Source organism: Schistocerca cancellata, chromosome 4, assembly GCF_023864275.1.
Source record: "Schistocerca cancellata isolate TAMUIC-IGC-003103 chromosome 4, iqSchCanc2.1, whole genome shotgun sequence".
NCBI classification, from domain to species: Eukaryota; Metazoa; Arthropoda; class Insecta; order Orthoptera; family Acrididae; genus Schistocerca; species Schistocerca cancellata.
The window spans coordinates 764,190,729-764,334,907 of record NC_064629.1 but is presented as its reverse complement, the minus strand read 5'-3'; positions in this window follow the sequence as shown (position 1 = coordinate 764,334,907).

Below are 144,179 nucleotides of genomic sequence, written 5' to 3'. Positions count from 1 at the left end.
GAGGGAGAAAAAAATGCCGTCTTGCTAACACGTTTTTCAGAACAAAGTGCGCGGCGAAGATCTGTCGCCGAGCGTAACAACGAGCCGTTTCAAGAGTAGTGATGTAGCTATTAGTGCTGGCAGAACGGTGAGGCAAGTTAGTTAACAGGTGGGAGGTTGGGAGGGGAGTGCGACATCGACATATGCGTAAATATAAAACAGGAAAGGATCCGCCTGAGTCCCATAAATTCGTCAAAACGCTCGATGAAACCCGCACACTTTTATTGAGAATTTTAAAAATGAACTTGTACAGAGAATTTCAAAATGAACCTGCACAGGAAAAACCTGAAAAGTAGTTGTAGGCGCCTGCAGACAGGCAACCCCTTGACACTCCTCCAACGCTGGTTAACTGCCTGCAGGCACCTAGAACTACTTTTCAGGTTCTCCTGTGCAGGGAGTTTTGTTGAACTTAGGGATCTTAGGCCAAAATTTGCCGTCTTATTCACGCGTGTCTCTATGGCGCAGCCCCCCGTCATCATGCCGCATGGGGACGCAAAACGTAAGGGCTGAAAGACCATGAACATACTTTGCTGCTTCGAATTACGTTCAACTTTCGTCGAATGGTTTTGAACGGTCCCTAGAGGTTACAAGTTGTACACGAGGGTAAAGACTGCAGTCGCACAGCACCCCAAAGGGATACGGTCACGTTAGAAAAGGATGCAGCCACACAATTTCCTTAGAGAAAGGTTGAAACGTCCGGAGGCCTGAGCAATGTGGAAGATTATCAAGAACGTAGTACTGTTGCTCATCACGCTGCAAACTACCGTTTTCGACAGGGTTGTGTGGGGGAATCAAGGTTCCAAAAAAGGGGTGGCTTCATTGCCGCTCTTTATACCAAGCCCCCAGGTCTCATCGCGTCAGTTCTGAGTGGAGTTGTGTCTGAAATGTTTTCCTCGGTCACTCATAAGAAAAGTTTACGATTTCAGAGCTGGGCGTCATGGTTTCGACATCCCTCGCAGAGGGAAAACATAGGCAAGAGGATCTGTAACGACCTTCCCAGGTGGCACTGGGCAGAATTGTGGTTAAATTTGGTGTCAGTGTGGTATCATATACCCACCTTCCACATCACATGAACTTCTGAGCTCTGCTGTTTTCCGTACGTGTCGATACGTGGTGTTTCAAGCGTCCTCGAGCTCGAAGGTCAGTCGAATGGCGCATCGTCTTTGCACCATTATAAAGGCAGGTTGAACGCGCCTTTGACCCAAATTTAAAACTCGTGCGGCTCAATGGTACACAATCATGGGATCAATGGACTGTGAAATGACAAGTAAAAATAGGCTGTGAGAAGAGCCAGTGAGAGGAATAGTAAGTTGCACATGAAGTTGAGTAGTTGAATGAACATTAAAGTCAGCAAGTATGATCATTATAAAACTTCCTAACGGATTGAAACTTTGCCAGACCGAGACTCGCACTCGGGGCCTTTACCTTTCGCGCGTAAGTGCTTCACCGGTTGAACAACCCACGCACGACACGTTCGTAGTATATAATTCTCTCTTCGTCCTGTCCCCATGTGCATTTCGCCATTTGCTCTGTCCCCTGTGAGGTCACGGCTGGAAAGGTCCAAACCTGAGAAATGAATAACAAATATTTAATAAACCTCAATCCCTGATTGCCGAGCAAAAGTTTCAGTATTAATTTTCGTTGAGCTTTTCAAATAATTCATTTACCCAGATATAAATAACTTGCATAAGGAATTCACATGACATTGCACATGTTGGAGCTGATGAATAGCAAGACTTTCTCAACTTAATTAATAAGAATCGTTTCCAAAAGTCTACGGCGTAAGGAAAAAAAGTGTGATCCGAAAAATAAGAAATCAATTACGAATAAGAAAGAGGAATAAAAGAAAACGAGATATAGACATATTTTAAACTAAATTAAGTGTCTATAATTACTTACAGATTTGTTTGACATTTAATATATCTTCCTGTCATAAATTCTCGCGCCATTGACATTCTTTTGAAGCACGGTGAGTGTATATTTATATATTTATAGACTATAATAATTATATTGGTAATAACTGTATAAATATTGTGTATATATTTCCAATATACTCCTCTCACCGCCCTCATTGATAGACTGTATTTACACTACTGGCCATTAAACTTGCTACACCAAGAACAAATGCAGATGATAAGCGGGTATTCATTGGACAAACATATAATACTAGAACTGACATGTGATTACATTTTTACGCAATATGGGTGCATAGATTCTGAGAAATCAGTACCCAGAACAACCACCTCTGCCCGTAATAACGGCCTTGATACGCCTGGGCATTGCACTAACAGAGCTTGGATGGCGTGTACAGGTACAGCTGCCCATGCAGCTTTAACACCATACCACAGTTTATCAAGAGTAATGACTGGCGTATTGTGACGAGCCAGTTGCTCGGCCACCTTTGACCATACGTTTTCAATTGGTGCGAGATCTGGAGAATGTGCTGGCCAGGGCAGCAGTCGAACATTTTCTGTATCCAGGAAGACCCGTACAGGACCTGCAACATGCGGTCATGCATAATCCTGCTGAAATGTAGGGTTTCGCAGGGATCGAATGAAGGGTAGAGCCACGGGTCGTAACACATCCGAAATGTAACGTCCACTGTTCAAAGTGCCGTCAATGCGAACAAGAGGTGACCGAGACGTGTAAACAATGGCATCCCATACCATCACGCCGGGTCATACGCCAGTATGGCGATGACGAATACACGCTTCCAATGTGCGTTCACCACGATGTCGCCAAACACGGATGCGACCATCATGATGCTGTAAACAGAACCTGGATTCATCCGAAAAACTGACGTTTTGCCATTCGTGCACCCATGTTCCTCGTTGAGTACACCATCGCAGGCGCTCCTGTCTGTGATGCAGCGTCAAGGGTAACCGCAGCCATGGTCTCCAAGCTGATATTCCATGCTGCTGCACACGTCGTCGAAATGTTCGTGCAGATGGTTGCTGTCTTGCAAACGTCCCGGTGGGTTGACTCAGGGATCGAGACGTGGCTCCACGATCCGTTACAGTCATGTGGATAAGATGCCTGTCATCTCGAATGCTAGTGATACGAGGCCGTTGGGATCCAGCACGGCGTTCCGTATTACTCTCCTGAAGTCACCGATTCCATATTCTGCTAACAGTCATTGGATCTCGGCTAACGCGACCAGAAATGTCGCGATACGTTAACAGAATTCACGATAGGCTACAATCCGACCTTTATCAAAGTCAGAAACATGATGGTACGCATTTCTCCTCATTACAACGTTTCACCAGGCAACGCCGGTCAACTGCTGTATGTGTATGAGAAATGGGTTGGAAACGTTCCTCATGTCAGCACGTTGTACGTGTCGCCACCGGCGCCAACCTTGTATGAATGCTCTGAAAAGCTAATCATTTGCATATCACAGCATCTTCTTCCTGTCGGTTAAATTTCGCGTCTCTAGCACGTCAACTTCGTGGTGTAGCAATTTTAATGGCCAGTAGTGTAGTTTCGTTTATCACGTCTGTGAGGTATTTTGCGTAGTTTCAGTGAATATTACGTTTTACTCTATATTAATCAGCCGAAATGTTCGAAATCCAGAATCATCCACAAGTGGTCTGGCTGCCGTAAATAATGGATCGTTTACCAACGAGAAGGGTGAGGTACAGGAAACCCCTATTACTCTTAGGAGAGTACTACTAAACAGAGACTTCAGCATGATGGCACAATGGCGTACAGACGAGGGCACCGACAACTTAACCATTCACTAGCAGATTTCCGACCTCACACACTTCCCTATTGACAACGGAAAGCTCTTAACGGTATTCTAACAACACATAGTGTCTGTCAGGACTTTCTGTATGAATAGAGCAATTCCTCACGCCATTAGTATGACAGTGGCGCTCAGAGACAAACAGTTGATCATATTGTGACTGACAGTAACATCAGAACACAGCCAGGACCAAAATCAACTCTGTATGACATGAAGGATGCTGCAGGTTTTGGGCTGATGACTTGAACGTCAATATATGATGATTATTCAAAACGAAATTTTCAGTCTCCAGCGAAATTTGCGCTGATACGAAACTTCCGGGCAGATTAAAACTGTGTACCGAATTGAGACTCGAATTAGAGACCTCTTTATTTTCGCAAGCAAGTGCTCTACCGACTGAGCTACCCGAGCGCAACTCGTGAGGCGTCCTCACAGGTGTACTTCCGCCTGTATCCTCTCTCCTACCGTCCATACTTCACGGAACGTAGCAGAACTATAATGGGTGAACTTGTTTGTCTGCATTAAAACGTAAAAATTGACGACAAATGATGAAAGCGGCGTCAGATGAAGTCACAAGCTGTACAATAGTATTACTAGCACCACCAGAGGTTACTCTGTTTTCTATAATAGTACTACGACCACTTAGTTCTTCTACTTGTATTTCTACTACTTCCACATTTTCAGAACATCTTTTGTTCACATCCACACATAATTTCTCACAATTAGATTTTACTTTCTTAATATCTTTTTGACAAACATTCACTCTACTAGTTACTTCTACAAATCTATCGGAGCAAAGTTTGCCTATTCTTTCTGACAACCTCCCTTCCAGAAGTTCATCTGCGTTTTTGAAATCTTTGCTAACTTTGTCAATTTCACTTTCGAAAGTACTATGCAGTTTATTTAACTGTTGCCCTACTTTGATTTTCAGATCATGATGATATATATTTTAAACAATTCAGTTTTGAGGTCAATTCATCCCTTAATGCTTCATTACTATCCTATAACGCTTTACTACTGGATTCATCCTACTGTTTAGTACTTTATTACTATCCCCCAACTCTTTTCTGCTGGATTCAATCTTACTGTTTAGTTCTTTACTACTGTCAAATAGTTCTTTATGATTTGATTCAAGTTTAGCGAACAGTAATTGCATCCAATCTGGTGCCTCAACATTGTCACTTGGGATTTCCACTGATTTTAAAGGAGGTACTCGCATTTCCTGACTTGGCTGAATTTCAGACACATTGAGCTCAATTTCATTATCTGATAGTGTTATTAATTCTATTTTCTCCTTTTGACTTCTATTTCAATTACTTCGTCATCAGAAAATGGTTCTAACGTTGCAGAGTCATTGAAATTCAAATCATATTCTACTTTTGATAAATCAAACTCCGCTTTTCGATTTATTGGTTCGACGGAACCATCCTCATTAAAGTCAGTTTCTGATTCTGAGGATTCATTGTCAGAGACTGGTTCCTTCTTAACTTTCACATACTTCTCCATTATTAGTAGCCTGCTAGCAGCAACTAACAAATACTTTAAATATTCTTGACTTAACTTAATTGCTTGACCGCGACGAATGGTGCCGGCGCGGTGTACCAGCAAACGTGATGCGACGCGTTGCGACGTAATGCAGGCAGCAGCAGCAGCTGTGGCGGTGAGGATGACGGCGGGAATCGCCTACTGCAGTAGCTCCAGACGGGGGGTTGACACTGGTGAGCTTGCAGGTGTCTCACCGGTCCACGCAGCTCTGTGAAGACACACCGTCTTCTTCTAACCTCAGCGCCGGCAGCATCCGTGATCTAGTTTTGTCTTCCTCCCGCCTTCCGTCACGATCAAGGTTACTGTGACTAACATTTACAGTTTATTTACCGCAGTGGCACTGTTGGTGCCTACCGAGCCCGTTGTTTTCTACCGATCACTTTCACAGTTCAAGTTTCCTGGCCGATGCGCACCATGTGTGGGGCGGCGGGTTGATAAACATATTAAAAACAGAGGCCAACGATGGAGAAACTGTTTTTTCCCGAAAATACCTTATTCTTATGTTTTTTTAGGGTGGGAAATCCAAATATGATACTTAAAAAACTGTATCACCCACCATTTCTTCACATTTTACAGTTAAATTTATTAAATAAAGCAATTTTTTAAAGACTTCAACAGCTTTTATATAGTTAAAATGATTTAAAAAGGAGATGTAATGAATGTAGACGACGTTGGTAGGCCGACCAGTGTGGCCGAGCGGTTCTAGGCGCTTCAGTCTGGAACCACGCGATCGCTACGGTCGCAGGTTCGAATCCTGCCTAGGGCATGGATGTGTGTGATGTACTTAGGTTAGTTAGGTTTAAGTAGTTCTAAGTTCTAGGGGACTGATGACCTCAGATGTTAAGTCCCATAGTGCTCAGAGCCATTTTTTGACGTTGGTAGCACTGCTGAAAAACATTTGCTGGCAAAAAAGGTCAATTCTATTTTTGTGTTAACAGATGGTATTTTGTTTACTGTCAACCTAATCTCACTTTCCCGTTTCCTGTACATGGGCAGAGTACAATGTCTAATCGTGGTTGTAAAACTCTGCTGACAGTTTTTGTTATATTTGTGGTGAATTTGTGATTAAAAAACACTATATAAACATTACAAATGTCTTGAAAAAGGTTTATCTATCATACTTTGGATCTAAACTTGGTGATCAAGATAAATCTTCGTCGCCGCATAAGGTATGTTATGTGTGTGTTGAAGGTCAGAGAAAATGGTCCAAAAAGGAGAAAAAAGCCTTTAGATTTACTGTTCCTGTGATATGGAGGTAGCCAAGAAATCATTCCAATGACTGCTACTTTTGCAGTGTTGATATTACTGGTCATAATTCGAAAAACAAGAAAGTATTAAGCTACCCTAACCTTCCGTCCGACATCCGACCAGTAGGGTATGGTGTAGAGCTGCCGGTTCCTGAACCACGATATGATTTAAATTCTATTCCAACAGAAGTATTTTATGATGTACAATCTGATTTAGATGAACCAGATGATGATGAATTCCATAGTAATACAGAAAGTCTAGAGCCCAAATTGTTTACTCAGACCGAGCTTAACGTTTTGGTTAGGGATCTGGGCTTAACGAAAGATAAAGCTGAATTGCTTGACACAAGGTTAAATGAAAGAACTTATTGGCAGTTGGAACTAGCATATAAATGTACAGAAAGAGAGAGCATCAATTTTCCAACTTTTTTCAACAAGAAGGTAATTTAGTGTACTGCCAAGACATTCCTGGTCTGATGAATGAGTTTGGTATCGAATACAAAAAGGAAGACTGGAGGCTGTTTTTTGATTCATCCAAAACTAGTTCAAAGGCTGTTTTATTACACAATGGTAACATGTATGTGCCTATACCTGTTGGACATTCTGTACATATGAAAGGAAGCTATGAAAACCTAGAAATAGTGCTAAATAAAATAGGCTATTGTGCTCATGGTTGGATGATATGTGGCGATCTAAAAGTAAAGGGCAAGCTCCTTGGTCAGCAAGGTGGCTTTACCAAATTTCCATGTCTCTTGTGCGAATGGGACAGTAGGGCTAGGGATCAACACTGGTACAGAAAGAACTGGTCTGTGAGTGAGTCTTTAAAACCTGGTGAGAAGAACATTCTACGTAAAAACCTTGTACATACAAAAACGCACTCCTACCACTTATACACATAAAGTTAGGCCTAATGAAACAGTTTGTAAAGGCTTTGCCTAAAGATGTACCATGTTTTAAGTATCTCTGCCAAACATTTCCACACCTTTCAGAAGCTAAACTAAAACAAGGCGTCTTTGTCGGACCTGACATTAGAAAATTGATGTCTGATGTTAACTTTGAATCCACAATGACCTTAAATGAAAAAGAAGCATGGGTATCATTCAAGCAAGTTGTTACAAAGTTCTTAGGAGATGAAAAAGACCCAGAATATGTTTCTACTATAGCTATAATGTGAAAGAAGTTTAAAAATTTAGGTTGTTTAATGAGTCACCTTGATTACTTCCAGGACAATATGGGCGATGTTAGTGAGGAGCAAGGAGGGCGTTTTCACTAGGATATTAAAGAGATGGAGAAACGCTACCAAGGTCGCTGGAACACCAACATGATGGGAGACTACTGTTGGTCACTTCACTGACAAGTTCAGCAAGCGACTCATCGTAGAAAAAGCTACACAAGAAGCTTCAAGGAAGAAAGAGAAAGAAAATACAAACCAATTCCAGCTGACAAATGAAACCTCTATTAATACATATCATTTTTTTAAGTAGCTTACTGTAAATACAAACTATGCTAATGTTGTAACAAAGGGTTTCATTAATTTCACCGTTTACCGTATAGCATAGGGTTTTTATACTATATAGCTAAAAGCATATTGCTCGAAAGCTATGGGTGATACAAAAAAATAAAGCTAGATTTGGATTCAGCTCATAAAAATCTATGAAGATCAGCTATAAAAGTAAAAAAAAAGTTTTTCAAAAAAATTTTCGCTGCCCTGTGTAATCATTCATTAGCCATAGGAGAAAATTGGAATTATTGTAAATATCGTTCACCGTCTTTTACGAGAGTCTGGCAACTATTTCTGTGGTCAGCCACAAAGCGGTGGAGAACATACTGACCATAGTTCTCAGTCTGCAAGTCCACATCCTTGTCAGCCTGCTGAAAGAAATGTTTCTATTCTCTATTTGCTCAGCGGGATGAGGACTATAATTATAAATGAAGATTCTGAGTTCTAATTGATACATATACTTGGTAAATTTTCACACTCACATCATTGTAATATTCAGTATGTTCAAACTGACAGTAATTCTCTCTGCCCTAAACAGCAGCATGAGCAGTTCAGAGGCGATCGCTACGGTAAGTTCCTAATAAATTGTTTTTCCCCTGACCACTGCTAATCAAAATAAATGTTTGCGACAAAAGTGGAAAATAATTGTCACTACTTGCCACGCGGATTTGTTAACATTACGGGCGGCACAATAACAGCTACTTTTGCGAAATCTAAGCGATCCAGAACGCTGTATAGTCCTCGCGAGTTCACTTTCTGTTGTTACTGTAAATAAGCGTTTTGTAACAGCCTGTCTCTGATGTCATCTGTGGCAGCGCGCACTCTGCCGTTTGACTGATGCGGATCTTACGGTGTCTGGGTGCGAAGTGAAACCTAGTCTTGCTTCTCGGGCTGTATTTATATATGTGGCGCAGTGAACGGCCAAGGGAACACCTGCTGCCATCCGCCCTATGCCCACGGTAGCAGTCTCTAAACGGCCGCATTCTCGGACACACAATACGTAATATCAATGTTATGAATCAATTTAGAATCGTCGTCATTTTTGTGTGAATGTAGGTAAGTTGATTAAAACCACAGAAAAAAGTTTTAGCTCGCCTGCATTAAAAGTTTGCCTTCTAGAATTTTTAGAACTGAACTGACAGTAGAACATGACATTGAACTACAACTTTAAGACACATTGTATTGGTTGTTATTAACATCAAGGTCCTAAAACTTGTTATAACTCTATTATTTAATAGGTTTCATCACCTGCTGTAACCAAAACTTTCTAGTATTATTATAACAGATACTTAATCTACTACAAATAAGGACGTTTTTGTTCCAAATGTAGTTTTCAGTAAATTACTCGAAAACTACTAAAGGTAGCTTAATGGGGTCATTTAGTTATTATTTTTATGTCGAACTGAAGTGTCATGCAAATTTTCACATTACTAAGTCTAATACTTAGCGTCTTCAGTTTTTCTTAAAACCGTGGATTCTGATCAAAATATTGCTTTAATCTCTTTGAGACTTGTACCAGTTAATTTTGGCATACATCTGCACATTATGACCAGTTTATGGCTTCCTACCTTTATTATTTAGCGCCACTTATTTTTTTCTTAAAACGATGTATTTAGGTAAAGTATTGACCTAATCAATCTGATACTTGACAGTTTAAACATTATTACACTAAAGCATATGTTGACAGAGTTTGAGAAAGTACCTTTAACTTTTGATTTCATTCTTAATTATGGTGCAATACTTGTGTGCTACGCATAGACGCATAATGGTGTCGTGGCGCTACTAGCAGTGAACTGGGGTAAGTCTTTGCACACTCGCTCGCCTCTGTTTCTCTCAAACGATACAGCGTTTGTTTCACCACATCGGGACATAACCCTAGCGAAGATATGGGGCCGGCCGGGGTGGCCGAGCGGTTAAAGGTGCTACAGTCCGGAACTGCGCGACCGCTACGGTCGCAGGTTCGAATCCTGCCTCAGGCATGGATGTGTGTGATGTCCTTAGGTTAGTTAGGTTTAAGTAGTTCTAACTTCTAGGGGACTGATGACCTCAGCAGTTAAGTCCCATAGTGCTCAGAGCGATTTGAACCATTTTGAAGATATGGGCTACAAATGGGGAAATCCAATGAGATAAGCGACTTTGACAAAGGGCAGACTATTATTACGCACAGCATGTGAAGGAGTATCTCGTAAACAGCGAAGCTGGTCGAACGTTCACTTGCTATCCATGTGAACAGCTACGGAAAGAAATAGAAAGAGAGTGAAACTACCACTACGCGCTAAATGCTTGGACATTCACGACTCTTCACAGAATGTCGTGTTCGGAGGCTTGTCTACTTTGTAAGAAGGACAGATGGTGATCAGTGGCATCTCTGCTGAAAGAGAACTATGCTGGTGCACGCACAAATGTTTGGAAGGATAGTGTTCATCGGACAGTGTTAAGCATGGAGCTTCGCATCATACTGCCCCTATGTGTTCACATGTTGACCCAACGACATCGTCAGTTTCAATTGCAGTCGGCACGGAACCATCGGGTTTCGACCGTCGATCAGTGGAAAGTGTCGCCTCTTCGGATGAGTGACACGTTTGCTACATTATGTCAATGGTCGTCTCCACAAAGGCCGTCATCAATGAGAACGGCGGCTCGGAACGTGCAGCGCGCCACAAACGCAAGGTGGTAGGAGCGGTATTATGCTATGGGACATATTCTCTTACGCTTGCATGGGACCTGTGTTAGTAACTGAAGATAGCGTTGACATCTTGCAGCAGCAAAATTGTCTGTGTATCGGAGCCAGAACCATACTACAGTGGTTCGAGGAGCGTTATATTGAACTCACATTGATGTCTCGTCGACCAAACTACCCTGATGTAAATCCTATGGAACTATCCAAGTCGCTATCGGGCGCCATCATCGCGTACGCAAATCAGCGGCCCGTTATTTACGCGAATTACATGACCTGTACGTAGACATTTTTTGCCATATACCTCCACACACGTACCAACAAACTGTTGGATCCTGATAGGCAAAATCAGTGATGTATTTCGTTGCAAAGACGGACAAACAATCTATTAAGCAGGTTGTCATAACGTTTTGGCTCATCGGTGTACCTATTCGAACTTAGTCATTTTAATAAATAATGAATATGTCATTGCAGAATAAAATGTTCCCTTAAATTAATTTTTGAGCATTATATCACAATAAAAAAGAATGACTATATAATCATTTTATCATGGATACCACGACTCTATTTTAATTTGAAGAAAAGAAACTACCAGAGCTGGATTACATCATCAACCGGTTCATTTGTTTTACAGATTGTAAAACAAAAATTTATTTTATATTTTTCTGCTGGAATAGTGCTTGAACAGTCCGATAATCACATCGAAATAAAGATCTTTAATAAGGTGATAGTGTTGTGGTTGGCAGGAGAGCCAACACCGTTTTACTAGAGGAAGCCGAAAGGTACGCGTTTTAGCTCACGCAGGCTGGCGTGAGGTCTGGAACAGGACACGGCAATTAGAATTTAGAAAAAACGGACGTAGCTGGTGGAATACTTGACTTTAATCCATTAATGGTGAACGTCGCTCTTGAAGGTACATGATTCAGTATCAATAGTAACTGGTAATGGAGCCTTGCTAGGTCGTAGCAAATGACGTAGCTGAAGGCTATGCTAACTATCGTCTCGGCAAATGAGAGCGTATTTTGTCAGTGAACCATCGCTAGCAAAGTCGGTTGTACAACTGGGGCGAGTGCTAGGAAGTCTCTCTAGACCTGCCGTGTGACGGCGCTCGGTCTGCAATCACTGATAGTGGCGACACGCGGGTCCGACGTATACTAACGGACCGCGGCCGATTTAAAGGCTACCACCTAGCAAGTGTGGTGTCTGGCGGTGACACCACAGATAGCTCCGCCAAGGACCACCTTCGCAGAATCGTAGCGCCAGCAGCCCAAAAGGAAGTCGGATCCTATGCGGTATGCGCTCGAGAAACGAACTCAGGAACCATTCAGCACTCACACCCCGAGTAGGCGGGAAGATGCCCTCGCCTCGCTTAAGAATGGACAGCGTGCAAAGAGCTTGGTGGACAATGATAAGCATGCCAAAAAGTGATGGACCCCTGTAACCTCTGGGACGAAGCGTCAAGAACACACTCAAAGACGCGTGAACTCTTCGGGCTGAGCCGCTGCTACCTGCCTTAAAAAGCGAGAACGTGTCGAGAATTCAAGCACCTCACAAGCTCTGAAAGGGAGCGTATACACAAAGCGCCAAGAATTCGCACAAGGAGGTATGTGAGACTAAAGAACTACGTAGTCTGGTTAAAAAGATGTTTTCTGAGCCGGCCGATGTGGGCGAGCGGCTCTAGGCGCTACAGTCTGGAACCGCGCGACCACTACGGTCGCAGGTTCGAATCCTGCCTCGGGCACGGATGTGTGTGATGTCCTTAGGTTAGTTAGGTTTAAGTAGTTCTAAGTTCTAGAGGACTGATGACCACAGCAGTTAAGTCCCATAGTGCTCAGAGCCATTTGAACCATTTGTTTTCTGGACAGGATGGATATTACTTATAAATCAAGAACGCCTGGAGCTTCTTAGCCGAAGCATGAACATGAGACTGGCCTAGACTCACGCGAAGATAGCCGTTACAACCAAATGTTGTGTGGCTGCTTTCACAGCAACTTAGGAATGCAGAAGAACGTCGAAACAAAGAGAAGTCTACTCTGGGGACATCCTTGACAGTCAAATCGTGAGAAAGACGCTAATTCGTGAGTCACACACCAGTCCACACAAAGTAAAGAATTTCCACACTGCACCGGGAGACGTAGTCCTCAAACGTCGATCAGTCATGGCGTGGTTCAAATGTTCAAATGTGTGTGAAATCTTATGGGACTTAACTGCTAAAGTCATCAGTCCCTAAGCTTACACACAACTTAAAATATCCTAAGGACAAACACACACACCCATGCCCGAGGGAGGACGCGAACCTCCGCCGGGATCAGCGGCACAGTCTATGACTGCACCGCCTTTGACCGCTCTGCTAAACCCTCGCGGCAGTCATGGTGAGGTATTGCAAATTTAGTCGGCCAATGACAACATCGAGAGGAGGAAGAAGATGAGGGGTCGTTGATCTGAGAGCAGGATGAGGAGGAAAGAGAGAGTCAGTGAGATAGCTGTAGCTGTAGATGTAGGAAGTACGCAGCAGACCTCAGCAGTTACGGTGGCTAGGACAGTTGCAAAGTCTAAGAGAAAGAAGAAGGTTCTGCTGTTAGGTAGTTCTCATGGTAGAGGTGTAGGCCAGCAGTTGCAGGAAGTGTTGGGGAGTGAGTACCAGGTCACCAGCATTGTGAAGCCTAATGCAGGATTGGCTCAGGTGACTGTTAACATAGGAGGGTTATGTTGGGATTTTACTAAAGAGGATCAGGTAGTGACTATGGGTGGGGCTGGTAACAGTATTGATAGGGATGGGGTGTATGACATAGATGGTGACCTGGAAAAGATAGCCACTCAGACTGGCAACACGAATGTGCATTTCGTGGAACTGTTTCAGCGTCACGATCGGCCTCATCTTAATACAGCCGTCAGGCGTAATAACATGAGACTTGGGGGTGCGCTGATGACAGAAGGCATGAGTCACATTTCAGTGGTGTCGGTGGAGTCTATCAGCAGGACGGGTTTCACTAGACATGGCCTGCACCCAGCACCTCAAGAGGTATGGAAAGGGGAGGTTGGCAAAGCTTATAGGTGACAGCATAGGTGGGGGTGGTGGGATCACTCATGGGAAAATTCCTGTACTAGTGGGAGTTAGAGCTGCACCTTTTTTAGATGAAGTCAGCCGATAGGTATTCCTGCTTAAGGGAAGTCTCTCTAACCAAGAAACCACTTTCGACAAAGCTCAGGTATCCGAGTAATGAGGGAATTAGTATATTTCATCAAAATATACAAGGTATTAGAGATAAAGTTAGTGAACTGCTTACAGATGTTGACTCTGAAATTATTGGTATATCTGAACACTTCTTAAATAAGGAGATAATTCAGAGGCTTCCTTTACCAGGATACAGGTTGGCTGGCAGCTTTTCTAGGAGCTCTTTGCGGTGTGGGGGAGTAGCCATGTATGTGAAAAACGGTATCCCATTTGAGTCAATTGATGTTTCAAAGTACTGCACTGAAAAGGTGTTTGAATGTTGTGCAGGTGTGGTTAAATTTAGTGGAGTTAAACTTCTAACTGTTGTTATTTATAGATCCCCAGAGTCCGATTTCACAACATTTTTGCTAAAGCTAGAGGAGGTTCTTGGTTCACTTTATAGGAAATACAAAAAGTTAGTTATATGTGGTGACTTCAATATTAATTGTATAAGTGATTGTGCAAGGAAAAGGATGCTGGTAGACCTCCTTAATTCATATAATGTTATGCAAACCGTATTCTTTCCAACTAGAGTGCAAGGGAACAGTAGAACAACCATACACAACATTTTTGTTCATTCCTCATTACTAGAAGGGCATCTGTTAGCAAAAAAAGTGAATGGCCTTTCAGATCATGATGCACAAGTTTTAACTCTAAAAGATTTTTGTGCTGCAACACATGTTAAATATAGTTATTAACTTTTTAGGAAAGCTGATCCAGTTGCTGTAGAGACCTTTGTAAACCTTATCAAGGAACAAGAGCGGCAAGATGTTTATAGTGCTGATACAGTAGACGATAAATATAATGCTTTCCTCAAGACTTTTCTCGTGCTCTTTGAAAGTTGCTTTCCGTTAGAACGTTCAAAACAGGGCACTAGCACAAACGGGCAGCCTGGGTGGGTGACTAGAGGGATAAGAATATCCTGTAGAACAAAGTGGCAATTCTATCAAAACGTTAGAAACATTCAAAATCTAAATGCAGCAGCCAATTACAAACAGTATTGTAAGGTGCTTAAAAAAGTTATTAGGAAGGCAAAAAGTATGTGGTATGCAGATAGAATAGCTAAGTATCAGGATAAAATTAAAACCATATGGTCAGTCGTAAAGGAAGTGTCTGGTCTGCAGAGACTGGTCGAGGATATAGAATCAGTGCGTAGTGGGGATGTCCGTGTTACTGATAAGTCACATATATGTACAGTATTTAATAATCACCTTCTGAATATAGCAGGTGAACTAAACAGAAACCTAGTACCAACAGGGAATCATATAGCGCCCGTAGAAAAAAGTGTTCCGAGAATGTTACCTGAAATGCTACACCATGATACTGACAAGAGGGAGATTGAGTTAATAATTAAATCACCAAAGACCAAGAACTCTCATGGATATGACGGGGTATCTAGCAGAATACTGAAGTATTGTTCTATGTATGTTAGCCCAGTACTTAGCCATATCTGTAACTTTTCCTTTAGGAGTGGTCGGTTTCCTGACCGATTAAAGTACTCGGTAGTGAAGTCACTTTATAAAAAGGGAGACAGGGATAATGTTGACAGTTATAGACCCATTTCTATGCCATCGGTGTTTGCTAACATTATCGAGAAGGTTGTATATACAAGGTTACTGGAGCATTTAAATTCACATAATTTGCTGTCAAATGTACAGTTTGGTTTTAGAAATGGTTTAACAACTGAAAATGCTATATTCTCTCTTCTCTGTGAGGTTTTGGACGGATTAAATAAAAGGTTGCGAACGCTAGGTGTTTTCTTTGATTTAACGAAGGCTTTTGACTGTGTTGACCACAAAATATAACTGCAGAAGTTGGACCATTATGGAGTAAGGGGAGTAGCTTACAATTGGTTCGCCTCTTACTTTAAGAACAGAAAGCAGAAGGTAATTCTCCGCAATATTGAGAGTAGTAGTGATGTTCAGTACCAATGGGTCACTGTTAATTGGGGCGTTCCCCAAGGGCCGGTGCTGGTGCCGCTGCTGTTTCTTATTTATATAAATGATATGCCTTCTAGTATTACAGGTGATTCAAAAATGTTTCTGTTTGCTGATGACACCAGCTTGCTAGTGAAGGAGCTTGTGTGTAATATTGAAACATTATTAAATAATGTAGTTCATGAAATACGTTCGTGGCCTGTGGAAAATAATTTGATGCTAAATCACAGTAAGACTCAGTTTTTACAGTTTCTAACTCACAATTCAACAAGAACTGATATTTTGATCAGACAGAATGGGCATATTATAAGCGAGACGGAATAGTTGAAGTTCCTAGGCGTTCGGATAGATAGTAAGCTGTTGTGGAAAGCCCATGTTCAGGATCTTGTTCAGAAACTAAATGCTGCTTTATTTACCATTAGAACAGTATCTGAAATAAGTGACAGTTCAATACGAAAAGTAGTCCACTTCGCATATTTTCATACGCTTCTGTCATATGGTATTATTTTTTGGGGTAATTCTTCTGATTCAAAAAGGGTATTTTTGACTCAAAAATGTGGTGTAAGTTCGAGAACCTCTTGTCGACCCCTATTCAATAGTCTGTGAATTCTGACATTGCCCTCATAGTATATATTTTCTTTAATGTCGTTTGTTGTTAGCAATATTAGCTTATTCCCAAGAGTTAGCAGCTTTCACTCAGTTAATACTAGGGAGAAATCAAATCTGCATGTGGAATGCACTTCCTTGAATCTTGTGCAGAAAGGAGTGCACTATTCTGCTGCATCCATTTTCAATAAGCTACAACAAGAACTCAAAAATCTTAGCAGTAGCCCAAACGCTTTTAAGTCTAAACTGAAGAGTTTCCTCATGGCTCACTCCTTCTATTCTGTCGAGGAGCTCCTGGAAGAGCTGAAAAATCAAACAAATTCCTGTGTTACATTGTTGATTTTCTTTATTTCAACTTACGAATTGTCGCCTGAATACGTTTCTTGTATTTCATTTTATCTGTTTCTACTATCGTGTTATAATTTCATGTATTGACTCGTTCCATGACCATGGAGACTTCTCCTTAATTTGGTCCTACGGAACAATAAATAAATAAATAAATAGCAAGGAAACAAGAGGACATGAGGGCCTTTCCACATATTGGCAGCATCCGCAAGCCGACACCGCGGTAATGCTGCTCTGGCTGCGGCAACACAAGGCGGCCCGTCAACGCGGACGCCTTTCCGGGCTCTCTCTGCACAACCACGGGTCACCTTGGGGAGCGGCCGTCTCACGCCGCACATCTTCGAGGCGTCATCACCACACGACAAACGTCTATAAAGAACAGTAAGATGATTCATTGCCCCCTCCCTCCCCTTAATATCTAAGTCATGTCCACCCCAGTCAAATCGAGATTTGAAATGTTTTTCATTCGTTTCGTATGAAAAAGTACTGAAATAAAGGCACTCGTTTCACGTTTTATTCATCTAAACAATGTTTTCCATTCGCCTGTCGATCCCTTAATATAATAACCTGTGTTTATTACACTTAATTGTTGATGTCCCTTAATTACTGGCTCCCAGAGAGGGGCAATATAATTAGTCATCTGCAAGTCAGTTTATGCAAGCAATCAAATAATACTCAATTCGTAACATTTTTTATTCCGAACGTGGGGCGATCTCATTCGTAATTTCGATCCTTTGTGATATTATATAGAATTTCGCAATTAACGACATTTCTGGCGCCAAGCGTGGGGCCGCTCATTAGTCGTCTACACGTGATTTCATGTGAGAGAGGAGAATTTTTTCAGTCCACAACATTTTGGCGCAAAACACGAGGCGATTTCACTAGTAATTTGCATACTATGTCATAGCACAGGGTTTTGAAGGAGTCACTAGTTCCTTGACGCTCAGTGTGGGGAAATGTAATTACTAATCTGCGTGTCTTTTTATGCAAGACAACGAAAGAACTCTCGATTTACTACAGTTTTTGCGCCCACCGTGGGATTTCGATTTGATTTCATCGTCACGCTTTCACTAGTGTGAGAATTTCAAAGTTTTCAGACACGACTCAGAAAGAATTCCCCTTCCTTTATTATAATATGCTAACCTCTTTATGTATTACATTAGGCGCACGGATGGTGAGTTTGTGTGGACTGCATGGATTGCAATTTTGCTGTATGAAGTAGACGTAGCGGTAGGTATTGTATTTAGTTCCGCTTCCCACAGCCATTGAAATGGAACAGGGTTCTGGTGTCAGTGAGAAAACGCCAGGTACGTCTGTGAGGAGTACACAAACTCAGAGCTCACAAGAAACCGACAGGCCTACTGAGCAAAGTTCGAGGGTGTGGAAGGAAACACAAGGCACGTCTATAGGGAATATGAAGAGTCCACTGGATACAATATTCGGATATTAGAAAAGCATGCAACGCAGTTAACCGCCGTGAGTGAGTAGAATATAACACGATTTGAATGACTGGATGCCAATCTCAAACTTTGTAATAAGAAGCTTGACTGTCAGACAACTGAATTTAGGCGCGAAATGGGGACGAGACGACAAAGATACGGAGGGAGGTCACCAACAGCCTAGTCCGCCCCCGGTATCTGAGTGGTCAGCGTGACAGAATGTCAATCCTAAGGGCCCGGGTTCGGTTCCTGGGTGCGTCAGAGATTTTCTCCGCTCAGGGACTGGGTGTTGTGTTCTCCTAATCATCATCATTTCGTCCCCATCGACGCGCAAGTCGCCGATGTGGAGTTGTAAGTAGGCTGTTTATATGTAAGTAGGCTGTTTATATTTTCTTATGGGCAAAGTTACGTAGCGCTCTATATGAAAATCACTGGCTGTGCTGTGTGCAGTCTGTGGCTAGTTTGCATTGTTGTCTGCCATTGTTGTCATGAACTGCTATAGCTGGATGTGAACAGCGCATAGCATTGCGCAGTTGGAGGTGAGCCGCCAGCAGTGGTGGATGTGGGGAGAGAGATGGCGGAGTTTTGTAATACTGGATGTCAATTATGAATATTAAGGTAAATACATTGTTTGTTCTCTATTAATATCTTTCATTTGCTAACTATCCCTATCAGTAGTTAGTGCCTTCTGTAGTTTGAATCTTTTATTTAGCTGGCAGTAGTGGCGCTTGCTGTATTGCAGTAGTTCCAGTAATGAAGATTTTTGTGAGGTAAGTTATTTGTGAAAGGTATAGTGTAATGTTACTCAGGGCCATTCTTTTGCAGGGATTTTTGATAGTCAGATTGCGTTGCGCTAAAATTATTGTGTGTCAGGTTAAGCACAGTTTTGTGTACAATTGTTCTAAGGGGACGTTTCATATGTCGACCCTTAGCCGAGGATACCTCACTGGAATCTTCTGATTTTTTCTTGTAGTTTGTGTATTTAGTGTAGCTTTTGTTTATTGCTAGCGCGTAATTGTAGAGAGAATCTCCTTTGTAGTTGCAGTCTTTCATTGTTGTACTGTAAAACAGTTGTGGCATGCATGTAGATTTGCACCAAGTATTTCGCAGCGGCGCTTGTAATTAACTACATATTATTTTCAGTGCTATGTTAATGTGTTCTCTTATTTTTGCTCTTCAAATTGTGTTTTTCTGTGTTATCGTGTGAAATATTGTCACAATAATGGCGTGTGAAAAACGTAACACTAGGCTCCAAACTAAATTGAGAAATAATAGTGACGACGAGCGTAGCTTATCAGCGCCGCCGAGTAATGAATTTACTAATGTTGAAAGTAGTAATTTGGTAACTATGCACAGGGAAATGGAGCGGGCGTCAAATAATGGTGTAGACAGTGAACCAGGTGGTGAACAGGGAAGCATTATCGATCGATCGGTCGGCAACAGCTCGCCTCAGGAATCCGAAATGATAGGACACAATTTTGCAAATACTGTAGATTCAGGTTTTGCGTCCTCACCGTTTTCTCAAATGAGTCGAGACACATTTTCCGCTTGTCAAAATGTGAATGTTGCCGGTGCAAATTCACTGCCGAAAAGCACTGAGGAACATGTTTCAGACACCAGTGCATTGTTATTACAGTTAATGCAACAAATGGGACAAAGGCTACAAAAGTTAGACACAACGCTGGAACAAAATCAGAGACAAACACAGCAAAAGCTTCAAAAGTTAGACACAATGGAACAATACCAGAGACAAACACAGCAAAAGTTAGACACAGTGGAACAAAATCTTAAAAAGTTAGACACAATGGAACAAAATCTTCAAAAGTTAGACACCACACTTGAACAAACACGTGAAGATTTGACTACTGAGTTACAAAACATCGAATCGAAATGTCAAAAAATCTGTAATGACGTAAAAACACAAATTTGTGAGCATTTCCAACCTATTTTTTCGCGTCATGAAAATGCATTACAGAATCACGAAGCAGCCATAAAAGAACTGCAAACTATTGTTCATGAAAATCATGAGACCTTGCAAGCTAAAATGGACTCAGTTGCATCTACCGATTCGGTTACGCAACTTGCAAAAACTCAGGAAAACTTAAAGGACACAGTAGATACTCTGAAAATTGGTTCAGAAAGACACATGGAGGAAATTAGTTCATTATCAGAGAAAGTAGCCGAACTTTCGGATCAGGTCACTAACTTATCTACGAAGGTAGATGATAATCTGAATGACACAAAACCAGTAGTCTTTAATGACACAGAAGAGTGCGAACAAATTAGGAAATTCAAACAAAATCAGAATCAAATTAATACGCAACACCAAAGAGAAATCCGGGAAGTACAAGATCAGCTGACACAGGTAATACAAGAATTACGTATTTCAGAGGACACTCGCGCTCCAACACGGGAAGAGGGACATAGAAATACGGAAAAGCCACAAAATAATAACACAGGGCATTTCGGTAATTATGAAAGAAATTGGCAAGGTACACCGAATTTTGAGATGGAACCGCCGACACGACGTAACAATGACCGATATGCTACTCGCCGACACGATGATTTTGATTATAAGCTGTTCATTACTACACGTAAATTCAAAACGTTTAAGAATTCTGCCAACGACATTCATCCACAAGCGTGGCTCCATCAATTCTCTCATTGTTTCCCTCCCAACTGGTCATTGGAGCACAGGTTAGAATTTATGTGTGGCTACTTAGAGAATGAACCAGCTGTAAGAATGCGATCGGTCATTCACGATTGTCACAGTGAAGGAGAATTTTACCATGCCTTCCTCTCAGCATATTGGTCTCAAGCCACACAAGACCGGGTAAAACATAGCATCATGATGATGAAACACTTTGAACAATCTGAATCTTCCAGTCTTGTCAAATATTTTGAAGACATGTTGCACAAGAATCAGTACCTGTCAAACCCATACAGCCCCTCAGAACTCATCCGCATTTGCTTAATCAAACTGCCTGAACATTTACGACATATTATTTTAGCAGGACGTTGCAAAGACGACATTGAAGCTTTTCAGGGACTGTTACAAGAATTAGAAATTGACACAGACAGTCGCGGGATGCGAAAACAGGAAAACAATCACTACAGGTCACATCCGTCACAATTCCGTGACGACAGAAACGATAACTGGACGCGACAAGGCTATTCTCACCACATAAATCGTGACCAAAACAGACACCACCCATATGACAACCACTGGCAGAGTAATAATAGTTACAGAGGAAGATCGCATTTCCGTAGTAATGAATATGACAGAGACTCTCATAGAAACAGACAATTTGGCAACCAGTACAATTATTATCAAGGGTGACGGAATAACTTCAGATGCAACGGTCCACCGCGCAGTTACGATTCCGGGAGAAATTCTCCACCACATGACCGACAAAACGACAGACGTGAATTCCATCAGAACTGGCGAGCTTTAAACAGAGCTGGGCCCTCTCGGCAAGGCGAATTTGTAGAAGTTAGGCCTCCTAATCCCAGTAACGACGCGCGCCAACAAAGGAACAGACAATGACTCGCACCGCAGGCTGCCGCGTGCGCCCGCTGGCTCAGGGAAAAATAACATAGACGCTAACCTTGAGCAAAATTCCAGTAGTTTTTACGGACGAATACCGCATGATAATTGCATTCAAGTTGTAACTCTTGAGTACTAGGAAGAGTAAAGGACTGCACCACGTTTCTCATGTACAACCGTTTATTGACAGATAATCTGCTTTTTAACTTAGTCTTTGCAATTTTCACTTCACGCTACTTGTACAATTTGTCACACTGAGAAACTGTTAACATGCAACTATGTTTTAAAGCTAACTAACCATCCAGTCAAGAACATAGGTAACTTAGACAAGTAATTGCGAATGCATTGTTATTGCGAACGGACGACACAGTGTTGTTATTTATACATTCCTCCTTGTTAGTTGCACGATTACGTAACGAATATACGGCTTACGTACTTAGAATATATACCAGCACTGCTAATGAAATTTTCATGCAACATTTTTGTTTGCTTGAGAGTGGTTTCTGGATTTGAGGTGCTTTCTGTGAAATGCCAGATGACACAGTGGTTAGTTTATGTGACAGCTACACGATTTTATCACGACGCTGCTAATGCGTGACAATTTACAATGTTGCTTTTGCGGTGTATCTGTTTTATAACTGCACAGTTTTTTCTGAATTCTTCTATAAAGTGAGACATGTTTTAGTGGTGACTTTTGTGCTATTGCTACAAGGAGACAGCCTTTTCCGTAGGACAACAATACGTTACAGCACAGTACTTTCCTCATCACGGCAATAAGCGTAATAACTAAGTTATCTATACGCAAAGCATTTCACTTTTGTGTATCATGAGGTAAGTACATTGACTTCTGCAGAACTTAGCTTTCGGAGGACAATAACTACGACACTTCCCAGAGATTATCTTTTGCAAGACGCATATTTAGCGCTACAGGACATCTATTTGAGTGATTAATTTTGTACTTAAAACATTTATTTTTAAAGATTTTTGAATTACAAAGAAAGTTTTTCGTGATACATTTCATTCCATTGCTGTAATCTGTAACACCTGAGGGTATAATTACAATAATCCTCAGGGGGGTACACGCCTACTTTGTGTACCATGTGTGTGGCAAGCACAAGGAGCCCTAGCTAATATGGTATTTGCTTATACAATTTAACACATCAGTACCATATTTCTCTAACACATAAATTACACAGCTATCTGATCATTTAACAGAGAAACAAACATCTTTTTACTACGTCAGTGACACATGTTTACGCAATTACAGAGTTGGATAACTTCACACTTACGAAATTGTATTTTGTCTGTACTGTGTGAACTGTTCATATTTTTTTGGTACCATTGTGATACTATGAGAGCTTTGAATGATGTATTTGGTAAGGGAGCATGATTTTAAAGTACGTTTGAGGCAGATGACACTTTTGACATGAGCAGAGAATTTTGTTAGGTTTTGAAATTATTGGAGGAAGCTACGACGATTTTGAGATTTGACTGAGGTGTTATGATGTTATTATTACGACGACGATGTGTATTATGCTGCTGAGGTGTGTTTATGATTAATAGGCTGATGCTATATGAGTTATTTGATTATGCTACTTATCTGTTATGATGCAATATTGAAGAAGTGTCGACGAATAAGGTAAGGAGTAATGAAAAAGGATGTTGGAAACCAAGAATCGTATTTTAAGAGTTATGAACACTGTTATATTCATAGGATTTTGTTTCTACACATTTGCAACGCAAATTCTTGACCTGTGAAATATTTTTATATGAGACTGTCACTGTAGCGGAAACTGCTGTCGTAAATATTTCCGTAAGAAAGTTAAGTGACCACCTGCACATAATGCGTCGTGGGCACCCAGGTGTGTCAGACGCCTGGAGAACAAGCCATTAGTGTGAGTGCCTCATCAGAAGCACAGGTAGAAAAAAAAGAAAGGGAAGGCCATTGTCCGCGCTACTGACATCTCCTTGTTGAAAGCATACTGTGGAGCTCGTAATTTATGATATTTACTGAAATGCCTAATGAAACGATGAGAAACATTTCACAGCTATTGTCTTGTTAGTTGAGAAAAATGCCATATGGCTTGCTTTATGTATTTATTTACACATTTTGTTTAATATCAAGTTTCTGGCTGCACTGCAGCATTGGTTAAAATAAAATTTAATATATGTACTAATATAGTTAATTTATGCTTACAGATCCAGTCAATAAGAAATTTATGATCTACTTCCAAGAAAACGAGGGCACATAAATAGACATTTCCCTTCACAGGAATTGCATAAATAATTTCTTTACCATTTGGTAACTTATCTACTAGCGTAAGTTTTTGTGATGCATCACTTTAGTGTTAAGATGTGACATAGGTATTAGACATGGCCATTTTAGTGTAATATTTTTTCTGCTTGAGCTATATCATGTTTAGATATAAGTTGCTGCTGCTGTTTGCCAGGCATAGTGCTACTGAATTTTACATTATGTTACTCTGTTAAGCTAGTTTTACTACTGACTAATATTTATTGTTGCTGCACATTGGCTCATATTAGTTGTAATGTTGCATTGCTTGGTAATTTAGATGTACTGTAGCTTGCTTTGCGATTTTCCATTTTTTTGCATTGCTGTTTGTGTTAATTTGTTATGTGATGCTGCATTGCCTCGTCCCTTGGTATATATATCTGAGCTCAGTAGATTTAAGTTAGCTTAAGAGGGGGTAGACTATATAAGAAACTGACTATGGAGAATAGGTAAAGAATGCAATGCGAAGTTATATGAAAAAGATTTGGGCCCAAATGAGTGTTGTACAATCAGAAATACTTATTTTGGAAGAGATATGAATAGAATACAGGAAGGAGGTATAGATAGGACTTTTTGGGAACAATGATGAATGAAGGGAGATCTCCAAGAAGCAAAGAAAGTTTTGTTTGCCAAATACTGCAGTAAAACAAGCCCTGTCCTTTCCTTGTGTTATCCCACTATGTCTTTGTGTACCCTTGTGTATTTGTTTTCTTCCTGTCTCTGTGTAGTTTCATATAATTTTTTCTTCTAATATTAAGCTACATTCACTATGATGAGGAATACTGTTCTCCTCAAATATAATTGGCATTAATAATATGTTATTTTCTTTGTAAAGTTGCTTAGACATTATTTATTCTGTTTTGTTTTAATGCTCATGTGTGAAGTTGACGTTTCAAAAGTGATTCTGATCTTTTATTTTTGTACTCATGTCATAATTTCTGTAACACTGATGTATATGTTTATTTCTATTGTTTTGTAGAGCCTATATTACTACAAATGTTATCTGTATTGTTATGTTTTTAATGATGTATTTTGTACCTTTGTAATTGTATTCTTATGTTATATAATTGTAATTGACACCAGTTCATCATATTAGTAACTTGTAAGCATTCATTTCACTGCACACATTTATGTTGGTCATAGTATATGGACAATATGTAAGAAGTAGGGACTGATAGTGTTTGCACGTGTGTTAATAATTCAGCAAGGGACTGGATAACAGCATTGCTGGTTCTAAGGACAATTCCCAAAAACTTTGTGCGTGCACAAGTGGTGGTTTATGGACTTGCTATCTTCTTTGCAAGACTCTTCGATGGTGATTGTGCACCTGCACAGTCGCAGCAGATGGCTGCTGGCCATCTCTACAAGGACTACAGTGGGTCTGCATCTCTGGTGGCCCACCAATACCACAATCTCTACCAGGACTACAGTGGGCCTGTCCACAATCTCTACAAGGACTACAGTGGGTCTGCACCTCTGGTGGCCCACCAATACCACAATCTCTACCAGGACTACAGTGGGTCTACTCTGTGATGACCTACCTACCAATCTTCTTCAAAACGTCGAATGACTCTGCTGTGGGTTTGCTCCATTGTGGCCCATTACCTGTCTGCATGTCAAGAGTCAGCATTGTCTTTCCGTTGGAAGGACCACACTACTTCTTCAAGACTGCATGGAAATCCACTACTTCTGTGTGCAATTTTTTTTACTAATGAGACAATGTGAAAAAAAAACTGTAATTACTATTGTGATGAACGATCAGGACTGTCTTTATGGACTGTGAGAAAATTTTAGCTTTTGACCAACATTGTTTCAATAAGTGTGTGCATTGGATATCTTTGTTAGTGTAATTATAAAAAAATTTTCTCAAATCATTATTGGCCACTGGCCAAAAAAATTTGTAAAATTTTTTTGTGGGGAGCATGGGGGCTATGTAAGTAGGCTGTTTATATGTAAGTAGGCTGTCACAGAGCAGACCCACTGTAGTCCTGGTAGAGATTGTGGTATTGGTGGGCCACCAGAGATGCAGACCCACTGTAGTCCTTGTAGAGACAATGGTTTTGGTGGGCCATCAAAGATGCAGACCCACTATAGTCCTTGTAGAGACGGCCAGCAGCCATCTGTTGCAACTGTGCCGGTGCACAATCACCATTGAAGAGTCTTGCGGATAATAGAGCAAGTCCATAACCACCACTTGTGCACTCACAAAGTTTTTGGAATTGTCCTTAGAATCAGCAATGCTGTTATCCAGTCCCTTGCTGAATTAGTAACACACGTGCAAACACGAACAGTCCCAACTTCTCACATAGTGTCCATATAGTATGACCAACAGAAAAGTGTGCAGTGAAATGAATGCTTACAAGTTGATAATATGATGAACTGGTGTCAATTACAATTATAGAACATAAGAATACAATTACAAAGATACAAAATACATCATTAAAAACATAACAATACAGATAACATTTGTAGTAATAGGGGCTTTACAAAAGAATAGAAATAAACATATACATCAGTGTTACAGGAATTATGACATAAGTAAATACATAAACGATCAGAATAGTTTTTGAAACATCAACTTCACACATGAGCATTAAAACAAAACAGAATACATAATGTCTAAACATCTTTACAAAGAAAATAACAGAGTATTAGAAAAATTCTACAACATAGCTCTCATCAGCACATAAACATATCAAACGTCCCCTTAGAAAAATGTATACAAAACTGTGCTTAACCTGACACACAATAATTTTAGCGCAACGCAATCTGACTATCAAAAATCCCTGCAAAAGAATGGCCCTGACTAACATTACACTATACCTTTCACAAATAACTTACCTCACAAAAATCTTCATTACTGGAACTACTGCAATACAGCGAGCGCCACTACTGCCAGCTAAATAAAAGATTCAAACTACAGAAGGCACTAACTACTGATAGGGATAGTTAGCAAATGAAAGATATTAATAGAGAACAAACAATGTATTTACCTTAATATTCATAATTGACATCCAGTATTACAAAACTCCGCCATCTCTCTCCCCACATCCACCACTGCTGGCGGCTCACCTCCAACTGCGCAATGCTATGCGCTGTTCACATCCAGCTATAGCAGTTCATGACAACAATGGCAGACAACAATGCAAACTAGCCACAGACTGCACACAGCACAGCCAGTGATTTTCATATAGAGCGCTACGTAACTTTGCCAATAAGAAAATATAAACAGCCTACTTACATATAAACAGCCTACTTACAGAGTCAAATCGAAAGACTTGCACCAGGCGAAAGATCTACCCGACGGGAGGCCCTAGTCACACCAACAGCCTAAATCGGAGTAGACAAGGGAGTGAAAGGAAGGCTGACAACCTAGAAACGCGGGTAAACCGTGCGCATAGATGAGGAAAGTAAATAATCCAAAGGAAATCCAAACTACAGTGTCAGTCCTCGAGTGTGAAGTGTGTGAAATACGACAAAGTAATATCCTTACAACGCAGGTCACACCAGCGAATTTACAGGCCGCACTTCCGATTCACGGGGTGGGCATACCACTGCATAAATGCTGTCGAACGCGCAGTACCCACACGAAGGCATACCTTAAGAATTTGTACGTGAATCTACGTGCGAAAAGCGTGACATAATACAATACTTTACTCGTTGCACGGCTGACGCTCGACCAGGGGGAGGTTGCCTGGTTTGAAGTAACAATTTGCTAGAAAAATAATTAGAAGGATTTGTGCACTAGGTTTCTGGCAACATATTGGAGCCTGGCTGCACAGGCAAGTGAAAAGATGAGATTATATCGGGGACAACATGCACCACAGTCACGCCAGTTCATGGCAAATTACGGTGCTCACTTCTTCGTTCTGGTGCGTTACTTGGACGAAAAATTGACAGTAAATGCTTCGTCGTTTGTGTGGCCATATTGTCAGTAGTTGCTTTACAATTCTTGATGGTATTTTCGTTCTGTCGCAGCAACTACAAAAAATGCGTTTTCTTCACCAGACGCTTCTCGCTTTATTGAGGTAAAGCATCATCAGTGGTTTGTAATAAATTGATTTACATTTTGATTTACTTTAAGATCGAAAAGCAGTTCGTTAACAATATGTTGGTTTTTGTTTACGGTGATTTCCGCTTGATTTCCCCCTACATCGGGAAATGCCGTCTGCTAGCACAACCTTGATGTTTTTTTTTTTCTTTAGAGACCGATAGCTGTGGTCTAATTTTTAGCAGAGCAGCTAAAACCTAGACCACAACTACGATTTCCTAAAGGAGAAAAAAATCAAGGTTGTGCTAGCAGACGGCATTTCCCTATGTAGGCAAGAAATTAAGCGGAAAGAACCGTAAATAAAAGCCAACATATTGTTAACGAACTGTTTTTCGATCTTAAAGCAAATCAAAATGTAAATAACTTGATTACAAACCACTGATGATGCTTTACCTCAATAAAGCGAAACGCATATAATGAAAAAAAAAAACGCATGATTTGTAGTTGCAACGACAGAAGGAAAATACTCTCAGGAAGAGGAAGTGACAGATGAGGAATGGTGTAGCGCGATATGCTCATATTTCCCTGCTCATGTACAAGGTGCACTCATCGGGACACTGTCAAGAGAACCGTTACGCGGTATTTTAAGGTTTTTGAACGATACTGGAGAGTAGGAGAAACAAATAACGGCTCACCCAAGTGCAGTGATGACAGAAAATGGAGCGCCACAAGGATTTGTGCGGCACAATGACATGCAGAACTTGTACAGTAAAGGACGAAGGAGAGGAGAAAGGAATAGGCGAGAGAGAGATAGACACCATGGCCCACACAAGGGACAGCCGGCCACGAAAGAAGTGCCACACCACAGACGCTACGTCATCTGCGCGCAAGCGTCGCACAGTGAGGGCGAGGGAGGCTCTGCCGGCCGCTGTGGCCGAGCGGTTCTAGGCGCTTCAGCCCGGAGCCACGCGTCTGCTACGTTCGCAGGTTCAAATCCTGCCTCGGGCATGGATGTGTATGATATCCTCAGGTTAGTTAGGTTTAAGCAGTTCTAAGTCTAGGGCCTGATGACCTCAGATGCTAAGTCCTATAGTGCTTAGAGCCATTATTTTAGAGGGAGGGTGTAATGGGGCTTCTCCACCACTGGCCCAACCACAAGCAGAGGTGCTTCAGATCGCACAAGTGAATGACTAAAGACAACGATATATCTCATGGACATCCCTGTGGAGAAGGGACTTTACATAACGTGCGTTCTGGCAATCGCAAGTGCAAGACGACATTGACTAGTACTGTGATGACCCAGAGTTGCTGGAAAAGAGGACAATTGGTGTCCGCTCACTGAGATAACCGTGAAAGTGACAGCACTTTCGATGTGCTTTTTTGCAAAACTGGTTGAAAGTGATAGCAAACTGATTGAGATACCTGTAAAAGCAATTTCACTAATTCTCACTTTTCGGGCGAAAAGGAAGAAGGTATAAAAACAGGTCTTGGTGTTACTAATTGACGGAAGAAGTGGCTTCCAGGTGAACGCAATTGTCATCTGTGGGTTCTCTATCGATTTTACAATTGGTAATGACATACTCTCGAGTAGAGAGGTGATCACGGATTAGACCATTAAAACCATGGACAATTTGTTAAGAGTTCCGGTTGCAGGGGGTGCAGCGACCACTAAGGGCATAATTAATTCAGTAAAATGGAAGGAGGACGAGGCAATTTTCAGAGGTGGGCCACGGAAGCAAGAAGGCTTTTGACACTGTACCACACAAGCTGCTTTGCATGCTTATGGAATATCGTCTTAGTTTGTAACACCTATTTTTGACCTATTTTGTATCTGTATTGATATTTCTATGTCAATTTATAGTATTGCTTATGTAGAATGTTGTATCTGTTCTGGAAATTCTTTGACTTTGTATACATACTTCAGTTATGTGAACGTTTGAACGACGTTGTTTAAATTATGCTTGTGAATTTAAATAACTACTGAAATGATTGTTATATAATGTGCTGTAAATGACTTGGTCCATAGTTAGGGAACGTAGTGCTGAATGTAAAAGATGTGGGGAAGCACCGCACCTACGGAAGTAGCCTGGCGGAGTGGAAAAGGTGTGGTTGGCGCGCAAGTGGCAACTCGTCCTTTGTGACGGGTAAGGAGTCTGGGCTGAGCAGTGTTAACACCTCGCTAGCAGTAGCGGATCATTGTGACTCATATTCCTGAATTTTTGAGGGCAGAAGAGAATAACGGCAGTATTTATGGGCCTCGGATGCATTTCGTGATACCATTACCATGGCATGGTTTTGCCCTATAAAAATATAATTCCGACGCCAAGAAGATATGTAACAGGGCGAGGCCAACAGCATTGCTATGACTGCATCGCCGCCAGGTTCATAGCCACTGCAAATTATGCCACCAGTGCCACCAGCCTTCCATTAAATTGTTTATATTTAACACTCTGAAAATGGACCAGGTATTTGCGGAATTTGGTTGATTTTTTATAATAATTGTGGTGTTACTAAAAACTGTATCTTACAACCTGGACAGGAGTCCTGTCCTAGTGAATTGTTATGAAAAATGGTTGAGATTGAATTTAATGTTGTGTTGCCATTTGTACAGCCAATTATACTTTTGAGTAGGTCAAAAAACTTCTTATGCAAGCATTTCTGTTATTTAAAGAGTTATAGTTAGTTGTGCTTTACTTAATTAATAATTAATGATAAGAATACACACAATTTCTCACACAAAACTATGTATCTTTGTTAATGAGCATGGTTCTTCAAACCATGAAAGTTTAAGAGCCCTCATGTATTAGGCTAGGTAGTTAATGAAGCAGTGCAAAGACTCCTTCAGAGCCAGTGCAGTTAGATTTGCATTCTGTTTAGTTGCGTCAAACTAAGTTTAAGAATGAATTATTTACTGACTTATCTATTCTAATGCAAGATGGTTAATGCACAGGCATAGAGACCCTGTACTAAGCGATGAAGTTAAAGATTATGATCATTAGCAGACCCACTGATTTGAATTCAGAATCATTTCAAGCTTTTCCCTGTTCAGTACTGCTAACAGTTTCACGTGTGTCGGTAATTGGTTCTATAAACTGTTATACCTAGTTCATTTAAAGTACATGTTGTTGAGAGGCATATGTTACTGCTTACTATCTCATTGGCCATTTGTTTGTTAGAAGCACATTTATCTGCAAGGTTAGATTACTGCGTTGCAGTAGAAACAGATGTAAGGAAAAAGTTTAGTGTGTGTGTGTGTGTGTGTGTGTGTGTGTGTGTGTGTCAAAGAAGGTTAGGTTAGCCGTAGCACTGCCTTCTGCTTTATCATTTTGCTTGAGGCAAGAATGCCTAATTAGGCTGACGACCAGTTTTAATACGTAACGTTACAACTTACTTTTGTGGTGGGAGAACGTCTATTCCTGCCCCCCCCCCCCCCCCCCCCCCGAGTTTACTGTTGGTTTTACTTTGCTGGAATGTTTCGGAACCGAATCTCAGTTTCACTGTTCTGTTTCCATTTGGTTATCTCACGGTCACGTCTCAAGAATTCCACGCAGAGGTTTAACGTTGGCATCGGTTGCCGTTTTAAGGTGGTTGGTGGTACCGTTACACGTTACGTGACTGGATTCATGATGTCCTGTCAGAGATGTTACAGTTCGTAGTAACTGATTGGAAGTCATCGAATAAACAAAAGTGATTTCTGGCGTCCCCCTTGGTAGTGCTATAGACCGTTTGGTGTTTATTATCTACGTAAACGATTTGGGAGACAATCTGAGCAACTGCCTAAGGTTGTTTGCAGATGACGCTGTCATTTATCGACTAGTACAGTTATCTGAAGATCAAAACAAATAGCAAAACGATTTAGAAAATGTATCTGTATGGTGCGAAAATTGGCAACTGAACCTAAATAACGAGTGTGAGGTCGTCCACATGAGTGCTAAAGTAATCCGCTAAACTGGGGTTCACGATAAATCAGTCAAATCTAAAGGCCGTAAATTCAACTCAGTATCTAGGAATTACAATTATGAAAAACTAAAATTGGAAGGATCACACAAAAATGTCGTGGAGAAGGCTAACCAAAGACGGCGTTGTATTGGCAGGACGTTTAGAAAATGTAACAGAGCTACTAAAGAGACTGCCTACACTATGCTTGTCCGTCCTTGGTTGGAGTACTGCTGCGCGGTCTGAGATCCTTACCATATACGATTAACGGAGTACATCCACAAAGTTCAAAGAGTATCACGTTCTGTATTATCGCGAAATAGGGGAGAGAGTGTCACGGACATGATACAGGATTTGGGGTGGACATAATTAAAACAAAGGCGTTTTTCATTGCGGTGGAATCTTCTTACGAAATTTCAGTCACATAAATATTTTGTTGATGTCGACCTACATAGGGAGAAACCATCACCATAATAAAATAAGGGAAATCAGAGCTCTCACGGAAAGATGTAGGTGTACGTTTTTCCGCGCGCTATGCGAGATTGGAATAATAGAGAATTGTGAAGGTGGTTCGATGAACCATCCGCCAGGCACTTATATATGATTTGCATAGTATCGATGTAGATGTAGATGTGACAGTAGATAATATGCAGGGAGAGACCACAGTCAGATGATATGACTATAAGCGCACCCAGAAAGTGAGAATGGTTTAAGGCGAAGCCCCCAAGGGAACTGAGAAGCTTCTGTGCAGCGAAGAATGCGAAGGAGATTTCAGAGTGACTGAGTAACACTGCGAGGTGTACCACGAAAGTAGGAAAAAGTCTACGCCCACCTTCCAGCAGTAGAAGATAATCGTGTTCCATTCTCAGTCGGAATATGTGAAAAAGCCAGCCGGGTTTGGCTGATTGCAGGTGTTTCCAAGCGCCGAAGTGACGAGATAAATTGATCACGTCTCACTCAGAAGCATGCGACGCCGCCGATAGCCTAAAGAATTTTCGTGGACGAGCTCGAGGTTGGGATATTTAACGGCCGCAGTCTGAGAGCGTGTGTGCTTCAATAAAGTAGTGTACAGTAGTAGCGGTACGACAGTTGTAGACGTCGGGCAACAACCCGTCGGATTTTGCGAACAGATTTTCTGTCGTAGTAATTCATACGTACTTATTGTGCTTAGATGGTAATCTTTTTGTATGTCTGCATTGTGGGTCACTCGGCGTGAATGTGGAGAAGTGATAAGACTGTCGCGTATGCGTCTAGGTGTCGTGTATCGTCGCAACGCGCAGCGCAAGGCTGAGAGGAGCCGCTCGCATTGGATAACATGAGATTCCCGTACGTTATTTTTGTTGTTGTTGTTGTTGTGTATACTTAGTTGTAATACTGTGAGGTGTGTCGATGTTTTATCGTATTACCATGCGATGTGTCGAATTAAATGGATAGTGAGAACCACAAACGCATCAGTATTTGATGAGATTTCTGTTGCAGAGGACAGATGTTTCAGGAAAATCTCGCGTTCGGCGGTGAAGACGTTTCATGTTTGCAAAGTAGAGCATGTAACATAGATAAAGGCTTGTTATGATTATTACTTATGTTAGAATTTAGGAGTGGGTTAAAACCACTAGAGTCTAAAGAGTTACGTATAGGCACGATATTTTTTTTTATTGCTGACATTCAAGTTTGTTGCATGGCTCGAATAGCTAACACTATTAATATTAGTAAATAACACTGTCTTGCATGTTGGCGGTTAATGGCAGGTTAAAATCACTCGAGTGTACAAAGTTAGTTATACGAATGATTTGTTTTTATACTGCTAGCATTCGAGTTCGTTCGCACGGCTCGCACAGCTGACACTATTGAACTTAGTGAATAAGATTACTGAGTATGTTAGCCGTTAAGGGTATACAAAGTTAGTACACACACGATATCCTTTTGTTAATTTATTTATCTATTTTTTTCGTTTATACTCTAGTCCGTTCACCGGCTCGCACAGCTGAAGTCATGCAATCCAATAATTAAGAAGGAAGCCTCCATAAGATGCATGATGCGTAAATTATACAATATGATTATATGTTCTGTGGTAAAAAGGAAAGTGGCAGTCGTATTTTTGTATGTGTCTAAAGTAAGAAAGAAACTCACTGAGAAGGAACATACACTACTGGCCATTAAAATTGCTACACCAAGAAGAAATGCAGATGATATTCGGGTATTCATTGGACAAACATATTATACTAGAACTGACATGTGATTACATTTTCATGCAATTTGGGTCCATAGATTCTGACAAACCAGTACCCAGAACAGCCACCTCTTGCCGTAATAACGGCCTTGATACGCCTGGGAAGTGAGTCAAACAGAGCTTGGATCGCGTGTACAGGTACAGCTGCCCATGAAGCTTCAACACGATACTACAGTTCATCAAGAGTAGTGACTGGCGTATTGTAACGAGCCAGTTGCTCAGCCACCATTGACCAGACATTTTCAGTTGGTGAAAAATCTGGAGAATGTGCTGGCCAGGGCAGCAGTCGAACATTTTCTGTATCCAGAAAGGCCCGTACAGGACCTGCAACATGCGGTCATGCATTATACTGCTGAAATGTAGGGTTTCACAGGGATCGAATGAAGGGTAGAGGCACGGGTAATAACACATCTGAAATGTAACGTCCACTGTTCAGAGTGCCGTCAATGCGAACAAGAGGTGACCGAGACGTGTAACCAATGGCACTTCATACCATCACGCCGGGTGATACGCCAGTATGGCGATGACGAATACACGCTTCCAATGTGTGTTCACCGCGCTGTCGCCAAACAGGGATGCGACCATCATGATGCTGGAAACAGATCATGGATTCATCCGAAAAAATGACGTTTTGCCATTTGTGCACCCAGGTTCGTCGTTGAGTACACTATCGCAGGCGCTCCTGTCTGTGATGCAGCGTCAATGGTAACCGCAGCCACAGTCTCCGAGCTGATAGTCCATGCTGTTGCAAACTTCGTCGAACTGTTCGTGCAGATGGTTGTTGTCTTGCAAACGTCCCCATCTGCTGACTCAGGGATCGAGACGTGGCTGCACGATCCGTTACAGCCATGCGGATAAGATGCCTGTCATCTCGACTGCTAGTGATACGAGGCCGTTGGGATCCAGCACGGCGTTCCGTATTACCCTCCTGACCCCACCGATTCCATATTCTGCTAACAGTCATTGGATCTCGACCAACGCGATCACTAATGTCGCGATACGATAAACTGCAATCGGGCTAGGCTACAATCCGACCTTTATCATAGTCGGAAAAGTGATGGTACGCATTTCTGCTCCTTACACGAGGCATCACAACAACGTTTCACCAGGCAAAGCCGGTCAACTGCTGTTTGTGTATGAGAGATCTGTTGGAAACTTTCCTCATGTCAGCACGTTGTAGGTGATTCCACCGTCGCCAACCTTGTGTGAATGCTCTGAAAAGCTAATCATTTCCATATCACAGAATCTTCTTCCTGGCAGTTAAATTTCGCGTCTGTAGCACTTCATTTTCGTGGTGTGGCAATTTTAATGGCCAGTAGTGAAGCTTGCTGTTTGTAAAGACGTTAATCCAATGCCATCTGGCTTGACCCAAGGCCATCCAATGAGGAATGACATCGAATAATTTATTGTTTTGCGTGGCCAAATGTTTGAACTGACACCCATTTGGTATCAATTTTATAGACCTCGTTGGTCGGCATTACTACATCGTTAGGCCAAATTTTGTGTCAGATAACTTAATTCTAAGTGTCTTCTGTGTTTTATACTCTATGTGAACAAAAGTATTCGGACACCCCCAAAAACATATACCAGCGACGTTAGTTGCCATTAGATGTCATGAGAGGGTAGAATGGTGCCCTCCGCAGAACACACGGACTTCGGATGTGGTCAGGTGATTGGGTGACACTTGTGTCATATATCTGTACGCGAGATTTCCACACTCCTAAACACACCTAGGTCCAGTGTTTCCGATGTGATTGCGAAATGGAAATGTGAAGGGACACGTACAGCACAAAAGCGTACGGGCCGACCTCGTCTGTTGACTGACAGAGACCGCCGACAGTTGAAGAGGGTCGTAATGTGTAAAAAGCAGACATCTATCAAGACCATCACACAGGAATTCGAAACTGCAAGTACTATGACAGCTAGACGAGAGGTGAGAAACTTGGATTTCATGGTCGAGCTGCTGCTCATAAGCCATACATCACGCCGGTAAATGCCAAACTACGCCTATCTTTGTGTAAGGAGCCTAAACATTGGACGATTGAACAGTGGAAAAACGTTATGTGGAGTGACGAATCACGGTATACAATGTGGCGATCCGATGGCGGGGTGTGGGTATGGCGAATGCCCGATAAACGTCATCTGCCAGCGTGTGTAGCGCTAACAGCAAAATCCGGAAGCGGTTGTGTTATGATATACTCGTGTTTTCCATGGAGGGGGCTTGCACCCATTGTTGTTTAGCGTGGCACTATCGCAGCATAGGCCTGCACTGATGTTTTAAGCACGTTCTTGCTTCCCACTGGTGAATAGCAAATCGGGGATGGGGATTGCGTCTTTCATCATGATTGAGCACCTGTTCATAATGCACGACCTGTGGCGGAGTGGTTACACGACAATAACATCCCTGTAATGGACTGGCCTGCACAGAGTCCTGACCTGAATCCTACAGAACACCTTTTGGATGTTTTGGAACGCCGACTTCGTGCCAGCCTCACCGACCGACAGCGATACCTGTTCTCAGTGCAGTTCTCCGTGAAGTGGGCTTCCATTCCCGAAGAAACCTTCCAGCACTTGATTGAACGGATGCCTGCGAGAGTGGAAGCCTAAGCATGGAACAGCACCGTACTGAATTTCATCATTGGCGATGTAGGGCGCCATGAACTTGTAAGTCACAAGTGTAGTGGCAGATGGATAACAAATGGTAAAGAAAACGTTTTTTTTCCGTGCCACATCATTACAAATCAACTATTTTCGGAATTATTCCTTTACTTGTACTTTATTACTTTATGTATCTGCACACACTGCTAGATTCCAAACTTTTGTGCTAGTTCTGTGACGCTCCAGTATGACTGTGGAGTGAACACAGACAAAGAGCATTTAGCGTCCGAATTTACATAATCTGTTGATAATGCTTAACGGCTTGGAGTACTTTGAATTAATCAGACAGACAGTTTTTGTATCTTTATCGTGATAAGTTGTATTTCATTTTTCTGAGTATAGTGCATACTAAATATGGACTTTAGTTACTTCTGTAAACGAAACATCGTCCCCCCTATAAATCATCGCATGAACGACAAAATAGATATAGAACAACGTGACCACTGGATAGTAAAGCTACAGAAATCACTCATCAGAAGAATGGGTACTGCACCTGCAAGTATACCATCTGGATTATACACAAAGTATGCGAAAGAACTTGCTCGTTTCCTAACATCATTTTACCGTAGATGTCCTGATGAGCCATCCTAATGATTGGAAAAAAGCACAGTTTATTCTCATTTTCAGGAAGGGGCGTCGGAAAGATGCACAAAACTAAAGGTCTATATATCTGACGTCGGTCCGTTGTAGAACTTCGTAATATGTTTCATGCTCGAAGATTAAACAAGTTTCGGAGTTTCAAAATCAGCTCTGTAAGAGTCAACACCATTTCCGTAAACAAGGATCGTGTGCAACTCTGTTCGCCCACGAGATTCCAGAAAACAGTAGACACAGATGACCAGGTAGATGCCATGTTCCTTGACTTCTTACAATCTTGACTTCTTACAATCGTTTGACCAATACTTAAGTACTGCTCATCATTCTGAGATCCTTACCAGGTACGATAGCCAAAATAGATAAGATCCAAGTAATCCTTTAGTTACTGGATTATTTAGTAAGCACGAAAGCGTCAGAGAGTTGCTCATTCAGTTCCAGGTGAAGACGCTGCAAAAGAGGCAGCCTCTACGGCGGTATGGTCTACTGTTTAATTCCTAGACCGTAGGTAACTTGAATAGTCGGGCATTAAATTGCTTGTTCCTATTTATATATAGCAGAAAGTCCGTGAAGACAAAATTAGAGACATCAGAATGCACATAGATGCTTACCAGCAATGGTCCTTCCCACGAAACATTCGTGTATGGAGCAAACAATTGGAGAAGTGATAGTGATGTAGAACGTGCCCTCTATCACACACCGTAACACGGCTTGTGAGATGATGTAGATGAAACAATGTGTTATTCGCAGTTTGTGAAATGACTTTGTTGATGTTCGCGTTTTGTAGTCAGTGTCATGTTGTGGTTTCATCTATTTTATTAAGTGTCAGCAGCAGTGCCAAAGAAATCCTACGTAATAAAAATTATTTTCACGTATTTAATAGCAAAAAAAATATTATTTACTCATTCTGTTAACGGCGTCAGGTGATACTACAGAACCTAATCGCTTCTGGAGAATAATTTGTTTTAGTTTGCAGTTCTTATAAGACATAATAACAAAAACTGCTACGACAGATACTTAAAATGAGAGCCCCGTAAATTATTCACCCGATATTTATATCTGATGTTCAAGTTGCAATCGGTAGCTAATTGGCCTTTACGTTTGTTAATTCAGGTCCCCGTCACAGTGGTAGCAACCGGCGCTAGCGCCAACGCCGGAACTGCCACGTCTGTGTTACGCGAGCTTGTCCTATGGTTACAAGCTGAAGAGACTTTTCGCGTTAGCAGGCGTCTTCTGACTGTCACCAGTCTAATGGAGATTTGGCAACATTGCATCATACATTTAGCAGCAATGTGGCCTTCAAATTACTTTCTGGAGTGGTGTAAAAGTTTCCTTCTAAATTCACTCACTAATATCTTATCATTCTCATTAAATATCCTGAATGATTCTCCCTTAGAGGATAATATAGGAGGTACCAAATGATTAAGTTTGATTCCAGGAAGCTCATTTCAACAGAAACTGCAGCCGGTTTCGCTATTTACGTCGCTGTTTAGCTGAAGAATCTACGATTGAGGCGACAAGGAGGCAACGAAAACTTGGAGATGTCCGACAAGAAATCGAAAAGTGTTCCGAATACATCTAAGGAACTACATAATTACTATATTTGGGCAGATGGTTCTAAAAATGATCAAAGAGCATATACCTTTCCTTCAGTCACATGTGTAGTGGCAGCAGAATGAAGATAATAATAGGAATCATGACAGTAACCATCGACTTATCTGGTAACCTCACACGCTGCAGTTGTATTTCTCGAACTAAAACATTATTTGTCATAGAAAAAAATATAATATTGGCATCAAATCGGAACTATGAAGACTAGAATGGTACTTATAGCACGCAGCCATGAGATTAGAATAATACCCGCATTAGAAACTAGCTGGTAATTAAACAGTTAATCGAGAGAGTCGGATTTTTTCACAGCTTCTAGGTGCATTGTCACACGCAACAACACAATCAGGACGTCGGCAACTGTGAGTTGCAGTGGTCTCCGAGGTTGATCGTAGTTTGATAATTGCGGGGTACAGGTTCTAGTCTCACTCATGGCGTCAGTTTTTTTAACATTCACGAAAAGATCTAATTCATCTATGGTAACGCCAAGTCTAGAATGCTAGGTCGCACAGTGGTTCAGAAATCGCATTAAACACAATATCCCTTCAATACCATCAGCGTCAGAGCCTGTTTAAATGGCGCCATAACAAAGAGGGCAGCAGAAGGCACAAACTGTGTCGCCAATAAATTAGCACTAAAAAGAGTTTATTTAATTTAATTTAGGCATGGTTATTTCGTACAAAGCGTTCATATTTAAATTGAATTTGAGACGTTGCAATTTTCGGCCCTCGACTGGATTTCGAATTCGGATCGCTACGAATGGAACTTATCTGGGTTGCAATCCCGGTCCAACACAAACATATTCATAATTTCATTTTATGCCCTAGCATGTACACACTGACCTGCAACCGAACAATAATTTGCATATTTAATGTCTGTTCATGAATAGTCAGGAATAACGATAGGTACCGTTATTTCTAGTGAAACATGCGAGCATCTCACTACCGGTGAGCAGGCAGTTAATAATTTACGTCTATTTATGGATGGGAAACAGCGACAGTACGCGCCGGGTTCGATTTCTTGGCAAGCAAAACAAATTGTACCCTTATCTCATATTGGTACAGCTCGCTGCTGGTAAATAAATTCGATTTTTAGCATCTGACTTCACTTAGGTAACAACCCGATAATGTGCTGGGTAGAAAATCCCGTCACAACATTTTAAATCATAGCATTCCAATTTTCAGCACAAACATACTTGGTTACTTGTGAAGGAGGGTAGATGAAACGTCTTTCGTGGTTAGTTAACAGGGCAATAATGGTTTTGATGCAGTCACTTCGTTTCAAGTTCAGATGTGTTAACTAAAACTGGTGAAAACCTTTATATTTCATGTCTCTTCATCGCTAGTCAGCATTGATGATCGTTGCCTCGATCAAGTCCCGGGATGTGCGAAAGTGTATTTTAGTTAATAGTGCTGGGTTTCTGTCCAGATCCAGAACAAAAAATTTCCTCATGTCATTTATAGTTCAGACATGTGGGCAAATAATTCTTCATGAATAATTAGTACAGTGACATTATTGATTATACTCCATTAATATTGCGATTTCTATAAAGCGTTTACCGATATTTATCGCGTTTTCTGTAATTAGTTCCTTTAACGACCAGTTTATGCAAAAACCAATCGTCGCTGGGATATTTAGCAGGTGCGGGAAGACCTTATACAGAGGAAAAATACTTCGAACTGTCATAGACCTTTATTAGTCCAGACATTGTCTCAGAATATCTTATTCATGCAAACTTTTACTTTTTTAAAGGTTGCTACATAGTTTATGCGCCATAGTCAGTTGTTTCAGATTGTAATGAGATGGTAACGCTTTTGAAAATCATTGTAACCTGTACAAGCGTTAGGGACTAATTCATCTCTAATTACGTGTTTTTCTAATTTTTGCAGTAACTTGGTGCGATGTTACATCGCACTGACTGCCTTAAAAAACAGTGTTGTCTAGTGGTCTCTCGTGGTATCCATTTTGTATAGTCGAACGACTTTACCGCAAAGCGATTAGAGGACCGGCTAGATAGCTACGTTATGTGGGTTGCATGCAAATCAGGCGGATCACAATTCAGGTTGTTCGGGTACTTTAGCGAATGATAGTTCATCTGTGACGTTATCACCACGTTCAATGTGATTTGTATTCCTCATGTGCTGTTAACTTGTTTTGAACTTGGTTTATTTATGCATGACTTGTATCAATCTATCAAGGGCAACCATTTGTGTAAATAGTCGACTGGGCTTGACACCCGAGCGCATACCTAAAAATGTAATATCCCCACAAAACCCAAATTAGTGAGTCAAGTTTTTGTGTCACTATTAGTGAGTGAAGTGTTTGTGTTACTATTTGCGACGGAAGGTTTTTGTTTTATTTTCGAAGTTTTTGTGCCACACAGCAAGTGAACATGAATGGACAACTTTAACACGAGTCTCAATCTTCCGTAACAAAATCTTAATAGTCACGAAAAGGACAGATTAGCCGAATCACAACGATAGTGGCCCAAGAGTATGTCGGATCCCATGTAGCAAGCACTCGACACATGGACACTGGAGCCATTCTGCAACCACATACGGTGTTGGCAAGAGGATGCCCTCGCTTCTTTTACGAATGGATACCTTACGAAGAGCGTGGCAGATAATGATTAGCATGTCGAAAACTGATGGGGCCTTGCAGTCATTGGGATGGAACGTCAATATTGCACATGTGAAGGCACGTGAATTCTTATAGCTGAGAACAGATGTTTTTACCTGTCTTAAAAAACGAAAACGTGACGAGAATTCAAGCTTTCCACAGGTCCTGAGAGAGAGTGTACACACAAAGCGGCAAGAGCTCACACAGGGAGTTGTGTGAAACTAAAGAACTACGTAAGAGATCAGCCTGCTGAACAGGAAAGACTGCTGTGTAACTCTGGTGCCTGATATACCGGTAAGCCGCTACACAGCAATGCTCTGCGGGTTGTCAATGCGCCAGGCGCCTGCAGCCGACAAGGGGCCACGATCACTGGACAGCCGGCTATATGTCGTATCCGGGAAGCCAGGTGACGCCAGCTACTTCCGGGTACCCCTACACGGGCGACCTATATAGGAGTGCCGCGTGCAGCTCCCCAGCAGAGTGTACCGCCGAGTAAACAACGGGTCACCGATACAGCACCACTAGACGGAGACAACGTCAGTGCACCACCGATCGGGACCACAACCGATTCCGACATTGGACACTAATCGATGATGACAGACTGTGTGCTTTCTTTTGCACTTTCATAAAATTGTTTTCAAAGAGTAACAGTTATTCTTATCAGATCAGAACGCTCTCTTTTGTTGTTAGTAGAGATTCAGTTGTCCGTGTTTTCTTGTTGCTTCCTTAGAGAAATAAATTCCGTAAGTCAAGGCTACCTGAGAACTGTGCGTGCACCATCCCACAACCGGACACATTAAAGACAGTGGTTACAAATCACGAACGCCAACAAGCTTAGACGAAGCGCAAACATGAGACTGTCCTGGCATCAAAGATAGAAAAACCGCAACAAAAAAGTATTCTGTGGCTGCTTTTACAGCACAGTAGAAGATGGAAACAATGTGCGAACGAGGCTAGGAACATCCCTCACAGTGAAATCGTGAAAAAGCCTCTATTTTCTGTGTCACACACCATCACACAAAATATAAAGAATTTCCACCCTGCACTGGGAGGCGTAGTGATGAAACGGCGATCAGTCATTGGGCGGCATTAGAAATTCAGTCTGCCAATGACAACGTCGAGAGGAGGAAAATTTCGAGGAGTCATTGAGCTGAGAAAAAGATGAGGAGGGAGCCGGTAATACAGCGCGGAAGGAGGAGGATAAGAGGGGTCAGCCATCCACCGCCAACATCCAGCGGGATAACGGTACTTCGGCTATGGCAACACACGGCGACCCGTCAACGCGCTCGCTTCACAGCCGGGTGCAACCAAGGAGAGCTAGCTCCGCAGAGCGCCGAGGCGACTCGCCGTATCTAACCACCGCCCTCGGCCGTCGTCACAAAATGACAAACGTCTGCGAAGAATGGTGAAATGTTTCACCCCTTTCATTCCCCTTAATAACTGAGTCGTGTCCACGCACGGTCAAATCGGCCCTGAGATTTGCAGTGTTCATATTTTGTTTGATACGTAAAACGCACGGAAATAAATGCATTCATTTCATGTATAAAGCATCCAAACAATCTGTCCCAATCGTTTGCCAATCCCTTAATCTCATAACCATTTTTTGCTTTCGTTTAGTTATAGTTTTATTCGCTATATTATTGGCTCCAAATGTGGTACATTATACACACATCAAAAAAGGTATTGCATTACCTCGGTTCCGAGAGTTTCGGAACCTGTACAGAAAATTGGAATAGAGATAAACATAAACATCATTACCGCCCTTTTTATTCCTCATGAAAACCACACATTGCATGTTGTACCACAATACAGAGAGACCTTCAGAGGTAGTGGACCAGATTGCTATACACACCAGTACCTCTAATACCCAGTAGCACGTCCTCTTGTACTGATGTATGCCCGTATTCGTCGTGGCATACTATCCACAGGTTCATCAAGGCACTGTTGGTCCAGATTGTGCCACTCCTCCAAGGCGATTTGGCATAGGTCCCTCAGAGTGGTTGGTGGGTGACGTCGTCCATAAACAGCCCTTTCCAATCTATCCCAGGCATGTCCGATAGGGTTCATGTCTGGAGAACATGCTGGCTACTGTTGTCGAGCGATGTCGTTATCCTGAAGGAAGTCATTCACAAGATGTGCAGGTTGGGGGCGCGAATTGTCGTCCATGAAGACGAATGCCTTGCCAATATGCTGCCTATATGGTTGAACTATCGGTCGGAGGATGGCATTCATGTATCGTACATCCGTTACGGCGCCTTCCATGACCACCAGCGGCGCACGTCAGCCCCACATAATCCCATCTCAAAACAGCAGGGAAGCTCCACCATGCTGCACTCGCTGAACAGTGTGTCTAAGGCGTTTAGCCTAACCGGGTTGCCTCCAAAAACGTCTCCGACGATTGGTTACATGCGACACTCATCGGTGAAGAGAACGTGATGCCAATCCTGAGCGGTTCTTTCGTCATGTTGTTGGGCCCATGTGTACCGCGCTGCATGGTGTCTTGGTTGCAAAGATGGACCTCACCATGGACGTCTGGTGTGAAGTTGCGCATCATGCAGCCTATTGCGCAGAGTTTGAGTCGTAACACGACGTCCTGTGGCTGCACGAAAAGCATTATTCAACATGGTGACGTTGCTGTCAGTGTTCATCCGAGCCATAGTCCGCAGGTAGCGATCATCCACTGCAGTAGTAGCCCTTGGACGACCTGAGCGAGGCATGTCGTCTATAGTTCCTGTCTCTATGTACCTCCTCCACGTCCGAACAATATTGCTTTGGTTCACTCCGAGACGACTGGACACTTCCCTTGTTGAGAGATCTTCCTAGCACAAAGTAACAATGCGGATGCGATTGAACCGCGGTATTGATCGTCTAGGCATGGCTGAACTACAGACAACACGAACCGTGTACCTCCTTCCTGGTGGAATGACTGGAACTGATCGGCTGTCGGAACCGTCCTCCCCCCTCCAACGTCTAATAGGCGCTGCTTATACATGGTTGTTTACATCTTTGGGCGGATTTAGTGAAATCTCTGAACAGTCGAAGGACCTGTGTCTGTGATACAATATCCACAGTCAAAGTCTATCTTCAGTAGTTCTGGGAACCGGGATTATACAAAACTTTTTTTGATGTGTGTAATTATTAATCTTCATGTCAGTTTATGCAAGAGATCAGAGACTTCTCAATTCATAATATTTTTTACGCCCAACGTGGGGTGATCTCGTTGCCAATGTGCACGATATGTGATGTAAAGAATTTCCCATTTTACTACGTTTTTGGTGTCCAGCATGGTGTGTCATTAGTCATCTAAGTATGATTTCACGTGAGAGAATAGAAATTTTCATCCCGCTGAATTTTGGGTCCAACGTGGGGCGACCTCATTAGTTACTTGCGTACTATGTTATAGCACAGAGTTTTTAAGGACTCACTAGTTTATTGACGCCCAGCGTGGGGCAGTGTAATTGGTAATCTGCATGTCATTTTATCCAAGAGATGAACAGAGCTCTCAATTTACTACGATATCCTTCTGCTAGAATTGTACTAGAGCAAATTTGCAATCACATTAGAAAATTATAAAAACCAATCCATCTTTTTGCTGTACCGCACGACCGCTACGGTCGCAGGTTCGAATCCTGCCTCGGGCATGGATGTGTGTGATGTCCTTAGGTTAGTTAGGTTTAAGTAGTTCTAAGTTTTAGGGGACTTATGACCACAGCAGTTGAGTCCCATAGTGCTCAGAGCCATTTGAACCTTTTTTTGCTGTAAACAAATTGTTTCTTTTCGTCAGTGTCATCCACTTACCTTTATCACAAAATATTTTCGTCACTTTGCTGTCCTGCTTTTATTAGAACACTACACTTAAACAAATTTTTAATGACTGTGCACGGGTTTCCCTAACATTCTTTTTCAGTAAACTTGTACTCTTAATCACTTTTCGGGAACATGGAGACGAAGGATTTCCTTAACTCATATAGCTACTGGGGTCTGGCGGGTTATATCAATGACAGCGGCGTGACTCCGTCATTCGCAGCGTGACGTTGCACTGATTAACGTTCGATTTCCGAGGCTGCAGCATGAGTGATTATTCTGGCTCACTCTTCTCGTCTCCAAGGTCCGCCCAAAGGACTCGTACAGAGCTACATGAGAGATATAAAGTAGCAGCATTAATTACTGAACCACGTAAACAAAGTAAAATCTGCTAATACATGTTGTTGATTAATATCTCCAATATTATCAAACAAACCATAGAAAAGTCTTTCAATTTAATTTAAAATTGCAATCTGAATTTCTTTTTCTATTCTCGTGTTTGAAGCACGTATCTTTATCTGAGTTTTGATATGTCATCTAGCAATTGACACTAACGGCACGGGCCTCTTACCATTCATGAGGGTTCAATGGTATACCGTCACATCGAGTGTGCCTTAGATTCACCGTAAGGCCTGTTGCCAAATGGCTTGCCTCATATATCTCTTTTCTGCTCCATTCATTTTATAAGTGGAGATATAATGTTATTTTGTGCATTCAGTTACACAATTCTTTTAGTAAGAAGTTATACGCTTGGTCTTTAGGTCTCTCATTCATCCCTTACAAAGTGTTGCAGAACAAACTGCGGAGAACAATCACTGTGGTGTAGTGGTTATGATATTGAGCTGTTGAATGGAAGGTCGTGAATTCAAAACTCCCGTGTACTGTATCATTTTAATTTCTGTATTCGGTTCGCGTACTTTCTAGAAGTATCCACAAATATTAAGAATCATTGCACTGGAACGTTCTGTAACTGTATATATACCGTATGTGTTCTGGCCGGAGGCAGTTCGCTCCGCGCTCTTGTGTGCTGATTAAACCTTCGTTAAGCGAAGTTACTGTTCGTCATTCATCTAATTTTAGAATATGTGCTCATTAATCATTAATAAATAACTGCGTCCTTCATGATTGTGTTTGTTATCAGAAGAAAGAAAATAGTTCCACAGTGCAAATATTTCAGTATCGTTTCCGTTAGCTGGCGAGTGTTTTCTGCTAATGCCAAAGGATGAAGTGTGTTGTTCTAATCAATATATCTACTGATTGTTGTTTTTTTAGTTGTATATTGTTTAGCTATACAGACTTTTTTTTAACTTTTGGTTTATTTGTTCTCTGGAGATCATTGCAACATTTTGGCGTAATACTGTCATATCTCAATATTTTCATGATGTGTTTACATAATGTTTATCTATTCAAGTGCTACCATGTTATACAACGTCAGCCTACTGTAATCTGTTCTCACTTCAACTCAGCTTACTTACTGTTCTTAAACTTCTCACACATGTTACAACACCCTTTTTCGTCTTTGATTGTGAGAAACGATAAAGATTATAGATTTCATCTTGAATGGCAGATGAGGAATACTGACGATGTGAAAGGACAATTAAATAATGTAACCAATAAGTCGAGTGACTGGTGACAGTCAGTTACCTAGGATTGCAAAGAGTGCAATGCCTTCTGAGGATTTTATTCAGACGCCATTTGCTGCAATCCAACAACACTGTAGATACTATTGTATCTATTGCTTTCATATGCAAAATAACTACACCAAAAGTACCTTTGGTAACTATTGATCTCATCTGAGTGGTTTTGAATGACTATGTAGCCGATTGGACTAGTTTCTGTTGCGTCCACATACTCGGAATGTTAACCTCTAACTGAAGCAGGAAGGTCTGTGAACACATGTTCCATTCTATTGCAAACTGCGACATTTGTATACAACGACGCAACATTCTGCGGCACTTCTACTAACGCTACTTACTCTTTCTATCTCGATTATACTTTGGATTTAACCCTTTCTGTACGTTTGCTGACGTTAATAGTCACAATTTGATTTACTACCTCAGTACAATTCTTCACTATTCCTGCTGCTTCTCTCAAATTGACATGAATGAGCCTTGTACTGTCCTTTCCACATAGGAAATACTATTACTAAATTCACATGTATCTTTAAGCATTCACTCCATCTGTACATTTTGAAGTGGATATTCAACACTACTGACTTCACAAATTTCAATCTTTGTTTTTAAAGCTTCACTAATTTTAGTGTCTAACGTTCCAGTAGTAGCTTCACATCCATTCATTTCGTCTTTACCAACTGGTAGTACATTTACAATAATAGTGTTAATTTGACATTGCCCATCACGCACTAAATCGTGTCCACTGTACTGCTGTGTATAATTTATACTACTAGTTACAGTGGTCTCGCTTTGTACATCAATTAAAGTACTAACATCGGAGTACAATGGCTCGATAACGTCTGACTCATAATCTGTACTACTACTGTTACTAAACTGGCTTTTCTTATTATAAACTTCACTAACATAAAATGACCAGACATCCCCATTTGACCAGGGCAGTTTCGATTTTTGGAACCCAGTACCCTTGTCCCCATCGAGTTTTGTTGGAACCACTAAGTGTTCCGGTTTTTCGAAATCAAATCAAATTCACAGTCATGTGAGGTTTGAATATTTTTTTTATATTTCTAGCAAGTATCTATAGTTTATTGCAATATCGCGTTCCTAATCTAAAATACCATGACAGGCTGTATTATTAAATGCGTTCACACGGCCTAGAGATCTTCAATAATGCTTGTGTTTAAGCTAGTATTAGCTTGATTTGCTTAGCGGATATCCTAATGCTTTCATGCGTATTTCGTTGGCATGAGTTTTATAGGACTTTTGATGCGGCAGTGCTGAAGGTAGAATCACGGCATATTACAGTTTTAGAGGTCGGAGAAGCACTTCATGATTCGAGAAAGACTTTGACAGAAAAACGAAAAACGAGATTCATGCCACACGTGCTTTAAGCCAATCTCAGGGGGATATATACGTTATTAAGTTTACTGAAACTGCGTGTGAATTTTATGATAGCAGCGCACAATATATTGAACTGTGCTCGTGTCGTTTAGTTTGTTTTGAGACTACAAATGGGTTCTTTTGTACCATGTACCTGCATGGGATGAGGTACGAAAATGCTACGAGTCTCTTAAAATGTGTTACCAAACTGGAAAGTTAATGATAATTACTTGTTCTTGATCGAGTTAATACGCAATTAGAGAAATGGAGCATAGAAATAAAACTGTCACAGACATGTGTCGGGTTCAGATGTTATGAAGGCTGTATTATGTCTTCCCGGTGCGAATGCACCAGTGAAGCGTGTCTTTTCTTTGATGAATAAGATCGCTCACCAAAGCTCAAATGAAAGTAGTGACACTGAAGCAGTAATGATGATGTAAGCTAATTTGAAATAGAGTCGTTTGGAATTCTGTAGCTGCTTAAATGGGATGAAAATACCTACTGAATCAAATTTATTCATCTCAGAAGTATGGTGGCATGAATAACTGAATGTGGAAACCTGTGTGTAGTTACCTAAGCCAGTCTTGTGTCCCATTTACTAATTTTTAAGATTTAAGTGTATTATAATTATAGCCGGCCGCGGTGGTCTAGCGGTTCTAGGCGCTCAGTCCGGAACCGCACGACTGCTACGGTCGCAGGTTCGAATCCTGCCTCGGGCATGGATGTGTGTGATGTCCTTAGGTTAGTTAGGTTTGAGTAGTTCTAAGTTCTAGGGGACTGATGACCACAGATGTTAAGTCCCATAGTGCTCAGAGCCATTTTTTTGTTGTAATTATACAGTAACTACGAAAATGCATAGGTTTTAGTTTATGTCTGTTACATTATCATGTGGTGCCTACTATTCATTTCTATGCAAGTTTTAATAATTCATAACAACTACAGAGCGTTGTTGCTTTCCGAACAGTGAACAGTTATAAGATTAATCCCATTGTTGACTCCCAGAAAGAAGGTCCGTGAGAATCTAATTGATTACTGCAGCCTGCCTAAACTTGTAGTTGCTTATCATTGTTGAAACTTCCTGGCAGATTAAAACTGTTTACCGTACCGAGACTCGGACTCGGGACCTTAGCCTTTCGCGGGCAAGTGCTCTACCATGCTTATTCTGCTCATCACTGTTGTTTATTTCAATACAACTGTCAGCTTGTTCACTTATCTTACCATTAATTTTATTCTGACATTCAGCGAAATTTTCGCGCAACTCTTTCGTTTTTGATGACAGACTTTGGTTTTTCTTTACTGCATAGTTAGTTTCCTCACTGCTGTTTTCCTTTGGCAAAGTGTCAGCAGACACAATGTCATAGTTTAATCTGTGGAAGTCATCTGTCGCTTCGTTTGAAATGTCAACGTCAGACTCTGTGTCTCTAATATCTTCATTCAAAATTACCATGTTTGTGTAGTGTGACACTAAAGATTTTTCATTTCCAGTAGAGTCATTCACCAAAAATTCTATATCTTCATTATCTGTGTCTTGTAGATGCTTTTTATGACAAGTATCACTAACATTACTGTGCTTCAGCATTGGTATCTTAATCTCTTTCGCCCGCATCTCGTGGTCGTGCGGTAGCGTTCTCGCTTCCCACGCCCGGGTTCCCGGGTTCGATTCCCGGCGGGGTCAGGGATTTTCTCTGCCTCGTGATTGCTGGGTGTTGTGTGCTGTCTTTAGGTTAGTTAGGTTTAAGTAGTTCTAAGTTCTAGGGGACTGATGACCATAGATGTTAAGTCCCATAGTGCTCAGAGGCAGGCATTTAATCTCTTTCCCCGTTTCTGTTTTAGGTAGTTTCTGATTAGCCTCACTTTGCTCTCCTTCGGTTTTGTTTTACATTAGCCTTACTACCTTCGTAAATGCTATGCTCTTAAAATTACTACCATAAGTTCCACATTAAATGTGCGCCACTCAACGGTTAGTACCCCTTGAATGGCCTTGAAATCACTGTGATAGTCTACTTCATAAGCTTTTCGATTATTAAAGAATTCACCTTGCTTCCTGTTGCTTTTCTCACACGCAGCATCACGCATTTCAATATGGTAGATGATTCTGGTGACATATTTTGTTTCCCTACAACAACGTTATTCTCTGGTATTACTTGATCCCACACTTCTAATATTTATTTCGTTACTAGTCTCATTGCAAGTTTTTAAATTCGTCTTGGAATTTACCGAACTCTTCTTTAATTTCACTTCGAACTTTCATGATGTCATGATACATATTGACAGTGGACTCTAGTCTGATTTCATCTTAGATAACCTTCATGTCTTTTATCTTTGATCTACTTTTGTCAAACGCAGCACAATAGATTTCAATCTTGACTTCATCTCTTGCGACAAGTCTTCGTTTTTTTCTACTACTATACCCGTGTTACCGGGCATTATTTGCAATTTTTCGAACATTTTGCAATATTTCCCTAAAATAATATTCACTACAAATAACTCCTGTCAGCTCAACCTCATTTAACTTCCTCTGTCTGCCACTATATAGGTCAAACTATGCTTTGCAGGCGTAAGACTTACTCGCCTCTACCTTATTCCACGTGCTGGTGCCGAGTAGTGCCTCTGTTGCCGTTTACTGCAGCTGGCGTGACGTACAGCTTTCAGCACTGCCCACGCACCTGGTCCGGCGTAGCTGCTAATGGATCTCGTTCACTGTCCCCAGTCACTGAATCTTTCATATGGAATGATCAGCTGCACCTCGCTGAGCCCGGCTGCACTGCCTGCCACGCTGCGTTGTCTCGTAGCGCAATGATATCTTCTTGGCATTAGCACTCCAAGGACAGCGCACACGAATATTGTTTGAACATATTTTGCTGTATCTGCTGATGTAAACTGAGCTCTTAGAATCCTTTCGTACACTGGACGCAAGATAACGTAATAATAACCACTATGTAACCCAAGTTCCCACAGTTCAAACACAGTTCAAATACATTTGAATCACCGCCCTAACATGATTCTACACAGTGCTAGTACAGTTCTCTTATGCCCTTTCTACTGTTCACGGTCCTAACCACTGGTTTTAAGTCTTCTCTTCTCAAAAAACTTTCTTCAAAGAAGATAATCTTCAAAGATACTCTCACCAGGGATGGGCTGTATGGCAATACAAAGGAAGAAGAGTGATTGAATAATTGTAAGAGATGGGTTGTGGAATTTCCGGCAGATCAAGCATTAGCCAAGCTAACCACCGAATGTGAGTAGTTATTATCCAGTGCAACACGCACTCTCCATATTAATACATTCTTCCTTTCCCTTCTCTGTGTTACCACAGATAACTTGTATCTGTTCCCATTTGTACTGGAGACGCACGACATGTTAAGGCTTTAGGCGTGTTTTGCCACATCAAGGTCCCTGTGCAGATATATTGCCAAGGTCGCAAATTCATTGTTTTCAAGATGGGGCTGTAAAATAACTGGTGGGATGGCTAATGCACTCAATTCTACTAAATTATCTGTAAAGTTCCAAATTTGGGATGCCATATTCTTTCATTTAGTTAGTTACAACATGAATCACTTTGAAACTGAAGCGTAACACTGCACACAGTAATCACTGAAGAGCCTAAGAAACTAATAAACTTGCCTAATATGGTGCAGTGTCCCGTGAGAACGCAGAAGAGCCGCAGCACGACATGGCATGGACTCCACTAATGTCTGAAATAGTGCTGCAGGGAACTGACACAGTGAATCCTGCAGGGCTGTCCATAAATCCGTATGAGTACGACGGGGTGGAGCCATCTTCCGTACAGTACGTTGCAAGGCATCCCAGATATGCTCTATAATGTTCATGTCTGGGGAGGTTGGTGGCCAGCGGAAGTGTTTAAACGCAGAAGAGTGTTCCAAGAGTCACTCTGTAGCAATTCTGGACCTGTGGGGTGTCTCACTGTCCTGCTGGAATTGCCAAACTCCGTCGAAATGCACATTGGATATGAATGGACGCAGGTGATAATACAGGATGCTTACGTACGTGTCAACTGTCAGAGTCGTATCTAGACGTATCAGGGGTCCCATATCAATCCAACTGCTCAAGCTCCACACCATTACAGAGCCTCTACCAGCTTGAACAGTCCCTTGCTGACATGCAGGGTACATTGATTCATGAGGTTTTCTCCATACCCGTACACGTTCATCCGCTGGATACAATTTGAAACGAGGCTCGTCCTATCAGACAACATATTTCCAGTCATCAACAGTCCAGAGTCGGTGTTGACGGGCCCAGGCGAGGCGTAAAGCTCTGTGTCGAGCTGTCAGCAAGTGTACGCGAGTGGGGCTTGAACGATTCTCTTCCGTAGTCGTTGATCCCGTTCTTGCAGGATCTCTTTCCGGCACAGCGATATCGGAGATTTGATGTTTTACCGGATTCCTCATATTCATGGAACACTCGTGAAATGGTCGTACGAGAAAATCACCACTTCATCTTTAACTCGGGAATGCTGCGCCCCATCGCCCGTGCGCCGACTATAGCACCGCTTTCAAACTCATTTAAATCTTGATAACCTGCCATTGTAGCAGCTGTACCTGATCTAACATCTGCCCCAGACACTTGTTGTCTTATACAGCCGCTACCAATGACAGCGTCGTAATCTGCCTGTTTACGTATCTCTGTATTTAATACGCATGCCTATATCTGTTTCTTTGGGCAGTTTATGTTCCAACGTAAGTCTATGAAGTCACACGATTCACAGTTTATGTTAGAAACAACCACAGGTCTATTAAATTAAGTATCTTCGAGAAATTATGTTAAAAAGTAATATGAATCTCTACTCTCTTCTTTTTTGTTTTGCGCTTAGAGCCGTAGTTATTATACGACTCGCATCAGAGAACTTAAGTGTGTGGCTTGTAGCACGAACCATACTGTACAGCCTGTCATGCCCGGCTGATTAAGCAGCCCGAGTCCCTTCGCTTCGTTGTGCATATTTGGTTGTAGCCGAAGAAGTGCTTCATCTGAATATCGCTACTCTAATGTTAACAAAAACTGAAAGTTCCTGGCAGATTAAAACTGTGTACCAGACCGAGACTCGAACTCGGGACCTTTGCCTTTCGCAGGCAAGTGGTCTACCAACTGAGCTAACCAAGCACGATTCACGGCCCGTCCTCACAGCTTTACTTCTGCCAGTATCTCGTCTCCTACCTTCCAAACTTTACAGAAGCTCTCCTCCGAACCCTGGTCGTGCTTGGGTAGCTCAGTTGCTAGAGCACTTGCTCGCGAAAGGCAAAGGTCCCGAGTTCGAGGTCTCGGTCAGGCACACAGTTTCAATCTGCCAGGAAGTTTCATATCAGCGCACACTCCGTTTCAGAGTGAAAATCTCATTATGTTAACAAAAACTGTTATAAAAATGAGGCCTGATATAAGTGGGTGATAGCTTCGCGTTGAGAGTGTAATCAGCATAATAGTCAATTAAATCAGAATTATACTTTATCAAATATTAATAAATGAATTTTAGAGATTAAGCAATCTAGCTCTTGTGTCAGCATTCATTCAGATTATCCACCTGCTAAACTGGCTCAGCTTCTCACGGCATCGGTACCCGTTGTATCGTCTAATGTCTGATTCTCACCCCACTTCTTACATCATGTCCCAGCCACTGCCATCTGAATCAAACTATGGAGTAAATCTTGTGATGTAATCTTATAGCTCCAAAGCCACATATGCCGCAAGGACATTTATTCGCAAATGAAGAATGTGTAAGAGCGAATGGTTGCAGATTTGAAAACTGTATTAAATTACTCAGTTGAGGATGGATATCGCTGAATGTTCTCGCAAGTGTTCTTTAGTGATTTTAGTTTTATTTTACAGCTTATGGCTATGTTCTTTTTAAGGAAATTTCACGTTTCGTATCTCGCGATTAATTAGGTCTAGAGATGTTCACTAAATATGATCAGAACTGGTTATCATGTGTGATAAATTGCAACTGAGACTGTTACAATAAATATTTCAAAATTTCTACAGTTGGGCATCTCTCACCACGCTTTAAGGCAAATGCCAGGATGGTTCTTTCGAAATGGCATAGCAGGGTAAGTTCCCCATACGTCCCAAATCTGAGCTTGGGCTTCGTCTGTAACGCACTCGTTGTCCACGGGAATCTGACACTGATCCTCTTTCCTTGCCTCCTTCTCACGATAGTATGTCATCCATTATTATACGGATTTTTGTGTTAGCTAGATTCTCGCCTGCTGTTTATCAACGCCTACATATGCGTCTGGATTTTGTACTGTGAATTGGACTGGTAGTTTGTGTAAACTGTTTTTGTTGCTTGCGTTCAATAAACGTGACGTTCACCACTTAAGTTCCCAATCAGTTTTTTGCCCAAGCTCATTCTTTTCGTGTTACTCTGTTTTCATTTTCACCTATCTTACCTGTTTTTTTAACTCTGCCGAAGAAAGGTGAGTCTTCTCTGTCCCATCTACTGTATTCTTTTCTATTTTCCTGAACAGCTTATTATGTCTTAAATTAGGAGTTTTTATTTTTTCCCATTTTGTGTCCAGTGTATTCCCCTCCATCTATGATTTGTGGTTGTTCTGCATCATAATGAATCATACAGTTACCGTAGTATTTTTTCTACTGCTTTTCTATGCATTCCAAGAAACTTTTTCGTATTTATGCCACAAATGCAATGAAAGGTATTGCAATTAATTCCTCTTCATTAAGCGAGTTATCAGTCATTCCGACTCAGATATTAATTTTTGAAAACTCAGACTTCTGTCATTATCGTTTTCTCTCTTCAGTGTCAGCCTAATAATACTTATTTGTCCATTTACTGCGTATGATGCACATATTCAAGCTGATATTAGATCACAGAACATAAAGCATTTTAGTTATTTTAGTTTCATTGTTAACTCAGTTACTTTATTTCGTCATGCAGTCAATTTTCATTGCCTGTAGTTGATATACCACCATGCAGGGATGCCACGTGATAGTTGTTTGTGCACGCAGGCATTCCGTACCTTAATTCTGATTAAGTGACATAGGACTTTTAATATGTCACTGTATCACACTTAGTACAAAATTTCTCCTTTCTTTGCTATGCATTTTCTCAGTAAAGGATTTAGAGTGCTAGCTCCGTGCACGTCGCTATTAACTAAAACGACCACACGTATGTACATTCCATTCTTACACTATTTAATTATTATCTTCTTGCTCTTATTAGGAATGCAGATATTAAACAGGCATCACTGGCTACATGATTACTCTCTTCTTCTTTTATTCCTTTAAATGGCTTCACTAATCGAAGTTTAACAAATAAGTAGGTGGTTTTCTGACGTACAGCAATTATCGGTAACTAATAAATTATTGCATTAGGGTACAATATTACTAGGTTTAGTTAGAGCAACTAATTTTGATAGACTTCATGAAAAATTCACAAAAAAATCGTCTATGCTCTGCAGTTAACTTTTATGGTGGTATAATTAACATTCGTTGCAATACTCTCTAATCTTGTACCGCAGTTTTATAATTTTTATATGTAAAACTGTTTCCGTAAAATGTTATGATTTTCATTACAATGTTTCAGTGTGACTCTACATAAAAAATCGTCATTAATGCATGGAATGTAAATAAGTCAATGCCATAAAGTTCATATCTTCATAACATGACATCTCCGCGGTGACGTACCTATCAGTACTATAGGGGCAGTCAAATGAAAATTAGGCAGATGGAAAAAAGTAAGTGAACTGTTTATTATTTGAAAGGAAATCGCCTTAACTTTTAATGCATGTATGTCATTATGAGACAAGACGGTCAATACAATCATCGAAACATGTCTGTGTGGCCTACGGAACCATGACTGTGCGGTAGCTGTATCATACGAGTTTGGGGGAGGGGGGATGTAGGTAAAAGGAATCCCTTATTAATTTATTCCAGTTGTCAACTATAACCTCGACCCAGACAACCTTACAGGAACTATCTACTTCAATTTCACTGCAACGTAAACTAGTTTTGGCAGCAATAAACATTCCACCACCAACTGTATTAGTCTGTCCTTTCTGAACACGGTTAGATCCTTTGTAAAAATTTCGGCTGGGAGGTAAATCTTGAAAAATTATGTCGGTATAAAACTTCGTAATTTTGTGAAATTATTTTACATTTTGTAAAAGAGCCACAAGATGGAAACACGCAGGCCTGTACCTTGACGTACAGTCAATCAAGGTAACCTTTTACCAGTCGGGGTACCTTTGTACCACTTACCACTTTTGTTTAAAATAGCTGGTGCTTCATTTACATGCATTATTTTGTACCAAAACTAACATTTTATTATCTCTGTGATTTCTAGTTAGTATTTCAGTAGTCTTCCCAACTTCCATCAAGCTCTTAGGCTCGTGATTGCCCTTTAATTGCGTTGGATTTGAAGAGAGCGACAGTGATTAAAGTTGAACAATGCCAGGTCCGGTTCTAGGCGCTACAGTCTGGAACCGCGTTACCGCTACGGTCGCAGGTTCGAATCCTGCCTCGGGCATGGATGTGTGTGATGTCCTTAGGTTAGTTAGGTTTAAGTAGTTCTAAGTTCTAGGGGACTGATGACCTCAGAAGTTAAGTCCCATAGTGCTCAGAGCCATTTGAACCATTTTTTTTTTTTGAATGCCAGGTCGATATGAATAACTTGATACTTTAAAGGAATCGTGCAGTACTGAATTATTGCCAGACCATGACGTAAGAAGTGAGAGAGATTTCGTACGAAAGAAGGCCCGTGTGTGTGACAGACGGAAATTAAATAGGGTATCAGGAGAAGATAAAGCGTCTCAAACCAGCAAGAATCTGTTTCCTTTTTCGTGGCTGGCCAAACACGGCTGCAAGATGTACACTTGAGACCCCGGCAGCAGCGCCGGGGGTCGAGGTCAAAGGAATGATAGAGAACTTTCCAATGTGCGTATTGTAAGAATCCCAAGTACAATTTAGAACGGTAGTCTAACATTAAGATGATCACACGTTCCAATATTCCCGACAAATATCACAGAGGGTCGTGTGCAGCCAGTATCTATGTAGGACGAAATAAAATCTCAGAGAAGGGTAGATTGAAAAAGTGACAGCAGGAGTAACAGTACTAGTAGAGACGAGATTCGGCGAGTAATCGGAGCAGCCGGAGTGCTGTGACGCTCCAAACAGCACCTGATGGGGCAATAGGCACTTCGGCTGTGAGAAGAATGTCATCGACTCTGGTGGATACACAGGAACTGCGGGCTAAGTAGCAGTCATCAGTATTCATTTGAATAGCATTGGACAGAGACTGCCTCTCTCTTCTCTAAGAACTAAGTAAGTGGAGTTTCAGGGAATAGCAGGAACAATTTACTGAATAGTATTTGTCTCTTGTACTATAGGGCAGGCGGCCCGTGATTGACAGTGAATTATTTCAAAATGTATATGATTTATGACTTAGTCCAAGTAGCCAGTAATTAGCAGACCAACTGGTAGTGAAAGCACTTGTCTCTGATAAAGGACTTCCCTAATAATTGCTGAAAACACCTGACATTCAGTTAAGAGGTTTCAGTCTGACACATCAATAAACCGATGTGTTAGTAGACAATAAATGAATTGACTAAATGTAATAACTTGCAATGGAGAAAACATAAGAAGCAGGATAGTAAAACATAGCAGTTGTGTCACCGAGTCTCACCGCAAAAGAAGAAGCCCTTACAAGTAGCAGCGTCCAGCATTCTGGTGAGCCCAGCAGGCTATATCGGTAGCAGCACACAATATTCTGGAAAGCCCAGCAGACTCCACGAGTAGCAGCGCTCAAGATTCCTGAGAGCCCAGCAGAATACTAGAGTAGCAGCGCCCAACATTCCGGAGAGCTCAGGAGACTACATGAGTAGCAGCACACAATATTCTGGAAAGCCCAGCAGACTCCACGAGTAGCAGCGCTCAAGATTCCTGAGAACCCAGCAGAATACTAGAGTAGCAGCGCCCAAGATTCCGGAGAGCTCAGGAGACTACATGAGTAGCAGCGCCCAAGATTCTGGAGGGCCCAACAGACTCCACGAGTAGCAGCGCCCAAGATTCCTGAGAGCCCTGGAGACTACTTGAGTAGCAGCGCCCAAGATTCCTGCAAGCCCAGGAGACTACATGAGTAGCAGCGCCCAAGATTCCGGAGGGCCCAGAAGACTGCATGAGTAGCAGCACCCAATATACTGGAGGGTCTAGCAGACTATACGAGTAGCAGCACCCAAGATTTCAGAGAGCCCAGCAGACTACACGAGTAACAGCACCCAATATTCTGGAGACCCCAGCAGCCTATGTGAGCAGCAGCGCCCAAGATTCCGGAGAGCCCAGGAGACTACTTGTGTAGCAGCGCCCAAGATTCCTGAGAGGCCAGAAGACCACATGAGTAGCAGCGCCCAAGACTTAGTGGACCAGCAGAGACCAGCTGACCAGAAGAAGAATGCGAACAGCAAAGCAACAAGACAGGAGAGCCAGTGCGACGAATTAAGAATAAGGTCCTTTGGGGTGTAACAAAATGACGTCCTCCAGTTGCGATAACGTTAACATAAGTGCTAAGAATGAGTTAGTTAGTTTTGGTTCAGAAGACATTTGATGGTAAAGAAAGACAATTACAAGAGTTTATTGAAAATGTTAATGGCGCTTTTGAAGTCATTAAAATCGAGGATACAAAGTTATTATTTCAATATGTGAAGTCTAAAATAATGGGAAATGATAGAGAGAAATTGATAGGAGTGGACAACACGAATACTTGACCGGAAGTGACAAATATTTTAGAGGAGCACTATTCTGATAAAAGAAATATAGATTTTTATACTTGCCATATGTTTAAAGTCAGTCAATTCCCGTGTGGATAAATTGGCTCTTGGGGAAACAGGATAGATATTCAAGTCGTTCAGAGTTGCCGTCACTTGAGTATAGGGTAGGGAACAGCAGGAAGGTGCTCTATAACTGATTTTTGCTCTAGGATGTGCGTGTTTTATTCAAGGGTTAGCCAGTGAGAGAATACAAACGATTGTGTGCAGTCGAGGCGAAAATGTGAACTTAGGCGAGATCGTGGAAATAACGCAACAAGAAGAGAGTGCAATTATATCAGTGAGAGGAAAGAATCAGGCTTCAAGGGGAATGAGCTGGCATGATAGTAATAAGAAACAGCCAAGACAGGTAAAATGTTATAAATGTGGTAGGACGGGGCACGTAGCTAAACACTGCCATCACAAATCCCGAGTAAGATGGGTACAGACGGTCAACAGAATAGAAGAAGCACGAAAGTTCCAAAATCATAGTTATCAATGTGATGAGCCAGGACATACGGTTGCGAAATGTGTCATGATTATGATATGTGAAAAATGACAAAGTTGGGGGCTCAGGGAGAAAGACTATCGAAATCCCAAATGTTATAGATGTGCTAAATATGGCCACACAGTGCTACATTGTAGAGACAAAAACCTGAAAGATTCCTGAGAAAATGATGGGAAACAAAACAGGTGGTGTGGACAAGAGACACGCGTAACTGCCGTTAAATGGCCCAAGGTGGGGATAGTAGGCTGCGAGGCAGAAAACGATGTAATGACCACCAATTGCAAGGAACTCGGTACCGAACCGAAATTTTTAATAGACACAGGTGTACATACAAGTATACCCACGGGGGAAGCAATAACCCCAGAAATATCAATAAATAATGAAGAAGTACAAAGATTAAGAGTGGTAACACATGTTACAATGAATACGATGGTTACAGCGAAACTTAATTTAAGAATAGCGGGGAAGGTGTTAGTCAAGCATACACTCCATGTGTTAAGAAAGGCAAAAGATGTCCCATATAACGGTCTGGTAGGTAGAGATGTCTCATAACAGCAGAAAACCATCATTGGTTATAACAGGAGACAAATAACAGTGAACATGTATGGCATTCCATTGCTGACAGTACGAGAAAGGGAGGTGTCGCCAGGACGAAGGATAACTCGAAACTAGAAGACATAAACGGATCGCTAAAAGAAGATCCGATGGATGAAAGTAGGCTAAACGAGTTCCATCAGGGGGAACGATGGATTAGGAAGTTAGAAGGACGAGTTCCATCAGGGGGAACGATGGATTAGGAAGTTAGAAGGAAGTTAGAAGGAACAGAATGAAGGAAAGGTCCAGTGAAGGAGAGTCACGTACAATGATATCTGTAAAAAAAGGGAAAGTTATGAACCAACGGAAACGATAGGATCCTGAGAAGAAAAAATTGTATAGAACCGACTGAAAAGACGGGAGATGATTCCTGAAGGTCAAGAGATAATAATGCTGAAACAAGAAGTACTAAAGGGTAAATACATTCCTAAAGCTCTAGTGCAAAATACTCAAGGTAAATGCATCATTGGTACAGTGAACACTAATGAGGTAGAGTGCAATCTGAGATCAATGGACTTAATTACAGAGTCTGTATACGTTGAAGCAACAGTAAGGCAAGTAATAGGAAAGCTGGAACAGGCACAGGATTATAAGAATAGTATGGCGCAGATCAGAGACACTTTACGAAGAGAGCACTTAAATGAGGAAGAGAAACATGAAGGAAAAAAATTCTGTAGTGGATATTGTGATGTGTTAATTTAACAGGGGACTGATTGTCATTCACAGATACAGTAAAACATATATTTTTTACATCGTCCGCGCACACAGGGAAGATTATAACTGTCCAGCCATATAGGATACCAGAATCCCGGAAGGAGATATCACGCGAACATGACGAAAAAATGTTGGCGGACGATAGTGCTGTAAAACGTCCAAGTTCATGGAACGCGCCAGTGTTATAAATCCCCCAAAAAATTCGATTCCAGTGAAAAACTAAAATATAGGTAGATGACTGATTATGGTAAGGTAAACGAGATTTCAGTAGGAAATTCTGGATTAGCTGGGAAAACATAAATACTTTTCCACATTGGATTTAGCCAGCGGATATCACCAGATATTAATGGCACAGGGAGAAAACAGCATTTAGTCATAATTATCAGCCCTACGACTACAAGAAGATGCCTATGGGTTTGAAAGGAGCGCCTGGTCATGTCAGAGATTAATTAATGAACGTTCCAAGTCCGGATTACAGGGAACCTAACGGTGTTCCGAAATGATTTGCTGTCAGAAGTAGTTTAACTTGTTGCGAAATTGGATTAGATACTTCCTGTGAGTTAGTATGGACAGAGGTCATTGCTGGCAACCGGAATAAAATAATAATTGGATCCTTTTACCGACCTCCCAATTCAGATGATACAGTTGCTGAAAGGTTCAAAGAAAACTTGAGTTTGATTTCAAACACGTACCCGACTCATACGATAATAGTTAGTGGTGACTTTAATTTACCCTCGATATGTTGGCGAAAATACATGTTCAGTTCAGGAGGTACGCGTAAAATATCATCCGAAATTGTGTTAAACGCATTCTCTGAAAATTATTTCGAGCAGTTAGTTCATGAGCCCACGCGAACAGTAAGCGGTTGTGAAAACACACTTGACCTCTTGGCAACAAATAATCCTGAGTTAATAACGAGCATCAAAACCACTTCAGGGATTAGCGAACACAGGGTTGTCGTAGTGAGATTGAATATTATAATCCCCAAATCCTCGAAAAATAAGCGAAAAATATACCTATTCAGTAAAGCAGATGAAAATTCACTTGACGCCTTCCTGAGAGACAATCTCCCTTCCTTCCTAGTTAATAATATAAGTGTAGACCAGGTGTAGGTTAAATTCAAAGAAATAGTATCGGCAGCAATTGAGAAATTTATACCAAACAAATTAACAAACGACGGAGCTGATCCTCATAGGTACACAAAACGGGCTAGAAAACTGCTGCAGAAACAACGAAACAAACATGCCTAATTTAAACAGACGCTAAATCCCCAAGATTGGTGATCTTTTACAGAAGCTCGAAATTTAGCGCGGAATTCAATGCGAGATGCTTCTAACAGTATCCACAACGAAACTTTGTCTCGAAACCTGGCAGAAAATCCAAAGAGACTCTGGTCGTATGTGAAGTATGTTAGCGGCAAGAAACAATCAGTGCCTTCTCTGCGCGATAGCAATGGAGATACTATCGAAGACAGTGCTGCCAAAGCCGTGTTATTAAACACAGCCTTCCGAAAAGCATTCACAAAAGAAGACGAAGTAAATATTCCAGAATTCGAATCGAGAACAGCTGCCAAGATGAGTTAATTAGAAGTAAATACCCTCGGAGTAGTGAAGCAACTTAAATCAGTTCATAAAAGCAAGACTTTTGGTCCAGAGTGTATACCAGTTAGGTTCCTTTCGGAGTATGCTGACGCATTAGCTCCATACTTAGCAATCGTATACAACCGTTCGCTCGACGAAAGATCCGTACCCAAAGACTGGAAAGCTGCACAGGTCACACCAATATTCAAGAAAGGTAGTAGGAGTAATTCACTAAATTACAGGTCAATGTCGTTTACATCGATATGCAGAAGGATTCTGGAACATATATTGTCTTCGAACATTATGAATTACCTCGAGGAAAACGGTCTATTGACACACAGTCAACATGGGCTTAGAAAACATCGTTGCTGTGAAACGCAACTAGCTCTTTATTCACATGAAGTGTTGTGTGCTATTGACGAGGGATTTCAGATCGATTCCGTATTTCTGGATTTCCGGAAGGCTTTTTACACGGTACCACACAAGCGGTTCGTAGTGAAATTGCTTGCTCATGGAAAATCGTCTCAGTTATATGACTGGATTTGTGATTTACTGCCAGAGATGTCACAGTTCGTAGTAACTGACGGAAAGTCATCGAGTAAAACGGAAGTGATTTCTTTCGTTCCCAAGGTAGTGTTATAGGCACTTTGTTGTTCCTTATCTATATAAACGATTTGGGAGACAATCTGAGCAGCCGTCTTAGGTTGTTTGCAGATGACACTGTCGTTTATCGACTAATGGGAATAAGAGCTCGTACCGAAAGATATAGGTGTTCATTCTTTCGGCGCGCTATACGCGATTGGGATAACAGAGAATTGTGAAGGTGGTTCGATGATCTCTCTGCCAGGCGCTTAAATGTGATTTTCAAAGTATCCTTGTAGATGTAGATGTACATGTAGAACCAAGTGTTTAGTATACTTGAACGACATTATCTGTTACTGAAATATGTCATAAAAAATAATGAGTAATTAAGAGAGATTTTTGACAGGCTAAGGGAACACAGGCTGAAGTTGCAACCAGACAAGTATGAATTTCACTGAAGGAAGTAATGTTTTTGGGGCATAAACAACCGACAAAGCCGTACAGACGGACCAGTGGATCGTAGGGAAGGTAAACAGATTCCCAATACCAAGGAAGAATTAAAAAGTTATCTAGGTCTAGTAGGACACTATGGAAACCTTGTAAAATATTTCAGTAGAACTGCAGCTCCTTTACATAAACTGCTAAAGGACAACGAACGGTATGAAAGAGAAAGGCGGCAGCAGGAAGTCATCGAAGAATGAAAAGAAAAATTAATCAGTCCTCTCACGCTACTGTATCCTGACTTCGAGAAACTTTTCATTCTTACGACGGACGCAAGTGGAACAGCACTTGGCACAGTTCTACCACAAGGTAAAGTCAGAAGCAACCAACCAGTATCGTATGCTTCCACGCCATTAAATAAACCAGACAGAAACTATTCAGCCACAGATCTCCGGTGTTTAGCATTAGTATGGGAAAGAAACAATTTCGATCATCCATACACCACGAAAGAAAATTCGAAATAGTAAAAGACACAAGTCATTAACATGGATTATTAGTATGAAAGACCCATCATCACGTTTATTAAAACGGAGACTAAAACTAAAAGAATATTCATACGAGATCACATATACCAGGAAAACTAAATGCAAATGAAGATGCATTAAGTAGATTGCGACAAAGTAATGAAAAGACACAGGTAAAGGAAACCAGAGAGCCAATTAGGATAACCGATGTTACTGAGTTAGAAGAACACAAATTAGAGCTGTGTGAGGAACAGAAGGACAAAATTCTGAAGGAATTACATGACAATCAATTGGGTGTATATCAAGGGATTCACAGAACCCTGGATCATCTAAGGGAAAAACACAGTTCACGGAGGGGGTGAAGGTCCATTAGCTGTAACTGCGGAAGGCAACGGATATACTTTAAATTTTCACTATGACATGAGCAAGTTTACCACAGCAGTTCCGACAGAGGGAGAAGACGCGCATACAGTACCAGAAAAATTCATTCAAGAAATTGTATTAAAGTATGGTATTCCTCAAGTAGTGTTGACAGGTCAAGGTTAAAATTTTTTAACTCAAATGTTCAAAAGAGTGAGCAGATTATTAAGAATAAATAAGATACAGACAACTACCTTCCATCTGGTTGGAAGGACACATTGAATTATAGTGGAGTATTTGAGGTATTTTATAAACAAATATCATAGCAAATGGGACAAGTGGGATCCCTACAGCACCTTTGTTTTCACTACTACACAATTAATGTTCGGAAGAACAGTGAATTTACCCGGAATATTAAAAAAGGAGACAGCCGCAGTAGGATATGGTTATGAGGATTGCGTAGACGAATTCAAAGATAGGATGCAAGAAGCGCATCGAGTAGCGAGAGAGGAAATAAAAGAGGTCAAAGAAGTAAGCAAGCTTCATTATGGCAAGACGAAGTATCAAAGAATATTTCACGTAGGAGACAGAGCGCTACTGCATTATGAGACGGTTAGACGTGGTAGATCAAATAAGTTGGATTACCATTTCAGAGGCCCACACGAAATAGTAGAAGTAGAGTTCCCTAATGTAGTAATCAAGACAAATAGAAGACAAAAATGAGCTGAAACATTATTACTAAGATGAAGCTTGAAATGTAAGATCAGGATTTCGCTTGAAAGGCTCTCGTACGGAGAGATGAATGGTATCTTGGAGATTCACTCGATAAAGACATCACTAGGGATAGATTACCACCACAATGGCGACGTCGAGATAGCCAGTATGACATGAAAATTGGTAACCTATGTGAATTTGAGGACACTAGATGAAAAAATTATACACTGAGAGAAGGGGAGGCTTAAAAATGATCCAACTATGTAAAGAGAGATTGGATCAAGTATACATTATCTAAGTAGAATATAATATGCTAGATAACGGGTTTACACGCCGTGTAGAATGATTGCAAGAGACTAAACCCTCCATACATTTTTTAGAAAGACCAGTAAGAAGTATAAAGAGTGGTATTCTTAACATTGTAGGGGAAATCAGTATGTTTTTATGCCGAACCTTGGAAGGAAAGATGCTGCTTATTACAAAATCGCACATCGATAGTAAGGAGTCGAGATCGGACCAGTTGCCAAAATTTTCCATAAAACAAGTTGCCATAGTCGTGGCTACACTGTGAGCTTTGAATAAAACCATAAAAGTCAATTGCAACCAATGAGCAATTGTTAAAAAACGGAATGAATAAATTAGAACACTTTATTACATGTTCTCTGAGGACTACGGTGTCCATGGCCATCAATGAAAACCTCTTGCTGTTACAGCTTTTATTTACAGAAGTAAGATAGTTCACGCTCAAATGGTCATTATTGTTTATCACATTGTAAATCACTTACACACTGTCAAATATCTAAAGCTAACTAAAAACGAGTTAAGAGAAGAAAAATTTCCAATACTTCTAGTGAAGCATATGGATGCATATTATTGAAAATTATGGATCTAGATGTACTTGTAAATAATGAAATATTTGGTTATGTGATTAGTATTCCACTAACTGAAAACAAGAATTGGAAACCAATATTTTGTTTGATTTCAGTGTACAACCAGGAGGTTTGTGAAGTGAAATTGTTACAAAACACGCACATACTTAGTAATTGTGCCAAGAAAATTATTTTATTAGGTTATGTTTATGGATTAATTTAAGCACTAATGAATAATTTTATGTAATACTTAGAGAGGAACACATGACTGTTTTGTGTAACACGTATCCAGCAGGATATTAAATTAAAGGGAATAAGACTACTCATATTTCCCAAAAACTGTAAAGGATACGTATCGCACGTGTATATACGATCAAAGTGATATTGCTGAACTGTACCAAGAGAAACATAATACCGAATGTGAATAACAACTTAGATTGTTGTTATGAAATGGAAACAAAAATGTCTAGCTCAGAGACACAATCTGAACTACCTTTAAAGCATATCACATTCGATTTAGATAATTTTCGAGGTGCGGATAAATGACTAAAAGACATTGATAAATTCATAGATAAAAAGCAACTGGTATTAGAACGAGAAAAGAAGCTGCAAAATTATTCCATTGGTGCATATGTGAGCATACGTTTCAATCATTTGTATTGCTGTATTTTTATGCTGTACGAAATGTAATTGTTGCAAGTACTTATACAAGAATTTTTTTGATGAACCTAGAGGTGGGAAGTGCTGCCAATCTATTTGAGCCACAACGACTGTAATTCAAACATCTGAATTAAAGAGAATATCCATTCGATCAGTAGAGAGAGATGATCAAATAGTCGTATGTGGCAGGAATCGGAGACACATAGATAACCGAATGGTCATTTCAAATATACGTTAAGATGTTTTCTTTCAGGTGTAAAATAGGGTCAAATGGGATCACAAGCTTTTTAACTACACTAAGATATCTTCTGTCAGGTAGAAAATAAAGCGAAATGGATGTAAAAACTTTGTAGCTAGATTAAGATGTTTTGTTTCTGTATAGGATAAGACCAAATGGATGTAACTACGATGTTTTCTTTAAGGTACAGTAAAAAAGGAAAACTAATGCAAAAGAATTTAAATGTATTAACGGCACTTTGGGTAGTGTGTTCCAGTATGTAGTAGATTCAGAAGGATGTAGGGTGCAGTAGTTATTTGAAGATGATGAAGTTTGCACAGGATAGAGTAGCATGGAGAGCTGTATCAAACCAGTCTATGGTACCCCTCAGTCACAAACGTCACGCCGTAACTGGTGAAATAAATGTATGAAGGAAGATGCTAAATCGATCGAAATCGATGTATATGGCGAAATATGCAATGATCTGTTTACAGTACTAAGTAGACATTTGGTGAATGCGATTTAGATTAAAAAAAACGGAAAATTACAATATGGATGGATAAACAGCAATATAACCTTGCTCCTCGCGAATATAATCATTTCTCAGTCGGCGTGGGGAAGGGACAGCTAAAAATACTAGAAATGATATTAAATTAGCCGTTACTGTTTTTGGTTTCTATTATCTGTATTGTCAGCAAACATTTATTACCCGTGACCACAAATAATTTGGCTACGATATAAATGATGTTTGTTGTTAGTGTTAGTTTGGCTCGATTTGCGGAAATTGCGTGCTGGATTAGTATCCTGTATTATGATCTTCGCTCTGTGTTATTGCTGAATTTCTATTTGTATCGTAATACCTATGCCACATTTCGTTCCAATTTCTATTCGACTTAACGTCATGTTTCGTGATGGGTTATTTCTGGAAATGTGTGCATTTCTGTCCAAATTTTCTACAAAGACAAAACATAAGTGATGAATATTCAGTGTTAAAAGATTGCTAGGTGCCAGGCAATAAACTCAGAATTTCGTCTTCTATGTCTGATTTTAACGTTTCGTGTATGCGAAGACTGCCGGGTTGTTTCATAACCTGAAGCTATTGGTCCCTCTGTAACAGGATGAAATGGTTGCTTCTCTGAAAAAGGCATGGGATACCACCTCCGAAGTACTGTAATATTCAATACCATTTTGGCGCCGAGATGTCATGACTGCACGAAACGTTAATATTTTTAATTACGTATCAGATTAGAAAATGTTAATAATTTTAATTACATGTCAGATCATGACATATGAAATGAGCCGCATTTCGTATCACGACGGCCCGTGTGTGTGACGGGGGGAAGTTAAACAGGCTATCGGGGGCAGATAAAGCGTCTCAGATCTGGTGGATACTATTTGTATCTTTGAGGCTGGTCAAACACACCTGCAAGAAGTACACTTGACACCTCGCCAGCAGCGCCGAGGGTCGATGTCAACGGAATGATAGAGAACTTTGCAACGCGCGTAATGAAAGAACCCCGAGTACAATTTTAATTGATAGTCAAATATTAAGACGACCACACATCGAGGAAAGTTGTAGTGACAGCGAGAGTAACAGTACAACGGGAGACGAGATTCGGCGAGTAATCTGAGCAGCCGGAGTGCACTGACGGTCCTCAGCGGCACATGATGGAACAATAGACACCAGAACTACAATAATACAGTAACGGACTGTGGTGGACATATATCAACTGCAAGCTAAGTAGCAGTTCCCGGTATTCATTGGAAAGCATTGAACAGGCACTGCCTGTCTCAGGCTCGAAGAAGCAAGTTAGAAGAATTTCAGGGAATAGCAGGAACTTGTTTTTGTTGTTATGCGTTGAAAAAACAAAACAACTAAGTGTTGTGTACGACTTTTGTTTGTGAAAATTGTGTAACTGATGTGACTCTTGAATATTTAAAAACTATTGAACCAACTGACAACTCAACACAATGAAGTATTTTATCTATATGTATTTGAAAAAGAATGAGTGGGTCGATAAAGAAAATAGTAAAAGTCTTTATTTCTGCCCACTGTAATCGTCCCTCTCCTTCCTTCTTTCTTCTATTGTCCACATTAAACAATGCCCAGTCCAAGTAATTAATAAGCAAAGTCTTTTATGAAGATTTGAGAGGAGTGAAGATTACAGTAAAATTTCAAGTTTACTTAGCTTGTCATGTTGCGATGGCTCCAGTTCTACTTGTCTAGGCGCTTGATTCTTGAAGCTGAAAATCTATTATCAGATCTTCACGGTTGGTTTGAAATAAATAAATTGGAAGATTGTTGTTGCAAAATTTTTTACTTACATGTATTTTCACTGATTTTCTCACATTTTAGTATGTCATAAAGTATTTTGATTTTTTACATTAACAAAGGCGAAATTACATTGTTCGCACTTATTGCACAAAAATACGTCCGATCACATCAGAGGCAAGCTTACGACTTCACACTCTGTGGAAATAACAATATTCCAAAGGGTTCTTAACAAATGATTCCTACTAGTTTTCGTTACATTATTAATTACCATTATTATTTCATAAATGAATCCAGAAATAAACATAGTAAACAGTGAAGAATTGCGTAATTAATAATAGAAATTTTAAGTGTGCAAATAACTCTTAATTTCAAATGTTTCTAAAGAAATATTTTTCACTGTACATTCAGAATTAGTACTTATCGATTATAGCATCGAAAGTAAAATATTTTATAAAGTAATTACTTTTCATAAATTTTAGCTCGAAGTATAACATACTGTGTATAAAATTATATGAAAATTTTCAGAGAAGCAACTGAGATAATACTGACCTGTCCAAAATCCGAAAAATAATATTGTATCGACAAGTACTTTTGAGTAAAAGTAATGCTAGAGGAGGATGTCCCGTTACATCACAGAGGAACATTGCATCAGGTTACCCTCCATTCAGAAAGCTGTTACACTCATCGACTGTTATATTGACTTGTAAATTATAGATTACAGCGATCAGTTGTCCTTTTTAAATTTTGTTGTGCTGATCTAGATTTCGGCTCGAAGCTAGCCATTCTCAATGCACTATTATTTTCGCTCAATGGATGTAATGCCTGTTGGCGGGCTTCATCCACAGTTCATTGAACTGAAGAGTATTCAACGAACTGCGGATGAAGCCCGACATTTTCAGTCGGTGAAAGACTTTAACTTTGATTTCGTCAAGTAAGTATGATCATGTCGTCGCCTTAATCAAAGGGCCTTGTTACAACATATTTGTAATTTTCTCTTTTTTTGTTTTAGTAAAATTATTTTCAGAGCAAATATTTTTGATAAAGAAAAGACTCGTGTATATGAAACGTGTACTCATAATGGGCAAATTCTGAAATAATCAGTCTCGTAACTAAGTTATCTTTGCAAAACAATATCAATTTTTGGTCTGACATACGAGTACGTCCCTTGTCTTTCCCATCTTTACCTTTCCACCTACTGGCCTTGTACGGTTAATACGTATTTGTTGATGTAAGTGCGTATGGACAATAAGAAGCACTAAATTTATTTCCCACATTGTGTAAGACTTAATTATGTCATGCTAAGAACATCCTTTTTATTTGTTATTAACAGGTTTTGTAACGAAATGTATCATTGCATGAACGGTAATAACCGGCTTGGACGAAGTCGGCTTATCGGCTATCTCACTGAGATCGCTACGACCTGTAGTAATTATGCACGACATGCTTGCTGTTTCATTTACGATTTTCGATTTTCTAGTGGAAACAACAGTGGCGCACTTGAGGTATTCGAAGCTGACACGGTCGCGAAAATAAGAAACCGAGCCAGTTATTACCGAAATGTACAATTTTTCGTGCAAGTTGAAGATTTTAAAGTCGTCGTCAATTTAACTGTCCAGTGGAGTTAAATGTTGTAGTGTCCGCCCATATGTAGCCAAAGTTGTTTCGGCTACGCTGCAGAGGTTTCGCCGGGATGCCTTTACACATACTCCCAAATTTTTCCACATGTCTGGAGCCCTGAAGAAAGACATTCGTGCTCTCAATTTGCTTCTGACGAAGTGGTTCACGATTATGTGCAATCATGGTTCCGTAAGCACTCAAAAATATTTTTTTCCACGAAGGCACTGTCCGTCTTTTCTCAGAGTGGGATTCGTGTATTAACAGTTATGACGATTATTTCTGAAACAGTTAATAGTTTACTTACTTTTTGCCACCTATACCTTTTTCATTTGACTGCCGATTATTTGAGAGATACTATTATTTGTTATTTTCTCTTACTGTTCGATTGTATGTTTGTTGCTGCTCTTAATTTCTGAAACAGCATACTGACTCATGGTTGTACTTTGTTATTAGACTGAGAGAAATTGTATCGGAATTTATTTTCTGATTCAACGTAATAGTGGGCCGTAGAGGTGATAAGTTACTCGTAAATCACCGAGCAGGAATTGTGATAAGGTTATCAAGTAGCAAGACCAGGAGACAACCGTTCCTTACAAAGTTCTGAAAGTTAATATTGCTGCTCACGTGCCTGTCGAGTACATGGCAGTCGGTTCTGTTGCGTTCTATAATCAAAAGTGGGAGCCATGCTTGCAGAGATTAATTCGGAGCCTCTTAACGAGAACTACAACTCGAAATATCCACTTCAGCCTACCAGTGCGACAGCCAGCACCTCGTGGTTCTGTGGTTAGCGTTGCTGACTGTCTATCATGAGTCTCCGGTATCGATTACTGGTCGAGTGGGGGAGTTTCACCGCACAGAATGGGTGTGTGTGTCTTCGTCATCATCATCATCACCTACGCGCAAGCCGCCGAAGTGACGTAAAGCAAAAAGACTTGCACCAGACGGCCGAACTCCGCAGAGGGGAATTGTCGGCTAATTATGCCATACGCAAATTTCATTTTTTTCCAAGGTTGACTAGCCAAGTGCCCACAACGCAGCAGCGAATGTGACAGACGCGTTTAATCGTTCAGTGACGAATATCACAAGGGTATAACAGACTGTCTCCTTGACGTGTTGCAAAATATGTAGCCTGTAACTGCACTCTAGCAAGCCGCTACATTTTCCTTTTGATCCTCGTGATTAATTGATATCGTTTTTATCTAACAGTTAGTAATCTCCTCCATCCTTCCTTCTTCAATCTATTGTCCACATTAAACAATGTACAGTCCAAGTAATTAATAAGCAAAGTCTTTTATGAAGATTTGAGAGGAGCGAAGGTTACAATAAACTTTCAAGTATACTTAGCTTGACGTGTTGAGATGGTTCAAATGGCTGTGAGCACTATGGGACTTAACATCTGAGGTTATCAGTCCCCTAGAACTAAGAACTACTTAAACCTAACTAACCTTAGGACATCACACACATCCATGCCCGAGGCAGGATTCCAACCTGCGACTGTAGCGGTCGCGCGTTTCCAGACTGAAGCGCCTAGAACCGGCCATGTTGAGATGGCACCAGTTCTCGTCTAGGGGTCTGATTCTTGAAACTGCAAATTTCAGATCAGGTCCTCAAGGTTAGTTTGAACTAAATAAATCTGAAGATTGTTTCTGCAGAATTTTTTGCGTAAATATGTTTTACCACATTTTAGTATATCATACAGTATTTTTATTTTTCACATCATCAAATCTGACATTACATTGTTCACACATAAATTCGTCCAATCTCATCATACACATGCTCACGACTCCCACACTCTAAGGTAACAACCATATTCCAAAGGGTTTACAGTTTTTCTTAACAAATGAATTTCTACTAGTTTCCGATACACTATTAATTTCATTATCATTTCATGAATGAATCCAGAAGTAAACATATTAAACAGTACAGGATTGGGTAATTAATAATAGAAATTTTAAGTGTGCCAATAATTCGTAATTTCAAATGTTTCTAAAAAAAAAATTAACTGTACATTCAGAACTAGTACTTATCGATTATAACATCGAAAGTAAAATGTTTTATGAAGTAATTACTTTTCACGAATTTTAGCTTGAAATATAACATACTGTGTGCAAAATTATGAGTAAGTTTTCACGAAACCAACTGAGATAATACTGACATGTCCAAAATCTGAAAAATAATTCTGGTACCTACAACTACTGTTGAGGAAAAGTAATGGTAGAGGAGGATGTCCCGTTACAATTAATTTTTCTGAGTCACCGTTTCATTACTCTTCTGACTTGTTTGATGCGACTCGCCACTAATTTCCCTCCTGTGCTAATCTCTCCATATCAGAGAAATACTTGCACCCTATTTCCTCAATTATTTTGCTGGATGTATTTCGACATCTGTCTTCCCCTACAGTTCTCATCCTCTACAGCTCCCTATAGTACCAGACTGGTTATTCCCTGATGTCAGAACACATTCATATCATTTTGTCTCTTCTTAGTGTTTTCCATATCTTCCATTCTTCGACGATTCTACGTAGAACCTCCTCAGTCATGTGATTATCAGTCCACCTAATTTTCAACATTCTTCTATAGCAGCACATCTAAATCACTTTAATTCTCTTCTGTACCGGTTCTCTGACTGTCCATGTTTTCTAATATACAGTTTTCTGCTCCCAATGTAAGTTCTCAGAAATGTTCTTCCCCAAATTAAGGCTTATGTGTGATACCAGTTGCCTTCCCTTAGCCAGGAATACCTTCCTTGCTTGCTGTGCAGTCTGCATTTTATATCCTTCTTGCATCGTCCATCATGAATGATTTTCCTTCCAAGGTAGTAGAGTTTTTTAAATTCGTCTACTTCGTGATCACCCGTTTTGATGTTTAGTTTCTCGTGATTGTTATTTCTATTTATTATCATGACTTGCGTCATTTTTATGGTTTAGTCTCAATGCATGTTCTGCACTCGTTAGACTGTTCATTCCATTCAGCATATCCATAATCTTCTTCGCATTCACTTAGGATAGCAATGCTATCAGTGAATGTGGTCACTGATACCCTTTCACCTTGAATTTTAATCCATATCTTACACCTTTCTTTTATTTCCGTATTTGGTTCTTTGATGTATGGATTGAACAGTAGGAGCACTATGGTTTTGGTCTTCCAGTCTTATTGCTCCCTTTTGCTTCTTGTACCTATTGTACGTTACCCGTCTTTCCCTATAGAGATGCTTATTTTTCTCAAAATACCTAACATCCTGTTTAATTTAAAATTGTTGAACGCTTTTTTTTTATCGTCAGATCCTTTGACTATGTCTTGATTTTTCTTCAGCATTGTTTCCAGTATCATGCACAACATGAGAACTGCTTCTCTGGTGCGATTACCTTTCCTAAAGCCAAACTGGTCGTCTTTTAGCCACAGATAAACACAGCAAAGACCAAACTCTTAATAAAGTTTTTTGCCTAATGAAACTGCTTTCAGTACAGTCAGAACAGCCGGAAATGTCACAGTCATACAAACACACAAGTTTGTATGGAATTTTTTGAATGTACTAATACTGACGAAGTTAGCTCGCCGCTCAGAATAATAGTCATACCTTAAAAAAAACACACTGATCGTTTTGGAGTGCTGTAAATGGTGTGCAAGTAGTAGCAGGAGGTAACAGGACCCTCTACAGTTGACGAAAGTGATGGTTGTTAACTGGCTTGGATAAGTTAGTCGTCAGTGTGGGATTAGCGCCGTAAAATGGATCGACTTTGGAGTTGTCGTAAAATGGAAAAAGACGTGTTTGGACGTGCCCAGAATCATACCGTGAATGAAGCTGTCCAACTGGTTGACGTGTCAGAGAGGACTGTCTAGCATGTCTACAAGGGGTGGTATACCATCCACAACCATGTTCAAATGGTTCAAATGGCGCTGAGCACTATGGGACTTAATATCTGAGGTCATCAGTCCCCTAGAAGATAGAACTAGTTAAACCTAACTAACCTAAGGACATCACACACATCCATGCTCGATGCAGCATTCGAACCTGCGACCGTAGCAGTCGCGTGGTTCCGGCCTGAAGCGCCTAGAACCGCTCGGCCATCGCCACAGCCATGTATCACCGCGCAATGACGACGGTGGTTTTGCATGCAGGTGAGAGAATTGTTGCAATGTGGAGTTAGGTACTGCATCTCGGAATCGGCTTTGCTGCTCGCCTGTTCACATGCTAGATTCATGAGCATCTACAGAAATTTGTTGAAGGAAGGTGAAACTACCAGGATGTGACACAGTATTGACATCCACACCTCATCACAGAAAGTGGAGGTCGGATGCTTACCGCTCTGTAAACCAGGATAGGCGTCGATCTGTGGCATATCTAACGAGAATTTGTAACGGTAATTTGAAAATTCTCTACATTATATGCCAACAAAGATTTTTAAAAAAATGGTTCAAATGGCTCTGAGCACTATGGGACTCAACTGCTGAGGTCATTAGTCCCCTAGAACTTAGAACTAGTTAAACCTAACTAACCTAAGGACATCACACACATCCATGCCCGAGGCAGGATTCGAACCTGCGACCGTAGCGGTCTTGCGGTTCCTGACTGCAGCGCCAGAACCGCGCGGCCACTTCGGCCGGCAAAGATTTTTAAATTTCTTTTTTGCTTGATCTGACAAGAAGTTCCTTCGAAAATATTTTGTACATAGTTTTATGAAATTATAGTAATTGTAATTCTGTGTGTGCATTGCTGTAGACATATTTATCACATGTTAATATACAGGGTGTTACAAAAACGTACGGCCAAACTTTCAGGAAACATTCCTCACACACAAAGAAAGAAAATATGTTATGTGGACATGTGTCCGGAAACGCTTACTTTCCATGTTAGAGCTCATTTTATTACTTCTCTTCAAATCACATTAATAATGGAATGGAAACACACAGCAACAAAACGTACCAGCGTGACTTCAAACACTTTGTTACAGGAAATGTTCAAAATGTCCTCCGTTGCCGGCCGAAGTGGCCGTGCGGTTAAAGGCGCTGCAGTCTGGAACCGCAAGACCGCTACGGTCGCAGGTTCGAATCCTGCCTCGGGCATGGATGTTTGTGATGTCCTTAGGTTAGTTAGGTTTAACTAGTTCTAAGTTCTAGGGGACTAATGACCTCAGCAGTTGAGTCCCATAGTGCTCAGAGCCATTTTTTTTGTCCTCCGTTAGCGAGGATACATGCATCCACCCTCCGTCGCATGGAATCCCTCATGCGCTGATGCAGCCCTGGAGAATGGCGTATTGTATCACAGCCGTCCACAATACGAGCACGAAGAGTCTTTACATTTAGTACCGGGGTTGCGTAGACAAGAGCTTTCAAATGCCCCCATAAATGAAAGTCAAGAGGGTTGAGGTCAGGAGAGCGTGGAGGCCATGGAATTGGTCCGCCTCTACCAATCCATCGGTCACCGAATCTGTTGTTGAGAAGCGTACGAACACTTCGACTGAAATGTGCAGGAGCTCCATCGTGCATGAACCACATGTTGTGTCATACTTGTAAAGTCACATGTTCTTGCAGCACAGGTAGAGTATCCCGTATGAAATCATGATAACGTGCTCCATTGAGCGTAGGTGGAAGAACATGGGGCCCAATCAAGACACCAACAATGCCTGCCCAAACGTTCACAGAAAATCTGTGTTGATGACGTGATTGCACAATTGCGTGCGGATTCTCGTCAGACCACACATCTTGATTGTGAAAATTTACAATTTGATCACGTTGGAATGAAGCCTCATCCTTAAAGAGAACATTTGCACTGAAATGAGGAATGACACATTGTTGAATGAAGCATTCGCAGAAGTGTACCCGTGGAGGCCAATCAGCTGCTGATAGTGCCTGCACACGCTGTACATGGTACGGAAACAACTGGTTCTCCCGTAGCACTCTCCATACAGTGACGTGGTCAACGTTACCTTGTACATCAGCAACTTCTCTGACGCTGACATTAGGGTTATCGTCAACTGCACGAAGAATTGCCTCGTCCATTGCAGGTGTCCTCGTCGTTCTAGGTCTTCCCCAGTCGCGAGTCATAGGCTGGAATGTTCCGTGCTCCCTAAGACACTGATCAATTGCTTCGAACGTGTTCCTGTCGGGACACCTTCGTTCTGGAAATCTGTCTCGATACAAACGTACCGCGCCACGGCTATTTCCCCGTGCTAATCCATACATCAAATGGGCATCTGCCAACTCCGCATTTGTAAACATTGCACTGACTCCAAAACCACGTTCGTGATGAACACTGATCTGTTGATGCTACGTACTGATGTGCTTGATGCTAGTACTGTAGAGCAATGAGTCGCATGTCAACACAAGCACCGAAGTTAACATTACCTTCCTTCAATTGGGCCAACTGGCGGTGAATCGAGGAAGTACAGTACATATTGACGAAACTAAAATGAGCTCTAACATGGAAATTAAGCGTTTCCGGACATAGGTCCACATAAGATCCTTTCTTTATTTGTGCGTGAGGAATTTTTCCTGAAAGTTTGGCCGTACCTTTTTCTAACACCATATACACTCCTGGAAATGGAAAAAAGAACACATTGACACCGGTGTGTCAGACCCACCATACTTGCTCCGGACACTGCGAGAGGGCTGTACAAGCAATGATCACACGCACGGCACAGCGGACACACCAGGAACCGCGGTGTTGGCCGTCGAATGGCGCTAGCTGCGCAGCATTTGTGCACCGCCGCCGTCAGTGTCAGCCAGTTTGCCGTGGCATACGGAGCTCCATCGCAGTCTTTAACACTGGTAGCATGCCGCGACAGCGTGGACGTGAACCGTATGTGCAGTTGACGGACTTTGAGCGAGGGCGTATAGTGGGCATGCGGGAGGCCGGGTGGACGTACCGCCGAATTGCTCAACACGTGGGGCGTGAGGTCTCCACAGTACATCGATGTTGTCGCCAGTGGTCGGCGGAAGGTGCACGTGCCCGTCGACCTGGGACCGGACCGCAGCGACGCACGGATGCACGCCAAGACCGTAGGATCCTACGCAGTGCCGTAGGGGACCGCACCGCCACTACCCAGCAAATTAGGGACACTGTTGCTCCTGGGGTATCGGCGAGGACCATTCGCAACCGTCTCCATGAAGCTGGGCTACGGTCCCGCACACCGTTAGGCCGTCTTCCGCTCACGCCCCAACATCGTGCAGCCCGCCTCCAGTGGTGTCGCGACAGGCGTGAATGGAGGGACGAATGGAGACGTGTCGTCTTCAGCGATGAGAGTCGCTTCTGCCTTGGTGCCAATGATGGTCGTATGCGTGTTTGGCGCCGTGCAGGTGAGCGCCACAATCAGGACTGCATACGACCAAGGCACACAGGGCCAACACCCGGCATCATGGTGTGGGGAGCGATCTCCTACACTGGCCGTACACCACTGGTGATCGTCGAGGGGACACTGAATAGTGCACGGTACATCCAAACCGTCATCGAACCCATCGTTCTACCATTCCTAGACCGGCAAGGGAACTTGCTGTTCCAACAGGACAATGCACGTCCGCATGTATCTCGTGCCACCCAACGTGCTCTAGAAGGTGTAAGTCAACTACCCTGGCCAGCAAGATCTCCGGATCTATCCCTCATTGAGCATGTTTGGGACTGGATGAAGCGTCGTCTCACGCGGTCTGCACGTCCAGCACGAACGCTGGTCCAACTGAGGCGCCAGGTGGAAATGGCATGGCAAGCCGTTCCACAGGACTACATCCAGCATCTCTACGATCGTCTCCATGGGAGAGGATGTGTGTGATCTCTTTAGGTTAGTTAGGTTTAAGTAGTTCTAAGTTCTGATGACATCACATATTAAGTCCCATAGTGCTCAGAGCCATTTGAACCATTTGAAAACTACACATAGGGTCAAAAAAAGTTCATAATTTTCGCCTGGAGCATTTTTTTTGGTTCATCACAGATGATGCTGTAATCAGACGAATAGAAATGGGTACACAATCGTAGATTACGGCATGTTACTCAACGGGCCGTGAATATCCAATGGCACTTGGGACTCCACCTCCATACTGCGATGCTAGGAGAGGCCAGTATTTCATAACTTCTAATTGGAAACTCCATTCGCCACATAGTATTCTACTGACACATCGAACAAAGGGCTACTCGACTCGCCACCATGGTCGCGTAGTGGACTGCGACGTATCATAACAGGCGGTACACTGCGACCGGAGCTCACGTTCATGCAGGCGTTGAAAAGATGCTGGCTCTAAACATTAAAATACTTTCACAGTGTTTACTGCCCGAACACCTCCTGATCGTTTGGTGAATAGACGAGCAGGCGGACGATAAATGTTGCAACCATAGAAGAACCAATTGAAATGATCTTGATTTACGGAGAATGTAGGAGAAATAATGAGTCTGCTGTTGTCTTGTATGCAGAGCGTTTTCCAGAGAAACCTCGGTGCGTTCGTTCTCCTGCAAGGTCGTGAACGCCTTTATGTCTCATGACAGCGTACAGACTGGCAAAAGGAAACGAAGCAAACATGTTATAAGAGAAGCTAATGAAATAGCTGTACTAGCGGCAGTGCACCACAACCAACGGATGAGCGCCGGGCAATTACACAGCTATTCCAGTATGTCCGTAGGTAGCATTGTCACAATACTGCATCGTCATAAGTGTCATGCATACCACGTGTTGCTGTATCAAGAGCTTCATGGCGCCGATTTCGATAACCGGTTAGTGTTTTGTGAATGGGCACGTCAACAAATTCAAACGACCCCACGTTCTTCGCCGAGGTACTATTTATTGTCCGACGAGTCTACATTCACAAACCATGGTAGCGCTAACCGACACAGCATGCATTACTGGAGTACAGAGGGTCCCCACTGGTTACGGCGAGTTGACTATCAGCGTCCTTGGTCGATTAACATATGGTGCGGCATTGTGAGGAACTAACTCATTGGTCCGTATTTTATTGACTGCACGTTGAACTGATGCAAATATCGAACGTGTTTGGAACAAGAACTGCCGGTACTACTGCAGGATGTTGCCCCGGACGTCCGACGAAGTATGTCGCTTCAGCATGCGGTTGCCGAGCGCATTACGCAGTAGAAGCACTGGAGGTATTAGACCGTGTTTAGAGTGGTCGGTGTTACGGCATAGGTGGTCCTAGTAATTGGCCCGCGAGGTCGTCGGATTTGACATCGCCGAGAGGTAATGTGTGGAGCGATCGCTGTCTCAAGTAGAACCCTACGGACAGCAATTACTGAATGCTAACCCCTGTTTTGACTGGACGAGATGGGCCTGAAGATGCCCTAATATATCACCGAAATTCGTGGCCCAATAAAATTAGGAAATTCAGACGGCTGGGAGGTGTTTAATTTGACACTCTCTAGGAGTAATGAAGTCCGTAGGCTGACATATAAAGTAAAATAGTGGAAAATGGGTGTGTAATTCCCTCACGTCTCGTAAAAATGTTGAGAAACTCATAATATTGCTTAAGGCAGGTGGTCAATTGTCAGATAAATGTTGACACATAATGTGTTAAGAAATGCAGACTGTGGAGTACTGGTATGTTGTAATAAAAAACAACTTTTTAGATATGTTTTGAAAAAGCAAATAACTTCTTTAGCATATTAACCTGAGTGATAATTGAGCAATATGAAGATAGAGCTTAAAAAGGAACTCGATTTTCTACGTAAAGCAACATTTAAGGTAATGAAGTAAGTTGCGAACCAGCCCGAAATGTTGCTACTGAAAAAAAAAATACATATGTTGATTTTCAAAGCATAATAGCGGTGGTTTTAAAAGAAATTGCTATATTCTAGATTCAAGTTTAGTAATGACTTAACTAGTGAAAGTGAGCTAGAGTAACGTTACGATGTCATGAAGCGGCGTGTTGCCAATAACCATTTTGAAATGGTTAATAATAGTTTTTCAAATAACAAATTTTCAAAAGAAAAATTCTTTATGATAACTTCTCAATAAATTACTTAAATTATAGAAGAAAAATTGAGTATAGAATGTGTTTTATCCTCTCGTAGATATAAGTTGAGAACAGAAGCTTACGCTGTATTATCTGTTCCCAGAGTGAAGTTTTCACTCTGCAGAGGAGTGTACGCAGATATGAAACTTTCTGGCTGATTAAAGCTATGTGCCGGAGCGAGACTCGAACTCAGGATCTTTGCCTTTCGCGTGCATGTGCTCTACCAAGCAGTGAGGACAGGTTGCGAGACGTTGGTAAAGTACTTGCTCTAAATAGGCAAAGATCCCGAGTTCGAGTCTCAGTCCGGCACAAAGTTTTAATCTGCCAGGAAGTTTCATATCAGCGAACACTCCCCTGGAGAGTGAAAATTTCATTCTGGAAACATTCCCCGGGCTGTGGCCATGTCTCCACAATATTCTTTCTTCCAGGAGTGCTAGTTCTACAAATTTCACAGGAGAGCTGTGGAAGTTGGGAAGATAACAGGCGAGGCACTGGCGCAAGTAAAACTGCGAGGACGGGTCGTGAGTCATGCCTGGATAGCTAAGATGGAAGAGAACTTGGCTGCGAAAGGCAAAGGTTCCGAGTTCGAGTCTCGGTCCGGTACACTATTTTAATCTGCTATGAAGTTTCATATTATCTGTTTCTTAGGGATAAGGAAGCTTCATGAAAGGCAGCCTACAAGCAGTATGGAGAAGGAAACAAGAAGGACACCAACATCTACATCTACATCACACTCTGCAAGCCACCTAATGGTGTGTAGCGAAGTGTACTTTGGGGACCACTAACTAATCCCTCCAATCCTGTTCCACTCGCGAATAGTGCAAGGGAAGAATGATCGCCGGTAAGCCTCTGCATTGGTTCAAATTTTTCGAATTTTCTCCTCGTTCTTATTGTGCGAGATGTTTGTGTGGGGAATTAATACACTCCTGAAATTGAAATAAGAACACCGTGAATTCATTGTCCCAGGAAGGGGAAACTTTATTGACACATTCCTGGGGTCAGATACATCACATGATCCCACTGACAGAACCACAGGCACATAGACACAGGCAACAGAGCATGCACAATGTCGGCACTAGTACAGTGTATATCCACCTTTCGCAGCAATGCAGGCTGCTATTCTCCCATGGAGACGATCGTAGAGATGCTGGATGTAGTCCTGTAGAACGGCTTGCCATGCCATTTCCACCTGACGCCTCAGATGGACCAGCGTTCGTGCTGGACGTGCAGACCGCGTGAGACGACGCTTCATCCAGTCCCAAACATGCTCAATGGGGAACAGATCCGGAGATCTTGCTGGCCAGGGTAGTTGACTTACACCTTCTAGAGCACGTTGGGTGGCACGGGATACATGCGGACGTGCATTGTCCTGTTGGAACAGCAAGTTCCCTTGCCGGTCTAGGAATGGTAGAATGATGGGTTCGATGACGGTTTGGATGTACCGTGCACTATTCAGTGTCCCCTCGACGATCACCAGTGGTGTACGGCCAGTGTAGGAGATCGCTCCCCACACCATTACGCCGGGTGTTGGCCCTGTGTGCCTCGGTCGTATGCAGTCCTGATTGTGGCGCTCACCTGCACGGCGCCAAACACGCATACGACCATCATTGGCACCAAGGCAGAAGCGACTCTCATCGCTGAAGACGACACGTCTCCATTCGTCCCTCCATTCACGCCTGTCGCGACACCACTGGAGGCGGGCTGCACGATGTTGGGGCGTGAGCGGAAGACGGCCTAACGGTGTGCGGGACCGTAGCCCAGCTTCATGGAGACGGTTGCGAATGGTCCTCGCCGATACCCCAGGAGCAACAGTGTCCCTAATTTGCTGGGAAGTGGCGGTGCGGTCCCCTACGGCACTGCGTAGGATCCTACGGTCTTGGCGTGCATCCGTGCGTCGCTGCGGTCCGGTCCCAGGTCGACGGGCACGTGCACCTTCCGCCGACCACTGGCGACAACATCGATGTACTGTGGAGACCTCACGCCCCACGTGTTGAGCAATTCGGCGGTACGTCCACCCGGCCTCCCGCATGCCCACTATACGCCCTCGCTCAAAGTCCGTCAACTGCACATACGGTTCACGTCCACGCTGTCGCGGCATGCTACCAGTGTTAAAGACTGCGATGGAGCTCCGTATGCCACGGCAAACTGGCTGACACTGACGGCGGCGGTGCACAAATGCTGCGCAGCTAGCGCCATTCGACGGCCAACACCGCGGTTCCTGGTGTGTCCGCTGTGCCGTGCGTGTGATCATTGCTTGTACAGCCCTCTCGCAGTGTCCGGAGCAAGTATGGTGGGTCTGACACACCGGTGTCAATGTGTTCTTTTTTCCATTTCCAGGAGTGTATGTTGTCTGACTGCTCCTGAAAAATGCTGCCCCATAATTTCAATAGTAAATCACTCCGTGATGCACAACGCCTCTCTTGTAACGTCTGCCAGTGGAGTTTGTTTAGCATCTCCGTAACGCTCTCTCCAGCTAAACCATCCCATGAATAAACGCGCCGCTCTTCGTTGGATCTTCTCTATCAGTCCTACCTTATAGGGGTCGGAGATAGATGAACAATACTCAAGAATCGGGCGAACAAGCGGCTTATAAGCCACTTCTTTCGTGGATGAGTCACATTTTCTTAAGATTCTTCCGATGAATCTGAGTCTGGTGTCTGCTTTTCCCACTATCTGTTTTGTATGGTCATTCCACTTAAGATTGCTCTGGGTATTAACGCCTAGATATTTTACAGCAGACACTGTCTCCAGCTGTTTGTTATCAGTAGTATAGCTGTACAGTAGTGGATTTCTTTTCCTATGTATGCGCAATATGTTACATTTATTTACGTTCAGGGTCAACTGCCAGAGTCTGCACCATTCATCAGTTCTCTGCAGGTCATTCTGCAAATTCCTACTATCTTCCGGCGGTGCTGCTTTGGTATGAACAACTGCATCATCTGTGAGTAGTCCTAAAGAGCATCAGACGCTTTCTACTAGATCATTTATATATATTGTGAACAGCAACGGTCCTATAACACTTCCCCGCGGTACTCCGGATATTACCTTCACCTCTGTCGATTTAGTTCCGTTAAAAGCGCCGTGATGAGTTATGTCTGCAAAAAAGTCTTGAATCCAATCGCAGGTCTGCTCCAATACTCCGTAAGCTCCCATTTTTTTTTTCATTAAACGGCAATGAGGGACTGTGTCAAATGCCTTACTGAAGTCAAAGAACACGGCATCAATTTGAGCGCCGTTGTCCACTGCGCTGTGGATCTCATGGAGGAAGAGAGTGAGCTGAGTCTCGCAGGATCTCTGTTTGCGGAATCCATGTTGATTTTTATAGAGGAGATTCTCATTTTCCAAGAACGTCATAATTCTTGAGCATAAAAAATGTTCCATAATTCTACAACACATTGAAGTCAACGATATAGGTCTATAATTGTGTGGAACTGTCTTACGGCCTTTCTTAAAAACGGGAATGACCTATGCTATTTTTAAAGTCGTTAGGTACCTTTCGTTGCTCAAGCTATCTACGATAACTTACTGTTAGAAGAGGAGCAAGTTCTTTCGCATAGTGTTTATACACTCCTGGAAATGGAAAAAAGAACACATTGACACCGGTGTGTCAGACCCACCATACTTGCTCCGGACACTGCGAGAGGGCTGTACAAGCAATGATCACACGCACGGCACAGCGGACACACCAGGAACCGCGGTGTTGGCCGTCGAATTGCGCTAGCTGCGCAGCATTTGTGCACCGCCGCCGTCAGTGTCAGCCAGTTTGCCGTGGCATACGGAGCTCCATCGCAGTCTTTAACACTGGTAGCATGCCACGACAGCGTGGACGTGAACCGTATGTGCAGTTGACGGACTTTGAGCGAGGGCGTATAGTGGGCATGCGGGAGGCCGGGTGGACGTACCGCCGAATTGCTCAACACGTGGGGCGTGAGGTCTCCACAGTACATCATTGTTGTCGCCAGTGGTCGGCGGAAGGTGCACGTGCCCGTCGACCTGGGACCGGACCGCAGCGACGCACGGATGCACGCCAAGACCGTAGGATCCTACGCAGTGCCGTAGGGGACCGCACCGCCACTTCCCAGCAAATTAGGGACACTGTTGCTCCTGGGGTATCGGCGAGGACCATTCGCAACCGTCTCCATGAAGCTGGGCTACGGTCCCGCACACCGTTAGGCCGTCTTCCGCTCACGCCCCAACATCGTGCAGCCCGCCTCCAGTGGTGTCGCGACAGGCGTGAATGGAGGGACGAATGGAGACGTGTCGTCTTCAGCGATGAGAGTCGCTTCTGCCTTGGTGCCAATGATGGTCGTATGCGTGTTTGGCGCCGTGCAGGTGAGCGCCACAATCAGGACTGCATACGACCGAGGCACACAGGGCCAACACCCGGCATCATGGTGTGGGGAGCGATCTCCTACACTGGCCGTACACCACTGGTGATCGTCGAGGGGACACTAAATAGCGCACGGTACATCCAAACCGTCATCGAACCCATCGTTCTACCATTCCTAGACCGGCAAGGGAACTTGCTGTTCCAACAGGACAATGCACGTCCGCATGTATCCCGTGCCACCCAACGTGCTCTAGAAGGTGTAAGTCAACTACCCTGGCCAGCAAGATCTCCGGATCTGTCCCCCATTGAGCATGTTTGGGACTGGATGAAGCGTCGTCTCACGCGGTCTGCACGTCCAGCACGAACGCTGGTCCAACTGAGGTGCCAGGTGGAAATGGCATGGCAAGCCGTTCCACAGGACTACATCCAGCATCTCTACGATCGTCTCCATGGGAGAATAGCAGCCTGCATTGCTGCGAAAGGTGGATATACACTGTACTAGTGCCGACATTGTGCATGCTCTGTCGCCTGTGTCTATGTGCATGTGGTTCTTTCAGTGTGATCATGTGATGTATCTGAGCCCAGGAATGTGTCAATAAAGTTTCCCCTTCCTGGGACAATGAATTCACGGTGTTCTTATTTCAATTTCCAGGAGTGTAGAATCTTATAGGTATGTCATCTGGTCCTGAAGCCTTTCCACCACTAAGCGATTGTAGCTGCTTTTCAATTCCACCCTCGGTTATCTCAATATCTGTCATTTCGACGTTTGCACAACGATTGAATAGAGGGAGAGTGTTACAATCTTCCGCGGAGAAACAACTTCAGGAGACCGAATTCAGTATTTCGGCCTTCTCTCTGTTATCTTACGTTTCGGTGGCGGTGTGGTCGCTAAGAGAATGAATAGATGATTTTGACCCACTTACTGATTTTACATACGACCAAAATCTCTTAGGGTTTTTACTCAGGTCGGTTGACAACGTCTTACTTTTAAAGTAATTGAACGCTTCTCTCATTGTTCTCCTTACGCTCATATTCGATTCGTTCAGCTTCTGTTTGTCAGTGTCTCCTCCCTTACCCCTTTTTTAATAGAGTGTCGAGAAGGGCACCAACCATAGTGACTTCCTGGGATCTACTTTACATGTTTTAGTGAAGGTGGTTCATAAGGACATACACCAAAATGACTACAGTTGTGATTAAATGACTAAGAACTTAAAAGCTGTAAAAGAGGGAAATGTTTTGTGTGTTTCTCTTTCAGGTAAAGACTGAAAATTCTGAATCGATAAATTATTTTTGTTATAACAGAATTTTTTTTCAAGTTTCTATGTTATTTTATGTACATTACTTGTAAAAATCCACTGTATTATGTGGTTCTTTATATACATACGTATGTATATATGGTTTGTTTTGTGGGTGCTTTATTAAGGAAAAATTAGCTAAAATCAAATTCATTTAAAAAAGGTCAGCTATAGTTAACGTCACTTGTTTTACAATATTTAATTTTGTTCAAATATATTTTTTCACAAAACTAATACATATGACAGCCCCATAATCTAAGAGTGAAATTAAAAACTAAAATAGCTTTTCCAGACTTCGTCAGTGAGTGCTTAAATATATTAATGTTAGCACTGTAAAGTCTCAGAATGATTAAATGAACATACTAGGCAAAATATACGATCTTAAGAAAAAAAGTAAGTGGCGCTAAGTAAAAGAACTAGAAAGTTAAAACTGGTCAGAACATACAAATGTATACCACAGTTAAAAGTTACAAGTCTCAACTTAATTAAAATCGAATTATTTTTACAAAAAATTGAAGCCGCTGACTATTAGACTCAGCAAACTGAAAATTCGTATGTAGCTTAAGTTTCATGTAAAAACGTTAATTATGTGACATCAATAAAATACCTCTATTAGTTTTCAAGCATTTACTAATAGCCAAATTTGGAACCCAAATGCCTTCATTGATGGTAGATTAAGTATCATTTGTATTTGTAACAGAAAATTCTAGCTACAGCACTCGGTTACATTCATGCAACGATACATCTGCACCAGGTTACAAGATTGTATTGTAAATAACAACGATTACAAGGAATCTTAAAAAGGCAATTCAGAGGTTATGTTCTACTGTCAGTTACATTCTAGCAATTCTAACCGTCAAATTTTAACTGCAGTCGAGCTAAAAGCTTTTTCAGTAACTAAAGCAAACTTAACTTTGTTTACTTTCAAACTGTGAAGATTGTAAATTTATAAACAACAGAGCTATTATTTAACACGTGTCCGAGAAAGGGGCCATTTGTATACTACTACCTTTGCCGAGAGCGGCTGATAGCAGATGTTCCGTTTGGCGGTCCGTTGCGCCCATATACAAGTACAGTCAGAGAGACAGTAAGAAGAGACACTTCGCACTGAGATATCAAACTGTCCGCTCCAGTCAAACGGTTGCGTGCGTTGTGCCTTGGGTGATGTCAGAGCTGGTCACACTTCATTGCGTTTTCGTTAAAAGTGGGAAGTGAATTCGCGAGGACTGTAAACCATTTTGGATCGCTTAGATTTCACGGAAGTAGCTGTCTGTGTGTCACCTATATTGTTGACAAAACTGCAAACTGCGTGGCAAGTGGCGAGATTATTTTCTATTATTAAGGCGAGCAATAACATTTGGTGATTACAAGTCAGGATGATAGACCATTTTACTTGGAACTTCACTTACAGGTCTCCTCTGAAATGTTAATGGTGCTGTTTCTGATGGGGATATTGTTATTATTATTATTGTTGTGGTTATTATTATTGATAAGGAAACAAAAGAAAAATTTGGAGTAGGTATTAAAATCCATGGAGAAGAAATAAAAACTTTGAGGTTCGCCGATGACATTGTAATTCTGTCAGAGACAGCAAAGGACTTGGAAGAGCAGTTGAACGGAATGGATGGTGTCTTGAAGGGAGGATATAAGATGAACATCAACAAAAGCAAAACGAGGATAATGGAATGTAGTCGAATTAAGTCGGGTGATGCTGAGGGTATTAGATTAGGAAATGAGACACTTAAAGTAGTAAAGGAGTTTTGCTATTTGGGGAGCAAAATAACTAATGATGGTCGAAGTAGAGAGGATATAAAATGTAGACTGGCAATGGCAAGGAAAGCGTTTCTGAAGAAGAGAAATTTGTTAACATCGAGTATTGATTTAAGTGTCAGGAAGTCATTTCTGAAAGTATTTGTATGGAGTGTAGCCATGTATGGAAGTGAAACATGGACGGTAAATAGTTTGGACAAGAAGAGAATAGGAGCTTTTGAAATGTGGTGCTACAGAAGAATGCTGAAGATTGGATGGGTAGATCACATAACTAATGAGGAAGTATTGAATAGTATTGGGGACAAGAGAAGTTTGTGGCACAACTTGACCAGAAGAAGGGATCGGTTGGTAGGACATGTTCTGAGGCATCAAGGGATCGCCAATTTAGTATTGGAAGGCAGCGTGGAGGGTAAAAATCGTAGGGGGAGACCAAGAGATGAATACACTAAGCAGATTCAGAAGGATGTAGGTTGCTGTAGGTACTGGGAGGTGAAGCTTGCACAGGATAGAGTAGCATGGAAAGCTGCATCAAACCAGTCTCAGGACTGAAGACAACAACAACAACAATTATTATTGATATTATTATAGTTTGTAGGTGTGAAATTTTACAGAATGTATCAACTTCTATTTATTTTATTTATAGTCATATTTCCTGGACCCGCTGTGTAAAAAGCACGTAGGAAAAATTTCTTTCAGTGAGCGCAAAGAATAATATGGACTTGGAGACTGAAAATTGTGGTCAGTACGTTCCGCATAGCTTTCTGGTTGACTCCAAAAATAGTTTTCAGGCTCTTATAAACTGTGAAGGTATGTGTATAAATCATGCACAGAGAATTTAAGTGTTTTATTTTTCATAACGACATAACGAAGTAACATCCATCTGATTATTACCCGCCGCCCCATAGGCTGTGTCAGAGAAGCATATTTTGACAAGTACGTTCATCTGCCAAGCGCCCTTTCCCAAAAAAGTATTTTGTCGGGCGAGTTTTCAGAGTTATATGATAGGCACTGTGGTGAGAGAAACTAATTGGCCGTATTTCACTACTGGTAACATGACTTATGAAGTCCGGATGTATACGGAACCTGTTGAGTCTGCTTGCGAATTCAAAACCAGGTGTGCTTGGGCGCATGTATATCCAAGAGAGTCTTAGGTGATGTCCACCTGTTTAGCTGGGTGGTAACGTACTTTCCTCCCGTGCAAGCGGTTCAAATGGCTCTGAGCACTATGGGACTTAACTTCTAAGGTCATCAGTCCCCTAGAACTTAGAACTACTTAAACCTAACTAACCTAAGGACATCACACACATCCATGCCCGAGGCAGGATTCCAACCTGCGACCGTAGCGGCCACGCGGTTCCAGACTGTAGCGCCTTTAACCGCTTGGCCACCACGGCCGGCCCCGTGCAAGCGGGCCCGGGTTCAGTTTCCGGCTGTATTGGAGATTTTCTTCACTCGTTGACTGGGTGTTGTGTTGTCCTCATCATCATTTCATTTCATTCTCATCACCGGCACACAAGTCACCCAATGTGACGTCGACTGTAATAAGACTTGCACTTGGCGGCCGAACTTTCCCGGATGGGGCCTTCCGACAAACAATGCCATACGCTCATTCCATTTCTTAGGTGATGGTCTTCGGAAACTTGTCTTAACTCGTGGTAAAAGTGAAAACTGAGAGTTTTATCCAGTTTATTCAAAACACAGTTAAAATCTCCCCCAATTATTTTGGTAGTGTAAGGGCTGATGAACAAATTGGCTATTTCGCCTCGGTAAAAGTGCTTCCATATCTTCGTCCACTACTTCCTGTAGGTGCATAAACGTTCACTAACAAACTTTCCTGGAAAACAATCCAGATTCCTCTCTCTACTGTGTTTCGGGTTGTATGTCATGCTCGAATGAAATAGTTGAACCGCGTTCAGTTCCTATATTATCAGGAGAAAGAAAACTGGCGTTTTACGTATCGGAGCGTGGAATGTCAGATCCCTTAATCGGGCAGGTAGGTTAGAAAATTTAAAAAGGGAAATGGATAGGTTAAAGTTAGATATAGTGGGAATTAGTGAAGTTTGGTGGCAGGAGGAACAAGACTTTTGGTCAGGTGAATACAGGGTTATAAATACAAAATCAAATAGGGGTAATGCAGGAGTAGGTTTAATAATGAATAAAATAGTAGGAGTGCGGGTAAGCTACTACAAACTGCATAGTGAACGCATTATTATGGCCAAGATAGACACGAAGCCCATGCCTACTACCGTAGTACAAGTTTATATGCCAACTAGCTCTGCAGATAACGAAGAAATTGATGAAATGTATGATGAGATAAAAGAAATTATTCAGGTAGTGAAGGGAGGCGAAAATTGAATAGTCATGGGTGAATGGAATTCGAGAGTAGGAAAAGGGAGAGCAGGAAACATAGTGGGTGAATATGGATTGGGGGTGAGAAATGAAAGAGGAAGCCGTCTTGTAGAATTTTGCACAGAGCATAACTTAATCATAGCTAACACTTGGTTCAAGAATGATAAAAGAAGGTTGTATACATGGAAGAATGCTGGAGATACTAGAAGGTATCAGATAGATTATATAACGGTAAGACAGAGATTTAGAAACCAGGTTTTAAATTGTAAGACATTTCCAGGGGCAGATGTGGACTCCGACCACAATGTATTGGTTATGAACTGTAGATTAAAACTGAAGAAACTACAAAAAGGTGGGAATTCAATGAGATGGGACCTGGATAAACTGACTAAACCAGAGGTTGTACAGGGATTCAGGGAGAGCATAAGGAAACAATTGACAGGAATGGGGGAAAGAAATACAGTAGAAGAAGAATAGGTAGCTTTGAAGGATGAAATAGTGAAGGCAGCAGAGGATCAAGTAGGTAAAAAAATCGAGGGCTAGTAGAAATCCTTGGATAACAGAAGAAATATTGAATTTAATTGATGAAAGGAGAAAATATTAAAATGCAGTAAATGAAGCAGGCAAAAAGGAATACAAACGTCTCAAAAATGATATCGACAGGAAGTGCAAAATGGCTAAGCAGGGATGGCTAGAGGACAAATGTAAGGATGTAGAGGCTTATCTCACTAGGGGTAAGATAGATACTGCCTACAGGAAAATTAAAGAGACCTTTGGAGAAAAGAGAGCAACTTGTATGAATATCAAGAGCTCAGATGGAAACCTATTTCTAAGTAAAGAAGGGAAAGCAGAAAGGTGGAAGGAGTATATAGAGGGTCTACACAAGGGCGATGTACTTGAGGACAACATTATGGAAATGGAAGAGGATGTAGATGAAGATGAAATGGGAGATACGATACTGCATGAAGAGTTTGACAGAGCACTGAAAGACCTGAGTCGAAACAAGGCCCCGGGAGTAGACAACATTCCATTGGAACTACTGACGGCCTTGGGAGAGCCAGTCCTGACAAAACTCTACCATCTGGTGAGCAAGATGTATGAGACAGGCGAAATACCCTCAGACTTCAAGAAGAATATAATAATTCCAATCCCAAAGATCGCAGGTGTTGACAGATGTGAAAATTACCGAACTATCAGTTTAATAAGTCATAGCTGCAAAATACTAACGCGAATTCTTTACAGACGAATGGAAAAACTGGTAGAAGCCGACCTCGGGGAACATCAGTTTGGATTCCGTAGAAATGTTGGAACACGTGAGGTAATACTGACCCTACGGCTTATCTTAGAAAGTAGATTATGGAAAGGCAAACCTACGTTTCTAGCATTTGTAGACTTAGAGAAAGCTTTTGAAAAAGTTGACTGGAATACACTCTTTCAAATTCTAAAGATGGCGGGGGTAAAATACAGGGAGCGGAAAGCTATTTACAATTTGTACAGAAACCAGCTGGCAGTTATAAGAGTCGAGGGGTATGAAAGGGAAGCAGCGGTTGGGAAGGGAGTGAGACAGGGTTTTAGCCTCTCCCCGATGTTATTCAATCTGTATATTGAGCAAGCAGTAAAGGAAACAAAATAAAAATACGGAGTAGGTATTAAAATCCATGGATAAGAAATAAAAACTTTGAGGTTCGCCGATGACATTGTAATTCTGTCAGAGACAGCAAAGGACTTGTAAGAGCAGTTGAACGGAATGGACAGTGTCTCGAAAGGAGGATATAAGATGAACATCAACAAAAGCAAAACGAGGATAATGGAATGTAGTCAAATTAAGTCAGGTGACGCTGAGGGAATTAGATTTGGAAATGAGACACTTAAAGTTGTAAAGGAGTTTTGTTATTTGGGGAGCGAAATAACTGATGATGGACGAAGTAGAGAGGATATAAAATGTAGACTGGCAATGGCAAGGAAAGCATTTCTGAAGAAGAGAAATGTGTTAACAGCGAGTATAGATTTGTCAGGAAGTTGTTTCTGAAAGTATTTGTATGGAGTGTAGCCATGTATGGAAGTGAAACATGGACGATAAATAGTTTGGACAAGAAGAGAATAGAAGTGTTCTAAATGTGGTGCTACAGAAGAATGCTGAAGATTAGTTGGGTAAATCACATAACTAATGAGGAGGTATTGAACAGAATTGGGGAGGAGAGGAGTTTGTGGTACAACTTGACAAGAAGAAGGGACCGGTTGGTAGGACATGTTCTGAGGCATCAAGAGATCACCAGTTTGGTATTGGAGGGCAGCGTGGAGGGTAAAAATCATAGGGGGAGACCAAGAGATGAATACACTAAGCAGATTCAGAAGGATGTAGGTTGCAGTAAGTACTGGGAGATGAAGAAGCTTGCACAGGATAGAGTAGCATGGAGAGCTGCATCAAACCAGTCTCAGGACTGAAGACCACAACAACAACATTGAAAACTACATCGTACTCTACAATACCTGTGATTTTATGCGTCACTACGTCCTGGATGAGAATGATGTCTATATCCTCAGGATACAAGTATTCTGTTAAGGCTTTAATTTTAACACAAGGCTCGTTTTTATTAACATTTACCGTCGCAATTTTATAATCAAGCATGATGCTAACGCAGCTGTTGTTTGAAGTTGTTTAGTGTGTCATATCATCAGATTAGGGTAGTGTCTAAAGCGTTTCCACTGTCTCGGTTTCCTCCAGTCGACGTTCGTACCGTCTATTTTATCATCCGTTTTGGATTTTGGTCTTGCCTATTGACCTTGTGTCCGTGTGACTTTCCCCTCTTTGCTTTACTTTCTACGGGTCAGTTGTAATTTATTGTCTAAGTTTTGTAGCTCTTCGGGCGTTGGGTTGCGTGTAGACCGGTTTGATCTTCCAGTTTTCTGTTTATGGATTCATGTGTTGGTGTGATATCTTTTGATGTTGCAGCGGTAGTCGGCCTTGTTGCTACATATATTTGAGACTCGTGGGGAGTGTTGGCAAGCGTTCCGACAGTTTTGTTATGTTCCGTTTAGGGTTCCTTACACTTTTCCTGGTTCTAACTCGGGCGAACGAATTAGACTGTTCACAGCTCATATGGAAACTTCAATTTCTGGGTCAGCCGAATGCATCTCAGGACTCACTGTTAAGGTATTAGTTAGTGCAGAAACTACCGGTGAAGGTACGACCTGTTGTTACGCATTATGTGCTCGTGTACCGGGACTTTACAATATGCTTGCAATTGTTGGGCTGTTACCTAAATTTCCTTGTTCTATGTCTGGGTGCGCGCGAATGTTTCTGTGCAGGTTATCGACTTTTCGACATGACGATTTTAAGTGATCGGTGGTTCCGCAATTTGTGCATGTGCGCTGTTGTCCGTCATATACCAGGTGGTTATAATTAAACTTTCCCTATTTAAACCGTTATAACACGGAAACAAATGACGGTAAGAGTACCAAACTTGGTAAAGTAAAGGACATGGCGAAGCATATCACAGTAATGCTGGCCAATCACACTGCACGTCTTTGGTCCTTGAGCACCAGCCTGTTCAAAAAGGAATGGGCCAATGATGAACGTAGCCATGGAGCCATACCATACGGTGACACGTTCACCATACAGAGGAACTTCATGCAATGAGACTGGTGGTGAAGATCCCCACACTCCTCATCCGTCAGAGAAAAATAAGCGTCGTGTGTCCATAGGATCGTCCGGGGCCAGCCTTTGTCAACTCCAATCCTTGCGAGGAAGTGGAGAGTGAAGTCAACTCGTCGTTGTGCGCCCTGTGGTACAAGCTTCTGTACAATATAGATCTTGTACGGATACCATTTGAGAATAGTTCGAAGCACCTTCTGTATAGTGCAGCACTGAAACTAACGTGAACAAGTTAAGGATATTGACATGGATATTTACAAGCCATTTGCCGAAGGCTACGTTCGTTACTGATCGGGGGGAAAACGCGAAAAAGGGCCTTGATAAGTATTGTCTCCTTCCGTGCAGTATCCACTACCTTAACACTGTTGTTCGCCACACTCTCGAGGATAAATCGTTGTAGGAATGTTGTCTAATATTTGCGCATCTTTGGAACCTACGAAGAATGTCACAACTTATTTAAAAAGGAGTGGCCATATGAAAGACTCGATGTTGCAGTTTGCCGTAAAGCAGCACGTTGATACTTGCTGTGACAGAATACTTTGTGTGTGATGCTAAAATCCACGTTTATACGGCGTGAACAAATTACTTAAATTTTACGTAAGTCCGGGAAAATACACTTGTTTTAGAATTGCCATTACCTGATACTTGACATAACTAACCCAGTTTCACGAAGTATTTCCGGAGGCTAGCAAGGCTAAGAAAGTTGATCGTGGTCCGACGCTACAGTTGCTTGTGCCGTGGGTGTGTCGAGAACGCGGCGGACAATGACTTAAACACTCCCATATACGTACAATGAAGCATAAAGAATCAAATAAAATTTAAATTCTTGGTTATGTATTTTAAACACCCAGAGCTCAATAAGAGATCGTATTTAAAGAAGACGGTATGCCTCAATATTGTAGATCATTTGCACGAAACAGTTCTGCTGAAAGCACGCTCTCGAAATATCTTAAGCGAAGAAATGGAACTAAATCCAGAGCATTTGCTTGCATTATCTCTAGCACCACAGGCACGAAATCTGCATCAACTTGCGACAAATGATAAGGAACCCCTTGATTGCGGGGTCGCAAGTTCTAGTAAGGCTCATTTGAAAGTGCCGTGTTAAAAATTATGACAGGAAAAATATTAGCTGCTAATGACTCATCATGTGCATCACTAGGCCGACAGCAAATCAGTGCCCGAAAGGTGTAGAGATTGACCTTCTGTGGTATGTATGTATCACACTTTACAGAACGGACATCGTCGACATTCAAGAAATGATCAGAACAAACCATTACCTTGCACCATGAACACCGAACGGAAAACAGCGCGGCACAGTGATGACACAGTTTCGCACCATCAAGATCGCAGGCGAACTGCTGGGAGTTACAAAACGTGCAGAACGTTGAGCTAGGTATCCACTCTTAAAGAATGCACATATAATCATATTTGTATAACGGAGTGACTAGAACTGATGGAATGCTAAGGCACACAACCGAATGCGAAACAGTCTGTCGTGGAGCTTAACATAAAAACGTAGCTGCAGACAGAGTGATAATATGCTTTATAGACACAGAAAAAGACACATCCAGAGGCTGAACTTGTCCCGGGGTTCCAGGTGGTATGAAATGCGTCAAAAAATTTTCCGGAGGAATACTTCGCATTAAAGGAGTATGATTTTTATATTCAGACCAGGAATCGAGCAAAAGCAAGTTACTTTATCCAGCTATTGGCCAAAAGCACTACTCATACCACAGCTGTAATTCTCTTACGCTCACTTTACCACTCTTGTTTGCTGTGACGTAAATATTCCGTACTGCGCTTGCAAGATCATGAACACGAGAAAGAATCTTAGGTGGCACCTCCAACTTCTCGCAGCACAATAAATAACTTTCCAGCCAATCTACTATCCAGATTAACAGTCGGCATAATTGTATACGAATGCGTTAAAGCATTGATGTTAGTTGATCTTGATACAACTGTCTTCGTACCACTAATTTCCAGGATTCCTTTCATATCCATTTCCTCTTCGAATCCAGATTGGTCGGAGTTGAAATCAAATTCCTTCCTGAACGATGGGATAAGCTTGTTTATCTCATCTACAAAGGTTCAGACCGATACCTCAGTTAGCTGTGCATCATCAAGTTGGGGCTTTGTTTGATATTGCGTTGCCTTAGGTCTTCCTGTTCTGTAGCACTGTTTGAAGTTATACAAGCATCCACTGCTTCCCTTGAAATCACTGTAATCTATGTTTCACGGAATTTTGATATTTATAACGATGTAGGTCACTATCATGCATTGTAATTTGTATCGAGCATCCTTTTAACGTGCAAACACCAGTTTTTGTAACGTGCGTGCCTTGTCCTCCCATGAATATCCGCAGTTGTTCTTACGCGCTACCCGTTCATATTCCTGCGGACTTATTGAAGCCTTTTCATTTTTTTTCTGCGTTGCGGATGATTTTCTATGATCGTAATTACGTTTATTACCCACTCGTTGGACAATGATTGTCCTGTACTACGATTCACTGGAGACGACAAGGATGATAAACTACATGTCTCGACACCTGTTTCAGTGCCACTTTCACTTGTTAAGCACTTATCGTCATCACTGGACTCTTTATGTACATTGTACGAATAGTCCAGGGCATATGACACCGCACACTCGTCTGATTCACCCTGCAGAATCGCTAATATTTCATGTACCACTTCTTTCTCATTCTGCGGAATTCCTTGGCTTCCTTTCTGACGAAATGGCAACTCCGGCAGCTGTTGCTGTAAATATAACGTAATGCTTCCTTTTTTTATTGTTGGCATTGCTCTGCATTGTATCAGCAGCATCAGCACTGTATCACCAGCACTGTATCACCAGCACTGTATCACTGTTGTGAGTTACTCGTCGACTAAGCAGTTCAACTGCGCTCGGTTCAATCCCGCGTCCGTTCATCCTGATTTAGGTTTTCCGTGATTTCCCTAAATCTCTCCAGGCAAATGCCGGGATGGTTCCTTTGAAAAGGAACGGTCGACTTCCTTCCCCGTCCTTCCCTAATCCGATGAGACCGATGACCTCGCTGTCTGGTCTCCTCCCTCAAACAACCCAACCCCCTCAATTGCGCTCCATAGCCTCATGCTGCACTCATAATTGGATACCTACTGTTCCGTCCCCTGTCTCCATTAGCAGCCAATATTGTGTTTGAATGGTAGAATATGTGGGGCGTCAAATACCGCAAACACCATTGGTCTTTTGCGACCTCGTACTCAAGGGCTTACTTGTGAGAGAGAAGTTCATGCCGCAGCACATTCCAGATGTACTGCACTTCAAGGTAAATGCGATGTTATTTGGGTCTGCTAAGTAAATTTTTAATCGATTCTTACGTCCTCAAAATTTGATCGTATCATAGTGAAAAGACGTAACTCAGGTGTACAGTGCACCAAATGCATCTACTCAATATAGCATATTTATCGCACATGCAGGCATCTTGTATTATTTGAAGAATGTAGTACAGAGGACGAAGCCTCAGCAACAACGCATTCAAAACGTGCAAATATTTTCTTTGCATCGTGGGCAGAGGAGGCAGAAGCTGTCAATGTAGTTGCCGTGTACATGTTGATGGGAAAACCAGATGAGAGACAGTGTCTCCTGGAGTGATGAAATCGAGAGTAACAACTTAGCACAGGCCATTAGAAGTGGCACAAGAAGTTCTATGTACACATGGCTACAGGGCCTCTAGCTAGAAGGTATTTAGGAGAGCAGGGGCTGTCATTGCCGATAAACGTAATAGAAAATCCGCGGAAAACGTGAACGACGTGCTTATAGTGCACTGCAGATACATTTCCATAGCATGCTATTTTTGTTACCATGAATCTCTAACGTCTTAATTACTTGTTTCAGGAATATCGTTATATCCTTACGAGTAGAATAATATTTCTTTATTTACTTGAAGTAAGATTTTTTCAGTAATTTTTGTACGTCCTTTTTATCTGCATTTTGTGTTGTTTCATTAATTCAGCGCTGGCCGGTGTGGCCGAGCGGTTCTAGACGCTTCAGTCCGGAACCGCGCTGCTGCTACGGTCGCAGGTTCGAATACTGCCTCGGGCATGGATGTGTGTGATGTTCTTAGGTTAGTTAAGTTTAAGTAGTTCTAAGCCGAGGGGACTGATGACCTCAGATGTTAAGTCCCATAGTGCTTACAGCCATTTGAACCATTAATTCAGCTTTTAGGTTTAACAAATATATTTACACCTAACAGATAATGAAGTGTCAGTATCCTACAGTTGTGATGTCATGTAGCTATTTTTGCAGATACCTCAGAGCAGTGGTTCCTAAACTTTTTCGACATGTGACCCCTATCACAAAAATCTGATATGTGTGAAGCCCCACTTTATAAAAAAAAGAAAGTACATACTGTAACATACAACTAACTGAATTCCATCAAACGAAACAAGTTTACTGTTACCAGTCACTATTTATTTAGATCCACAATGCGTTTCATAGGTTTAAATCTCTATCAGGTGGATTTATGTGTGTTGCTATAGCATATGTGTGTTTTGTTACGGCTCTGGGTTTCCCTGTGGCACTGTCTAATAGGAGAAACAAAACGCTTTTCCAGAACATGGCTCTGTGGAGGTAAATGGGAATGTTAAAATTAAGCAACTTTATAGAACATCGCAATTTGCCACAGGCTCATTCCTCTGTCGTCTTCTTTTCTTCTATTTTTTGTGCCTTTGTCCCGCAGTTTCGCAGGGTCGACATGGTTAAGGTCGGATTTGGCATGGTTAACTGTAAGGGGTGGCCGGATGCCCTTCCTGTTGCCACCCCGTGACGCGAATGATGATAAAACGATGAGAACAACACAAACAGCCAGTACCGGGGCTGAGAAAAATCCGCAACAATACCGGGAATCGAACCCGGGACGTCATCATCCAGAGGCAGCAACGCTGGCCGCTTTTCTTTCTTTTTCTTTTTTCTCAATTTTATTCGTTGTTGATCGTTGTGTTTGGTCGTTGAGGACGTCATATAACATCCGTTAAGGTTCGCTTTTGTTGATCCTTCCACTCAGTTTTTTATTACAGAGGCCAACCAGCTCTCTGACCGAACAGGCTGAGCTACCGTGCCGGCATCACTAGACCACGAGCTGCAGACGCTCAATCCTCTGTCGTAAGATTTTCTATGTAAACTGTCACACTTCGTAAGCAACGATGGTGTCTAGAAACTACCAGGTGCAAAGAATATACAGAAGAAAGAAACGTGTTCTCAATGTACAGAGTGTATATGTGTATATGACAAACAAAACCATTTTAGAGTAAGGGGAAGGATATATATATATATATATATATGTGTGTGTGTGTGTGTGTGTGTGTGTGTGTGTGTGTGGTTGTGTGTGTGTGTGTTTGCACGTAGTGCAAATTTAATAATGTAGGCTGCTGTTAAAAACGGAGATTGTTGTGTAGTAAATGTGGTCATCTGGGATGAACTCAGGTTGTTTTATTTGGTGTTTGTATGTTTGGAGTATTTCAAGGATGTCTTGGCTCTTGTCTTTAGGTTGGGTGTGCAGAATGCTTATACTTGTACTATTACGTAGGAGTCTGGTTTCATGCAGATGATGCGTGGTATTTCTTGCTTTTTAGAGCTGACGTGTGTTCTTTGAATCGAATTTCAAATGATCCAATGTCTGATCTATGTAGAAACGGTCACAGTGGAAACATTCAGTTTTATACACATCTGTATGGTGCAGTGGATTTCTTGTGTTACTGTTATGAGGTAACTTCAGCCCAATCTTAATGTCAGTGGTGAAACGTGTGTTTTTCATTTGAAAACACAGGCAATCCGAGACGAAATAATACTCGGAAATAGGAATGTATTGAAGATTTTGTTTTCTGTCTATTTTTTGTGCTGATATTTTGCCGTTATTGAGTGGTCTAGAATGCCTACTATGGAACACTTATAGCCGTTTGCAAAGGTTGTTGGTTTTATTATTTCAGTTTACTGTCGACATTTATCTTCAGAGAGTGGGATTGGGTCGCTCTGTTTACCATATATAGGACTGCTGCCATTTTGCGGGCAGTGAGTGAGTGAGTGAGAAGTGGAGCTGTGGATGGTAGAGCGTGCTGTGGTATGTTTCAGATAAATTTGGAATCGGTATCTGTTATTCATTATTATAACGATCAGGTCTAGAAAGTTTATGCTGTCACCTAATCGGAGCTCAAATGTCAATTTTATATTTTCATGGGTGCTGTTGAACAATTAGTTTAACTCCTTAGTACCATCTTTTGTTTCGTTGGGTAAATGATAGTATCATCTACATATCTGTAATATTAGATGATATTTTTGAGGACAGTGCGTCAGCGCCACAAGTTATTCCAAAGTCATGACACAAAACACCCGTCGTATTAAAACATAAATCCACTTACTGACGGAGGTTTAAACGCTTTAAACGCATTGCGGATGTAAATAAGTAGTCGCTGGTAACAGTAAAACCTGATGTTTCATTCGATATCAATAACAATCACGTAAAGCCTAACCTAACATATTCGCATTTAAAACTGAATTCCAAGCAAATGTTTTAACAGTCATAGTGCTTTTATATGGCTACCCTTCGACTGATGGAGGCTTTTGCATAATGGGTAATTCTAGTATGGAATATTTAAATGTTTTCCATTTTTCTGTTAACCTAGAAGGTTTCATTATGGAATTATCGGGCTAAAGCCTTTCTTGGAATTCAGTGAGAAGTGTCCTGCTTTGCATGCCACATATATCTGCAATCAGGAACCTCAGAAAGACATTCTCCAGTTATTTTCAGCGAGAAGTTTGCTTCTGTAGTTATTTTTTACAGAAGTGTAAGAAGGAAAATCCTTTGCTCACAAATATGTCGGCGAGACAAGTAATAAAGTTATCACCGCTTTATTTGACAGCATTGTAGTTTCCATCTTTAAGCTTAACCACAAATTTATCTCTGACAAAGATTTATAGCGTTTCTATAACTTCAAGTCACTGGAAGTTTTCAGAAACTCCTCGTTTAAAATTACAATTCATGTGGATTGCAGAATTACTGTATCTTTCAAGAGATTGCGAATCCAACTGTTAGTGCCTGACACAGCAGTGAAGTACTCTTTGAAAGTTTTACCGAGTCCCATCGAATGTTATTAATCCTAGATTACCACAGCCTTATAAAATTTACTGTTGCACCTGGTATCAGTTCACAGTTCGTGCCAATCTGGCATTGTCAGTATAGGGTGTAAAAGAGGACACGTATTTAGTATGTGACATACCATTGGAGAACTGATAATTAACTAGTGCATAAATTATAAATTATGACTTCATCTGAAAAAAATAACTAGTAGTAAAATTTACGATGGTTTAGTAAAAATGTAACTTGTTCCGCTCTTTAGAGTTCTACGGTTAATGACGTTCTTCACATTTTCGTCCGAAGAAAGACTAATTTCTACTACGAAATCGTGAAAGATATCGAAGCACTCAATTTGACTGGAATGTAAACATATTTCCTAGATAGTAAGCTTTTTAATAAACGGCACTATACGGTTTTGCACACTTAAAAGGTTTCTGTTTGGTTCCCGAAGTAATAAATTTAAACTGGCAACTTTTAAGAAAATTTGTGCCAAATAAGCAACAGTCTGAATCCAGACATTGACTTGGAAAAGATGTGGGTGGTGTGAAAAACATAAACTTCATACAATACGAGAAAACCGTTGCTGCGAGATAACCACATGACTTCCGTGTGTGGCAGTAAAAACATTTAAATACTCGCACTTGTCGTTTTCCCATGCACTATTGCAAAAATTCGATAAATAGTAAGATGACCTATGATAAAATTATCTATTTTCACAGCATCGAAAGGTACGGAGTTTCTTCATGCACGTAACAGTAAATCATACCACAACGCCGAAGAAAGTGACATAGGTATGCGTATTCAAATGCAGATATATGTAAACAGCCAGAATACGGCGCTGCGATCGGCGACGGCTATATAAGACAAGTCTCTGACGCAGTTGTTAGTTTGATTACTGCCGCTACAATGGTAGGTTATAAAGATTTAAGTGCGTTTGAACGCGGTGTCATAGTTGGCGCACGACTGATGGGACACAGAATCTCCGAGATGGCGGTGAAATGTGGATTTTCCCGTACGACCATTTAACGAGTGTACCGTTAATATCAGGAATCCGGTAAAACATCAAATTTCCGACATCGCTGCGGACAGAAAAAGATTCTGCAAGAACGGGACCAACGACGACGGGAGAGAATCATTCAGCGAGACAGAAGTGCAACTAGTTCCCAAATTGCTGTAGATTTAAGTTCTAGAATATCACAAGTGTCAGCGTGCGAACCATTCATCGAAACATCATCGATATGGGGTTTCGGAGCCGAAGGCCGACTCGTGTACGCCGGCCGGAGTGGCGGAGCGGTTAAAGGCGCTACAGTCTGGAACCGCACGACCGCTACGGTCGCAGGTTCGAATCCTGCCTCGGGCATGGATGTGTGTGATGTCCTAAGGTTAGTTAGGTTTAAGTAGTTCTAAGTTCTAGGGGACTTATGACCACAGCAGTTGAGTCCCATAGTGCTCAGAGCCATTTGAACCATTTTGACTCGTGTACTCTTGATCATTCACGACTCAAAGGTTTACACCTCGCCTGGGCCTGTCAACACCGACATTGGACCATTGGACTGTTGATGACTGGAGACATTTTGTTTGGTCAGACGAGTCTCGTTTCAGATTGTATCGAGCGGTTGGACGTGTAGAGGTATGGAGACAACCTCATGAATCGAAGGACCCTGCTTATCAGCAGGGGACTGTTCAAGCTGGTGGAGGCTCTGTAATGGTGTGGAGCTTGAGCAGTTGGAGTGATATTGGGCCCTTGATACGTCTAGGTACGACTCCGACAGGTAACACGTACGTCAGCATCTTGTTTGATCACCTGGATCCAGGCCGGTGTGGCCATGCGGTTAAAGGCGCTTCAGTCTGGAACCACGTGACCGCTACGGTCGCTGGTTCGAATCCTGCCTCGGGCATGGATGTGTGTGATGTCCTTAGGTTAGTTAGGTTTAAGTAGTTCTAAGTTCTAGGGGACTGATGACCACAGAAGTTAAGTCCCATAGTGCTCAGAGCCATTTGAACCATTTTTGAACCTGAATCCATTTATATCCATTGTGCATTTTGGCGGACATGGGCAATTCCAGCAGGACAATGAGACACCCCACACGTCCATAATGCTGCAGAGTGGCTCCAGGTACACTCTCCTTTTAAATACGTCCACTGGCCACCAAATTCCCAAGCATGAACATTATTGAGCATATCTGGGATGCCTTGCAACATGCTGTTCAGAAGAGATGTCCACGCGTTCGTACTTTCACTGATTTATGGACAGCTCTGAAGGATCCATGGTGTCATTTACCTCCAGGATTACTTCAGACATTTTTTCAAGTCAAAGCCACGTCGTGTTGCGGCACTTTTTCATTCTTGCAGGGGACCTATACAACATCGGGCAGGTGTACCAGAGTCCACCACCTCTTCATAGGAATTGGCTGGTAAAGGTCTCAGCTTGTGCTGCATCAGATGGACATGCGTCTTTTTTTTGCATGCAGTGTTTATTTAAAGAATCTGCGGCAGTAGTTCCATACAGTGTGTCCACCATGAGGTTCAGAGTCCAACTGACCTAGTACACAGTACTAGAGTGCGCTTTCACCGCATCATGGTGTGGGGGAAAAATAGCGGGAAAATGACTCAGCCTGTGCTGGGCTGCTGGTGAGACGAAGGAATGTACTTTATTATTGTGGAACAATTTATTTACAGACAGATTAACATAGTTTATTTATTACACTGATACATAACACACGGTCTGACGTGCTTGGGGTCGCAATCCACAGCCGACACAGCTGCAAACTACTCATAAATCACCGAAATAATGAAGTTCACTGATGTGGAGACAAGCTCACTTTTGAAATAATGCATGCAATGTATTTGAGGACGGATTCACCTACTCTGTTTATTACACTGATAGAAAACACTCACCCTAGCGTGCTTGAGGTCACAATTCACAACCTACAGACCTGAAAACTACACGTAAGTCACCGAAACAATGCAGTACACTGATATGCAGAGATGCAAAGAACTCCTAAATTGTCAAAATAATGTATATAAAAGGCTCTGCAATCACGCTTGCTAATGGTCAACTGTCGAAATCATTCATTCCACAGCCTACAGACTTGTTCACAGAATAATGCGACACACGAAAACAACTCGTAAATCACCGAAATAATGCATATATAAGGCTCTGACAACATGCTCGTAACGCTTGAACAGTCGAAAATAACGCACTGGACAAACACTCAGTGTATGTAAAAAACGCTTTCGAATTATAGTCAATCACGACATATCAGCGAACTGCTCTCCTACAGAACTCCAAGGCGTATGATGAGTGGCGCGCTCACTCCTGTCCGATATGCGAGACACCTCTAGGCACATGTGTATACTGTTGCTGGCGCGTACCTGTGGATACTGTCAACACAGGTCATGCTGTAGAATCTGTTACAGAATAACGTCGACTGCTTTCTCCCTAGCAATCCTAACGGGACAAGCGAGCTGTGTTTAGCCGTGCACGAGTGTTTACCTCCCCAGCATGTCTGACGCATGGCCGCAAAATGTCCGCGTGGCGACTCACCATCTAAGGTTCTCAGTGTTATACTGATATCACATGGCTATGTAAAATAAGAGCCAAGTCGGCCTCTCAGAAACTGTATAGTGTCCCAGAAATAGTTAGCGGTCGCTTTTGAAGGAGCTTTCGTGATGTCTCAGCTTGTCTGCATGGAAATTCTTGCCCTAGCAGAACCTGTTTACAAAAATATAGCAGAATAACGCCGAATACATTCCTCCTGATGGTCCTAATGTGGCACTCCGTCCATCACGTGTTATCCTTCCTGGAAATCGTTTAGTCCTGCTTTTAACAAACATCTCCAAAACGCAAACATTCTCAGCACTATGTAGACGGTCCTACATTCCAGCAGAAGGATGTCTTGTGAATGAATGGAGGATTATGACTGGATCTTATTGAATTTACCCTCCAAATTACTGATTGCCGCCAGGGTGGAATCACCACCTGCAGTTTTTTTCCTTCCTGCAGATGAGGCTTTCAGCCAGATCATGATATTGCACCGACAATTAAACCCTACAAAGTGGCCTACAGATCGTCAAATACGGAGAGACTCTTACTCAATTACACTGCTCTGCCACTGAGGACATGAGATTGAATATTACAGCGAGAAACCGATCTCAAACCCAGCAATATATTACCACAGACCAAGTCGATGTAGAAAACATACAATTCATGTCCTATGCCATGCAGAATCGTCCGTGTTATGTCATTCGTATAGCTTCCAGCCACGAAACACTCGTACATATACCGCAAAGACAGACAGCATAAGCACATGCACAATACGTATACTCCTCACTGCAGTAGATACTTCCAGTGAGGTTGGGTGGTCATCCACTCCTGACATGTGACCTAAACGCCCTCAGCAGACTGAAGTCACACTCAGAACTGTTCCACAAAATCGAGGTAGGCCACCCCACCCCTTGGCACCAAAGAATTACTGCTTATGACCCTGACCTGATTGCTTACTTTTCTACAGCCTGTTCCAGACTCTGGGATTACAAGAATATATGTACTTTCAAATGGTTTGTCAGAATATCGTGCCAATTTCGCGATACTTCTCGATATCAAGCACATAGCAATATCGTTTGCATAGCAGTATCGCTCACTCAACATAATTCCGAAGATATAGACGGGAAACTATTTATCTAGGAACCCGAAACTTTATGGAGGTGGAGCACGCTGTAAACCACTGAGTAACTAGAAACGTATCCTGTCTGTGAAGACCTTTACATGAAAACTCCGAAAGAATAGGGGAAACTGATATTTCCACTTGCAAAGACCGATGTCGGTGATGTAAAGATTCCAAATCATCCCTATAATTCACAAAGTCAACTAAGCTGTTACTCATGCCTGGAGAACTAGCACGCATGTCTTCCACCTCTCTTTCACCTGCTAGATGCACACGCCACAAACGATGTTCCCTCAACTAAATAAAGGTGCGAAATGTGCAGAAGCAGTCAACTGGACAATTTACATGGAAGGCAATAATGGTCCAGTGCAAACACACGTCCATATTGAATCTTCTCAAATTTCCACGCGATCACGAAAGCTGCCCAACACATACTAAGTATTAGTTCGCTATTTTGCTGTAATAAAGGACGACACGGTTAAGTCAGCTACATTCCTGTATCCCAACAGGCCTTTCCAGTAGGACACCTGCTGCCGTTAATGGAAAACATGAATCATTCCCTCAACAGACCAACACCACGCCACGCCAAGCATGCATAGGCAGAATCATCATAATAGGAAATCGCTCACATGTATATTTGATCGCTATACTTACAACTAAATGTTACAATTGCAGATCTCAGTTGAACAACATTCAACAATGAGGGAAGTAACGGAAATACACACTGCTGACGACTGTGGCTCTGGAAATAGAAATATCTGTTCCATTCTGATGACTTGACATATCCTTCCCTTTGCTATCTCAGTATTCCACGTCAAATCCAGCCTTATGGCTGGACATAGTCATTTCCTTTGCACATGTTGGAACACAAACACATACTTTATAAGCCTGATGCTCAAGGTGAACCTATCACACATCCCCTACTACTAAGTATAATACTTCTTCAATAACTGATTGCTAGCAATGTGGAATAATACTGACCGAAATTCAACGATGGGTGGACATGTTTCATATGTTTTCTTGCGTTGTTAAAAAACACAATCACATTACCATCTCAAGCGGCCTTGGCTCTAGATGTGCATACAATTATCCACGTTAAAAGCTGTACTGGATATATAAATTGAGGTATGGCATTACCTCTGACTTAAGTGTTTTTTCCAGATAAATACTACCCGACCTTACTGGAAGTATCTTGTGCAGTCAGGAGTATACCTATGGTGAATCTGATTATTCTGTCTGTCGTTGCGGTATATGTACGAGTGTTTGGCGGCTGATAGCTACACAAATGATGTAACAGGGAAATTTTATGTGGCGCAGGATACGAGTTGTATGTTTACTACATCGACATGGTACACGGTTATATATTGCTGGGTGCCGCTGAAAGTCTCGTCTGCAGAAAGAAAAAAAAAAGGTGGATTGTGCTTCCACCCTGGTGGCATCAGTAATTTGGAGGGTAAATTCAATAAGAGCCAATCGTAATGCTCCATTCATTCACAAGACATTCTTTCCGCCATGAAGCAGGAGCCTCTACGTAGCGGTGAGAATATTTGCATTTTGGAGATGTTTGTTGTAATCAGGACTTAACCATTTCCAGGAAGGGTAACACGTGATGGACGGAGTGCCACGTTAGGACCATCAGGAGAAATGCATTTGGCGTTATACTTCGTTCTTTTCGTAAACAGGTTCTGTAAGGACAAGAATTTCCATGCAGAAAAGCCGAGACATCACCAATGCTCCTACAAAAGTGACCGTTAACTATTTCTGGGACACTATACAATTTCCGAGAGGTCGACCTGGCTCTTATTTTACATAGCCATGTGACATCAGTATAATATTGAGAACCTTTTAGATGGTGAGTCGCCATTCAGACATTTTGCGGCAATGCGGCAGCCATACTGGGGAGGTAAACATGCATGTACGGCTAGATGCAGCTCACATGTCCTATTGGGATCGCTAGGGAGAGAGCAGTCGATGTTATTCTGGAACAGATTTCTATAGCACAACCTGTGTTGTCAGTATCTACAGGTATCGCACGAGTAAAGGTATACACATGTGCGCAGAGGTGTCTTGCGTGTGGGACTGGCGTGAGCACGCCACCCGGCGTGCACGCCTTGGAGTTCTGCAGAGGAGCAGTTTGACTATAGTTCAAAAGCGTTTTTTACATACACTGAGTGTTTGTGCAGTGCTTCATTTTCGGCTGTTGAAGCGTTGTGAGTATGTTGGCAGAGCGTTGTATATGCATTATTTTGGTGATTTACGAGTTGTTTTCGTGTCTGTCGCATTATTTTGTGAACTGGTCTGTAGGCTGTGCAGTGCATGATTTCGACAGCTGATGGTTAGCATGCGCGTTTTCAGACCCTTTTACATGCATTATGTTGACAATTTTCGAGTTGTTTGTGTCTCTGCATATCAGTGTACTACATTATTTCGGTGATTTACGAGTAGTTTTCAGGTCTGTAAGCTGTGAATTGCGACCCCAAGTGTGTGTTATGTATCAGCCAATAAATAATCTACTTAAAATCCGTCCATAAATAAATTGTTCCAAAATAAATAAAGTACTCTGTTTCCTCTCACCAGCAGACCAGCCCAGGCTGAGTTATTTTCCCCCAGACCGAAATGGGATGAAAGTGCACTGTGGTGGCAGTACTGCATACTAGGTCAGTTGGACTCTGGACCTCATGGTGGACACATTGGATGGAGCTACTGCCTCAAATATTTTAAATAAAGACTGAAAATAAAGACTTACATCCACCCTATCCACCAGCCCATCACAGGCCCAATCCTTTTCCCGCCATTTCTCCACCGCAGACCGCCATCTGGGATTACATCACAGAGGGAATGACAGCACTGTGTAATAGGTCAGTTGGATTCCAGACCATATGCTGAAGACACTGGATGGAGCTACTGCCTCAAATTGTTTAAATAAACACTGCATGCAAAATAAAGTCTTCCAGTACAGGCTGAGTCCTTTCCCGGCCAATTCCTAGGAAGAGGTGGCAGTAGAGTGACTTAAGTTAATGGAGGTAGTCCAAGTGATGTATTTTCCTGCCATTTTCTTAGGTTATTGGCGGGAGCCATGGTGTGTTGCATTGTCCTGCCGTGATTTCAACTTCCTACCAATTTCTGGGGGAGGGGGTTAGGTTAGTGGAAGTAGCCATTTGAGCTATCTTCCCACCAAAATTTGATCTTCCCACCATGATGTCATTGCGACATTGCCATATCTATCGTCGCCATCTTGGATCTGTCATCTTGAATAAATTTGACAACAATGGAGCGTGGATCCATACGAGCTTAGTTTCACTACTTACCAGTCTGTTTGCCGCGCGGGATTAGCCGAGTGGTCTCAGGCGCTGTAGCCATGGACTGTGCGGCTGGTCCCGGCAGAGGTTCGAGTCCTCCCTCGGGCATGGGTGTGTGTGTTTTGGCCTTAGGATAATTTAGGATAAGTAATGTGTAAGCTTAGGGACTGATGACCTTAGCAGTTAAGTCCCATAAGGCTTCACACACGTTTGAACATTTTTTTGAACCAGTCTGTTTGGCTCTTCAGTGTAATTTACCAATACAAGGAATGGGAGGGGAATAGGGGATCATATCGTTTCTGATGTTATATCCATCAGTTAACTGAGAGTAACACCATTGATGGCATTCTGTATCGGTAAATACTGTGTGAAATAAAAGATTGCTTGCAAACAGGCCACAGATGTTTCGATTTGCACCTGCGACTGTGCGGCGCCTCTGGGACGCGCGACTTGACGAGCAGCCGAGCCATACGGGCGCCTGGGCGGACTCGGGCTGTGACGGAGCACCGCAGTATCCTGCGGGCCTCATTGCTGTTCCACCGGCTGACCGGGCTGCACGGGTCGTGGCATGCCGGGCAGTCACGGTTACGACCCCGAGCGGGCCGCGCAGGCTCGATGCACGCCTCTGCTCACAATAACAGTTCCGCTGCGCTGTAAACTTTGCCGGCGAGCGCGCTGTGGAGCTCGTAAACACGTCCTTTCTCCGCTGCGCTTGCGACGGAACTGACCTCGGACGTGGACGTAACGTAACAACTCGAACAGAAGACGAAACTTCCTTCACGCAGTCCCACAGCCTAAAGTGTTGCCAGATTTTGCGGAAAGCTGGGCATAGCAAGGGGAGAGTGTGACATGTGGGTCATTTTGTGTCGCTGCTGACGGGCCCAGGCGAGGCGTAAAGCTTTGTGTCGTGTAGTCATCGAGGGTAGACGAGTGGGCCTTCGACTCCGAAAGCCCATATCGATGATGTTTCGTTGAATGATTTGCACGTTGAAACTTGCTGGTGGCCCAGCACTGAAATCTGCTTCAATTTGGGGAAGAGTTGCACTTCTTTCACGTTGAACGAGTCTCTTCCGTCGTCATTGGTCCCGTTCCTGCAGCAACTTTTTCCGCCCGCAGTGATGTTTAACCGGATTCCTGATATTAACAGTGTACTCGTGAAATGGTCGCGCGGTATAATCCCCACTTCATCGCTACCTCCGAGACGCTATGTTCCTACGATCGTGCACCGACTGTAACACCACGTTCAAACGCACTTAAATCTTGATTAGCTGCCATTGTAGCAGCCAGACACTTGTTATCTTATACAGGCGTTGCCGACTGCAGCGCTGTCTTCTGCTTGTTTACCTATCTCTGTATTTGAATCCACAAATGTATACCAGTTTCTCTGGCGCTTCAGTGTGTATTGAAAATATAGAAAGATGTGTTTCGGGTTTTGGCTGGATGCTCTTTAGTTTTCAAAGAAAACCTAAGTCATAGTTGACCACGGAAAATAGTGTTCTCAGTGGAAAATAGTGTTCTCAGTGCTATTCATTGAAAGACAGTCTAGAAACAAATGTTTTTAATGATATAATATTGGATCCAAAGTTATTAACGTTTTTCCGTTTTCACGCTGTCATCCTACACATCTGACACAGCAAGATCTGCGATCGAGCAGTTGAGGCTTTTGATTGCTGTCCGTCTTAGATTCCTTCAAATGTGTGTGAATTCCTAAGGGACCAAACTGCTTAGGTCATCGGTCCCTAGACTCACACACTACTTAAACTAACTTAAACTAACTTATGCTAAGGACAACACACACACCCAAGCCCGAGAGAGGACTCGAACCTCCGGCGGGAGGGGCCATGCAGTCCGTGACATGACACCTCTAACCGCGCGGCCACTCCGCGTGGCTGTTCGATTCCTTCATTAAATATATATATTCGTTTCGGTGTAACTAATAATACAATCCGATTAATTTTCTTTACCTTTCTTTCAAGCACAAGATCAGAGGTCAACAGGTGTCATTAATAACACAGATAAACAAGACTTTGCTTAAGACTGTTTTCTGACAATCCTTACATATTTTTATCCATTTCGGACAAAAAATAGTATGTGTTGACTGCTACATCCGCTAGATGGCAGCAAATTTGTGTTGGGTTGGGTTGATTTGGTGGAAGAGACCAAACAGCGAGGTCATAGGTCTGATCCGATTAGGGAAGGATGGGGAAGGAAGTCAGCCGTGCCCTTTCAAAGGAACCATCCTGGCATTCGCCCGAAGCGATTTAGGGAAATCACGGGAAACCTAAATCAGAATGGCCGGACACAGGATTGAACCGTCGTCCTCCCGAATTCGACTCCAGTGGTAAATTTGTGTCTTTAAACAGATGGTTATAACAGATATTCATCATCTTAATTTCTTTGTATTTGACTGTTTAATCTGAGCGCAGCCGGCCGGTGTGGAACAGCGGTTCTAGGTGCTACAGTCTGGAACAGCGCGACCTCTACGGTCGCAGGTTCGAATCCTGCCTTGGGCATGGATGTGTGTGATGTCCTTAGGTTAGTTAGGGTTAAGTAGTTCTAAGTTCTAGGGGACTGATGACCTAAGCATTTAAGTCCCATAGTGCTCAGAGCCATTTGAACCATTTTCTGACCGCACTTTGAAACGGTATCGAAAACTATAAGGTATACACTGTGGCATCTTATTAGTTGAGATAAAACTGTGTGCCAAGTGATATGTGAGTATAGCTGTTTCTTATTTTCTGTTTGTATTTGAATGACCGTGCCGCTGTTGTCACAATCATTCACCCTATTTATGAATAAAAGAGCACGTTTAATCTTTATTTCAAAGTATGTCAGCAAGAAAATGCAAATTATAGGTAGACTCTGCACATAAAACTAGGAGTGACTGAACAGTTTGTGAAAGCACTCAATCCAGAGTCTATAGTCTACGTCCACGATCGACAGTTTACAAAGCAAATGTTCCATAACTTGACACTAGCTAAAACTGTGGGTGGCATTTTCACAGAGCCTCAGATTCGTTCAATGTTGAACACTGAAGAAGTGACACAAAAAAGGACTGACTTACGGAGGCAAGCTTTCGAAGCCTTTTGCACGTTAGTAACACGATTTCTTGTGCAGAATCGAAGTGAGACATATGATGGACGGGTTGCATCACTCATTGAACAATACAGGGGACTTGGTTATAGAATGTCCCCCAAATTGCACATACTTCATTTAAACCTGGACTTTCTTAGAGAAAACGTGGGTGACGTAAGTGAAGAGCATGGAGAGGGCTTGCACAGAGACATTTAGACAATAGAAAGAAGATACCAAGGAAGTGTGCAATGATGGGTGATTATTACAGGATTAGTACATACCGAAGAGATGCCTGGCCATAAAAGAAAGAGGACAACTTCTGACTGTGAACTTCCAATTTTCTTGTGACTATGTTGGGAACATCGTCAGTTAACGTTACTACACATATGTGTGCTGTGCTTACAATGTTGCTTCAGAATTTTGATTAGCAAATTACGGAACTAGTGAAACCAGGTGTACTGAATTAATGACTTTATTATATTTCATTACGTTGTATGTGCTTTAATACTGCTTTGAAGAGAAATCACTTGTATTTCCTAAACAACTGAAACAATGTCAAAACGGATGACCAAATAAGTATGTACAGAGTGAGTCGTAAATGAGGAAAAATATTCCGACGACCGCATGCTGTTACACTGCAGAGCCGAAGAAACAGGTACACCTGCCCAATATCGTGTAGGGCACCTCTTAAGCACGCAGAAGTGCCGCAACATGACGTGGCATGGACTCGACCTATGTCTGAAATAGTGCTGGAGGGAACTGACAACATGAATCCTGCAGGGCTCTTCATAAACCTGTAAGAGTACGACGTGGTGGAGATGTCTTCTGAACAGCACATTGCAAGGCATCCCACATATGCTCAATAATGTTCGTGTCTGGGGAGTTTGGTGGCCAGTGGAAGTGCTAAAACTCAGAAGAGTGTTCCTGGAGCCACTCTGTAGCACTTCTGGACGTTTGGGGTCTCGCGTTGTCCCGCGGGAATTGCCTAAGTCCGTCGGAATGCACAATGGACATGAATGGATGCAGGTAATCAGACAGAATACTTATATACATGTTACCTGTCAGAGTCGTATCTCGACGTATCAGTGGTCCCATATTACTCCACGTGCACACGCTTCATACCATTACAGAGCCTCCACCAGCTTGAACAGTCCGCTGCTGACATGCAGGGCCCATGGTTTCATGAAGTTGTTTCTATACCCGTACACATCTATCCGCTTGCTACAATTCTAAACGAGACTTGTCCGAGCAGGCAACATATTTCCAGTCATCAACAGTTCAATGTCGGTGTTGACGGCCCCAAGCGAGGCGTAAAGCTTTGTGTCGTGCAGTCATCGAGGGTACGGGAGAGGGCCTTCGGCTCCGGAAGCCCATATCGATGATATTTCGTTGAATGGTTCGCACGCTAACACTCGTTGATGGCTCATCAACGAAATCTGCAGCAATTTGAAATTTTAAAATCGTCGTTGGTCCCGTTCTTGCAGGATCTTTTTCCGACCGCAGGGATGTCGGAGATTTGATGTTTTACCGGATTTCTGATATTCACGGAACTGTCATGAAATGGTCTTACGGGAAATCCCGCTTCTTCGTTACCTCGGAGGTCCTGTGTCCCATTGTTCTTGCGCCGCTTACAATAACACTTTCAAACTCACATAAATCTCGATAACCTGCCATTGTAGCAGCAGTAACCGATCTAACAACTACGCCAGACACTTGTTGTCTTACATAGGCATTTCCGACCGCAGCGCCGTATTCTCCCTGTTTACATATCCCTGTATTTGAATACGCATACCTATACTAGTTTCTTTGGCGCTTCAGTGTGTGCGCAACAAATGACGAGCTGTAGTTAATTTTGTGGCAAAATGGTTCAAATGGCTCTGAGCACTATGGGACTCAACTGCTGTGGTCATAAGTCCCCTAGAACTTAGAACTACTTAAACCTAACTAACCTAAGGACAGCACACAACACCCAGCCATCACGAGGCAGAGAAAATCCCTGACCCCGCCGGGAATCGAACCCGGGAACCCGGGCGTGGGAAGCGAGAACGCTACCGCACGACCACGAGATGCGGGCGTTAATTTTGTCCTTCTCAATTTATTGTGCAATAAAACGAAAGAAATGTTAAGCCATTTAACAAGAAACCGACAAACCGCAAGATCACTACATGTTATTCTCGCAAAGATGCATCACATGACACACCAATGAGGTGATTTGTATGTGCCAGCTTTTGAAATATACGACAAGGAACATATCCCATCTTAGAATATGTGGAATTGTAACAGAACTTACGAGCCACACGTTGCCGGCGGTGACAGAGTGTACAGTCCGTTGTGAGGAGATGTTTGTCCTGCAAACGGAAAGAGCAGTCGTTGGTGAAAGGAAAACTTTTATGACGTGTATGACGTGATCACGTCATCACTGCGCTGTTCGCTCTAGTTGATACTCGCTTCGCCGACAGCCGCCGCTAACGGACGCGTCGCAGTGTTACTATCATGGCAAGTTCACAAACGAGGAATAGATCGACATCCACCTCAAGCATGGGCTTGCCGATGGAAGACAACTGCAAGACAACTGTATAACGAGAGGTTTCCTAAGCGGCGCCTTCGATACGCAAAAAAAAATTTTACTTTGTGGATAGGCGCATGAGCGAGTATGGTGCGTGTGTAGCACCTCCAGGACTTAGTGGCTGGTGTCGACAGTCGACATACAGTGCTGATGATGAAGAAATTTCATTCGGGAGGACGACGGTTCAATCCCGCGTCCGGCCATCCTGATTTAGGTTTTCCGTGATTTCCCTAAATCGCTCCAGGCAAATGCTGGGATGGTTCCTTTGAAAGGGCACGGCCGACTTCCTTCCCCATCCTTCCCTAATCCAATGAGACCGATGACGTCGCTGTTTGGTCTCTTCCCTTAAACAATTCCCCCCCCCCTCCCCCCAACACTGCACTGCGATGAAGAAATTTGTTGCAAACTATTACAGAAGACCAAAGAATAAGCACCAGGTCTCTCACTACTGCAACTGGAATGTCACAATCTACTGCTATGCGAGTAATACTACCCCTTTCGCGTGCAGAAGGTACAAACATTGCCACCGGAAGACTACCAACTGAGGATGGACTACTGAATATTCATTCTAGGGCGTCAGAGGCACGAACAGCATTTTTCGCGAACAATACTGCTCACCGACGAATACTATTCCACAAAGGAGGGTATAGGGAATTTGCATAAATGGTACCAGTGGACGGAAGAAAACCCCTACAACACAGTGATACGAGGGTATGAACAACGATGCGGTGTCAATGTCTGATGCGGTATTATCGATGGGTATCTCATAGCGCCACATGTGCTATCACCACGGCTGACACAGGAGAGCGATATCTGCGTTTTCTAGATGCTACGTTATCGACACTGTTGGAAGACGTTAGTTTGGCCTTTCGTATGAACCTGTGGTGAACTTGTATGATGGAGTCTCACTTCACTGGCACAGTGCAAAGCCGCCTGGACAATTCCTTTCCTTCCAGATGGATTGGTCTTTGAGGCCCTGTAGCATGCCAACCTTAATCCACTGGATTTATTTTGTAGGACCACCTGAAATATGTGATTAATGAACAATGTATTGTTGATGTCAACAACCTTCGACACAGAATACGACATTCCTCTGATATTACGCGAAGAGGTACAGACATAATGAATCGTGTTCTGCAGCCCTCTACGGGAAGAGTCGGACGTTGCCACACAACTATTGCCATCATTTCAAACAGTACTTACGAAACACCAGTGCAGCTTTTGGTCATGTGTTTCTATGTTAGTTTCGATTTGTACAATTTTACTGTAGTCGTCTGAATTAACTGAGACATAACTGAATAATTGTATTTTCTGTACTGATTCTTTGTACTCGTTCCTTGAGACTAAATCCGTGACACAAAAACCAAACAATAGAACAAGCATATACAGTAACCAAGTTTCTCTCCACTTTCCCTATGCTAACTGGCCACGATATATAATACCGGTTGTCGAAAACGGAGCTTGATAGACGTGGAGGCTGCCACTTTGTCAGGCAGACCGTCGCTTAATTCCGTATGACTCGCCTTCTAATCGGCGGCGCCGACTACGTGCAACACTTGCATGTTGTGCGGTGTTGCATATCTTTCCCCCTGGCCTATGATGACGTACAAGAACACCCAAATGCCCGCGGATCTTACAATACTCAGTTGGATTGTCATTTAATGACATAGGAACATGGGGAAAAGGAATTTGTGTTCTTAGCCCAACGTGCGACACTTTGTACGAAATATTTTCCCTCATTTACGACTCACATTTAACGTATTTACAGTTGCTTTCATCGTGATACATAGAACCAAAATAAACCTAAAGTATATTAATGCGTAATGCTAATTGATTGTCCATTCATGAGCGTTCACACAATCAGTGGGATGAAACTTGCCATACAAACAGACAAAACATCTTCACTGGCATGTTTTCCAGTACACTGTTCGTGAAAAACATCTAATTCACGTTGCTAACCACAGATCTGTCAGATATTAATCTCGATGCTTACAAAGCCTATAAAACAATATCTTGAAAACCAGGCATAGACAAATGGTTATGGACTACGCATGAATTTTGATACCATCCACCCTATCTTGTAATTCTCTGCTCTAAATAATGTCGTGTGACTAGGGCCTCCCGTCGGGTAGCCCGTTCGCCTGGTGCAAGTCTTTCGATTTGACGCCACTTCGGCGGCTTGCGCGTCGATGCGGTGAATTGATGATGATTTGGACAACACAACATCCAGTCCCTGAGAGGAGAAAATCTACGACCCAGCCGGTAATCGAACCCGGGCCCTTAGGAGTGACAGTCTGTCGCGCTGACCACTCAGCTACCGGGGGCGGACATTCTCTGTTCTGATGTGATGTTGTATGATTCTGAGACCGTTTGTTGAAATTCTTTACCTGTCGGAAAATGTAAACATCATACATTGACAGAGAGAGGTGCATTTTGGTGATACCACTTTTACGGGGCAGGTCAGCTGAGTATCATCTACGAAAGCCGTATCACAGCGCAACATGTCGGTTTGGCCATTTCATGAACAGCGTATCAGGTAAAATCTTTTTTGCTGTGCATAAAGTACCACAACGTGATACGGATAGGCTGACACAGTTGGGAAGTCAAATGGTTCAAATGGCCCTGAGCACTATGGGACTCAACATCTTAGGTCATAAGTCCCCTAGAACTTAGAACTACTTAAACCTAACTAACCTAAGGACATCACACACACCCATGCCCGAGGCAGGATTCGAACCTGCGACCGTAGCAGTCCCGCGGTTCCGGACTGCAGCGCCAGAACCGTAAGACCACCGCGGCCGGCTGGGAAGTCAATTTTCGCGATTTTGAGCATGTGACGAAAACGTTTCCAATTTCTCTCTGGAGATCTTCAACTTCCTGAGAGACTCAAGGACCGAACTTCCACTGGGTTCTTGCAAACACAAGAACACTTTCGGCAGCAGTTTTCCGGGTGCAGTGATGGAATATTGTGCAGCGTACGAATGTGTAACTTTATTCACACTACCAACTGCAACAGACGTTTTCTTCTCGGCTGGGTGTGTCAGTGTACGTTTTATATCGACGCTATTTTCGCTTCCTGTTTGGACGGTGTTTATGACAAAATCTCGGTCATAGATTGCAATGAAGGCTTCGGTCAGCTTCAAGTGCTTTTTCAATCGACGTCACTTATTTCCGGGAAATATCACGTTGGGATATTCTGTGTCCCACTTTGAATCTCTTTGCCCACTATGATGATGCCGACAACTGAAAATCACTCTCCTCTGATATATACTGCATACTTGCTGCTATCACCCATTCCTGAAGAGTTGTTGTTGTTACGCGCCCTGCACGTTCACTGGCTACAACGAGTCTGTGAAACGCCCATTTATCTATAGACAGCATTTATTTAATCGACTATGGACCCTCCGTTTTGAATGTCTGTTTCGCACTTCTTCAATAAATTCTTTCTCGTTATCCTTGAAGTTGCTACCTTGGTCTTCAGAATTTTTAAACTCCAATAAGGACGGTCGTTTCGCCAATGCAACTGCAGCTATTTTTATATCCAATGGTAGTTCCTCTCACGCCTCACATCTTGATGCAGTTTCGTACGCTGAATCTTCATCTTCTCGTCCTGAATTATCAGTTCATAACGCTGATGCACTTGAATCGTCGTCAATACTGGTAATTTCAACGAAACGTGAAAGAGCGTTGGCATCATTTTGATTGACAACCTCTTCGACTTCTGGAAAAGTTACTTCCCGGAGCGTAATCTAAAACAGTTTATACAATTTGTTACCGATTACACGAGATATTTCATAAATCGATGCCCTCACAGCTGATAGCGCAATACCATTGTCCCTAAATTAATTCAGGAAAATAATGTGGAATCAGGGAGTTCTTGCTTACTTTCTTCGCTAATGATTTCACTTATGTCTACAGTGTCTTCAACATTTTGAACTTCACATTCCGCTGGCGAACTTGTCCATGGTTGTTGATTCTCCGCCATTTCGATAACTCTCTGAATTCGTGAAGAACAATGTCGGTGTAATAGGGTAGCAGACCGCCTCGACCGCCGACTTTGCTCTGATAGACTCATAGACACAATATGCAGCATGAAAACACAGAAACTTTAATAACACGAACATAATTAACTTTGGACCGCATATTATACTGATAAAAATGTTTCGATGTGAAGAGGGAAAATGATTAAATTGGTTGAAGAAGTACTGTGACATGTGTTAGCAGCTCAGGTGGACAAAGGCGTGTCGTGAGTGGGCCGCTGAGCATCCCAGTCAGACAACAAGATAGCAAGAATAATGCTTAACGACCGCAGGCGAGCCCGTCATCGTTGGATGCAGCTGAGCAGTCGAGTGACGCACCATCTGTGCCACCGTGGACACAGCGACCGAGCCTCGAGCCCAGGACTCTGGCCTACTCTGGAACGCAGACCCACTCCCAGCCGTTGGCGTGACGCCAGTATGAATCAGCGCATGTGCGATATCAGTGGCAGACGTATTTCTAACCGAGTAATTTGGAAAGAGGTTGTGCAAGTTTTTATTGGTTACCGGTTCGCAGATATCAGTGGCGAGTAGTACACTGGGGAAAAAGGGGCTAAAAACACCGCGCTGAATCTTAAGCAGCGTAAGTCGGGACCGTGTGAGTTAACTCGGATCAGGGATGTTGAATTTTCCGGTGGAGGAAGTTAACTTCCAGTTTAATGCAGAAGTTTCCCAGTATTGGCAGCAGCTACGACATCATTCTCGGACTGGATTTCCTGGTTGCACATCACACCAAGTTTGTCTTGAAACAGCGAATGGTGAAACTAGATGTAACATTGTTTCATCTAGGCTTTACGGCCGGAATAACATTTCCATCGCAAGGTTCGCCCCTGGGCTTGAGGAAACCACCTAAACTGCTTACAAGTTCCCTTTAAGCTATTATTATTATAGCTAAAGAGGCGGGGAAAATAATCTGGGCTGATGGGTGTACTGACCTGCCAGTAAACTGTGTATCGTTAAACAACTGTCGGAGATCGGAAAGTTGGATACAGCCTAATGTTTTGTACAGCGTAGCGTGTCCTAGGTTCATGAAATGGAAAGTGTGAAAATAATATCTCTCAGTGTAGATAATTGGAGAAGTAAAGTTACTACAAGGAATCCTAACAGCGATGTTTGAGCTGTTAGATGAGGAGGAGTTGGACAGGAATTTTACGGTTGATTACACACGGGGAGTGTCTGAATCGCACTAAAAGATGAGGCAGCACACCTGGAAGGACAAGAGAGGGAGGTAATGGAGAAGCTTTTGGGAGAGTACGTAGAGTTGTTTAATCCTTCTGGTCCGTTGCCTTCTACGCCACTACTACTACATCAAATACCCGGTAGGGAAGAAGCCACGGTCTGTAAGAGGCCGTATTGAGTTCCGTAACATTAACAGCCGGTTATGGGGGATTTTATCAAACAGCAACTTGGGGACGGAATTACAGAAACAAGTAATAGTTCGAAGCTGCTCCGATAGACATTATGGGGAAAAATCAACGGATTGTGGTAAGGCGTATCGGTTCAGCTGCAACTACCGCTTCGTGAACGAGAAGACGGTGTCGGACGCATATCCGAATCAGAAAATTACTGGAATCAGATAAAACGGCTCGATGCCAGTATTTTACGTCTTTATATTTGCGTGGTGGTTACCACCAGTTAGAAGTGAGACCTGAAGACCATCCGAAAATTGCGTTTTCGGCACCAACCGGGCATTCCCAATGTCGTCATATGCCCTTTGGCCTTAAGAACGGCCCTGCAACTTTCCAGCGTTTGTTGGATGATGTGTAGCTAGGGTTAAAGATGAAGCAATGGCCGGCCGGAGTGGCCGTGCGGTTCTAGGCGCTACAGTCTGGAACCGAGCAAACCGCTACGGTCGCAGGTTCGAATCCTGCCTCGGGCATGGATATGTGTGACCTCCTTAGGTTAGTTAGGTTTAATTAGTTCTAAGTTCTAGGCGACTAATGACCTCAGAAGTTAAGTCGCATAGTGCTCAGAGCCATTTGAACCATTTGAACGAAGCAATGCATGGCATATATGGATGATATGATTCTGTATTCCAAGGAAATCTCGAAGTGTATTGTACCGTTAGGCGAGGTTCTCGATCGTTTACGCGCGGCACGAAGTAAACGAGGTTGTAGACGTGCAACGTTTGTTACAAGAAATCCGGTATACGGGTCATGTTATAGGACGAGATAGTGTTTGCACTGGACCGCAGCTGGTTGTGCCTGTGAAACATTTTCCGACGCCCACTACAGTAGAGGAGCTGCAGCCATATTTTGGCCTCGCAAATTTTCATCGACGGTACATGTCTAAGTTTGCAGGTTGCAAGGCCTCTTACGCAGTTGTTAAGGAAGGGGGTGAAGTTCAATTGGACGCCGGAATGCGAAGCAGCATTTGAAAAACTAAAAGATTTATTAACATCTACTCCAATTCTGACTTTTCCGGGTTTCCAAAAACAGTTCATACTTAATTGTGATTCAAGCAGTGTCGCGTTATCTGTCATATTGAGTTAAGAATAGGCGGTCAGGGGCATCCCACAGGTTCCGCTTAAAGGCAATTAAGTGGGGTAGAGATCAATTACTCAGCGACTGAAAAGGAAACGCTCACATTAATTTTTAGAATCACTTATTTCAAGTGATACCTGTACATTCGGTGTTTTAACCCTTAGGTGCATGGCCGGCCGCAGTGGCCGAGCGGTTTTAGAGGCTTCAGTCTGGAACCACGCGACTGATACGGTCGCAGGTTCGAATCCTGCCTCGGGTATGGATGTGTGTGGTGTCCGTGGGTTAGTTAGGTTTAATTAGTTCCACGCTCTAGGGGACTGATGACCTCCGATGTTAAGTTCCATAGTGCTCAGAGCCATTTGAACCTTTTTGTTTGTTGTTTATTATGGCGAGGAGTCCCGACTTCTGTACGTTTATCCTTCAATAAACCATGAAAGAGGGAAACATTGGTAAAGTAGCTGTCCATCGTGATACTGGCTGAGTCTCCTCTAAGCTTCTTTTCCAGGATTTTTACTACATGAGATGCAACATTAGCTTGACGAGGGTGATATGGATATTTGCCGAGTACACTACCCCATCTATAGCGGATGATGTCTGAGAGTTGCAGTGCTAGAATATATTTGATTTGTTGTGGTTTATGAATAGCTCCCACACAGTGTGAAAAGCTGCCATATTATTATCTTACATTCTAGCTTATCAGGTGCGTCTATCGTCTTACCTTATGGCTCTCCTTATTTCTTCAAACTTGTTATAGAAACAGTTGCCAAAGAAACAAGGTTACCAGTAGAGTCGTGAAGTAATTCTCTTGTAGGAACGCCCCAGCCCGCATCTCGTGGTCGTGCGGTAGCGTTCGCGCTTCCCACGCCCGGGTTCCCGGGTTCGATTCCCGGCGGGGTCAGGGATTTTCTCTGCCTCGTGATGGCTGGGTGTTGTGTGCTGTCCTTAGGTTAGTTAGGTTTAAGTAGTTCTAAGTTCTAGGGGACTGATGACCATAGATGTTAAGTCCCATAGTGCTCAGAGCCAGGAACGCCCCAGGTTCAAATGACTCTGAGCACTCTGGGACTTAACATCGGAGGTCATCAGTCCCCTAGAACTTAGAACTACTTAAACCTAACTAATTTAAGGACATCACACACATCCATGCCCGAGGCAGGATTCGAACCTGCGACCGTAGCTGTCGCGCGGTTTCAGACTGTAGCGCCTAGAACCGCTCGGCCGAACGCCCCAGGTTCTGCAACTAACAACTAATGGGAGAATTTAAAAAAAAATGCATTAATTTCCTCGTTTGTGACATTATGCCATGCTTGACCTTTCATAGGTGCTGAACCCCGTCATTCCAGATTCGTACAATGAACTATTTCATCGATAGTATTATTTGTGATGAAGTAACTTCAAGCATCTTTTCGCGTTTGTGTATTTCTTCCCTTAACAGGACCTGGAGAAACTTTCATTATATTACGAGTAAGCTTTCTTCCAGAAGAACGTCGTGTTTTGTTCCACTGAGTTCCATTGTATCCGATAAAAAAGTTTGCAGGTTGGTCTGTGCTTTCCACATTATGTGCACTTTCAGGCTGGGTTGTGGTTGGCACATCATTTGTTTTTGCAGGCTGGGGTGTACTTCCTACATTATTTGAATTTGCAGGATGCGCTGTACTAGCAGGCCAGGCTCCCTTTGGTAGGCCTAATGTCATTTACATCCCAAGATTTATTACTGCTTTCTTAGGTTTCTGAGCAGTCCGACATAGGTATGTATGCAGGATCAATTTCATTTTCGGAAGCAATTCACGTTTATCCAACTATTCAGAAATAATCGTTGTAGCGATGGATCATCTACATTTATAGTATAAGTAGATTGTCTTTCTGGAGAAGTACTAGATGATTCTATACTTACGAAACGAACGTTCCTGGATTAGAAAGACAGCCTAAATAGTCACTTTGTCAGAGAGAAAGAGAAGAAAGAAAAACACAGAGGACAATAAATACAATTACTTACATCAGCTATGAGAAAAACACCTTTCAATTCTGAGGTCAATTTCAACAATGAGGAGGAAGTCCGTTGTTGTTGTTGCTAGAGTCTACCATGTGCAGAATTTGCCAGTATAAAAATATCACAGGTGCCAACATTCACAGACTGGCAGAAAATCTCATTTGTTTACAACAGAAGTGAAAAGCCCCGTTCGTGCATTGTGTGAATTGCGTTAAGAAAACATTGTTTTCATACAGTTTTTGCTGAATCCTCTATGTAGTTTTAAGGATTACATGCTAATAAAATAGGGTCCAATTATATATGATTATAATATAATTAAAGCAATGATTAATTCACTCTTGGGCAAGAGAGGCCCCCATCATGAATCTAAGGGTTAAGGTGATAACTGACCATGCAGCATTCAAATGGCTGTTAGGGCTCAAAGACGCTACAAGAAGGTTATCAGTGTGGGCTCTGCATGTGAGTGATTACGACTTTGAAGTACTATATCGGCCGGGTAGGTTACACGCAAACGCCATTGGGCTCAGCTGCAAGGTACGCCCTGTTGAATATGCTCACATTGACGAGGATGAATGGAGGGCAGCACAAAGCGCTGACTCGGATTTTGAGCAGTTTTCCAAGCAGCCGCAGTTCTGCACCAAGAATGGAGTACTGTACAGGACAACAAGAAATGGGTGATATTAGTAGTACCAGATAAGTTACAGAATGAGGTGTTTAGGCAGGCAATTCAATTCTGGTCGGACATTCTGGTTGCATGGCGACTGAGCTGTGGGTAGCACAAAATTATTGGTGGATAACACACAGACAGGACGCGGCCCGTTACGTGAAGAACTGCGTTCTGTGTGTGCAAAGGACGGAGCTCAGCCATCAGAAAATCAAGTTGCAAAAGCTACTTGAAGCGGATAAACTATTTCATATGATCAGATTGAACCGACAGAGAACCGTTATGTGTTCACAGTAATAGATCATTTGGTTACCACTGTTAGCATTCAACCAGTATAACGACAACTGCTACGTCGACTCGATAATGGCTTATATTATTAGATCATTGGTTGCTCTTCATTCCGTTTACAGCCTCACAGGACCAACAGACCACAACAGTGGCTCAGACCAATGGATACATTGGAGGTCATAATAATAGATCAAGGATCTAATTTTATGTCCAGGTTAATGCAGAAGTTGTACAGGTTGTTCCATTTTAAGAAACTGAGAATGACCGCCCTGCATCCACAGCCCAATGGTTGAAGTGAACAGGTTCACAGAACAATTGCAAAATGTTAAATTATTATATTAACTCCTGGTACAACAACTAGGATACGCTACTGGCTTACGTCACAGTCGCTTATAATTCAAAAATTTTTCAAAGCACAGAGTTGTTCCCATACTAGGTGATTTTCGGTTGTACAATGTCGTCACCATTTGAATTTTGTAAAGCCCTGCCTGAGGTGACATTGTGTCAGTAAAGAACTTTCCCAGAAAGTTGATAACTGTTTGGAGCCAAGTGGGGAAGATGAATACTAAAGCTTTGGAGGGGGCAGACAAGACTAATACCAGTAAAGCATTATTGCCTCAGTACCATGTGGTTCAGCCTTACGTGTGGAAGGGAAGAACGAAAAACTTTGTATTGGGATATCAGGGCCTCTTCCAGGTGATTGAACTGATGTCATCCATTAATGTCAAGTTACAGCTACCTACTCGCCCCACGATAGTTCATGTGAGTAGAATTACGCCATTTAAGGGTAATATTGGAAGCTGCGTCCTTTGTCGGCATGATCTTCGAAAGGGGGAAGGGAGGAGTCAAAGAAGAAAAGGAAAAAAGAAAACGTGAGTCAGAGGAAACAAGATAATTATGTAGCTAGCATAACTCATCATTGTTCAATTAGACCTCGAGCTAGGATAAATAAATAACAGTAGGATTTCCTTTTTCTGAAGGTCACGCGATCCTACCCACGAGCGTGAGGAATGAGTCACAGCACCCTGCAGCTAAACCAGAGAGGAAGAAAAAAGGGAACAGCAAATTTCGTCGCGCTAGGCCTGCTGTGCTATTGTAGGATGACAGAAGCCATAAAGATGCGTCCCCTATCAGATGATTTATACATTACTTTACGTACCCGACCAACCTTTCGAAATCCCACCTACAGGCCACCTCACTTTCCTAAATAGTAGCATGTGCCCCACCTTACTCACCTCTTTGGACCACATGATTGCCTCGCAACATAGCCGAATCACGATGTAAGATGTAAGGGATTTCCAGTGCGAACAGCAACAATTGATAGTCATTGGGTCTTCGACCACAGCTGCTTGTATATTTTGTGCTGTCATGGGAACTGTGTACAGCCTGTCAAGAGAAAAGTTGTCCATATCCCCCCTCCCCCCCCCTTCCGACCTTTAGCTTAGCGATTCGGACAATTAGGAATGGCACTAACCAAAAGGCGCTGAAAATATTAAGCGGAGCCTATAAGGAATAGTCAAGTGTGAGGCTGCATACAACCGCAGTGTATCGCGAGCTATGATGTACGAAGTGTAAATATACTGAGGATTCCTGAAAAGAAGTAGTGAAGAACATATAACCATAGCACTGGGACCAGCAACTTTAGGTAATGGTAGTGGACCTAGAGCTTCGGGTAACAGTAGAATTTGGGAAGAATTAATCCATGAAGGGGAGGATTGAAGAGGAAAACTATTAAATTGGTTAAAAACATTAAAAAAGTTTGAAGAAGAACTGTGACTTCTGTTAACAGCTGAAGATGACAAGGGCGAGTCGTAAGTGCATCGCTGACCAGCCGAGTCAGACATCAGGATGGCGAAACAAGTACGCCAACAGGTGGGTTACCTGACGATTGACGGCACGCTCCACACCAAAGTGAGTTGGCCCCAATTACATCTGTCTGGGTCACACGGGCGTGCTGGAGCGTTCCATTGTGCCTACTGATTAGAGGAAAACAGCAGACACCGTCGTGGAAGAGGCTTACTTAACGTCCGCAGGCCAGTCCGTCATTGTCGGACGCAGCTAGGTTGTCGAGTGATGCATCACTCGACAACCTGCGCCACCACTACCGCGAACACTGAGATGGGATCTCGAGCCCCGGACTTCCAGTCTACCCTCCCATCAGACAGCCATCGTGTGCGAAGATGGTCGTAAGGTGTGGAAGGCAGACCCGCTGGCAGCCGTTGACGTTACTCATCGCAGCACGGGGACCACGAGACGTACGGGCCTCACAACGAATTTGGGACGTCGAACTACTCGATTTGTCCGCCACACTTCGCGAAAGGTCTGCTTTGTGCAGGACCCACCGGAGATCAATATGTAATTGGAAAGGTATTCGCTTTAGGTCCTAACTCTGTCGTGTGCTATCAAGAGTTTCCATGCATTTAAATGCGCAATCAAAAACTATTAAACTCGTCTGAAATAGTTACTCACTCTCCACCGGAGAAGACTGCTGGCACTCGTAAGACCTGCAGCGTCGCGACTGTGACGTAGGCGCCACGGCCTATCTGTCTCGTTGCCGGACCGTGCTCGGTGCGATAGCTGCGCCACACCCCCGACACAGCCAGTGTCCGCGGAAGACCGACGCATGTCCATCGCCGCAGTGGCGCATTAGATTAGCAGCACGCAGCCACACCAGCCGCCGCTGGCCGCCCCCACCGCCGGTGTATTACGAAGAGATGAAAATTCACTCTGAGTGCCATCCGGCAATCCTAATGCCTCATTACTGAAGTAAAAGCTTTGCAGTTGCCATCAGGAGTCGTCTGCTGTACATGCCCTCCCACCTTCTTGCAGAGGATCTGTGATCCCTTCAGTCACGATATCCCTCTCCGACTTTTACAGATGTACACTCCTGGAAATTGAAATAAGAACACCGTGAATTCATTGTCCCAGGAAGGGGAAACTTTATTGACACATTCCTGGGGTCAGATACATCACATGATCACACTGACAGAACCACAGGCACATAGACACAGGCAACAGAGCATGCACAATGTCGGCACTAGTACAGTGTATATCCACCTTTCGCAGCAATGCAGGCTGCTATTCTCCCATGGAGACGATCGTAGAGATGCTGGATGTAGTCCTGTGGAACGGCTTGCCATGCCATTTCCACCTGGCGCCTCAGTTGGACCAGCGTTCGTGCTGGACGTGCAGACCGCGTGAGACGACGCTTCATCCAGTCCCAAACATGCTCAATGGGGGACGGATCCGGAGATCTTGCTGGCCAGGGTAGTTGACTTACACCTTCTAGAGCACGTTGGGTGGCACGGGATACATGCAGACGTGCATTGTCCTGTTGGAACAGCAAGTTCCCTTGCCGGTCTAGGAATGGTAGAACGATGGGTTCGATGACGGTTTGGATGTACCGTGCACTATTCAGTGTCCCCTCGACGATCACCAGTGGTGTACGGCCAGTGTAGGAGATCGCTCCCCACACCATGATGCCAGGTGTTGGCCCTGTGTGCCTCGGTCGTATGCAGTCCTGATTGTGGCGCTCACCTGCACGGCGCCAAACACGCATACGACCATCATTGGCACCAAGGCAGAAGCGACTCTCATCGCTGAAGACGACACGTCTCCATTCGTCCCTCCATTCACGCCTGTCGCGACACCACTGGAGGCGGGCTGCACGATGTTGGGGCGTGAGCGGAAGACGGCCTAACGGTGTGCGGGACCGTAGCCCAGCTTCATGGAGACGGTTGCGAATGGTCCTCGCCGATACCCCAGGAGCAACAGTGTCCCTAATTTGCTGGGAAGTGGCGGTGCGGTCCCCTACGGCACTGCGTAGGATCCTACGGTCTTGGCGTGCATCCGTGCGTCGCTGCGGTCCGGTCCCAGGTCGACGGGCACGTGCACCTTCCGCCGACCACTGGCGACAACATCGATGTACTGTGGAGACCTCATGCCCCACGTGTTGAGCAATTCGGTGGTACGTCGACCCGGCCTCCCGCATGCCCACTATACGCCCTCGCTCAAAGTCCGTCAACGGCACATACGGTTCACGTCCACGCTGTCGCGGCATGCTACCAGTGTTAAAGACTGCGTTGGAGCTCCGTATGCCACGGCAAACTGGCTGACACTGACGGCGGCGGTGCACAAATGCTGCGCAGCTAGCGCCATTCGACGGCCAACACCGCGGTTCCTGGTGTGTCCGCTGTGCCGTGCGTGTGATCATTGCTTGTACAGCCCTCTCGCAGTGTCCGGAGCAAGTATGGTGGGTCTGACACACCGGTGTCAGTGTGTACTTTTTTCCATTTCCAGGAGTGTATATCATTAAACATACGATTTTCCGTTATCAAATCAGAACTCCACTTTTTTCCAAAACTAGGAAGTATTCAGCAAAAAGGTGAAATAGGAGTATCTTTATTTCCGATTTAGAACGTCCATTCAGAACTCGATCAAGATCGGTGACCCTAATGTCAGATGTTAACGTAGTATCAGCGTGAGCATGTTATCTGTCCGACCTCGCGATTGGCCCGACCTTCGTCTCTATGGCGGCCGGCCGCTAGGAAGATTTTATATCAAAGGGTATTCCTCTGGAAACCTATCAAGGGCTTGTCGAATCCATGACACGCAGAGTCGCTGCTGTATTGCGTTCCAATTGTGGACGTGACATGTTGGCTGAAGTGTACAAGTACCGTTCAGTGACAACTGAGTGCCCTTCTGAATTTACTCGAACTGAAATTAGCAAAGATTTTCTACTAGGTTGTAATAAAATGATGCTGCGAACAGTGGAGAACTGTATAAAATGTTGTTTATGTTGAAACTTTGTGTAAACGTGTATTTTTCTAAACAGTACGTTTTCAGAAATGCCAGAGATAAAATGCGAATTATACCTCTAAATAATAAATGCACATAAAACTAAGCTGGTATGTGATACGAACTGTTGGTGTGTAGGTGGTTTTGTTGACTGTTATGAATTGGAAGAACGTTTAGCTGGAAAGTCACTAGTGTGACAGAGGAGAATGAAGGATGGGCACCATTCTCTCTCTCTCTCTCTCTCTCTCTCTCTCTCTCTGTGTGTGTGTGTGTGTGTGTGTGTGCGTGTGTGTGTACATTTAGATACTCATTATAACCAGAAATAATACTGTTGTGTACATTGGCATTTTTATCATTTAAATGCGACAATGTTGTTGTGATTGGTGTTTTTAGATTTGGAGTATACCAACAATTTTCAGTTTTTGCCCATAGGTTGGACATGTTCGACACTGATACTTATTTTCAACATGGTGTTTTGTTTCATGTAAATATATTACGTTGGCTGATACTATTATTTTTTGTTTTTTATTACTGCCGTGTGTACCTTACACCGAATATCAAATATCCCCCTTTCTGAGAGTCGTAGAAGCGGTTATAGCTTAAAAATTGAATTTTGCAGGTATCTCTATGGTATAGTTGTTTTGGAGTATTACTACTATGGGGTAATAGCTGCTCAGACCTGTTCTCAGCGATAAAATATTTGCTAATCACTGTGCATTGTGGTACGACGGTAATCTGTTATTAAATATTTCCCGGAAGGGATTTAAAAAAATATATTTTTTTTCTCAGTGTACTTTTTCTGTTGGATGCGTCTATTAATTTAAATAAATCCATCAGATGAGTGGGGTGTAATCATCACAATCGTGAAATAAAAGTTTCCGTGTATAAATATTTATCTGTTTCAATTGAAATTCATTACAAAAACTTTTATGCGCAATCTAAACTGCTCGTAGTCACTAACTATTAATCTTCAGACAGAATTCGCTGAAATTTCAACACCGTGTGTTGCCGAATACCATAAGCAAGATATTTTATGTGAAGTGCATCACTCGTAAGGATTATTTCAAGTCTGAAACAAGCCGAATATACAGCTACTCCCCGGAACGCGCTACGAGACAACTGAAGGTCGAAGAGCAGGTGTCCCGGCGGATTTACGCGAGATATGTCAGTCTACTTTGCGTGGCTTCCACCGCAAAGAAATAATACCATACTGATCAACTTCATCTGCCTGAAAAGGCTGGGTGTTCAATTGTTATAAACAGAATAAGTAACAGAAAGTGCACCTTGTCTCACCGAGTAACACAGATGCTTCCTCGTATTCATGGGATCCGGAAATGAAATATTTTGAGCTTGGAGCGTGTCTGAATCCTGCAACGGGCGCGGGCTGCCCACAGGAGTTATTTACCTACTTTGCGCGGTAGATCGCCCTTAGCTCGGACTGCTTAATAACTTAATTTACCGAACCAGTAATACTTTGCTATTTCAATGTACACTCTTTGACAGAGGCTAAGTCCGCGCCGATCGCGACAAGGGGCAAAAAAACTGTCCAACTCGCTAATTCTCTAAGTCCGGTTATCTGCACAATCTGGCAACACTGTAGACTGCGGCACTTCCTGGAGGAAAACTTGTCCCAAGATAGAGAAAATGAAGGCTGGTTACGCCTGTGGTCTAGCGGTAGCGTGCGTTGTTTCTGTTCATAATATCAGTGGATCGAGAGCAGCTGGCATAAAATATTTTCATAGCCTCTTCTGTCTGAATGCTGAAGACGTGAATGTAATGGTAGCGCAGATTCAATCTATTTCGCTTTGTGACACACCGATATCAAAATTTTATCTAGTAACGATTTTGCGGCAGATTTCCTGCAGACTGTCCTCCTCTGGACGCCGTATGCGGCAAAGCTCCGGGATCCATTTGCTGGCTACTGGCAGCGGCCGTGGCGACAGCAGCGGCGCTGCACTCCCACGTTCTTTATCGAAAGCGCCTGCTACCGCTCATCGCTTTTGATGATTTAAAACGCTTTATTATTAAATGTTGCTCCACAGAAAATTTCTACAATTTCCACTCACGCTCAAAAGCAACGGAGACAGACGCCCTGATTAGTAGGCGGGTAATCGGCAAGAGCTGAGTATGGCCCGAAATTAATTTTATAGGCTGGGACGAAATTAAACCACCTCACTACATTCGATGAATTTATAAATGCTTCATACCTCGTTTCTTTTCCTTTCAAACTTAATTATTTGTGCAACTTTTGGTCAATGTTTGGATGTTTTCGTCAAGCCAGAGTGAGCGTCTGTGGTGTAAAGTGTATTACAGTTCTTGTTTCCTTCCTTATGGTAAGTCTATGCGATAAACTGTGTGAATACCTTGCAATGCATGCTCTGTAGCAGTGCAGGCACACTGCACATTTGGAGTTCCATGTATGGGTTCATGAAGTATTTATTGTTGATCGGAAGTGATAGTTAAGGTCATCAGATTTAAACCAGAAAAATTTGTCGTTTTGAAGGTTTCAGAGAACGGAAAGGAATTGCTAACGCCGGTGTTAGAAAACGTCTACAGTTAAATGCTATTGCAAAAATTTAGAAGATGGGAACTATATTAATGAACATGTGCACTTCATAAACAACCTTCTGACATGTTAGACCTATATGACGAACAAAGCTCAAATTTATATCGTTGACAGTCGGTTTGAATCTTTTCAGGACCTATTTTACAGTGAAGCACCTTGGAATTTGCAAAGCAGAAATCCATGATATTAACTTAATTTACTAAGTCGAAATCGGACGAAGATTGATGTTTAAAGGCATTCTTCAGATTACGCATGAGAAATTTTTACTAGCAGTTTGCAACTCCATTAATTAAAATGGAAAATAAAAGGTTGTAGTCAGCGGCTTCTACCGTGATTCGAACTTATAGTACAAGCACTGCAACGCACAAGGGAACCTCTGAGCTAACGACACACTGGCGGCCAGAGGCGGACTATAGTCACTGCGATGTTGCCTGAGCCTCAAAACGCAACCTTAAACACACAAACAGAGGAGGTGGAGATTACTGTTTTAACGTCCCGTCGACAACGATGTCATTAAAGACGGAGCACAAGCTCGGATTAGGGACGGATGGGGAAGGAAATCGGCCGTGCCCTTCCTAAGGAACCATCCCGGCATTTGCCTGAAGCGATTTAGGGAAATCATTGAAAACCTAAATCAGCATGGCCGGTCGCGGGATTGCACCGTCGTCCTCCCGAATGCACACACAAACAGGTGTTACTTATGTGAAGAACGCCGTTCTTGGAGTCCAGAAATTAAATATACTTTCTAATTGTGTCATCTTGCAGTGGATTATATCGTACGAGTCTTCGATGTGGAAAACGAATGTCAAGTGAATTTAGCGAGGTAACGCCGACCTACACCCGGAAGTAAATGCACTATCAGAGTGTTGCTACGACGCTGCCATTTCTCGGCTCTCTGACGAGGCAGCTCTTCAGCGAAATGCTTGCCGTGATTCTCCGATACGGTTCTTCAGAGTGGAGACGCGCGCGCACGTTTGGTTTTTATGCGGCGTTCTCCCCTGATGGTTTCTGACGTCGCCTTGTGGGCTATGTATACATATGAGACATTCAATTATCATTAATCCAGAATGATACAAGTTTCAGCTTCTGGCGTGGAAGAAGGCTGTTGACGCCGACATTATATCATTTCAACGTAGGGAAAGCAAAACGGATCATTCAATGTTTCTCATTCAACATAAAGCATGTGAGATAAATTTCCGTAACGTTCATAATTATCTAAAAATACAAACGAAGTAAAAATACACCGGAAGTTTATTCGAATTGAATATAATGTAAGATACCAAACGCTTTGCACCTCGATGTCGAATTTGTCCACTTGCAATCGTTTGCAGCATGCACATAGAATGTCATGATTACCACGAGAATGAAGAAATATGTTGGTAAGGATGGAAGCAAGAAGAGACGCAGTCAACAAATATTCTATTCCTCATGGCATTCATTTCATTTGACACGTAAGAAGAGGTAAAGCGGGAATTTACTTTCGTTAACACGAAAGATATGCCGCACATATTGATAACGAGGAAATCTGCGTCTTCATATGTTTCCTCCTTGAAATCTGTATGCTCTATTATATACTAAGTAGCCCGATCATTGTTTCAGTAATGTTACCCTCTTGTTTGACCCCGTAACGATGAACAGATTCCAAATGCATGTCTCTGCGTGAAAGTAGCTGTTCGAACCCTTCCTGGGTTGTTTTTTGTGTTTTATTGCTTGGAATTCCTGAAGCAGACCACTGTGCCTTCCCCCCTCGTGGGTTAGGTCTCAAAACTAAACCGCTTTGTATCCAATGGCATAATTTATTCATACTGCATCAGCATAAGACTCTTGCGAGTGAGAGAATGAGAATAACAACCGTAACAAGAACAAGCAAATAATGAATGATGTTTATTCCAACGCAGAACGAGAATGGCTTTAAATATAAAAATCTATATCTATATCCATATCTATTGATCTTTGAGTTGGCACAATGCAAATATATTCTTAGCATTTAGTTACTGAATTTAGTTCTGGATGTTTGCAGAGAAAAGGAAAAGTCGGTACTTCTCGCTAGTGTAATATAATGTGAACCAGCAACTACCCTTTCCTTAGAACACGACTCAAGCAGGTCCTCAAGTAGGCACTGCTGCATTCTGTTCCCTGACATTGCTCTGATGACGGTTAATGCAGATAGTTCCGATTATGAAATACAAAACGTATTGCAGGTTAGTTCCTAGGATAGTAACATTAAATTTGGGGAATTTAGCAGGATTACTCAAAATGAATTCTGAAATTGGGTGACTGACCGCACAGGTGCTAAACGTCGTCAAGAGTATACGATGTCCTAATCGCATTAGGAATATGAAGATCGTCTTCGACAGCTCGCAACTTTCACATTGCTATCTCCACCCTACTCCAGACAGCTCTCGGTGGAGTTGCACTACGTTGCCGATGTTATGGAAGGCCTTCAAACCGACAACAGACCACATACTGAAAAATACAAGCGAATTCTCTTGATTTTACCTGTCATTTCCATTGAATAATCTGAGTTATTATAGCTTGAAGGGTAACAAAAGATTGAAAATTTACGGTTTTCAGCCCAGGAAAGTCGTTGCAGGTGGAAATCGCAACTAATCTCGACCTTTAAATAGCGGTTTACGAGTTCTAGTTACTATTGCCATCGTAATAGGAAGCTGAGACCCATACATCCTCGCCAGCTCTGTTGTAACGTGCTGACCTCTGAAACAGCGTCTGTTACGGTTCGCAGTTTCAGTCTCACTGACTGAAACGTTTTTATCCCTTCAGTGAAAGAGCTACAAGCAGTCAGATCAAACATCAGTAAGGAAATCGCAAGAAAATGCTTTCAGCTCATAGTGCAATGTTGAAAAACTTACAATGCTGCACAACAGGTAACGCCTCTTTCCGCTGCTGACAAGCGAATTTTGGGTTTCTAGGAATACGTAACTATATTTATGAAATGCCACATTTGCATACCTCTTGAGTATGACACAGCATACCAATTAAACACAGACCCAATCAAAATCTAAGTGAGTAGTATTTCTAATTTGTGTCGATAGAGGCATGCTTGTGTACAGATACTTTCGTCGTAAGGTTATCATGGTTAGTTTTATTTCATTTCTTATAATACAGTGCACAATTTTCGTAAGGTTTCCTTTAGTGTTGTTAAAACAATAGTAAACATGAGAGAGAAATTAATCATCAACGATATATGCGAATTCTCTGATGTTACCTATGACAGTCTGACAATGCACATGCAGTTTATTGATTACATGCATGTAGAAAATTTGTTCTGAGTTAAAGCTGTCAATCAGTTTGAAGAAGAATAAAATATCACTACCACACGACGGCTAATGTAGAAAATACTTTTCTGACATATTATGGCACGATGCGCTCTCCCTGCACATCTTCGAGATGCATCTGCTGCCTGCTGTCTATTAAACCTGAATAGAACAAAATGTCACAGTAGTTAGTCCTTTTTCCACATGCGACTACTTTGGGTTGAGAAGTGAAGGGAATTATGCTCGAAGTTCCATTAGATTGATAACTTCAGCAGAGAGCAGAATTGCGTTTTAAAAAATGTAGCACTGAATGTATTCGAACTCGCGACATCTTATCTATGCTACAAGCTGACACGTAGCTACAACAGCTCCAGAGCTCGGCGACTATTCCTCCAGAACTTTTGGATTCCACAGCACTGTGAGTTTATGCATATGGCCAGGTCTTGACTTCTGAGAGACAAACAGTTACAGCTTTTCTTTTGGACTGAACGACGTTTTCTAGTAACAGATAGCGCAATAGAATAGCTCAAGTGGAAAGGAACACTTCCTATTTAAACTTCTGCATCCTACAATGTTGGCAGTTGTGTGTAGGTGGCAGTAACGTGATTTTATTTCTGTGATTACAAAATAGTCGAATGTATGCACTAGGTAGCCGAGGCAGCTAGTTCATGGTGATTCGGTCAACCAAGTAAATGAATTTACTGAACATGCTGCAAATTACTACAGGGAGCCTGTGTGTCAGAATTCTCATCCAGTGTGGCGCAACTGCGTTACGATAGAAAAATGACTCGCAGAGAAGAGGATTTCGTGGTCTGTTGGACGGATGGTAGGTTGTTATACCTATGGTCTGGGTTCGATTCCCACTTCTGTCAATGATTTTAGATAGGGAGAGACAGATTCCATTCTCTCCTGGCTTCACCAAGTGAAGGAGATATAATGGCTGCGTGGTCTGAAAATTCACATTAAAGATCATATTCCTTCTTTACCAAGTAGACGGTAGGTTGAACCACAATAAAGTCTGGAGTGGCGACATGTAGAAACTCTATCACCAGTAACCTTTCTTATACTAGTTATTTATTTCAAGTGACGACACAAACGCTATGTATGGTCACAGGACACTTATTCCATCTTTTATTTGAGCTTCTGTATGTCGATAAAATTGGTTCTGAACTGGGAATGCAACTCAGACCGCCCTTAACGCGGAATTTGATCCCTTCGTGGCAATACAGCTCGGCTACAATTTGTTGTTTGTTCAAAACTGCAGATTCCTCAACACCTTCACATATTATGCGTGAATGGGATCGAATCCTGGCCCGGCACTAAAGATTTAATTATGTATTATCAAGCTCTAGCATGAGAACACCTATCTGCTGGTGGATAATAATTTTAATTTTTAATGTATTTTCATTCGCTGTCAACACTAACGATATCTGACGTTTTTAACTCCCAGTGAGACACAGAACTATTTGCGAGATGACTGTAAGTCCAAGATGCTATTCTGAGCAGCTGGTGGAGAAAAATTCGGTAGCTGACGTCTCTTTGTGTGTAGTCAACAACGATATGTGTGGGGCTCTATTCCCAGTGAGCGCTGAACTCTTCGTCATATTATTTCAGTTCAAACATGCTCACATGTCACTGCTGGTGCAACAAACCCATATTTAACGTTAGTTTTCTCTAGAATATAACAGCGATAGGTGCCGGGTTGGAGTCCTGGGAAGGAAAAAATTAATGTGTCGTCTCGTCATTTCAGTTAAAACATCTAGTTACTGCCGCGAAATTCCGATATGTCACATTTGACTGTGCTTCGATAGCAATCCGATTAGGTTCCGGGTTCGAATCCGTGTCCAACACACAGCTTTACCTCACGGCATTTCAAGTAAGTTACTTGTGAAGAAGCAATATTTAACATCTCTCGTAGTTCGTTAACAGGGACAATAGATGCTGGGTAGGAATTCGCGTCTGTTAAAAATGTTTGCGTTATGCAATTTAAAGTTGATATTTGCTAACTGATACTGTCTAAAATCGAGGTATATCACTCTCTGTATGCCTAATCAGGAATGACTGTTAGTTTCCGTCAGTCACGAAATCTTTGCTTAGTCTGCATGCGCTGGGTTTGAATCCATATGCAGAACAAGACGGTTCGTCGTGTCATTTAATGTTCATACATATTCTCAACTAGCTGCTCGTGAATGACTTAAATTTTTAATGTCATTTTGTGTTAAATAGTTCAGATGGTTCAAATGGCTCTGAGCATTATGGGACTTAACTTCTAAGGTCATCAGTCCCCTAGAACTTAGAACTACTTAAACTTAACTAACCTAAGGACATCACACACATCCATGCCCGAGGCAGGATTCGAACCTGCGACCGTAGCGGTCACGCGGTTCCAGACTGAAGCGTCTAGAACCGCACGGCCACATCGGCCGGCCCCCACCATCTGGTATCAATGCATTACCTTATAATCCATTATATATAATCATTTTCATAGTACACGTGATATTACAGATGAGTAGGACACAAGACAGGACATAGATAATGTCCGTTTGACGTCAACAGTATGTAACATTTTACTTTTTTTGAATAGGACAATGTTCATCTCCAATAATTTTTAGATTAGTTACAATAAGCTTACGCTGCAAGAGAATTCGCTTGTATTTTTCAATATGTGGTCTGTTGTCGGTTTGAAGGCCTTCCATAACATCGGCAACGTAGTGCAACTCCACCGAGAGCTGTCTGGAGTAGGGTGGAGATAGCAATGTGAAAGTTGCGAGCTGTCGAAGACGATCTTCATATTCCTAATGCGATTAGGACATCGTATACTCTTGACGACGTTTAGCACCTGTGCGGTCAGTCACCCAATTTCAGAATTCATTTTGAGTAATCCTGCTAAATTCCCCAAATTTAATGTTACTATCCTAGGAACTAACCTGCAATACGTTTTGTATTTCATAATCGGAACTATCTGCATTAACCGTCATCAGAGCAATGTCAGGGAACAGAATGCAGCAGTGCCTACTTGAGGACCTGCTTGAGTCGTGTTCTAAGGAAAGGGTAGTTGCTGGTTCACATTATATTACACTAGCGAGAAGTACCGACTTTTCCTTTTCTCTGCAAACATCCAGAACTAAATTCAGTAACTAAATGCTAAGAATATATTTGCATTGTGCCAACTCAAAGATCAATAGATATGGATATAGATATAGATTTTTATATTTAAAGCCATTCTCGTTCTGCGTTGGAATAAACATCATTCATTATTTGCTTGTTCTTGTTACGGTTGTTATCCTCATTCTCTCACTCGCAAGAGTCTTATGCTGATGCAGTATTAATAAATTATGCCATTGGATGCAAAGCGGTTTAGTTTTGAGACCTAACCCACGAGGGGGGAAGGCACAGTGGTCTGCTTCAGGAATTCCAAGCAATAAAACACAAAAAACAACCCAGGAAGGGTTCGAACAGCTACTTTCACGCAGAGACATGCATTTGGAATCTGTTCATCGTTACGGGGTCAAACAAGAGGGTAACATTACTGAAACAATGATCGGGCTGCTTAGTATATAATAGAGCATACAGATTTCAAGGAGGAAACATATGAAGACGCAGACTTCCTCGTTATCAATATGTGCGGCATATCTTTCGTGTTAACGAAAGCAAATTCCCGCTTTACCTCTTCTTACGTGTCAAATGAAATGAATGCCATGAGGAATAGAATATTTGTTGACTGCGTCTCTTCTTGCTTCCATCCTTACCAACATATTTCTTCATTCTCGTGGTAATCATGACATTCTATGTGCATGCTGCAAACATTTGCAAGTGGACAAATTCGACATCGAGGTGCAAAGCGTTTGGTATCTTACATTATATTCAATTCGAATAAGCTTCCGGTGTATTTTTACTTCGTTTGTATTTTTAGATGATTATGAACGTTACGGAAATTTATCTCACATGCTTTATGTTGAATGAGAAACATTGAATGATCCGTTTTGCTTTCCCTACGTTGAAATGATATAATGTCGGCGTCAACAGCCTTCTTCCACGCCGGAAGCTGAAACTTGTATCATTCTGGATTAATGATAATTGAATGTCTCATATGTATACATAGCCCACAAGGCGACGTCAGAAACCATCAGGGGAGAACGCCGCATAAAAACCAAACGTGCGCGCGCGTCTCCACTCTGAAGAACCGTATCGGAGAATCACGGCAAGCATTTCGCTGAAGAGCTGCCTCGTCAGAGAGGCGAGAAATGGCAGCGTCGTAGCAAGTATTTGTCAACACTCTGATAGTGCATTTACTTCCGGGTGTAGGTCGGCGTTACCTCGCTAAATTCACTTGACATTCGTTTTCCACATCGAAGACTCGTACGATATAATCCACTGCAAGATGACACAATTAGAAAGTATATTTAATTTCTGGACTCCAAGAACGGCGTTCTTCACATAAGTTGTCGACGGGACGTTGTCGACGGGACGTTAAAACAGTAATATCCACCTCCTCTGTTTGTGTGTTTAAGGTTACGTTTTGAGGCTCAGGCAACATCGCAGTGACTATAGTCCGCCTCTGGCCGCCAGTGTGTCGTTAGCTCAGAGGTTCCCTTGTGCGTTGCAGTGCTTGTACTATAAGTTCGAATCACGGTAGAAGCCGCTGACTACAACTTTTTATTTTCCATTTTGATTAATGGAGTTGCAAACTGCTAGTAAAAATTTCTTATGCGAAATCTGAAGAATGCCTTTAAACATCAATCTTCGTCCGATTTCGACTTAGTAAATTAAGTTAATATCATGGATTTCTGCTTTGCAAATTCCAAGGTGCTTCACTGTAAAATAGGTCCTGAAAAGATTCAAACCGACTGTCAACGATATAAATTTGAGCTTTGTTCGTCATATAGGTCTAACATGTCAGAAGGTTGTTTATGAAGTGCACATGTTCATTAATATAGTTCCCATCTTCTAAATTTTTGCAATAGCATTTAACTGTAGACGTTTTCTAACACCGGCGTTAGCAGTTCCTTTCCGTTCTCTGAAACCTTCAAAACGACAAATTTTTCTGGTTTAAATCTGATGACCTTAACTATCACTTCCGATCAACAATAAATACTTCATGAACCCATACATGGAACTCCAAATGTGCAGTGTGCCTGCACTGCTACAGAGCATGCATTGCAAGGTATTCACACAGTTTATCGCATAGACTTACCATAAGGAAGGAAACAAGAACTGTAATACACTTTACACCACAGACGCTCACTCTGGCTTGACGAAAACATCCAAACATTGACCAAAAGTTGCACAAGTAATTAAGTTTGAAAGGAAAAGAAACGAGGTATGAAGCATTTATAAATTCATCGAATGTAGTGAGGTGGTTTAATTTCGTCCCAGTCTATAAAATTAATTTCGGGCCATACTCAGCTCTTGCCGATTACCCGCCTACTAATCAGGGCGTCTGTCTCCGTTGCTTTTGAGCATGAGTGGAAATTGTAGAAATTTTCTGTGGAGCAACATTTAATAATAAAGCGTTTTAAATCATCAAAAGCGATGAGCGGTAGCAGGCGCTTTCGATAAAGAACGGGGGAGTGCAGCGCCGCTGCTGTCGCCACGGCCGTTGCCAGTAGCCAGCAAATGGATCCCGGAGCTTTGCCGCATACGGCGTCCAGAGGAGGACAGTCTGCAGGAAATCTGCCGCAAAATCGTTACTAGATAAAATTTTGATATCGGTGTGTCACAAAGCGAAATAGATTGAATCTGCGCTACCATTACATTCACGTCTTCAGCATTCAGACAGAAGAGGCTATAAAAATATTTTATGCCAGCTGCTCTCGATCCACTGATATTATGAACAGAATCAACGCACGCTACCGCTTTTTTTTTTCGAAAGAAAACAAAGACTCCGATTATATTGGTTTCTCCTTCCAGTAAACAAAAATGAGTCTCCTTCGTCTTGTTGGCGAAGAAGCAATCCTTTGGAACAAAAAAAAGTTTCTCAAAGTCAAAATCAAAGTTCTTTTTCCTTTAAGAACAAAATATGAGGAAGAAATAAGGAAAAGCTGTTTAAGTCGTTATGCGACTTGTAGTTAAAGTCCAGTTCTTACAGGAGCTCCTGAAGTGTCCGCCTACAGCATGCCAGCTCGTCCAAACGTGTCTTCTCATGGCGTAGGCGTGAGTTCTGAGTAGCAGATCTATTCAGTTCGGTTCGTGTTATACAGTTTTCAGCTTCTCAGGGCTTGGACGTTCCAGCTACTAGGTGGGTCATCGAAAGTGCTCCGTAAGAAATTAGAAAAATATTGTTTATAGCGTGGGTTGCGTATCAGGACGCAGTGTCGTTCGTTGAGATAAGTCCAATATCCTAGCGTAGAGTTGTCGCCTGAAGTAAAAAGATAGCGGATCGTGTGGCCACAGATCCAATTCACAGAGTTAGTTTTGGCGGAGGGGTAGAAAGTCTTATCGGGGTACAAAAGCATTTGGACGTCGATCTGAGCCGGTGTCTGGCGAGTAAGAAACGCCAAAATTCGCCGCGCAAGTGTCCAGACGTCTAGCGCTGTGCCACAGTGGAACCGGTGGACATCCGTGTCATCCACGCCACAGTGGGTGCAGAGGGATGAATCGGCGAGATGGATGCGGTGCAGACGATCTCGGTTAACTTGTTTGCCATTCGCGGTGATGTACCACGTTGATTGAACGTCTGATTCGAGAAAACGCGCATGGATCGCCTTCCATATGTGTCGCCACACGTACTGTGGATACTTACGTTCGATGGGGTTGGACGGGCGGCACTGTTGTAACAATGCGGAGACTGTTTTCGTGAGGTACAAACGTGTAAGTGGTAAGGACCGGTAGATATAACTGAACTCCAGGAAAAATCGTTGGATGTAATAAAAGGGGGTTGGAATGGTCGATATCAGTACTGGGGCGGACAAGGAGGCCGGTGCAAAGTTGTGAAGCAGGAGGCTAGTAAGGCTCTGCGGGAAACGATGCCAAAGTTTGAGTTGGGAGCTGACGTATAGTGCCTTGACACGAGTCGGCACGTGGATGAGTCCCACCTCGCCACGATCTCCTGGCAGTGCAAGGGATTCATACTGCACCTTGAATAACATCCCCGAGCTGACGAAGGAGCCGAAAGCCATCAACAGTCGTCGCGCCAGGAGATTTGGGACTGGTAGTACTTGAGCCACGTGTGGTATACGGGAAGCATGATACATGTTCACGTATTGCGCGCGTTGGATAACGTCGAGAGCTCGTAGCCGGTGATCGGCGAGATTTGCCCTGATTGTCTGTAGCAAGCGTCTACCATTGATAGCCGCTGAGCGGCGCAGGTCTGCTGTGAAATCAAGTCCAAGACACCGTATGGTGGCGGCGACACTAAGGGGGGCAGCGCATCTCTCCGGCAAGCCCTCACCAATGAGCAGGACCGTGGATTTTGACACGTCGAGGCAGCTCCCCGACGCTTCGCCGTAAGTCGCCACCCATGTCAGTGCTGCTCGTACTTCATCTTCACTGCGCAGATATAGTACTATGTCGTCTGCGTAGGCTGTACAACAAAAACGGTGGCCTTGCACAGCCATGCCTTCCAAACGCTGGCGCATGCCCTGGAGCAGGGGTTCCAAGGCGAAAGCATACAAAATCGTAGAAAGAGGGCATCCTTGCCGTACAGATCGTGCGATGACCAGGGACGGTGTAAGACGACCATTGTACATGATTTTAGAGGTTGCACTACTCAACAGGCGCATAACCACTGTTACAAAACCGCCAGGAAAACCCATATGCTGAAGAACTGTCCGTAAATAGAAGTGGTCAACACGGTCGAAAGCCTGGCTAAAGTCCAGTGAAGCCAAGGCGCCAGGGAGACGCTGATGATGCGCTAATGCTATCATGTCTCTGTAACGGCAAAGGGCCGTACGGATGTTGTTGTCGCCTCCTAGGGAAGTCTGGTCGCAGGATGTGACGTAACGTGCGACCTTCTAGAGTCGCGATGCCAGTAGCCGTGTGAATATTTTCATGTCGCTGTTGAGCAAAGTAATTGGTCGATAGTCTTGGACCCTCGATAACCCGCGCGGTTTATGTACGGGGATAATAATTCCTTCTAGAAAGGCGCTCGGGACCACTGTCCTCGATGACATCAGCTCTTGTGCGATTGCCGTCCATGTGGAAGCCAACAAATACTGAAAACTTTTATAAAATTCGATGGGTATACCGTCAGGTCCAGGAGACCTGTTATCGGAACCCGCCTTGATAGCATCTACCACTTCATCTGTGGTTACGTCGTCTTGGAGGTCATGCACTGCATCCTCCGGAAGAGTGTTCGTAGTGAGCTGAGCGACTTCTGTGATCAGTGCTGCAGAATGCGGTACGGCTGCTTATAGCCCGGCAAAATGAGCATGGAGAGCACGACCGATGCTTTGTTGGGTGTCGTGCCGGCGCCCTTCCACATCAGTGAGGACTTGGATCAGAGCTCGTCGTCGTCATTGTCTTTCCTGAAGGAGGTGGTACATCGACGGACGTTCTTGTGGGATTCGATTAGAAGCTCGAGAACGGACTACAGTGCCTTCCAAGTTACGCCGCATGATCATGGAGATCTGCACCTTCGTGCGATGGACCATCGACTGCCGGGCTGGCGAGTAAGGCATCGTCGCACAGTCACGTAGAATGGTGTAGTAGAAGTGCAGGGTATTAGTTTGCCACGCCTTTAATTCCTTCCCAAAACTCATCAGAGTCTTCCTGAGGGTCGGCTTTGCACAGGAGAGCCACCATGATAAGGTAGAGTCATAGGCTTCTCGACGATGGTGGCAGCGTGCCCACGCTTCTTCGACCATACGGCGACAGTCTGAGGAGGTCAGGTGAGCTACATTGAGTTTCCACAGACCACGACTATGCCACACTTGCTGTCGGGCGAGAGTGACGTCACAGAGGTATGCATCATGGTCTGAAAAGGCCAAGGGCCAGACTTCCGCATGACGTGTGCCATCAGCAAGGGAGCGGGTAACGTAGATGCGATCGATGCGGCTGGACGAGTGAGAGGTGTAGAATGT